At 39.5% G+C, this 144,179-nt stretch overlaps 1 protein-coding gene and 1 pseudogene across 3 annotated transcripts; one reads left to right on the top strand and one right to left on the bottom strand.

Moving 5' to 3' along the window:
- The first annotated feature begins 61,286 nt into the window (after nt 1–61,286).
- LOC114298074 (endoribonuclease Dicer homolog 1-like) lies at nt 61,287–109,210 on the top strand. 3 transcript variants are annotated; one of them, XM_082917303.1, is made up of 20 exons: nt 61,287–63,263; nt 65,175–65,288; nt 69,079–69,289; nt 82,333–82,727; nt 82,807–83,038; nt 84,363–84,535; nt 84,618–84,740; nt 84,818–84,978; nt 85,105–85,338; nt 85,447–85,597; nt 85,685–85,867; nt 96,419–96,580; nt 96,657–96,752; nt 96,867–97,495; nt 97,867–97,967; nt 98,093–98,292; nt 106,721–107,641; nt 107,784–107,948; nt 108,054–108,424; nt 108,551–109,210. In XM_082917303.1, exons 1-20 carry the CDS (start codon nt 62,043–62,045, stop codon nt 108,726–108,728), a joined length of 6,021 nt encoding a protein of 2,006 aa, XP_082773429.1. In that variant the 5' UTR covers nt 61,287–62,042; the 3' UTR covers nt 108,729–109,210. The 3 variants fall into 3 exon arrangements, with proteins under 3 accessions (XP_082773429.1, XP_082773430.1, XP_082773431.1); XM_082917304.1 differs by having other exon boundaries at nt 61,363–63,263; nt 84,363–84,433; XM_082917305.1 differs by lacking the exon at nt 96,419–96,580 and having other exon boundaries at nt 61,363–63,263.
- Nucleotides 109,211–109,518: 308 nt separating this feature from the next.
- On the bottom strand, nt 109,519–110,729 carry LOC114298076 (protein LATE ELONGATED HYPOCOTYL-like; annotated as a pseudogene).
- Nucleotides 110,730–144,179: the final 33,450 nt, after the last annotated feature.

Raw genomic sequence — 144,179 nt, 5'->3', positions numbered from 1 at the left:
GCAAAAGAATTCGGTTTCAAGCTTTAAACCCAAACCTTACACCCCACTTTTGACGAAACCCTATTTTTCTAGCCTTACCACTCAAAAAGTAGCAAGACCAAAAATTGACTGGCAAGCCAAATTATTTGGGCCGGCCGTACAACCTCTTAGCGGGCGGCCATGTTCAGTGAGACAGATATTTTGCAGCAACAGGCTTCTCCTATGCTCGGGATTTGGCCAACTGCTCACTTTTGAAGATATTTACGTTGAAAGGTGATTGAAAGTCTATAAATACGGCATCTTCCCTCTGAATTTAGGATTAGAGAATTGTTTGACAAGCCTAGGAGTTCCCTCAAAGCATCTACACACCCTCTTGAATATAGATACACTATAGATATACCATTGAAGCTCAAACTTGAAGCTTTTTGCTGAGGTTTTGAGATTGATTTTAGATACTTGAGAGTAGTTGGATTGAAGTTTGTGAACCAAGAAGCTGTTCCTCTTCTCTAGAAGTTGATCTTTCAACTATTTTCATTACTTAATTTCTTGTTCTTCATTTTAATACTAATTTTCAGAGTATGTACCTTGTTGAAGGTGGAAAGGTTAGCCACCTATCCATAGGCTTATTCCTTAGTATTACTCTCTTATTGTTCTTCATATTCTGGCTTCTTTTCTTTTAATTCAGCACTGTTTTAGGTAGCTTTTGATTGAATATGAACTGTATATATGTGTTTAAACCTTAAATAGATAGTTTAATTCTTGTCACCTATTTCTCTTTTTGAAGATGTTGTAAAGCTCTCTTCTAGTTCCATCTTTGTAGCATGGAAACGGATGTTCCATCCATGTTCCATTAGTAGGAAGATGATCTTACAACCATCTCTTCATAGCTTTCATTTCTTGCTCTTACTTAGTCTTGTTCTAACTTTGCTTTGAAGCCACATGAGGGCCCTTTCATTGGAATCATTAGGGACTTTCTTCTGGTTCCTTTTGTAGCATGGAAATGGATTTCAACCCATGTTCCATGAATAAGAAAAAGAGTTTCTTTGTTCTCCTCAATGATGAAATCCTTCGTGTATAAGCTTTGTCTTCAAAAATGGCTCCTTCTGAACCTATTCTCTCTGAAAATTGCGTACTCACTTGCTCTTGTTTTCCATGGGATTCAGTAGGTTTTTAGTCATCTCTTTGATTGCTTGTTTCATAATTAGTCTTAATTAGTTTTGTATCCTTTGATTTCCATCCCGTTGCTTCACTAATCATCATCTAAATGCCTTAGCGACGTTTGATGATTTGTGAAGTAAACCTACTCTCTCCTTGAAAATCTTTATGATAGGACAGCGCAGGAAGGATAAACATCTTTCGGAAACCTTCTGTTGTGCTCTTTTCCAGTTCTGTTGCAACAGGACCTTCTCCACCTGGTTTGTACGACTGTGGTGTCTTTCCAGTGAAATAGAGCAGATCCTAATGCCTAAGATAGAACTATTTTCAAACTGTAAACAGAGCAGCTTCTAGCAGTGAGCAGAGGGGGTTTCCGAAGGATGTTCTTGCCCGTGCGCACGTGATTTCCTACCTTTCGTTTAAGTCCTTTAGCAAGATTTGTATTTGTAATAATTAGTTAATTCATTTGGTGTTGTAATAATTAGTTGATTATGCCATTCGGACCCTCTTGTGCGAAGGCAAATTTATAACATTTGATGTGTGTCTTCCAACCTCAATTTCTTTCTCTCTTTTATTTACAAGCTTACCGTAATTGTATATAACATCAAGTTTTCTTTTATCATTCCCATGCTTTGTATCCATTTTTGCATACATTAAAATTCAGCTCATCATGCATAATGCTCTTACCAATTCCTAAATGATTATGTGTGCTACCTCATGCTTTGAATTGCTTCAAATGTCATATTAGTAGTCAAATTTATCAGTTACATTATGTATGTGTTTCATTAGCCATTTTGCATTTCTTTAGGATCATGCATCTTCCTAACTATCTTCTTTTCCTTGGCTTGCCTCGTTTGAGTACTAGGTGAGCATTTTTCTTTAGCATATCGCATGTGCGTTTGTGTTGCTATGTCGAGCATACTACCATGAGGCCACTCACTTACTTGAAATACCTCTTTGAATGCCTGTGGATGAAGACTATTTTGCGTAGCTTGAAATGCCTTTGATTATTGTACATATGAGCTCACTTTTTCTTTGAGTAACACATATTCAAAACTCTTTTCAAAAAACAAAGCATTCCAAAGTAAATGATGTGGTCTATACTTATTTGCTTCACATGGTAAAGTTAGTATATTAATAATCAAAATATGAGCATATGATGTCCATAAAATTCACATCATGGTTAGCAAAGGCCGATTTTTTATCAGGTGAGTGGGGTGCTCAATTCATAACCTTCCTTTCTCATACCTAAGTTTCCCGAACCGAGACACCATGGTTATGATGGACAAGTGGCCTTTGGCACGAGTCACAGGTTTCCTAAATTTTTCAAAAATATTTAGGAGGTGACTCTGAAATCTGGCAATGCAGTCCACTTTTAGCATCTCTAATGATTAATGGATTTTTTTGATTTGTCGGATTTAGACTTTCATTCATTTTTCTGTTTCACATTCCACTTATGAAATCAGATTTAGAACCACGGGAGTCCGAACTGTAGGGCAATTGCATCCAAGGAAACTAAGCCCCTCAGAAGAGCGTGAAAAAATAGCTATTTAAAAAAAACTAAGGGCGAATTACACTAACGTTCCCTATAGTTTGGACCTTGTGTCATTTTAGTCCTTAACTTTTCAATTGTGACACGTTTGACCATAAATTTTCAATCTTGTTCCAAATAAGGCAATTGAAGATACCATTACTCAATTTCAAGGATAAAGTCATCAATCTGATAAAATATAAACTAATTTGACAAAAATAAATATCAAAAAAATATTTTTAAATTTTTAAAAATTATTTCTACCCACTAAAAGATAAAATTATGTAAAATTTATAAATCTTTCAGATATTTATTTATTTATTTATTTTATCAAATTAATTTTTAGTATATGTTTGGATGATGATCATGTAATGGGTGGTTGTTTTTATTTTCATTAAATTAGTTTATATTTTTTCAAAAGTCAAATATGGCGATAATTTTGATATCATTATTAAATCAATCCATTATATCAAAAAATCCAAAACTAAAACTATTTCATATATTAAATACATCGATTACACATTAAAAGACTAACAATCACCCATTATATAATCATCATCCAAACACATAATAAAAATTAATTTGGTAAAATAAATAAATAAATATCTAAATGATTTATCAATTTTACATAATTTTATTGTTAGTGGGTCAAAATTATTTTTAAAAATTTAAAAATATTTTTTTGACATTTATTTTTGTCAAATTAGTTTATATTTTATCAAATTGACGACTTTACCCTTAAAATTGAGTAATGATATTTTTAATTGTCCTTATTTGAAACAAGATTCAAAATTTATGGTCAAATGTGTCACAATTGAAAAGTTAGGGATTAAAGTGACATAACCCCTAAACTATAGGGACTGTTAGTGTAATTCGCCCAAAAACTAAATATTATAATACCTATTATTTTTTCATAAATAAACAAAGGCCTATCGAGCAGCCAATAGTTAAATATTCAATATCATATTAATTAAAACATTATAAAGTTTTTTAAACCAAATACATCCATAATTCTATAAGCTCAAAGTTTTAAAAACCAAACTATTAGTAGTATATCAATCAAAACAAATAAATAAATAAATCCATGGCTTAAATTTCAAACTTCTTTCTCTATTTCATTATCATCTTCTGAAGAGCTAGAATCACCATTAACCATTATTTCTGATAATACTAAGTTTCCTACATTATCAACAAATAAATTATTAATATGAAATAAAAAACAAATTTTAAAAATTATACAATTAAAAGGGTATATATATTTTTAATATAGTATATAAAATAATTAATTTATTAAATTAAATATGTAGTGGTCTGAGACGGACTAGAAATACAATTTCAAAACCCAACTCATTTATTAATCGGGCTGAAAATATCAACCCAATCCAATCTTATGGACTAAAGTTATATTCACAAGCCCTAAAAAAACAGAACTAAGCTGGGCAGGCTAGCTGGTCGATACCCACCCCTAGTTCACTGGATTACTCTAGAGGAACAAGGGCATCACCCAAAGGCATTCAAATCCTCTGGGGTGATTTTCTCTGGGGCGATGGAAAAGTGGACAAAACGACATCATTTTGTTTAGTTCTCACTAGGGGTGGTTATATGTTGGGCCAGGTCAAGTTCAGGTCAGGTCAACACTCTATAATAAGAGATTTTATATCGACCCAAGCCAAACCCAGCTCGGCCCTAATATCGGACCTCTAAATCTATCCAAATCCAACCTAAAAAATAATTATAAATCCCAAACCCACCCATCGGACTCTATGTTAATTTTTTTTTTAAAACATTCCATAATCAAATTCAATCATATATTATATTTTTTAAATAAATATATTGATATCATTATAAATTGAAGAATTTTGTGTATAAATTGAAAATCTCTTAAATAAATTCAATCATACATTATCACAAATATGTGTTTCAATAAAATTAATAAATACATCCCAACAAAAAATATATATATTAATGTGTTATAATTAATTAATTTAATAGTAAGCTAAATCAGACGGACTGAATTAAAAAAATAAACTCACCCCATTAATATTACTAGCTAAATATGTTAGCCCAATCTTATCATATGAGCTAAGGCAACCTTATCAAATCATGAAAAATAACTGGACTGGGCTAGGCAGACCAACAGGTAGACGAAGAGGCAAGCCACATCAACGGCGGCCGCCGCCGTAACCTCCATCACCACCGTCCTAGACAAGAGAGAAAACGAAGCTGACAAAGGAGGATGACCATCGATCAAAGACCAGCTGGAGCTATCGCATCAGGTTCGTTTTTCAAAACTTAGGGTTTTGATTTATGATTTGCGACTTGTCAATTTCCAAATTAAGGCATTTCAATTGGGCTGAGTTGGATTTGGGGCTTTTGATGTAAGGTTTGAAGTTGCAATTGAAGAAGCAAAACAGAGTAACATGTTTGGTTTGAAGTTGAAAAAATAGTGTTTTAACTTTTGATTTGGGGCTTTCCAATTGAAAAATTAGTAATTGAAAAATTAGGTTTGGGGTTGGAATTATAATACTATATATCTTTATAATTATTTTGATGAATGTTGTTTTTTGAACAGAGAAACTTATCTCAGTTATATTGTATATAAAATTTCTGCATAACTATTCAATTTGTGTAGCCTTAAGCATCTATAATGCTTCATCAAAATTTTCATCAAATTTGATAAAAAGTTTGATTTGATATTAGGGTATCTCCAACGGTTCATCAAATATTTCATCAAATCTGAGTAAAAATATAATGAATTCTTCTATCTGATATCAGTCACTCCAACAGTGAACTGTAGCTGTTAGCAAAACACAGGTTGTCTAGGGGGACGATTGGCCAGTCGTTCCGCCGGTTGATCGGCAAGAGCAAATGAATTTTTTTTCCCCTCCATTTATGTTTCCCTCAATTCCTTTGTCATTTCTTTTTCCCTCCATTAAACCTTTCCATTTCTTTTTGCCTCCATTAATTATTTCCCTCAAAAAATAGATATAAACAAATTAAACCATATACTATATAAACCAAGCAAACAACGTTGTATCTGGAACCAACCATAACTGAAAAACAGAGAATAATGACTAGCTTAACTTCTTATTTGCTCACTGATTTTTCATCATCTTCTTCTTCCTCATCCTCTGATGATGAAACTAATGATGAAAAAATTGTTGCATTTCTGGATCATTATGAGATAAATAATGCTAGTATGATACAAATTCTGAGAGCAAGTGATCAATCAAAGAAAAGAAGTGGTTCTCTTGTAGGACATAAATAATACGCCGCGATACAAGGAAAGGTCATGATCGATTGTTTGCGAATTATTTTGCGGCAAATCCAGTTTATTCACCTGCAACATTTCAAAGACGTTTTAGAATGCGTTATCATCTATATCTGCGAATTTTGAATGCCATTGAAGCACACGATACATATTTTGTTCAAAAAAATGATGCAGCTCATATCCTCAGATTATCTCCACTGCAAAAGATGACTTCAGCAATTAGAATGCTCTCATATAGAGTGGTAGCAAATGCAGTTGATGATTATGTGCAAATTAGGGAAAGCATGACAATTGAAAGTTTGAAACACTTTTTGAAAAATATAGAAATCCCCTAGATATTGATTTGTGATTATGTATCAATTTTAACCAGTAAATAGCAATCACAATCAAACAATCAAAGACCAATCGACAAAACGATTTTACGTGAAAAAATCACAATTGGAGCGCCTCCAATTGTGATAAAAAAAACAACGGGCAAAAGCCATAAAACAATCCACTAAAAAGACACAAAAATAGTTACACAAGTGTACACTCAATTACCTAGCGAATTCATGCCCAAATCAAACCGACCTCTATATGCCTCTTCTAGCCCGGTCTTCACCTCAGAATTGTCTTGCCTAACGTTAAATCCATAGCGCTAATGTCGAATCCACGACGATGAGCCATTCCAGAATTCACCAAAGCTTCAAGCCCAAATTCTACGGAATCCACCGAAGAACAACTCTCTATTTTTTGAATAAAACAAACTAAACAAACCATTTGATATAATCCACTCAATTTATGATTAATCTATCACAGATATCAAAGGAAACAAGCAAAGAAACTCCAGATAAAAATTGTAATACCCAAGAAGAAGTTCTGGATGCCGTAACCCTAAAACTTTACTGAACCGCAGCTTTTATACCAAACAAATCCGCGATCTCCACTCGAGCGCAGGAATGGCAGCTCAAGTGGACAGACTAAAACGCGTGTGACTAAACAAGGTCTACGCTTGAGCGCAGGAATGGCTGCTCGAGCGGAAAAAAATAACTCCCAATGCTTTTGCAGGCGAGTGAAACTTCTGAAAGGTCGCGATCTCCGCTCGAGCACAGGAATGGCCGCTCGAGCAGAAAAATAACTTCGACTGCAATTTTTCCTTTTGCTTTGGGGGCGCTGCCCCTCGACCCCACCTGAGCACTGCCCCGGACCCGCTAAGGGGCGCCTCCTAGACCCCTACGCATTGACCGGGCAACTCGATCCCCAACATAGTCAACTGAAAGAATTAACATCACAAACTCCTCTGCAAGGGTACAATTTGGGTTGGATTCGTATCTAAAACTCATAGCCTCACTGAAATAAAAAAATTGAATAAAATGACAACTGAAAGGAGTTTTGTCAAACGAGATTGCCAAGAATAAAAACCTAACACTTTTGCAATTCAATAATCGAAATCTTTGGACCTAAATATCTTAGATCTCCAACAGCAACTGATATTGCTAGATTACTTGCGATTGGGGAGGTTCGTGAGTTTCCAGGTATGTTGGGAAGTTTAGATTACATGCATTAGGAGTGGAAAAATTATTTAATGGCATGGCAAGGTCAATATGTAGACCATCAGAAAAAGCCAATTATCATTCTTGAAGAAGTAGCTTCTTATGAGTTGTGAATTTGACATGCATTTTTTTAAATGCTTGGATCACACAATGACTTGAATGTCATGGATCGGTCGCCCTTATTTTCTTATCTTGCCCATGGTAAAGCTCTGCCTGTCCATTACACTATTAATGGACACACTTATAATATGGGTTATTACCTTGCTAATGGTATATACTCTCAATAGGCAACACTGGTTTAGACAATTTCTTCTCCCCAAGGAGCAAAGAAGTAACAATTTGCAATGATGCAAGAGTCAGCAAGAAAGGATGTAGAGCGAGCATTCGGGGTGCTTCAATCCCGATTTGCAATTGTAGGTGGTGCAGTACGTTTTTGGGATCCCAAAATGCTTGGTAACATAATGAAGAGTTGCATTATATTACACAATATGATTGTCAAAGATAAGAGAGATGAACATCTTGATTTCGATTGTGAAATATCATCAACCAACTCACTAGTAGTAGTTTCGTGTACCAGTAACAATGACTTTGAATCATTTATGTCCCATCATTTAGGTATTAAAGATAAGAATGCATATTATGCCCTTCGCAATGACTTAATAGAACATATGTGGCATCTTCATGGTGAAAACTAACTTTACCACGTGGACGAGAGGATGCACTTTTGGCTAGCTTTTTTGATTGGGAGGTGATTACGCAAGGAAGGTTGTCAGTGTTTGTTGTTGCTCTTAAACCTGTACACACTTCATTTTTGTTGTTACTCAAATGCTGTCAGTGTATGTTGGTACTCTTCAACCTATACACATCTGTTTTTTCTAGTATTATTGGTCCGTTAATTTTGTCAATATCCAATTTAGTGTTAATTTTCAATGTACTGATGTGATAATTTACTAATGTTCTCATTGAAATGTGAAATGTACTATTAATATTACTAATGTTCTAATTGAAATGTGAAACGTACTGTAAATATTAAATTTATTGATATCAAGGAATCCAATTTACTATTAATATCATTTGAGTAATCTGTTGAAATGGCAAGCAAACTCAAATTTGTTCTTTGTTTGATCTAGTTAATGGTACATTTTTTTTAGTTTGGCAAATTGGTTGATAGCCACATGGTGATTACTACTGTCAATAATTTGACAATAGTATCTAAAATGCTCCATATTAATTAAGAACAACTTTTGACCCAATTATAATTTATGGGAATTTTTTTATATATAAATTTCATCAAAGTCTTGGACTTTTGTGAGGCATCCAGGTGTGAATATTTATTTTGCATGACTTTTCAAAGCCTGTAGACTTCACCATCTTCATGAATGCATCATTTACATATACAACCATCTAACTACTTCATTAAACAAATTGAACTACCTCATTACTTCCCTCCATCACCTATCTCATTTAAAGTGTGCGTGTAAAATGGACTCTATATATTCACAAAGCTCATATCTGTGTATTTCATAAAGAGTTGAAGGAAGTGTGCATCATTTTCAGAAGCAGAAACCGAAAACACAAGAATTCCATTCTGCACAAAACCGGCCGACCGAGGGGTCAACCTGGGGGTCCATTGGCCAGTCAACCTTTCCAGTTTGTGAATTCCAATTGAGCGCCAAGTGGTTCAAGCTACGATTTTCCTTATCCTTTTTCTGTTGCACTTCCTTTTCACTCCATTTGGTCATCTCACACTGAAATTTACCACCTCTAAAATCCACCATTCACATTTACCTCTCCCAATCAAATTCAACATATATTCACAAAGTCATGCCTAGAACCAAAAGATCAAGACCAGAACTGGATAGATCTCAAACCTTTCACCATGCCAACAACAGCCTCAAATTTCAGCTTATCTAACTACTGATTTTTTCACTTATAATCATGAACAAGCCTTTTAACTATTCTGCAACCTCTTGTCACTGAGAGAAGGCTAAATCTTCCTCCTCAATATGATCCTCTGTTGGTTACCAAACTTGAGACTATGGGATGGCTAAATTTAATAAATTTACCACAAAAGGTATATCCTTGTCTTGTGTCTCTATTTTATGTTCTCTTGAAATGTACTGATGAAGAAGATGGAGACTTTAGTATTATATCTTATGTAAAAGGTAAATCTATTGAATTTGACATCCCTACTTTGGCACGAATTATTGGAGTTGAGCAAGGGAATAAGCAAATCTATTTTCACAGTGAGTCTGACTTGCTTGATATTGTTGGCGACATAAGTGAAGTATATACTACTATTTGTGAGAGTAGATTTACAAGAAGTAATTTACAAGCAAGACATTTGAAACCCTACCTTCGTATTCTTTATCGATTTATAATAGAAAATGTCACTCCCAGAAGAGGACATTTTCATGCTATTCCAATTTTTAATGCTTATTTGCTATATTGTTTTGAAATTGGACACAAATTGGATTTATGCTATATACTCATGAAAGAAATTGCGGTTGCAAATCTTGGTCATATCACTGGTTGGTCATTAGTTTTTGGAGTTCTACGTACTAAAATTTTCAAAGCTTTCAAGATTAGACTTGTAGGTGAAGTAGAAACTAAATATCTTCAGCAATTTCGGAGTACACACTCTTCAGCAATTTCGGAGTACACACTCACTCGAGCTAGAGGTGCTGAAAATTTATTTCAAAGTCTGAATACTCCAAATGTAACAACAGATGATACTCCCGAAGACCCCAATGACAATGCCATGCCACCAGGTCAACAACTTCAATACTGAACTGATTTTTTGACTACAGAACAAGATCGACACAATCAACGTGTTCAATGGGAACAACACGTGGCTGATCAGTTTGATGCATTTGCCACCGCTTAGAACTCGTTAATTCAACAATTTGTTGAGTTTCGTGTGGACACTGAAATACGTCATGAGGTTACAAGCAATCTCATTGATCAAATTGAGCATCGAGTCAATGAGATCTACCATCACTACTTCCCTCCACCACCACCTGACAATGACCTTTGACGAGTTTGGATAAGAGATTGGATGTATTACAAATCTATGTGCTTTTTGGTTGTTATGGATGTACTACTACTTTCCATTTTTTCATTTTTGTGTTTTTTGTACTACTTTTATTTGTTTTTTTTATTTTTATTTTTATGGATATACTAGTGGTTGGTCTTTTTATATTTTTGTTAGTTTGTACTAGTAGTATGTGTTTTTTAATTTTTGAGTGGATGAAGAACTAGTATATGGTTTTAAACTATATTGATGGGTGTAGTTAAAATATCACTACCATTTTGGGGTTTTATTTTTTAATTGACAGTGAGTCTAAAACTTTTTTTAGTATAACACTGACTTTACTGTTGTTCTAAACCTACAATCAATTTAACAAGTCATCTAGTTAGTATATTTCATAAAACTTGGAGTTCTTAACGAGATAGTGCAGTGTTGAATCATGCAATTCAAGTACATGGTTGGATTAACATTTAGGTTGACACCAGTATTTGGACTACCAGATACTATATAATGGGATGTTCAAACATCATTGTTTGAATAACAATTTTAGTTCAAACTACAATTTTTATAGAATGGATGATGATTGTAGTTTTTAGCAAAATAGAGATAGGTTGGTGAGTATTGGTTAACCAAACACAAATACAGGAATTCACAATTTTATTCATGTTGGAGAAAAAGGAAAGAAATGAAGGAAGAGGGACATAGTAAAAATTTGAGAAATATCTAGTAATATTTCTGATAGAAATAAATAATAAAACCAATATACTTGGTGCTCCTAAAAGACCATTCACATGTTATTTCTCAAATTTTCAATCCAACATCAACATAGATATAATAAAAATATATAAACTATAAAATAAAAAAGAAGAACAAAAACAAGAACAAGAACAAGAAGCATATTCAACTATTGAGTTAAAATAGATATGATGTCTTTAGGTGTCACTATTACTGATTTTAAAAGTAGAAGTAGAATAACATCTTCAAATGAAAAGGAACATATGGATGACAAGTAAAAATTTAGAGAAAAGTAGAGAAAAGAGGAGAGGGGGCACATAAAGAAAGTTCCACAAATTAACCCTTAAAATGCAATGCAGAAATACACTGTAAATCATTCAATTGAAATCCTAGTCTTCATCAAACAGTAAAGGAAATCTATTTGTTGATCAAAATAAGATTGGTCATAGCCATTGACATTATTTTATGATCATGTAACATGCCCGGGGAGTACCCGTGCGATTTAAACAGTTCGGACCCTCGGTCTCTTTGATCTAGTCTCACAAGTGCAATGTGAAACGTAGACGAGAGTCCACATTTGGTAACTTTTAAATAATTCATTTTATTGCAAAAACATTTGTCAGAAATAGACTGCGTCATCAGATCTCAAAGTCGCTACCTATTATTTTGGGAAATTAGAAAGCCAATGACTCGTGCTAAGGCCACTGTTCGTCAACCAAAGTTGTCTTGGTTCAGAACCTTAGGTATGAGAGGGAAATGTCATTAATTGAGCACCCTCTCTTACCCAATCAAAATATCGGCCTTTACTAAACCATGATATGAATTTTATTTACTTTATATGTTCATATTTCGATTATTTAATAAATCCTAAAAATTACTATGTGAAGCATGCAAGTATAGACTATGTCATTTTTTTGGAATAATTTGATTTCATGTATTTTGAAAGAGTTTTGAAGATATACAACCCAAATAAATTCAGTTTACAAACATGAAAAATCAACATTATTACAAATTTAAACGACACAACTTCCATCCGCTGACATTCATACAGTTATATCAAGTAAGCAAGTAGCCACATGGTAGGATGCTTAAACAATATAAGAAAAACACACACAAAAGGGATGTTAAAGCATAAAAACTTACATATTTACCGACGTCCCGCGAACAGTTACAAAACAAAGTTAGTAAAACATGCATAATCTTATATACAAAATCTTAATGCAATAAGACATGACATGTGAATCATCTCAAGAACATGAGGTAGCGCACATAATCACATAGGAATTGATTAAATCCACAAATGCAATATTAGCCGAATTAAGATGTATGAAACATTGATGCGAAGCAAGGATATACTAAAAAAAAATAAAATAAATAAACATGAAGCATATTCACAAATAAGGAAAGCAAGTAAAAGAATGGGATAAAAAGAAGTGGGGCGGGAAATTATTACAACATTTTGAATAAATTATTACAAACCAAATGAGAGAGAGGAGAGAATATTGCAATAAAGTAAAACAAAACCTCACAAAACACTCAAAATAAAAGCTTCATGTTCCTTGGACCTATCGGCAGAAATTGGTTAATATTGGGAGATTATGCCATCTTGTTCAAAAGAAGCTAACTGACCGGCCAAATAGGTCGGCCAGCCAACTAGGCCCAGCAAAACCTGTCTTGTTGCGAAACCAAGAAAAGAAACAAACAAGAAATATGTAGATGGCTCAACTAACCACTACTGGTTAGCTTACGGCACAACTAATATGAAGCAAGAGAAAGCAAATAAGCCAAAAAAATAATAATTATGAACTAAACAAGCCACTTGGATTACAATAACACACTATGAAATTTAAAGTAAGAAAATAGATATAAGATAAACAAACCACTTGGATTATAGCAAAATACTATGAAATATAAAGTAAGAATAAAAATATAAGATAAACAAATCACTTGGATTATAACAAAATACTATGAAATATAAAATAAGAAAATAAATATGAGATAAATAAATCACTTGGATTATAAAAAACACTATGAAATAAGAAGCAAGAAAATAAATATGAGATAGAAAATATAAGAAAATGAAAGACTAGAAATTCACCTTCCAAAGAAAGATTGAACTTCTTGATTTCCAAACTTCCTCTAGGTATGTGTGGTGGAAAAGTGGCTAACTCTCTTATTTTTCCTCACTTTCAACAACACTCACTCTTTCCTTTGATCAATCACTACTGAAATTTAGCTATTTCAGAATTTTTGGAGCTGTTTTGGATGTATAAAAGGTGGAATTTCAGTGTGTATAAGCCACAGAAGGTGTATATGGAAGATAGAAGTGTTTTTGGCTCAAAATTTGAATTTTCTCCCTTTTTTCTCTCATTTTCTCACTCTTTTCTCTTCAATTTCATGGTCCTCTCCCTCTCTTACAATCTGATCATTCTATATAGGCAATGAGGGAGAGTTAAGGTCAAAAAAAAGGTGGGAGACAAGAATGTGATAGGAGGACAAATTTTCAAGGTGGTTGCATGGGATACTCCTTTATGGATGCAAACAAAACCTCTTTTTGACAATGGGAGATGATTAGGTATGTATTTGGTGATATATGGGTCAGCCAATGAGGTAGGGGAGTGTCCTACACAAGAAAAAAAATGCAAAAGAAAACCTTCTCTACCTACTAGTTTGGAATGGTCAAATATTATTTGAGGGGAAATACAATACAAGGCAAAGTTTTGGTAGAGTGGTTAAGGTGTTGGGTGTTGAGTAGTAGGTTAGGTGTTCAAACCCCTTTACAAGCATTCCTTAAATTCATTTATTTTATTTTTTGGTAAAGACATGTCAATGCTACATCATCAGCAAAGATCAATCCAGTCATGCCACATTAGCATTAACGAAGTATTGTCCATATGGACAGAATAGTACTCCATATGGATAGAATATTCCCTGACTTTAACAGAATATTCCCTCACATAACAGAATATTCTCTAAGTTTTGAAAATTACAATTTGGCCTAGAAGTTTCAAATATTTGTGCTGTAACCCAAATTTTGGGAGAATTTTTTATTGAAGCCCCCAGAAGTGCAGCGAAGGTTGATCCTAGCTAAACGAACCATTCTGGATGCAATTGTGAGGTTAGAATATTCCCTTAAAAAGGTAATTTGTGGTTGTTTAGGGTTGGAAACAGGGCTCAAATTCTAAGTTTTCTTATTGACGATTCTATGAGAAACACCTTCTTGTCTTGTCATCATAGGGTAATCAAAAGAAAGCGCCCAAGTCTTAGGGCCGGTCCAAATGGGGTGTCTACAGATCCTCATTTCGTTGCTCTCTTTCATTCATCATAGATAAATTTTTAGTTGTTTCTCCCTATCCTCGGCCCTTCTTTAACATTCTACAGCCTTTTGTTCACGTTCTTCGCCTTTTGTTCATCTTGCTCAACAGTTCTAAAGGACATAGTTGACAACGCTTCAAGAATTTTAGACTAGTTGGCAGCCATTTCATCAAATCTAACATCATGAATTGCTTGTTTCTTTAACTTTTCTTTTGAAACCTTAGTACCAATTGGTCGTATTGATGTATTAGTCAGTTGTTGGCCCTCCTCAATATTGTTGTTGGGTTGAAAAGCCTCACCTTCAGTTGCTGTATTTGAAAATGGATAAGGTAGTGGTATGGGTTTTTTGGTTTGTGTTCTAATTTCATCCCACTTACAACTTCGGTGAAAAATTTCCCAACTTGTATCAAATGTAAAGTGTTTTTTCTGTATTACATGATACATGAGCTTAGCTTCAGAGACCTAAAAAATGAAAAAGGTAATCATTTCGATAAAACGTAAACTAAGAACAAAAAAAATTGATATGCTACAAAAGAAATGAAAATTACCATGTTTACCTCAGTTGTTCCACTTTGTTGGCTCATTTGGATTTACTCAAGAAAATCATAGAATTTATTAATTGCCTTTTGCATCACAGACCAACGGTGAGATAAAGAAATACGGTTTCGATTTGATTGATCATTCAATTGTGAATTTAAAAAAACGAGCACTCGTTCCTAGAATATTGTCATGGTCTAACTATTACTAGCAATGGGATCTTGAGAGAACGCCAATCAAGATCTATATAAAGTTTCATCTTCTATAATGGTGAACGCTTTACCATGAGAAACACGACAATTTTCTGAAATAAAATTAACATTAGTGTTTTGTTCTGAAGTTTGTGATTCCTCAAACATTTCAAAATCTTCCATAGTTTGAAGGTAAATTTTGTACAAATAAACAAGTTAAAAAAATTCAATTGGGTACAACATTCAACACACAGTAAAAAATATTGTAAAAGAAACAAGTAAAACATAAAATAAAGAAGTGAAAAATTGGAGAACTACCGCAGACTGAAGATCACACAATGCGAAGATTGTAAAAGAAACAACTGACAAATGAAATGAATAGTGAAGATTGAAGTTAACAATGATGAAGAAAAAAAAAATGAGAAATTGTAATGATATTGTGAAATTTAAAAATAAATCAGTCTTATTTTATAGACAATAACAACGATAACTTTGTGAAATCCTCTGCAAAACCAACGGTAGCTTTATTGAAGTTACACCCTACTAAATGAACGGCTAATTTGAATACAAATTTGAATCTACATGCAATGTATTTTCCTCTGCTATCCATGCATCAATGTTGGTAAGGCATTTACTCTTGGTGCCACAAAAAGCAAACAACTTTGGAAGCCTGTTGACAGTCTAAACGATTGCTCTGTTCTGGGAATTGTTGAAGTAACTGGATGACCGATGGGACAATCGGCCGGACGTCCGGTCGGTCGTCCGATGTGTCTCATCTCCAATGGTCTTGCACAGTAAACTGGTGAAAGGTGGCCCAGATCCTCAGCTTGGTGAAATATTTGGTATATTCTCAATTCGATGCAGGTTTGATGAAACCATTAGAGCACAAAAAGAGGGACTTTTTCACCAAATTTAAATTTGGTGATGGATTTGGTGTAGCGTTGGAGATGGCCTCATGCACTCCAATGGTAAATTTGTTTGGGATGACATTCAGGTGGACGTCGAGCTATGGGTGGAAATTGATGTTCAGATAAAGAAAGGTCAGTTGTCCGGGAGGAAGTTCAGGTGGACATCCGGCCCAAGGGCCACCTACAAAATTTGATGAAAGAATAAAGCTTCCTTAATTTGATGAAAACTTTAACTCTTTCTTCATTTGATGTTGATATGATGAAATGGTTGGAACTTCGTTTTAACGCGTTTTTCATCAAATTTAAATTTGATAAAAGATTTGATGAACGATTGGAGATGGCCTTACAGAATCTTAGAGATTTCAAGTAGGTTGAGTTGTCATTATATGGAAATGGAGTTGAATTTAACACTGAAATACATTTATGAGTTTAAAAGCTTTTATTTGCTAATGCTCAACAAAATTCTACCCTATTATAAGATAGGATGAAACTTTTAATCCAAAGTAAAAGTCTAAATTCCTTACTTAAACTTGGCATATTAATGATTGACAAAAATTGTTCCACATGCTTGATTGTTCACTAATTTTGAGGGCTTTTCTTTGGGGTGATGGTGCACAAAATGACCATTCGTTTATTGAAACAATTGGACCATTCAATTGTATAGAATGATGGATAAAGAAAACGGTTATGTTACGTTTTTTAAGGGTTTTTTTTTTTTCTTTTTCTTTTTCTTAATGTAATTGTTCTTGGTTGGGGGTGGTTTAAGAGGGTAAAAATTATCTTTTTTATGTTTTCCCCAGTGTGTAACTTTATTATTATTGGCTACAAAATCTGAACACGAAGGAAGACTGATTCTTCAAATGTTATTTTTGGTGCTGTTTGTGGGTGGTGAATTATATACCCACTTCATATTGTCAAAACATATTCCCTGCTTGTGGGTGTTTTTCATGCTGTTGTGCGTGGTGATTCTTTTGTAGCATTGTAAAATTGGTGCTTACATTTGTCATTTTTACTTATTTGTGCAAGTTGACTTGAAAACATTTGCCAATTGGGAGGATACCGTAGGTCCCTGTGTATATACAGTAATCCTCCTAAAGTTACACAAACCCTCTCACTGAAGCCAGAAAAATACCTCAAGAACTCCTGGTTTGGTTGGCTTACAGGAGTTGAGAAAGGTTAGCATTGAGTCTTCAATAGTTCTACTTGTTTTTTGATTCATTAAAAATGAGAAAAAACATGAAAGTTCATCCAAATAAATATTTCAACAGAGGAAATGACTAGTTGGTGTCACGACCCAAGCCCACCGCTATGGGTTTAGCACCATAACTGGCCAGTAATCTGTGATTACCGAAGGCCTGCTTAACAGTCAAACAATATTACAGAGTACAGGGGCATGGCGGAAGCCAAAACAGTAAATAGACAGTGTCTAATGAGCTGTGACAGTCTATATGCAAAAAGACTTTTCATACATATGCACATTCGTAACAAAACAGTATGTACAGTATATACAATCATTCAAGACAGGGACTTAATCCCTATTAGAACAGTACAGTACAGTAACATCATTCAGTCTAAACAGTAGTTACATAACAGATACAAAAAGGGGAAGACTAAAACGCCCCCAAAGCCCTGGCTTGACAAGCTTGGAACCTCGCGGTGAGGCACAATGGTTGGCTTGACAAAATTGGAGTTTACCCTGACGATTCTAGCAACGGTCCGGTGCCTGTACACCTACATATATATATGAGCAATTAGCTAAAGCCCAGTGAATAACATAATGCATAAAGAGGTTAAGAATGAATGTCCTTTCAGTATTGAAAATAGCCAATTGATTCAGTGTATCAATCATTCAGTCATAACAGTCATATGTGGTACATTCATTAGCAGAACAGTACAGTAAGAAGTAGGTCTTGAAAGACCGAACAGTTAATGATGGCCATCAGTAATGGGTCCAAACATGGAAACAGACAGAGATCTCTGTAACAGTAGCAGTAACAGTAACAGTAACAGTAGTTGCTAAGGATGCCACAATACAATTCAGAATAGAGGACAAACATTCATTCAGTTAACAGTAAACAGTTCAGAAAACAGTTTAATTGATCATTCAGAAAATATTCATTTTCGAACATATCTTTACAACATTGTTACTCACAGAGTTCTGGGCTACAGATAAGCTAGAGCGCGTCTCCGGATGCCAACCTTACACAGTTATAGAGTGAACACACACTAAGCTACACAGTTGGGAAAATAATAACTTAATCCCTATCTTGACTCGGTGTGGTTCTACAACAACATCCTCATTAAGATGCCTTAAACTAGGCCTAAGAATGCCTAGAATAGAATGAGGATGCAAAGATGCACTTTCAAAATATTTTCAGAAGCAGAGGTCTCGCTCGAGCGTCACTTACCCCGCTCGAGCGAACAGGCAAACAAAATACTCCGCTTGAGCGCGAGTTACCCGCTTGAGCGGACTGTAAAACATGCAAAAAGTACTAGATGTGTGAAAATCACGCTCGATTAGGCGCTCAATACCCGCTCGATTGTGTGACACAAGTCCTCGCTCGAGCATCCAATACCACGCTCGAGCGGACTGTAAAACAGATGAAAGTACTGGGAACACGATTTTCTCGCTCGAGTGCCAGTAACCCCGCTCAAGCGGAAGTCCAAATTCTAGAAATTCCAGATTTGAACCTCAAGCTCAAAACCAAGTTTCAATGTACCAAATTCGATCCTTTTGGGCTAATTTTCTGGAAAACACTTCAAAATCCATAGTATAACATGTTTCAAAGATCAATTTGAGAAATCAAAACCCAAAGGTAGTTCAATTAAATCCAATTTCAAACCAAATTTCATGAACAAGACTAATATGGAACATGCAAGAATTTAAACACTTCAAAGCTTCAAATGCGGGCTCAACTGAGCCAATTCTTTTCAAAACAAGATAAATTCATGGTCCTTAGCAAAAATATAAACATGCATGTGACAATTTTCCATGAAAACAACTTTAAACTCATCAATATAGGCATGCATGCATGAAATGAGCTTCAATTCAACAAATAGAATCAATTCTAGACTTTAACTCACTAAATTTCCATGATTCATGAAGGTACAACTTAAATACATAAACCAAGGGATAGAATCTCTACCTTAGGTCTCCAATCACAAGTCTAGAGGCTCAATTTTACAATAAACTCTACAATTCCTTCAATTTCCAAGCAAATCAACAAGATGAACTCAATTCTCTCTCTCTCTCTCTCTCTCTCGGTCGGCTAGGAGCTCAAGAAGGCTGAAGAAATGTGTTGTCTAATGTATAATGAGGCTCAAAATGTTTAGATAGCGGCCACTTTGAGTGGCAAAATTGTGAATAAGGCCAACTTTGCAATTTAACATTATTTATCCTAATTTAATCGTACCGAATCACATTTCAGATAAATATGCCATAAAATCCCATTAATTCTAACTAACACAAATCAACAATCAATTTCAGATTCGGCTGCCGATAAGGCCTTCAATTTGCAGTTTAAAGCATAAAACATGAACGGATAGTCTAACAGTCAACAGATAGATATGCATTTAAACTAGCACATTCAATCAATCAGTTCAGTTTTTCAGTCAGTTCAATTACTTATCATGATCAGTCTCAGTTTAGCAGTAATCAGTAGCTTAATTAGTAAACAGTGGTGAGGGTTATTACAGTCTCCCCTCCTTATAAAGAGTTTGGTCCTCCAAACTCGAATTACCTTTATTCTGGAAGAAAACAGGATTCAGTGGGAACAATTCAGGATATCTCTTGGCCATGTCATCTTCTCTTTCCCAAGTGGCATACACGCCACCATGGTTCTGCCAGTTAACTTTCACTAACGGAATCTCTTTGTTTCTCAACTTTTTGATCCGTTTGTTCACAATCTGAATGGGCCGTTCTTCATAAGTGTAGTCATCACTTAGCACTACACGGGTAGGCTCAATCACGTGGAAAGAATCCCGAAGGTATTCCCTCAACAGTGAAATATGGAACACGTTGTGCATATGCTCCATTTCAGGAGGAAGCGCTACTTGATACGCCACCAAATTAATTTTCTCAATAATCTCATACGGTCCGACATATCTCGGTGCTAACTTACCCTTGACTCCAAAACGAGTCTGGCCTTTCATTGGTGTCACTTTCACAAAAACGTGATCACCTACTTCATACTCTCTATCCCGCCTTCTGATATCCGCATAACTTTTCTGTCGGCTCTGTGCGGTTTTCAGTCTCTGTTGTATCAGTTTCACTTTTTCTGTAGTTTCATAGACAATCTCGGGCCCAAGCAAAGACCCATCTTCAACTTCTGCCCAGCAAATCGGAGATCTACATTTTCTGCTGTATAATGCCTCGAAAGGCGCCATACCAATACTTGAATGGAAGCTGTTGTTGTAGGCAAATTCAGCTAACGGTAGATGACTTTTCCAATTTCCCTGGAAATCAAGAACACACATCCGTAGTAAATCCTCCAGAATCTGGATGGTTCTTTCTGACTGACCATCTGTCTGAGGATGGTATGCACTACTCAATCTCAGTTCAGTACCCAATGTTGTTTGCAGACTTTGCCAAAATCTCGATGTAAACTTTGAGTCCCTATCAGAAACAATGAACACAGGCACTCCATGCAATCTCACAATTTCATCAATATAGAGTATAGCCAATTTGTCCGTATTATAAATTGTTTTGACAGGTAAGAAATGAACAGATTTAGTCAATCTATCAACAATAACCCAAATTGAGTCCATACCTTTACTGGAGCAAGGTAAACCAACAATAAAATCCATGGTAATATGTTCTCATTTCCACTCCGGTATTGGTAAGGGTTGCAGTAAGTCTGCGGGTCGTTGATGTTCGGCTTTAACTTGTTGGCAATGAAGACATTTTGATACAAAATCAGCAATTTCTTTCTTCATTCCCGGCCACTAGAAATTCAACTTCAAGTCTTGGTACATTTTCGTATTCCCTGGATGGATAGACAATTTTGAATTGTGGCCCTCTTGCAGAACTCTTCTTTTCAGTTCAGAATCATTTGGTACACATAATCTTCCCTAAAATTTCAGCACATTACCTTCAAATTTGAAATCCGATCTCGGTTTGGATTCTCGTTCTTCGATGATCTTCTTCAAGAAGTCATCCTATTGCTGTTTCTCTTTAATTTCTTCAATCAGTGCTGGTTGAGCAGAAATAGCAGCTATTGTTCCACCTTGTTCTCGCAAAACAATCTCAATTTCAGATTTCTCAAGGTCACAAAGCAACTCTTTCTGTCCGGTGAGTAAACAGGCTAAGTTTCCAATCGATTTCCGACTCAGTGCATCGGGAGCAGTGTTAGCTTTCCCCGGATCATACAAAATCTGTAGATCATAATTTTTTATCAGTTCTAACCACCTCCGCTGCCTCATATTCAGTTCTTTCTGTGTGAAGAAGTATTTCAAACTCTTGTGGTCTGTATACACCTCACATGTCGCCCCATAAAGGTAGTGACGCCAGATTTTCAGTGTAAACACTACTGCAGCAAGCTCTAAATCATGGGTCGGGTAGTTCTTTTCATGCGGCCTCAGTTGTCAGGAAGTATAGGCAATAACTCTCCCATTCTGCATTAAAACACATCCCAACCCTTATGAGAAGCATCACTAAAAATGGTAAAACCATCTGTACCCGAAGGTAGGGTAAGAACCGATGCAGTCACAAGTCGAGTTTTCAACTCTTGGAATACTGATTCTCTTTGGTCAGTCCAGTCAAATGATATCCCCTTCTGAGTTAACTGTGTCAGTGGTAAGGCAATTTTGGAGAAGTCTTTGACAAATCTTCTGTAATACCCGGCTAATCCCAAAAAGCTTCGGACTTCTGTAACATTTGTTGGTCTAGGCCAATTTACCACGGCTTCAACTTTCTGTGGGTCAACTGAAATGCCATCTTTACTAATAACATGTCCTAAAAACATAACATAATCAAGCCAAAATTCACATTTAGACAGTTTAGCATATAGTTTCTGTTCTCTTAGGATCTGTAGGGCAAGTCTCAAATGATGTTCATGTTCTTCTCTACTTTTAGAATAAATCAGAATGTCGTCTATAAATACAACAATAAAGTCAACGTGGAATGGTTTAAAAATTCTGTTCATAAGGTCCATAAATGCGGCAGGTGCATTGGTAACTCCAAAAGGCATAACTAGGAATTCGTAATGTCCATACCTCGTTCGAAAAGCAGTTTTATCAATATCCTCTGGTTTAACTTTCAACTGATGATATCCAGATCTGAGATCAATCTTAGAGAACACTTGAGCACCCTGTAACTGATCAAATAAGTCATCAATACACGGCAATGGATATTTATTTTTCACAGTTACCTTGTTCAGTTCGCGATAGTCGATACAAAGTCTCAGTGAGCCGTCTTTCTTTTTCACAAACAAGACAGGTGCGCCCCATGGCGAAGTACTGGGCCTGATGAACTTTTTATCTAATAGTTCTTGCAGTTGCACTTTCAATTCTTTCAGTTCAGTCGGAGCCATTCGGTAAGGAGCTTTAGATACTGACTGTGTGCCCGGAATCACATCAACGGTGAACTCAATCTCCCTGTCAATCAAATCTCCTGGCATATCATCTGGGAATACATCTGGAAATTCTCTGACTATAGGAATATTATTCACATCAGTGTTATCATCAGTATGTACAGTCAATACAAAACATAGGTACCCTTTACACCCCTTTCTAATCAGTTTACAAACTTTCATAGATGAAATCAGATATGGGGGAGGTACTACTCCTACTCCGTTAAACACAAATTCAGGCAGTCCGGGTGGACGGAAAACAACTTGTTTTGTTACACAATCTATGGTAGCATGGTATTTTGTTAACCAGTCCATTCCCAATATCACATCAAAATGATCTATATTCAATGGCAGTAAATCAATATACAAATGTGCCTCTCCAACAATGATTTCACATGCAGGGTATATATAAGCACAAGTCATAGATCCCCCAACAAGTGAAGATACAGCTAACAGGTAGTTCATGGGTTCTAATGGTCTATTCAATTTTCGCGAAAAAACATGCGATACATATAAATGTGTAGACCCCGAATCAATCAGTACATAAGCATTTTGAGTACAAATAGAGAGGATACTTGACACGACGGTCTCGGTATTTTGTACGTCTCCCAGTACGAGTGCGAACACTCGACCTTGCCTCATAGGCTCTTTCCCAGTAGCTTTCGGATTAGGTTTCGGTGGAGCAGTTGATGCTGCGGTGCTTGGTGCAGCTTTACTATTGCCCTGAGAAGTGGAAGGGCAATCTTTGACCATGTGGCCCACCTCGCCACACCTGTAACAAGCACCAGATAATTTTTAACAAACCCCGTTGTGTTTCTTACCACATTCAGAAAAGGGCGGTATGGAACCACTTCCCTGACTGGAACTGGTTGTTGACCCTGAGTTTTGCTTTTTGTTCAGTGGGTTGTTTCTGCCTTTCTTGAATTTAAAACCCCGTTTCTTTCCGCGCCACTCAATTGCGGGTGTTTCAGTCTGTTTCAAAGCTTCGATATTTGCTTCGGCCATAATGGCTCAGTCAAGAACATCCACATATTTCAGTAATTTCAGTACATTGATCATGTCAAGGATTTCAACGTTAAGGCCGCCTTCAAACTTCCTAGCCTTCTTGTAGTCGGTGTCCACCATGTGTGGTGCATATCTAGCAAGTTCGGTGAACTTTGTTTCATACTCTCCTATGGACATGGCGCCTTGTTTCAGTTGTTCGAACTCGGTCACCTTTCTGTCCCTGATACATTGTGGGAAATACTTTTCAAAGAAGGACTCCTCAAATTGAGCCCAGGTCATGACAATATTTGTATCACGGATCAACATCCACCACCTTCTAGCTTCTTCTTGTAAGGTGAAGGTAGCTAGCAACACTTTATGTGCTTCAGAACATGGAAAAACTTCAAACAATTTCTCTATTTCAAGAACCCAAGCTTCAGCTTTTAGCGATTCGAGGCCTCCCTGAAAGGATGGCGGTTTCATCTTACTAAATTTCTATATCAGAGCTATGATATCATCATTAACAGGTGGCTCTGGTTGTACTGGAGGAGGTGGGGGCTGTCGGTTCGGTTATTGCTCTAATCTTTCAGTTAGTAATTCCACCATTCTCTCCAACCTTGTCATTCTTGCCTCAGAGGATTCAGTTTCATCAACATTTCTTGCGTTGTCCATCTCACTATAGGCAGTTATAACAATTATAACATAGGCAGTTGCATACTTAGTCAGATTATCACATTAACAGTTATATTCATGTCTTAGTCACATATACTTATCATGCTCATGTAATGCCCTAATCATTTTTCTAGGACATCTTATAGTTCATTTGGACACGTGTGTGCGGTATAACTCGTGGTTAAGTATCGCTCTGATACCACTCTGTCACGACCCAAACCCGCCCCTATGGGTTTAGCACCGCAACCGGCCAATAATCCGTGATTACCGAAGGCCTGCTTAACAGTCAAACAATATTACAGAGTACAGGGGCATGGCGGAAGCCAAAACAGTAAATAGACAGTGTCCAATGAGTTGTGACAGTCTGTATGCAAAAAGACTTTTCACACATATGCACATTCGTAACAAAACAGTATGTACAGTATATACATTCATTCAAGACAGGGACTTAATCCCTATTAGAACAGTACAGTACAGTAACATCATTCAGTCTAAACAGTAGTTACATAACAGATATAAAAAGGGGAAGACTAAAACGCCCCCAAAGCCCTGGCTTAACAGGCTCGGAACCTCGCGGTGAGGCACAATGGTTGGCTTGACAAAATTGGAGTTTACCCTGACACTTCTAGCAACGGTCCGGTGCCTGTACACCTACATATATATATGAGCAGTGAGCTAAAGCCCAGTGAATAACATAATGCGTAAAGAGGTTAAGAATGAATGTCCTTTCAGTATTGAAAATAGGCAATTGATTCAGTGTATCAGTCATTCAGTCATAACAGTCATATGTGGTATATCCATTAGCAGAACAGTACAGTAAACAGTAGGTCTTGAAAGACCGAACAGTTAATGATGGCCATCAGTAATGGTTCCAAACATGGGAACCGACAGAGATCTCTGTAACAGTAGCAGTAATAGTAACAGTAACAGTAGTTGCTAAGGATGCCACAATACAGTTCAGAATAGAGGACAAACATTCATTCAGTTAACAGTAAACAGTTCAGAAAACAGTTCAATTGATCATTCAGAAAATATTCATTTTCGAAAACATCTTTACAACATTGTTACTCACAGAGTTCTGGGCTACAGATAAACTAGAGCGCGTCTCCGGATGCCAACCCTACACAGTTACAGAGTGAACACACACTAAACTACACAGTTGGGAAAATAATAACTTAATCCCTATCTTGACTCTGTGTGGTTCTACAACAACATCCTCATTAAGATGCCTTAAACTAGGCCTAGGAATGCCTAGAATGGAATGAGGATGTAAAGATGCACTTTAAAAACATTTTCAGAAGCAGAGGTCCCGCTCGAGCGTCACTTACCCCGCTCAAGCGGACAAGCAAACCAAATACTCCGCTCGAGCATGAGTTACCCGCTCGAGCGGACTGTAAAACATGCAAAAAGTACTGGATGTATGAAAATCGTGCTTGATTGGGCGCTTGATACCCGCTCGATCATGTGACACAAGTCCTCGCTCGAACGTCCAATACCCCACTCGAGCGGAAGTCCAAATTCTAGAAATTCCAGATTCAAACCTCAAACTCAAAATCAAGTTTCAATGTACCAAATTCGATCCTTTTGGGCTAATTTTCTGGAAAACACTTCAAAGTCCATAGTATAACATGTTTCAAAGATCAATTTGAGAAATCCAAGTCCAAAGGTAGTTCAATTAAATCCAATTTCAAACCAAATTTCATGAACAAGACTAATATGAAACATGCAAGACTTTAAACACTTCAAAGCTTCAAATGTTGGCTCAACTGAGCCAATTCTTTTCAAAACAAGATAAATTCATGATCCTTAGCAAAAATATGAACATGCATGTGACAATTTTCCATGAAAATAACTTTAAACTCATCAATATAGGCATGCATGCATGAAATGAGCTTCAATTCAACATAAAGAATCAATTCTAGACTTTAACTCACTAAATTTCCATGATTCATGAAGGTACAACTTAAATACATAAACCAAGGGATAGAATCTCTACCTTAGGTCTCCAATCACAAGTCTAGAGGCTCAATTTTGCAATAAACTCTACAATTCCTTCAATTTCCAAGCAAATCAACAAGATGAACTCAATTCTCTCTCTCTCTCTCTCTCTCTTGGTTGGCTAGGAGCTCAAGAAGGCTGAAGAAATGTGTTGTCTAATGTATAATGAGGCTCAAAATGTTTAGATAGCGGCCACTTTGAGTGGCAAAATTGTGAAGAAGGCCAACTTTGCAATTTAACATTATTTATCCTAATTTAATCATACTGAATCACATTTCAGATAAATATGCCATAAAATCCCATTAATTCTAACTAACACAAATCAACAATCAATTCCAGATTCGGCCGCCGATAATGCCTTCAGTTTGCAGTTTAAAGCATAAAACATGAACAGATAGTCTAACAGTCAACAGATAGATATGCATTTAAACTAGCACATTCAATCAATCAGTTCAGTTTTTCAGTCAGTTCAATTACTTATCATGATCAGTCTCAGTTTAGCAGTAATCAGTAGCTTAATCAGTAAACAGTGGTGAGGGTTATTACAGTTGGCCAGAAGACAAATAGAAAAATAAACAAAAAAATAGTGACACCTAAACATTAGCTCCAACAGAACTTTTATTTTTGGATTTGTTCATGTCTTGACCCAATTCCGGTACTTGGAGGTTCGGCATCACAACAAGACAATAACTGAAGTCATAACAAATTAATAATGCAACGGAGTTGTAGACACCCCATTTTTGACCGTCCTCAAGACTTGGACGTCATCGTTTGAACATTCGATAATCATCCTTGTTCGTGTTTGTCTTGAGTTCTCGAAGGTTTCGGTCGCGCGCCTTTCCTCAAGACCTCTCGACTTGTTTGTTTTGTGCTTGGTTGTATACCAAACACTTGTGTTTTGCTTTTGAGGGCAGGAAATGGCTTGTTGGCCATCCCCATACCTCACTGGCCTTGGCTTGAGGCCACTGGCCTAGTTTTCTTACTACCGGCCAAATATTTTGGTCGGTCGGCAGTGTTTTTTGTCGGTCGGCCATTTTTGTTGGTCAATCGGCTGTATTTTCCAGTTGATCCCTGTTCATCTACTTTATGCAGATATTTAGTGCCAGCTGGCACGCACAATTCACCCGCTCCATACACGTGTATGAAGAGATTTGTCTTTTGCTTAGCTTGTTTTGGAAGCTTTACAAGATGGGAATTCTATAAAGAGGGAGCTTCTCCTCCCTCCTCAAGGGTTCCAAAGGTTCAGAGAATTAGCGTTAGAGATTTTGTATCCATATATCTCTATAGTTCTCTCTCTTTGCATTTGTGTGTGTGTAATAGTGTCCTAAAGGTGTTTTTGTTCTTAGTTTTGTACTAAGACACCTAGTGTTACACTATACCTTGGAGCTGAGGTCCCTTGAGGCTGATCTTGGGGTTCTTGGGTTGATTTAAACTCCGAAAAAGTGCTGGAGTGGTGTTCTTGAAGAAAGTCTACAAAGGTGAGAAACTTACCATTTTATTCCCCATTTTTGCACAAGCTTTTAAGCTACCTTGCATCTATTTTTAAGCTGAGTGTATAACTGAGAAAAGTTCTATTTTTACTTGTTTTTTAACTTTGTTTAAGGTCACTTTGAGGTTTGGGGTTGTCTCCCCCCTCCAAGGCCTTGTTAGGCCTTGTTTTAGGCCATACCTTTTGGCCATTGTTTTGGTCTTTTCATGACCTCTCTACCACTGAAATCCAGAGAATTTTCAGTGGTGGAGAGATGGTTTTGAGGTCCTAAATGGGAGATGGTTATTCCCTCTCCATGTTGTCTTTAATGCTAGCATAAGTGGCTTGTGCATAGCTTTATTTGGCTTTATTTCAGAGGGTATTCGGTGCTATTTTTCCATGGTATACCTCTGTCCAAAGTTGGTTTAGACATGCCATGCATGCTTTGTATACTTGTCTTGTAATTCCATGAAATAGCCCTAATATGCTGTGTGCTTTGAGCTTTATTTCTAGCATGATTTTGGCTTGACTCCATGAAGTTTTTATGCATGTTTTGGCATGCTTTAGGTTTGATTTTGGTTGTTTGGGTCATCCATGACTTGCTTTGTATAGCTACCATGTAACCTAGCTTGTATGCTTTGAGTGTTGGCTCCTCTACCATGCTCTATTTGCATCATTTCAGTGGTTTGGCACCATTAGTTATGATATTTCAGTCCTTGTTTTATGCTCACATGCTTGCATTTATAACTCCTTTAATGCTTTAAAGAGTTAGGGTATTTGGGATGCCATCTAAGTGGGATTTTGGACTCCTTTTGACATGTCATACCTCTGCTTTTGATCGCCTAAATCATGCCGTGTTTGGTTGTATTAGGTGTAGAGTAATGCCTCTTTTGTGGTCTTGTATGCCTCATGCCTTGCCCTCTTTGTTTTGGCTTGTTTTGGCTTGTTTTGGCTTGGTTCATTGCATGTTTTAGGCTTAATTTGCCATGATTTAGGACTGTTTTGGGTCATACTTGCCATATGCTCTTTGTTTTGTGTAGCTTTGGTCCAAGTCCCTTGCCTAGTTTTAAGCCTTAAGCCTTAATCATGCATGCTTGGCTTATTCATGTGATTTGGCATTACCTTTAGCATCATTTTAGAGCATGTAATGTTGTCACATTTGCATGCTTATCTTCCCTTTTAAGTGTGCTTAAAAGTTGCCCCTTCGTTGTTTAAGTGTTAGGCCAATTGGCATGCATGTTTGTATGTACTTTTGTTCTTATCTCCATAGCATTTTGGCCACTGAGTTGGGCTTATTTGAGAGCTGCCCAAATTGGTTTAAGACCAATCCCGCATGTTGTTGCATGCTTGCCTCGTATGTTGTTGCATACTTGACCCATTGACATGTCGTTGCATGTTTAAGTGGTGTTGCATTTGGCATACATCTTACGTTAAATTGCTTTGCATATTTGCATGAGTTTGTCCCTCACATGTTGTTACATGCTTGCCTAACCATGAATATTGTCACATGCCTTGCATGTTTGCATATTAGTTTAGGTTGCATTACATTTGGCATGTTTATTATACATTGCTTGTTGGCATGCCCATGTTGCACTAGCGTAATTGCATGTTTAGGATTGCGTAGCATTGAGCATGCATCACTTGCCTCTTGATCAACCATGATTGAGATTGGGGGTCCCTTGGTATGTTTTGTGTTTTGTGCATTTAATATTGAAGTTGCATACTTGACTCATTTGGCCATCACGCATTGAAATGCGCAATTGGTGGCCAGATGGTCGAGAACCATGCTCCTCTAAGTCTCAAACATGTTGAGGAGGGTGGTGGTGCATAAATTGCTTTGAAAATGCATTGCCATGTCTTGTCTGTCCTCTGTTGCAGCAAACCAGTCTTCCACAAGAAGAAATGGCCGGCCGGTAATTTTCAGTGCCGGCCGACTATCAAAACCGAACCGATGGTATAATTTTTGGTCGATGACCAGTTCTCCATGGCCGGTGGTGTTTCCCCTTGGTCAATGACCTCCCACAGTGCTCAGGGAGTAGTCCAGAAGTAACCTTGAGACTTGTACAGTTCTCAAAGGTGTAGAACAGTGCAAACAGAGGCAACAGTGGCATGGCAACGGGTTTCCGAGCGAGGCGATCGAGCATACATCATTCAAGCATTCCGAGACGGGGCTGCGGCCACCTCCTTTTGTAATTAATTTATTAATTGATTAGGGTTTTATAATATTTAATTAGCTAGGGTAGTTAATTATCTATTCAGTTTGTATTATTTATTCGGACCTTCTGAGGAGGGCAATTTTGTAATAAGTGTGCGTGAGTGTGTGCATGTCTTCCAATCCCCACTTCTTTCTCCCTTTTACTTACCTGTTTAACTGCCTGAATGCTTGTGGGTGAAGGTTGGATTACTTAAATTGGATCAATTCATTGAAATCCGTGTTTTAGCCTGCTCGAGAGTAGCAAACCCCAAACTATTTTTCAAAATAAACGGATATGCGATTGTAGACACCCCATTTTTTACAGCCGTCAAGACTTGAATGTCACCATTTGAACACTCAGTGATCATCCTTGTTTGTGTTCGTCTTGAGTTCCCGGAGGTCTCGGCTACGCGCCTTGCCTCAGGATCTCTCGACTCGACTATTTTGTGTTTGGTTTTGCACCAAACACTTGTGTTTTTGATCTTGAGGGTAGGGAATGGCTTGTTGGCCATCCCCACACTCCACCGGCCATGGCTTGAGGCCACCGGCCACTGGTTTGTTGCCACCGACCAAATGTTTGGCCGACCGGCACTATTTGTAGTCGACCGGCCATCTATTTTGGTCAAATTTCATTTTTGGTCGGCCGACCACTGTGCATCTACTTTTGGCAGATATTTTGTGCCAGTTGTGATAGCTGGCACCCACTTTGCTCCCCTCCATACACATGTATGGAGGGATCTCCCTCTTGACTAGCTTACTTGAGAAGCTTTGCAAGAGTGAGCTTCTATAAAGATTAAGCCTCTCCTCCCTCTTCTAGGGTTAGAAAAAAGCTCCAGAGGTCTGGTTCTTTTTAGGGTTAGAAGTGTGTCTATTCTATCTCTATACTTTCCTCTTATTGTGTATAAGTGTGTGTTTGTTCATAGTTTTGCACATAAACACCTACCATTACACCTTCTCTTAATTGCTGAGGCTTTAGAGGGTTGATCTTGGACTTTTTGAGCTGGTTTCGATCCAAGAAGAGGTCTGACCTTGCGATCTTGGAAGTGTTCTTCAAGGGTGAGTGTTCTTGCCTTTTATTCCCCATTTTTGCATAGCTTTTTTTCCTATCTTGCAACTGTTTTTAGACTTTGCATATAACTAATAAAAGTCTTGTTTTTACTTGCTTAAAATAGTTGTTTAAGGGTGTTTTGTTGTTTGGGGTTGTTTGACCCCTCTTAGGGCTTGTTTAGCCCCATTTTTGTGCTATTTTGGTGAGCTCTGGGACCACCTTGTTTGGGCCTCCTCACCACTGAAATCTTGAGGGATTTCAGTGGTGAGCATGCTGGTTTAAGGTCCTAAAAAGAATAGGGCCACCCCCTCTCCTTGTTGTCTTCAAAAAGTGTCATTTTAGCCTCATGTGTGAGCACCATTTTTAAATTCATGTTGGCCATGTCTTAAGTGTTATTTGTGCTTATTTTTCCATGATATAGCACTGTTTTTACTTGGTTTAGACACACCATGCATGCCTTGCATACTTGTCTTGTAATGCCATGAATTTGCCTTAACATGCTTTAGGCTTTGACCCTTGTTCTAGCATGATTTTTGTAATGACCCCAAAATGCGTATAGGAAGTCGTCCTTATTTAATTCAGGGCTAATGTGTTTTAATTAAACTGGAATTGACGACCTTTACTGTAACGATTGGGAATTTTTTTCAATCCGCTCGAGCGGGGGGAGTTGGCGCTCGAGTGGACTATTGGGGTTTCCAGTAATTTTGCAGGCGGACTGAAATTCTGGGAGTGGAGATTTTCCACTCGAGCGTATAAGTGGTCGCACGAGCGGACGGATTTGTTGGTCTAAGCGCTCGAGCGCGAGTTTGGGCGCTCGAGCGGGTCGCCTGATTAAGTTTGAATTTCTGAGGCACGTGGGCTCATTTTTTTGACATTCTTATTAGTGTATTTGGAATGTTCTTATCTTATTTTGGAGTATTGATTAAGGTGATGGTATGAAGGTAAAGTAAGATTGGACCAAAGAATATAATTTGAATGGTTATTTTACGATCAGCCGTCACTCATTTGCCCTTTTCTTTTTCCACACTTTGAATATGGATGTGAGGTTAGAACCATTAGAAAGCTTATATCCGGGGCTTCAATTTGACCACAAGAATGACCTAAAACGGAGTCCGGATGGGAGAATTATACCTGTTCAAAGTTTTGAAATCTGTGCTGGAAACAGGTACGCTCGAGCGGGAAGATAGACGCTCGAGCGGGTTTTGCGAGTCAGCAGCTTAAAAACGGGATTTTTTAGGTCATTTCTCACTTTTCCTTTTCCCCTCTTCTTTCCTCTGTCTTAGGACCGAAAAACCCTAGGTCCTTGATCTTAAATACCTTCCATTTTCCTTAGTTTTGATCAAGATGGGTCAAGATCACCCATCAAGAAGTGAAGAAGCTTGAAGATTATTATGTTCTACTGATTGGAATTTCGGGATTTGAAGGATTCTTCTCAATCTTTGCTCCTTTGCTTGATTCTTGAGGTAGGGGTCCTCATTTCCTTTCAATATTTGCATTCATGGATGGATTTGTGGTATTTTGAGTATATAAATACAAAATTTATAGTTTTGAGCATATTATGTCCAACTTGAGATTGGGGGAATTCGGGTTTATAATGTTGGGGATGTAATTGCTAGGTTAAGGTGATGAATTATGAACTTTAGACTTGTAATCAATGAGGAAATTGGAACAAGAAGTAATGGTTTGGGAAGTTTGGATTTTTCTTGAAACCCTAGGTTGATTAATGATGATAACCAATAATTTGGCCCAAATTGGAAGTAGAATAATGAAATTGAGGTATTGAATTATATGTGTTCAAGTTTAATTAGAATTTGGAAATGTTTGAAAATTATGTTTAAAATTTGCAAATGAACTTTGTTATGAACATTGGAATTCATGCTGTAATGTGAAGGGAAAATTGGGGAAATAATCTATTAATGATATGAATGATATGAACTTGGTTTTGGAATGTTGAAATGGGATTCAAGGATTCATTGTGAATTATGTTAACTTACAAATGGTGTTGATGAACTAAATGTTGACTTTTGTTGAAGTTATGTTGTGTTAAATAATGGTGAATTGAATGGTGTTGTACTGTGATGAATTGTGTTTGAATTATTATGAATTGTGTAGGGTCAGCTACAAGGGCGGACCAAGCACCTGAACACTGTGAGTAATTGTCACGACCCGAACCCGCCCCCATGGGTTAAGGACGTAACCGGCCAATAATCCTAAGATTACCTACGGCCTCAAACCAAAACAGACTTAACACATCAGAGTAAAGGGGCCAAAAGGGAAGCAAAATTTAAAACTTTGTCCATAGAGCCGTGCTTATATGCACATCATAACATTCCATACAAACTCATGTTAATAACTCACGTCAGAAATGTAGTAGCATAAAATTCTATACAGACAGGATCATCCAACTAAGTCAACCCATGAAACTATATACAGACATAATCAAAAACTTCGCCACCATGACAAGATATAAATATATAACGGAAGGGCGAAGACGGGTCTCGTGCGTGAGACACAAGGGCTAACTCTCCAAAAACCTCTGTTGTTCCTCAGAGACTTCACTGGGGCTGGGTTTGGACTTCTCCGGGCTCACCTACAAACACATGAATGAGCGTGAGCGATAGCCCAGTGAATAATATCAAATACAGAAGTTACGTAAACAATGTAGAACAACAGGTTCCAAACGGCCTTAGGCCCAATTCCTATTTCTACTTAACAGATATATAAGTATACGAAATTCAAATCGAGTGACTGTAGTTCCAACCATTCTGGCCTTTAGCCCATTCAGATTTCCATTCATGTCAAAACGGCCTTCGGCCCATTCATTTATGTCAAAACGGCCTTCGGCCCATTCATCTATGTCAAAACGGCCTTCGGCCCATTCATTTCTATCAAAACGGCCTTCGGCCTACTCATTCATGTCAAAACGGCCTTCGGCCCACTCACATATGTCAAAACGACCCTTGGTCCATTCGTTTACATCAAAACGACCTTCGGTCCATTCATTTATATCAAAACGACCTTTGGTCCATTCATTCACATCAAAACGACCTTCGGTCCATTCATTTACATCAAAATGACCTTTGGTCCATTCATTTACATCAAGACGACCTTTGGTCCATTCATTTATATCAAAACGACCTTCGGTCCATTCATTTACATCAAGACGACCTTTGGTCCATTCATTTATATCAAAACGACCTTTGGTCCATTCATTTACATCAAAACGACCTTTGGTCCATTCATTCACATCAAAACGACCTTCGGTCCATTCATTTGTATCAAAACGACCTTCGGTCCATTCATTCACATCAAAACGACCTTTGGTCCATTCATTCATTCCTGTCAGACTTCTGTCCACAATCCTAATTAACAACTCATAACGTTTATAAGGGAATAAACAATTGGACATTGACAAGTTTTCAAATATTGATATTACTCACAGTGATCGGTTTGTGGATTCGCCCTGGAACTTGACCCTACACATTCCATGCACACAAAAGGGTCATTAATCATTCAATCCGTCCCTTAATTCACATATTCCTCTTTAGGCTTTATTATTATCTCATTAACTCATTTATAATGTTTAACACACGCCTAAGAGTGATTACAAGTGAAAGAGAACGGAAAACGAAACACAGAACGCATGAACAAAATTCCAGGAATTAGGGTCCCCGCTCGAGCGTGTACTTACCCGCTCGAGCGGACCCTTAAGGCCTGCAAAAGTACTGGTTGCATGAAAAATGTGCTCGAGTGTGGAATAGAGCGCTCGAGCTGAAGGCCTGTCTATAAAACTCCACGCTCGAGCGTGAGGTGTCCCGCTCGAGCGGACATCCAACTCTGCAAAAGTGCTGGGAGCACGATTTTCCCGCTCGAGCGGCCATTACCCCGCTCGAGCGGACATCAAAATTCTGGGTTTCCCAGATTGTGTTCTTGAGCTCCAAATCGGTTTTCCAGCTACATTACTTGCATGCAATGGCTCAAATTACACATTTACACATACTAACATGCTACTAATACAAGATTGCAACATCAGGAAGCTCAATTTCATGATTTATCTACATGCATGTCCCAAAATATCTCAGACCCATCATCAACATGCTCAAATTCAAACATTCAAGACTTATACTCCTATGATTTGTACATGCATGTGGGAGACGCTCATCATTCTCAACTTAGATGGCACAAATGGTGATTACAACATGAGCTTTAACCAAAACTCTACATGAATCATGTGTTTCAAGCTCAAACATGTAAATTGAAAGTAACTTCTTACATGCAAGAGTTCTAAGACTTCAAACTCAACAAAAATCAGCTCATTACATGCTCTTGATCACAAAAACCCTTGAACTTACAAGATCACAATTTCAAATTTATGAATTCAAGACCAAATGCTTACCTAGAGGCTCAATCTTCCAAACTATAGCAATTTCTTGAGTTTAATCCTCCAATTCTTCACAAATTTGAGCCAAACACCCAACTCTCCTCTTTTCCCTCTCTCTAGCCGACCCTCTCTTCTCCTTAGAATGTATATCAGCCCAAAAACGAGAATTAAGAGGGAGTTTGAGTATATAGAGTCTTGACAACAAAACCCACTAAGGCAAATATTATAATAATAAAGTGGTTGGGCTCTACTCATCAATTTAATCGATTTAATCTGACCCAAATCAATTTCAAATTAAATTTCACCGTAGGCTCTAAAAATTATGCCGACCACAATGGCGTAATCAATTTCGGGTTCTGTGGCCGATAAGGCCTCCAATTAAATTTCCGAAGTGGTAAAATCAAACAGATATTCCTACGGTGAACAGATAGAAATTCAAAACCACATATTTTCACATAATGGCATACAAAACCATAGCAAGCACATAATCACATCTTATTAAGAACCAATTAACATATTACGGAACAGGGGTATTACAGTAATAGTACGGAAATGTACATTTTATTTACCATTAATAATTATTATCACTAATGCTCTGTTCCTTGTAAGTGAGATATGAACATTTATGACGATTGGAAGTCAATGTGAACATTGAAAGATTGACATGCATCATTATGACTTTAAAGTCATTATGTCCTATCAATAGTTAATAAATGTAACTATGGTATTCCGGTATCTTTCGAATCATTCAATCAATAAAATGTGTTTACCTTTCGTTAATAAGTATCAAGAACGTTCTGTTAAACTTAAGTTAACTGCACTAACTTATGTGAATGATGCAATGGTCACCATTAGTATTCGGTTAATTGCAGATCAACCATGTTAACATATATGAACGATTAAACAAAGGTGTATGTTACTGATTAATAGCTCAAGTGAACCATATCATCTCTTAGTGAATAAAGAGAATTTATGTTCATCTTCGAAGAATCAGAATAATTGGAAAGTTGTGTGAATCCATAGGAATCTGAAGTTATTTTGTTGTGTTATATATGAATTCGACGTTATTCCGAATTTACGATAGGAATGCAAAAGTGTAACATCAATGTGTGACCCACATAAGAATATGAATTATTCTATTTTGTTAAGCGCACGATAATGACATGAGATAACAAGAAATGCTCTATTTTCGGATATGTTACGTTATGACTTAATGAATGATTATCCATATATGTAAAAGTATTCACGGTATCCTTAGCACAAGGCCCCTACCCGGGGGTAATAATACCGTGGTCTTATGGCCCTTGCCCGGGGGTAATAATACCGTGGTTCAAGTATGTTACAAGATATCTCTTACCACCGACGGTCTTGTACGGGTGGGTTATGTTTTGCCACCGACGGTCTTGTACGGGTGGGTTATGTTTTGCCATCGATGGTCTTGTACGGATGGTACCACCGACGGTCTTGTACGGGTGGATTCTGTTTTGCCATCGACGGTCTTGTACGAATGGTACCACCGACGATCTTGTACGGGTGGGTTATGTTTTGCCATCGACAGTCTTGTACGGATGGTACCACCGACGGTCTTGTATGGGTGGGTTATGATCAAGCATGAACTCTGATTTCTATTTCTGATTCAAGCATAATTAAGAATATGTTTCTATTTATCCGTTCCGCTTTTGCTATGTTATAACATGATATGAATTGATCGGGCTTTACGACCTAATGACTTCTGGTATGAAACAAAGTGCTACACGGAACTAAGTGCTATGACGTGAGTCACCTCTAGAATCCGTGTGAGACACCTCTTGGGTTCATACAAGCATGCTCAAGGGCTATATGCCAACATGTGTAAAAGCTTAATGTTAAATATGTTCAAGGGTTACTGCCATTCTGATAAGAACTTAATGTCGTTCTGTTAAAGGGCTCAACGCCACTCTATTCAAGGGCTTAAAACTATGTTAGTTAAAAAGGGGCCTAAGCCCGATCTGACATTAGTACAGAATCAGATTAACTACCAGCCTTTTATATTATATACGCTCTGCTTTGTATTATAATTCAGGTTGAACATTGAATTATTCAAGTACTATTATTCACTGAGGTTATCTCACTCTGTATTTTGTCTGATTCCGTAGGTCATACGTTTGGAGGTCAGCCACAACTCTTAATGCTTGTCTCCCTCGGTCAGCCAAATGTGTGTCCAAGCATTTGGGTGAAGCCTACCCGTTTTGTAAAGTTTTGGCTTACATTCTGACTGTCTATAATATGTCGTACATTCTAATGTTTGTTTTTTTCTTATACGCCCAAATAAGGGGCGGGGTTGTATATGTGTATGTAAATGTTATTATTTGGTTATTTGTGATCCTGGCATGATAGTGGTCGCTCAATGGATGTAACTCTTTTCTGTATGTTATTATGTAAATTTTACGCTTCCACTCAGGCCCCATATGTTATATATAACAAGTTAAGTGTCCGTTTCTGAAGTGGTCATGCCCAAACTTCTAGGGGCGGGTTTAGGGTGTGACAATTTTAGCCAAGCTTTGTGAAGCTTTTATGCATGTTTTAGTATGCTTTAGCTCTGTTTTCAGTTGCTTTGGTCATGCTCAACATGTTTCGTATGGTCTCTTTGCATTCTAACTTGTTAGCTTTGGATGTGTGGGTCACTAGCATGCTTTACTTGACTTGTTCTCATGATTTGGCATCATTGAAGACCATATTTAAGTCCTTGTTCCATGTTTGTTACATTGCATTTTGCATGTTTGACACATTGCAAATTTGCATGCTTAACTTGCATACTTAGGTTGCATAGCATTGCATGCATCTCATGCCTCTTGAATTGATTATGATAGAGGTTAGGGCCCATTATTTGTTTTTTGCATTTCATTCCATATTGAAATTGCACACTTTGGCTTCTTTGGGCCATCATGCATTGAAATGCGTGATTGGTGGTCCGAGGGTCGAGTACCATGCTCCCTTAAGCCTTAAACATGATAGGGAGGGTGGTGGTGCAAACATTGCTTTGAAAATACTTTGCCATGCCTTGTTTGTCCTCTGCTGCTGTCAAAACAGGTTTCTGCAGGAATCTTTGGCCGGCCGACCATTTATGCTGCCGACCGACCAATATTTGTGGCCGAGAGCTCCATAATTGGTCGATGACCAACTCCCTTTGGCCGGTGGTGATTCCCTTTGGTCGGTGGTGTTCCATAGTGTCCATGGAGTGTACCTTGGGACTTGTGCAATTTTCAGAAGAGCAAAGTAGGGAAAATAGAGGCAGCTTGTGCGTGGCAATGGATTTTCGGGCAAAGCCAATCCGAGCACGCATACATCGGACCCTCTTCCCAAGGCTGTTTATTGCTTTCTACTAGTTAGGTGGTCTGTAATAATTAATTATTTTGTAGGTTAATTAATTTGTATATTCTTTTGGTCCCTCCGAGCGAGGGCGAATTTGTAATAAGTGTGGGTGCGTGTGTGTATGTCTTCCAACCCCCACTTCTTTCTCCCTTTTACTTACCTTCTTTTGATGGTTAGTATTAGATCATATTTAATTTAGCATACCTTATGCTATGCATGCGTGCATCCATACATTAGTCTTGCATACACTAGGCTCGGCGCATCATACAAACTGCATTGTATTTCAATTCCAAGTTGAATACGTGTTGGTTATAACATCATCAGATGCTATCCATAGATTAGCCGAGCCTACTGTAGCTGCATCTTGCGTGTGTTGCATTAGTCATTTTAACATGAACTAGGATCATGCATATGATTACTAACTAGTTTCTGTTTTGGCTTGGAGTACTCCGTAAGCATTTATATTTTAGCATCTTTGCATGTGTGTGAGTGTTGCCATGACAGTATGCTTACCATGAGGCTATTTGCTTATATGATATAACTGCTTGGATGTTTGTGAGTGAAGGTTGGATTGTTTGAATTGGGATAATTCATCGAAATCTATATTTTAGCCTACTTGCGAGTAGCAAAATTCAAACCATTTTCCAAACAAACAGAAATGCAATGCTTTGTTCCAACTTAGGCAATTTAGTCTATACTTGTTTTGCTGTACGCATTACATAGTAATTCTAGGCTAATAACCAGAATAAGAACACATAACGTTTTCAAAATTAGATATCATGGTTAGTAGAGGCCGATCTTCGGCTTAGGCGAGAGGGGGTGCTCATAGCTGACCTTCCCCAATCGTACCCAAGTTCCCAAGCTGAGGCAACTTTGGTAATGACGGACACGTGGCCTTAGGCAAACGAGTCACGGTTTCCTAAATTCCCCCATTAAAAAAATATTTAGGTGGCGACTTTGTATCTGGAAAAGCAGTCCATGTTTGGCACTTCTTTCTCAAAAAATCTGTTTTCTCAAAACGATTTGCCAGATTTGGATTCTTTGGTGATTTATCAATCTCACATTGCACATCGTGAGATCAGATTAAGAATCGACACAAAGGGAGTCCGAACTGTAGCATAAGGCCCACGGGCGCGTCTACAGTTTCTGGCGACTCTGCTGGGGATTTAGAGAGCTTGACTCGAACTCGTGATATCCTGTTTTGATTTCACTTATGTGTTTCTTTGCATTGCATGTGCATTGGTGCGCTTAGGACACCGTGTTTGCCATCTGCCATTCCTGAACGGTTTGCCGGAGGCTTGTCTTGTCAAGGCATGACCATAAGGCTGACCGGTTATGGGCTCTGACATTATGGGAACACAAACCCCGATTTTACCGGGGCACCCTTTTTGACCATTCGACCTAGTGCATATCGAAATCCATAGTGACCATTCCAAGCTAGGACAGGTTGCTTACCCGATCATAGGTTGTTTAAAACCACTGCGTGCGTAGTGAAACCCTAGCTCCTGACAAAATAGGACAGAGAAACCCTGCCCCAACATAGGGGTGTTTTGGCTCTCATTTGTTTGCTATGAGCTTTTAGAGTGTATCTCTACAGGGAATGCGCATAACAGTTTGCAAGTCTGAGTAACAGGCCTGCGGGCATCATTATCAGTATTTGGGGAATCAGTTTTACCTGAGGGTATCAGTTTACAGATAGAATTTTGGACAGAATTCTGTAGGGGGGGCACAGTCATTCAGCTTTGCTCATATGGGTTATGGTGAAATCAGGTTGAGATGCTCTCCGTTTTCCCTTTTGCTAGGTAATCCTGGAACCATAACTTCAGAAGGCTCCGATATCCCCCGAGGTTCATTGGACTTGTGCTGATAGACTTTGTCAGGTCAGAGATTCAGTTCAAGGGCAATCAGTGTTCCTTTGCCAGAGGCAGGGTAAAAAGGCCAGTCATGCACAGATCATCAGTTCAACAGTCTTCGGATCAGTAGTCATTATCCATCTCACCTGTGTGCGGTTGGGTTGAGATATCTGCTTTTACCACAGAGACAGATATACCGATAGATCAGTTAGATTAGGGCAGTATGGCGAGAATGGAAGAGATGGTGCGCCAACTCCAAGATAGTATGAAAGCCATGCAGCAAGACGCTGTCCGTCAAGCAGAATTCGCCAAACAACAGGCTGTGGTCATAGCCCAACAGGCAGAGACAATTGCCAGGTTAGAGCAGCAAACTGGAGTATCTACTTCACACCAGGCTCCTCCCCCACCAGGAGTTCCAACACTCGGGGAGACAGCTAATGCCCAGGAAGATACGGACATTCCGACAGGGCCAACTCCGCCCCCGGTTCTACCCCAGCTATCTAAAACACCCACCAACCTACCAGACCCCCCCTTTGATGTCGAGACGGACCCCACAGCATTGAAAGTGAGCAAGCTTGAGAAATTGTTCAAGAAGTCTCAAGGGGCCCACTCCATTCCTGACATTGAAGATGGGTATACAGACTCGGCTGTGACGCTGCCGGACAGATTTAAGATGCCGCACATCGACCGCTTTGATGGATTTGGGGATCCCATGGTGCATTTGCAGCTGTTTTTGGACATACTAAGGCCGATGGGCCTCACCAGATTACAGAAGCTATCATTGTTTGGGCGGACCCTGTCTGGGATAGCCGCAATCTGGTATGCAAAATTGGAGAACTCTGTGAAACAGAATTGGGAAGAGATGGCTGAGGCCTTCAGTGATCAATACTCCTACAACGCACAGATTGAGGTCACAACTCGTGATCTTAAAGTCACCCACCAAGACCCAAAGGAGAGCTTCTCAGAATTCGTGGCCCGCTGGAGGACCAAGGCCTCAATGATGACCATTAGGCCAAATACGGATGGTTGTGCGCAATCTCCAGCCCAAACTAATGTAGAAAATGATCGTGCTCCCCTTCCCTACCTTTTTAGATTTGCATGAGATGGGAGTACAGATCGAGGACGCTATGAAGCAGGGTCTTATTGACCAGGAGAAGAAGCAGCCTAGGAGGGCGTTTTCCCGCAATTCAAGTGCAACCACCAGCGGTGATGCAGTTGCAAGATCTTCTGAAGTGGGCATGGTCACCACCACCACACCAAGAGTAGCCACCCCCTTTGTTGGTACATCCACTTCAAACCCCCGAACTTCAGACTATCTACCCCGAGGTAAGAGGATTTTCACCCCACTCTATATGCCTTTGTCTAAAGCCCTAGGGGTCCTACTCAAGAAAGGACATCTGAAACCATTGGAACAGCAGCCTCTACCCGATCCTCTCCCTCCAAAGCATGACCCGACTAAGTACTGTGCTTTCCATCAACAAACCGGTCATGACAACGACAGTTGCGTCCGTCTTTGCCATGAGATACAAAATTTGATTAACAACAGGGTCATCCCCGCACCAGGTCCTGCAAAGTCTATCGGCACTTGATCAGTGAACTTGTGGGGGGTAATGTGATGTGATCGAGGGATGAACCACCTGCGGGCGGCGCTCAGTTTACTCCAGATGTGGCGTATGGCACGCACTGTTTTGAGCATTTTGCGAATGCTAGTTTTTGTGCTTTCTGACTTGAGTATTGGGTCAGTCTTGTCATTTTGTAGTGAGTCAGTCTTTCTATACTGAGTCAGTTGGGTTTGTCTTGTTGTGTCGAGTCAGTCCTGTTTTGTTAGAGTCGGGTGATTTCAGGGGTGTTACCTCGGACATCACTTGCTTGCTTTGTGTTTGTCTTTTTTGCTTTCTTTTGAGTCTGTTTTTGCCTTGGAGCCAGTTACGCCAACTGATCTGAACGGAACAGAGTGATTTTCACACTCTTGTGTTTGCTTCTGCCGTGTGCCAGTTGTGCCAGAAATTCTAAATGAGATGGCAATATTTGACTAAAAGCTGTGTCTTTTCTGTGCCTTGAATTCATTGCATCGACCTAAGTTTTTCAAAACTTTTTTCAAAACATTGTGATAAAAACGAAGAGGAAGGAATTCCTCGGGTTTTGCAAAATTTAATCAATTGAGAGAAAGAGAGGCATGCTAAGCACTTAATGATCAAGATCATGCTTGTTAATATGAATACTGAGAACGATCCTGACTTGATCCAGATTGGTTCTACATTGTCTTCAGCACGAGCGCTTTGTCGTTTTCTTAAAAGATTTCAAAAACTGTTTTGCGCGATCTTGCGAAGACCTGTGTGGAATCACTCTTGAGATTGTGCAGCCTAGGATCGCTCTCAGCCTCAAGACTTGACCCCTCATTGTCAAACCTTGGACTTAAGTTCAGAAATGTTCAATGGTCAACTACAACGTGAGGCTTGTGTGGCCAGATTCAAAGCAGCCCTCGAACAAGAGGCAAGAAAGTCAGTTCAAGAAGACCAGATGTCATCAAAAGAAGCTTGCAAAGCTAGATCAGAAGCACCCCTAGAACTAGGGGCAAAGAATTTCAAATGTGCTCGAAGAGCCGAAGATGGATCATTCCACAAATCAAAGAAGGTCGGCAAAAATGCCAAATCCCAGAGGGAGGAAAGAAGAAAGTATTGCTTAAGAAAAACTGAGTTCCGATCCACAACACTAGGGGCAAATTCAGCCCCCCATTGGATGGACTCCTGCATCGTTAGCGAACAGCAGCCATTCTCCTGGATTTAGATGGCTTCGGGATCTCAAAACCATTTGACATGGACAAAGCTACACTTTTACCCTTGAGAGGCTCGCTGGGCCGAAAACCCGGAAGGGCGACCCAGGCAAAAGTTAGAGTAAAAAAAAAAGAGAAGAAAAAAAAAAGAAGAGAAAATAGAGAAAAAATGCAAAGAATGAAGAAAAGATGAAAAAAAAAAGGAAAAGGAAAAAAGAAAAGATATGATGAAAAAAGAAAAGGAAAAAAGAAAAGAAAAGATGAAAAAAATGAAAAGAATTAAAAAGAAAAGAAAAACAAAGCTCGCAAGGTTGAAAACCCGGAAGGGCGACCTTGGCAAAAGTTAGAGCGTAAAATAAGAGGTTAATACCTGAGTGTACCTTACCCGGAACTACGTAAGGCTTGATTCCCATGTTTGGGATACGTAGGAAACTTCATCTTAAAGTCCAGCCCCCAACGCTTTCACAGCGACCGAGTCCATGTAATGGTTTTAATCATCCTTGATTCCCATGTTTGGGATACGTAGGCAACTTCATCCTGAAGTCCAACCACCAACACTTTCAAAGTGACTATGTCCATATATTGGTTTTGACCATCTTCGTTTTCCCTGTGTCCGAGAGTTCGGTTGCGATCATCACTAATAAGGACTGACTATAGTATGCTGCGGTGATTATCCAGACAAGGGACAACTTTCCGTTGCCATGAGTTACCATTCAAACCAGGGGCAACTTTCCGTTGCCGTGCAGCTCTCTTCAAACGAGGGGCAATTTTCTATTGCCTCCGATCTGAGGTTGTACATCTCGAGAGTAAGTTCCGTGCTCGTTGAGTAGTGGCCGTTCGCAAAAATGGTTTTTGAAAATTTTTACTGAGGTTGACTATTTTCTCAAAAACTATTTCATTTTCCAAAACTAGACCATTTTCTTGGACCCAAAAAAGAAAATTTTCAGTGCTCACAGCCTGACTTGCATGATTTTCAAATCAAAAATTGAACAAGTATGTTGATCTAACTCTCATCTTGGTCAAGACTGTTTTAGTAGAAAACCAAAAAATGGTCAAAATGATGAACTAGGGGCACAGTTGAGTCAGGTGTTCTGTCTTTCCCCCATAGTCAACATACTTGCCAGAAGGGCACTCTATTCGCCAGAAGAAGGCACAACTGAAGCTGTCAGTCAAAGGGCTGAAAGCCCTCAACCTCCTCCAAGCAACGAGGTATCAAACCAAGTGCGAAGCACGAATTGGGGTGGGTCAAGATACTCCTTTCCCTTGTCTGGGGCATCGACCAAATGCCACCAGAAGAAATAGCCGCAAGCTAACCGTATCGGGTGTGAACCCACAACTTCTTATTCATCCATCAAATACCCCGGGGAGGGATAAAAAATGAGAGAATAAAGAATAGAGAGACGTAAGTTTAGAGAAAAAACGAGCCAAAGGGTTTTGAGAGAAAAACTGAGCCTGAGAGCCGAGTGATGTGAGAATCACACAAATGAGGAAGGGTGGGAAACAATACCTAGAGAAACTGGCTCCTCGTGATCTGAGGTTCCCCGTCTTCGTTAACACGTCTGTATGTCGTGTCTTTTGTTTTGTATACCTCAACCTTTGTTTTGAGTCTTTTCCGAGTGTGTCTCGTTATGTTTAGGTTGTTTACCTTTTTGTTTCCGCTGTTGAGTCGTTCTCGCTATGTCCAATTATAGGCTCACTACCTCGGTTTGAAAAATCCTTCTTCAATTTCAAAAATTAATCGTTTTGTGCTCAGAGTGCTGTGCCATTCTCCACATTTGTGCAAAAACATGATTTGGTTCTTTCATACAACTGCAGGGTCCACCCCCGATAAATGTGAACAGAAAAACCCGGGCCTCTCTGAAGCTTTTGGGTTTCAGATTGCATCTGAGTGTGCTTCAACTTCAGTCGATCCCACCTTTGTATTCCGTCTTTTCAGATTGGACTGTTTGTTCAGGACTCGCTGTATGCAGATTCATCCCCAACAGAGTATGAGCCGAGTGTTCAGACTGAACAGTAGGTCGTTTAAGTTGTTTTGCTGTTAGCTGGTTCATTACCTGGTTATTACAATATAAATATTTGACTTTCAGACAGGAGATCAATTCCATTTACATTGTTATGTGATGTGATGTAATGTAATGCGAAGCATGAAATGTACAAATGTAACACTTTTTCAGATAAAAAGCTTTGTCTCATTTCATCATCTTTTTCAAGTACAAAGTTTTGGAAAAAACAAAACCTGCCTGCAGCAGTACAAGGTACTCTAGCTACCAACAAAAAAAGAAGAAGAAGAAAAGCAACAAAAATCTGGATCAATGTCAAATGGTCTCAAGCCTAGAGGTCCGTCCTCGTCCTCTTCCTGGACGAAGGTCCAGGAGCATCGTCATCAGCGCCGCCATCTGAGCCTGAGTCAGTGCCATCTTCGGTCTCCTCCTCAGATGACTCCGCCTCTGCCTCCGCCTCCGTCTCCATCTCAGACTCATCGTCATTGGGGACTGGTGCCCGTGAGCTACTCCCAACATGAGTGCGCCACGCCTTGGTGCGGGGGTATACTCTGCCCCCTCCATCTCCCCCTCGAACAGGAACGGATGGTCCAGTTGGAGCACCTCCTACAGTAGGAATCTAGAAGGGATGCTGAAAAGTACAAATGGCAAACGCATCAGTATGTTACAGAATGCAGTATATGAATACAGTGTGAATACTGTGAGCAGTGTATCAGTGCAGAATGCAGTGTATGAATACAGTGTGCGAATACCGTGAGTAGTGTATCAATGCAAAATGCAGTGTATGAGTACAGTGTATGAATGTCGTGAGTAGTGATGTGAACAGTCTGTGGGCTACAGTGTGTCAGATACCGTAAGGGCCGTGTATCAAGTGTTGTGTTGTGCATCAGATTGTGTGAAACAGTTTATGTATGGTTTGAGACCGTGGTCAGAAGAACATACCGGAATACTGTAAATGGCTAGAAGGTCGAAGCTCTGCTGAAGCATCCCCATCACCGAGGCGGTCAACTCCAGGGACTGGCGAGTGTACTCAGAGGAAGCCTGCAAAAGTGTTAGAAGCATCAGTATTCTGCAGAATATCAAATGAATTGAAATGAACTAACGGTGTAGAATGCGAAATGCAGTAGTACATACCGGAGGCAAGCCGTAGAACCCGACTAGCTCGTGATGGACCGGAGGGGGTGCAATGGGGATCTGGTAAGTCGCCCCACCACGCCCTTGGCATGTCATCATCACAGGTAGTGCTGGCCAACCAGCCTCCCGCCCTCTCCGAGCTCCGCTCCTACCACGAGCCCAAGCCACCCTCGGTGCTCCCGCTCCTGCCCCTACTCCAGCCACTGATGCCGCATTCCTCTCTCTCTCGGCTCGACGGCCGCTGCTCAAAGGCCGTATGATATACGTTTGAACGTACTCTGAGTAGTCGCCTATGCCTCTGAAGTGTGTCGCATCCCAACCGATCGTATAGTCGGCCATCTGCTCAGGGGAGAACCTCTCGGTATCCCTCATATGCTCAGGAGGGTGAACCGGGACTATCTGCTCTGGCAAACCCAGGGTCTAGCGTAGGAAACGCTTACCCAGGTACCAAGCCCGACAAATCGGCCCCTCTGCGGGGGTGATGGTGTCAAAGTAGCGGCGGAAGAAGATGAATGTCTCCTGCGGTCTCCGTACACATCTCATGTCGAAGCGTCAGGAGAATGGAACGACAAGAGGGGTCTCCTCGTCAATCACTGGCGCAAGCCTCGGAAAGTAGGCGTAGACCCACAACTGCAAAGGAAGTATCAGTATGCTTATCAGATAAAGCAGAATACAGAATAAAGCAGAAATAGTAGAACCGTGTATGGTGCAGTGTATTGTGCAGAGTGTACAGTGTATGCAGTGTACAGTCAGTGTAAAACAGAGTATATGTGTACCGTGTGTGCAGTATACAGTCAGCATGAAGCAGACCACAGTGTGTGCAGTGTACAGAGTACAGAAAATGTAGAGCAAAAACAAAAAACAAAAGAAGAAGACGTACCTCCCAAGCCCGCCAGTAGCCTCCGAGCAACTGCCCGCTGTAATAGGAGGCTGAGCTCATGTATCCGTACAGAGTGGCCAAGGCAGTGCCACCCCAGTCGTAGCGTAGGATCCGCATGACGTCCACTAGCGCACTCAACAAACAGAGAGGCACGATGTTCGCCCGATCGGCGAAAATGGTCGTCCCCAGCAGAAACATCAGGAAACCGCGAGCGTATTGCTCTACCTCCTCCTGGGTCATCGGTGCCTCCTCAGCCAAGGTTGGCTAAACCCTGAACTGGACCTCGAACCATGAATATCTGACGAAGCCGGGGCGTGCGAGAGGCGGCATCTCGCCCAGCAAGTAAATCTAAACGGCCCCCCACTCGTCCATGTCGGTGTCGAAGGGGATCGGATCACCCCCTACTCCGATGCCGGCGAGCATCGAGAAGTCATAAGGAGTCATCATCATGTCTCCCGCGATCGAGAAGTGGAATGAGTCGGTGATGTCCCACCATCTCTCCACCAGAGCGGCGAAAAGAGGCCTGCTCGCAGTAAGTCGGGAAAGTCCTCTGCAGAAGGCGCCGAAGCCGGCCTGGTCTACGATGTGACGGGCCGCACCTGGCAGCTCCATGTACCAATCCCAAACGGCAACGTTCCCATACCCCCGGAAGGTATGGGAATCTCCCTGTGTTCAAGCAAAACAGTTGCGAAGCAATATTCAATGTACAGCTTTGAAGAGCATTCAGAATTGGTAACAACGCAGTGTGTGTGCACGTGTTCAGATTCAAACAGACATTGGGTGCCGGTGTGCTCGCAGTGAACTACAGCATATGATGTGTCAGCGTGTTTGAGTGGTTCAGTACAGATATAGCATGTGTGCACGTGTTCAGATTCAACAGACATTGGGTGCCGGTGTGCTCGTAGTGAACTACAGTGTATGATGTGTCGAGGTGTTTGAGTGGTTCAGGGCAAATACAGTGTGTGTGCGCGTGTTCCAATTCAAACAGATACCAAATACAGGTGTGTTCACAATCAACTACAGCATACGGTGTATCGATGTATCTGAGTTAAGCAGTTAAAGAACAGGATCAACTATGGCAGTTAAATGTTCTATATTGCGGAAAATGAAACGAGGGAATACTGTACCTCAGAAGCGCCGAAAGACAGATGAGACTCTGGCTCGCACAAAAGCAGCTCTGGTGGCACCCTCCTGTCGAAACTCTGGAACTGGCGGAGCCCATCAGGAGGTAGCACGTGAATCGCCGGCTTGTAGGTCGCCGGGTCGAACGGGCGGATGCTCAGAGGCAAGAGCTCGGCCTCGGGATCCATCTCATGCTCCAGGGGAGTCCCGCCCTGTGGAAGATCGCCTGCCATCTCAGAGAGAGTGTGAAAATGGCTGGAAATGTGGAAACTGGGCTAGAATATGAAAAGTCAACGGAAAGTCAACCTCGAGAGGGCAGAAAATGGCCAGAAAAGTCGGAATGCAGAAGAGGCACGAAGATCAAGAGGAACTCAGGGGAAACAAACCCCAAGAGGTAGAAATCAAGAAAGAGACACCGAAACGAAGTTTCGTTCGGTTCAAAACGTCCGAAACGCGAAGGTATTCGCAAATCAAACGACGAAACGGGCACGAAAACTGGAGAAAACAGTGAATGGAAGGGAGGAAAATAACCTAGAGAGAGGGAGGAGCAATTTTTGATCAAGAACAAGTGAATTTTAAAAGACCCGAGGCCAAAAGACCAAACTGCCCCGATTCAGGCATTGGCCGGTCGGCCACATTGTTGGCCGGTCAGCCAAATATTTGGCCGGTGTACTAGTTTTGTGGCCAATGGGCAGCCGGTGACCTCCTCTGATGGCCGGTGTGCCTCCTACAACCTTGTTTGGGTCAGATATGTGGTTTGGGGCCTTCATTGCTCAAGACAGTACAAGATAGTGCATTTCTGAAGCTTAACCGGCCTCCGTTTTGACCTCAGACTATGTCTTCTGCGCGCAGCACTTCAATATGTGTAGGGTGTATCCTTTTTGTATCCTTTTATCCCTTTCAAGATTTGAAAAGTTGCCCCACACGCGTTGCTTTACAACGCTTTGATGTGAACGCGCGTTGAGTCGTACGTCATTATGCTTGCATCGTCATACAACGCGCACGAGACCGTAAATACGCTCGGTCTAGGAGACCTTAAATCCTTCAAAGGTGCGAAACCTTTGGCGTCTGCATTGTCATGCATGATCCTTGTCACGCGTACCATACGCACCTTACATGCGTTGTTATGCATCTTCCTCATTTGCATTGTCATGCATTTCAAGCCGCGTGTTGTCGCGCATTTCAAATTCACATGCATTGCCATGTATTTCAAGCAACTTGCGTTATCACGCATTCAAAAACATGCATCATTTGCATTTCAAAAAAAAAAAAACAAAAAAATATATGCATATGTCATTCATTGTATATATTGCATATGTCATGCATTTCATCATAAATATTGCATATGTCATGTATATATTGCATATGTCATGCATTTCATTGTATATATTGCATATGTCATGCATCATTGTATATATTGCATATGCCATGCATTTCATCATAAATATTGCATATGTCATGCATTTCATTGTATATATTACATATGTTATGCATTCCATTGTAAATAGTGCATATGTCATGCATCATTGTATATAATGCATATGTCATGCATTCCATTTTATAGACTACATATGTCATGCATCCACTGTATATATTTCATCCATTGCATATTGTAAATATTGCATTGTAGCTTGCATGCATTCACTGCATCACCCCCACCTACGGCTTACGCCTTTCCAGGTTGAGCTTGGTCTGGTATGTACTCGTACTTTTCGCATTGAAACACAGATTTGAGACTTTTGTGTATGCGCCTATTCCACGCTGGTATGTTGGTTTGAGGGTTGCGGCACCGTTTCTGTGTTAAGCGTTGGTTTGTATGTATGCATGCCTTTCCTAGGCAAAACAAGGTTTGGTCGCATGCCTTATCTGCTATGAATACTACATTGCATTCCCCTCGGGAGATTGCATTGTACATAGCATTCATTGTATATAATGCATTGTACATCCATTCCATCCATTGCATATTGTATATATTGCATTGTAGCTTGCATGCATTTACTGCATCACCCCCTCCATTTACGGCTTGCGCCTTTCCATGTTGAGCTTGGTCCAGTATGTGCCCATATCTTTCACGTCAAAGCACAGTTATGATATTATGTGTACGCACCTATTCCACGCCGGTATGTTGGTTTGAGGGTGACGGCACCGTATCTGTGTTAGACGCAGCTTGTATGTGTCCATGCCTTTCCTAGGCAAGGTTTGGTTCGGCTGCATGCCATATCCATTGTATATATTATATTGTAGTATAATTTTTGCATCCAGCATTAGGAGCATTGGTCATTCCTCAGCAGGACATTTCTCCACTTATGTCATGCCACCCAATTACTTGTTCGTGTGTTCGTCTACATCACTCATAGTTCTGCATGTGTACGCGCCTATTCCACGCTGGTATGTTGGTTTGAGGGTTGCGGCACCTTTTCTATGGTAAACGAACTTTGCATCTCCATTATCTCTTTGACATTTGTGTGGTTTTTTACCGCTCGTGGTTCAATTATGATTCAATTGCATTGTATTATCGTTTGCATTGTTTATACGTAGTTTTGTATATACTGTATATCATTTCGCATTCATGTTGTATTGTCATGCATGTTGTTAACAATATTGCACCTGTTAAGGTGCTTTCTTTTACAGGCACGATATTGTACGTATGGTTCATTTGAAGCTGGTGCAACCAGACGAACCACGCAGGTATTGTATTCTCCGAGTGAGACGTATCGAGAATTGCATAATTCTCTTACATCCTTTCTGCATTGTAGTGTAGTTAGATTGATGTATGCTAGCTTAAAACCGTTGCATGTTATGCTTCGTTACAGCTTTCTTTGCATGATCATAAGTTATGCTCGGCTTCTTGCATTATCAGTTACATTTTGCCCCTGCCTTCGGGCGCATATCTTTATTAGCTTGTATGCATTGTCCAAGTCCTCGGCCTTCTCAAAAATGGGTCGTCTCTGGGCTTTAACACTCACTCCCGTCATTTTTATGACTTTCGAGTTCTGTCAAAGAGGGGCAACTGTAGACACCCCATTTTTGACCGCCTTCAAGACTTGGACGTCACCGTTTGAACACTTGGTAATCATCCTTATTTGTGTTCGTCTTGAATTCCCGGAGGTCTCGGCTATGCACCTTGCCTCAGGATCTCTCGACTCGACTATTTTGTGTTTGGTTTTGCACCAAACACTTGTGTTTTTGATCTTGAGGGCAGGGAATGGCTTGTTGGCCATCCCCACACTCCACCGGCCATAGTTTGAGGCCACCGGCCACTGGTTTGTTGCCACCGACCAAATGTTTGGCCGACCGGCACTATTTGTAGTCGACCGGCCATCTATTTTGGTCAAATTTCATTTTTGGTCGGCCGACCACTGTGCATCTGCTTTTGGCAGATATTTTGTGCCAACTGTGATAGCTGGCACCCACTTTGCTCCTCTCCATACACGTGTATGGAGGGATCTCCCTCTTGACTAGCTTACTTGAGAAGCTTTGCAAGAGTGAGCTTCTATAAAGAGGAAGCCTCTCTTCCCTCTTCTAGGGTTAGAAAAAAGCTCTAGAGGTCTGGTTCTTTTTAGGGTTAGAAGTGTGTCTATTCTATCTCTATACTTTCCTCTCATTGTGTATAAGTGTGTGTTGGTTCATAGTTTTGCACATAAACACCTACCATTACACCTTCCCTCAATTGATGAGGCTTTAGAGGGTTGATCTTGGACTTTTTGAGCTGGTTTTGATCCAAGAAGAGGTCTGACCTTGCGATCTTGGAAGTGTTCTTCAAGGGTGAGTGTTCTTGCCTTTTATTCCCCATTTTTGCATAGCTTTTTTGCCTATCTTGCAACTATTTTAGACTTTGCATATAACTAATAAAAGTCTTGTTTTTACTTGCTTAAAATAGTTGTTTAAGGGTGTTTTGTTGTTTGGGATTGTTTGACCCCTCTTAGGGCTTGTTTGGCCCCATTTTTATGCTATTTCGGTAGGCTTTGGGACCACCTTGTTTGGGCCTCTTCACCACTGAAATCTTGAGGGATTTCTGTGGTAAGGATGGTGGTTTAAGGTCCTAAGAAGGTGAGGGCCACCCCCTCTCCTTGTTGTCTTCAATAAGTGCCATTTTAGCCTCATGTGTGAGTACCATTTTTAAATTCATGTTGGCCATGTCTTAAGTGTTATTTGTACTTATTTTGCCATGATATAGCACTGTTTTTACTTAGTTTAGACACACCATGCATGCGTTGCATACTTGTCTTGTAATGCCATGAATTTGTCTTAACATGCTTTAGGCTTTGACCCTTGTTCTAGCATGATTTTGGCCAAGCTTTGTGAAGCTTTTATGCATGTTTTAGTATGATTTAGCTCTATTTTTCAGTTGCTTTGGTCATGCTCAACATGTTTCGTATGGTCTTTTTGCATTCTAGCTTGTTAGCTTTGGATGTGTGGGTCACTAGCATGCTTTACTTGGCTTGTTCTCATGATTTGGCATCATTGGAGACCATATTTCAATCCTTGTTCCATGTTTGTTACATTGCATTTTGCATGTTTGACACATTGCAAATTTGCATGCTTAGCTTGCATACTTAGGTTGCATAGCATTGCATGCATCCCATGCCTCTTGAATTGATTATGATAGAGGTTAGGGCCCATTATTTGTTTTATGCATTTCATTCCATATTGAAATTGCACACTTTGGCTTCTTTAGGCCATCATGCATTGAAATGCGTGATTGGTGGTCCGAGGGTTGAGTACCATGCTCCCTTGAGCCTTAAACATGATAGGGAGGGTAGTGGTGCAAACATTGCTTTGAAAATACTTTGCCATGCCTTGTCTGTCCTCTGCTGCTGTCAAAACAGGTTTCTGTAGGAATCTTTGGCCGGCCGACCATCTATACTGCCAACCGACCAAATATTTGTGGTCGAGAGCTCCATAATTGGTCAATCACCAACTCCCTTTGGCCGGTGGTGATTCCCCTTGGTTGGTGGTGTTCCACAGTGTCCATGGAGTGTACCTTGGGACTTGTGCAATTTTCAGAGGAGCAGAGCAGGAAAAACAGAGGCAGCTTGTGCATGGCAATGGATTTCCAGGCAAAGCCAATCCGAGCAAGCATACATCGGACCCTCTTCCCTAGGCTGTTTATTGCTTTCTACTAGTTAGGTGGTCTGTAATTATTAATTAGTTTGTAGGTTAATTAATTTGTATATTCTTTTGGTCCCTCCGAGCGAGGGCGAATTTGTAATAAGTGTGGGTGCGTGTGTGTATGTCTTCCAACCCCCACTTCTTTCTCCCTTTTACTTACCTGCTTTTGATGGTTAGTATTAGGTCATATTTAATTTAGCATACCTTATGCTATGCATGCGTGCATCCATACATTAGTCTTGCATACACTAGGCTCGGCTCATCATACTAACTGCATTGTATTTCAATTCCAAGTTGAATACGTGTTGGTTGTAGCATCATCATATGCTATCCATAGATTAGCCGAGCCTACCGTAGCTGCATCTTGCGTGTGTTGCATTAGTCATTTTAACATGAACTAGGATCATGCATATGATTACTAACTAGTTTCTGTTTTGGCTTGGAGTACTCGGTAAACATTTATGTTTTAGCATCCTTGCATGCGTGTGAGTGTTGCCATGACAGCATGCTTACCATGAGGCTATTTGCTTATATGATATAACTGCTTGGATGCCTGTGGGTGAAGGTTGGATTGTTTGAATTAGGATAATTCATCGAAATCCATATTTTAGCCTACTTGCGAGTAGCAAAATTTAAACAATTTTCCAAACAAACGGAAATGCGATGCTTTGTTCCGACTTAGGCAAATTAGTCTATACTTGTTTTGCTGTACGTATTACATAGTAATTCTTGGCTAATAACTGGAATAAGAGCACATAACGTTTTCCAAATTGGATATCATGGTTAGTAGAGGCCGATCTTCGGATCGGGCGAGAGGGGGTGCTCATAGCTGACCTTCCCCAATCGTACTCAAGTTCCCGAGCCGAGGCAACTTTGGTAATGACGGACACGTGGCCTTAGGCAAACGAGTCAGGGTTTCCTAAATTTCCTCATTAAAAAAATATTTAGGTGGCGACTCTGTATCTGGCAAAGCAGCCCATGTTTGGCACTTTTTTCTCAAAAAATCTGTTTTCTCAAAACGATTTGCCGGATTTGGACTCTTTGGTGATTTATCAATCTCACATTGCACATCGTGAGATCAGATTAAGAACCGACACAAAGGGAGTCCGAACTGTAGCATGAGGCCCACAGGCACGTCTACAGCGATGCTTTGTTCCAAATTAGGCGATCTAGTCTATACTTATGTGTTGTGCGCATCACATAGTAAATTCTAGCTAATTAGCCGGAATAAGAATACATATGTTTTCAAAACAAGATATCATGTTTAGTAGTGGCCGATCTTTGATCGGGCGAGCGGGGGTGCTCATAGCTGACCTTCCCCAATCGTACCCAAGTTCCCGAGCTGAGGCAACTTTGGTGATGACGGACATGTGGCCTTAGGCAATGAGTCAGGGTTTCCTAAATTTCTCAAAAATAAAACATTTAGGTGGCGACTCTGTATCTGGCAAAGCAGTCCATGTTTGGCACTTCTTTCTAAAAATCTGTTTTTCAAAATGATTTGCCGGATTTGGACTCTTTGGTGATTTATCAATCTCACGTCGCACATTGTGAGATCAGATTAAGAACTGTGACAATTTGAGTCCGAACTGTAGTGAGCCCAAATGAACAAAACGGGATTCCCTCCCGGGACATTCGGGGACATCTACAGGAGTAAAATAAAAGGGTACCCAAACCTTAATTATAACATATACATTGGAGCTTATATTTATTTACATTGACAGAGTTGAACTTTCACTACAAAGTGCCATGTGCCTACCTAATGCACTGGTCCTAACCCGTCACCTGAAAGTGGTTAACAACTGTAAGCACATGGCAGAGTGAGAAATATTATACTGAGAGTATATAATATAGAAATCATTTTGAATAGCAGACATATAAAATACAGAGTATATAATACAAAAATTATATAGACAAAATAATCATAACTATAGTACAAAATAGAACAGATGTATGAATTCAAGAGATGGCTCATACGAATTCTGGAGGTGGCTTCCACAAAAATGTAGCACTTGGCTCCGCACAACATTTTTCTTTATACCAAAAATCAGAGGGTTAGTGGATCCATGACAATAGAGGGTCACTTAAAGTGACAATGCAAAGGGCCAATGGTTATTTATATCCTCCAAAGTATGGGACCCATCGTGGTACTTACAAAATAATTGTTCGAAAACACATTTAATAAACAATTTTATCTATGGGTTCCTCTTTACAAGCAAATAGGGTTCATTTAACAAATTACATATTTTAAAAATTAATATCATTTGCAAAACAGATTTTACATAAACCAGTTTATGGTAGCTCAAAATATAATACAACTTACCTTAAACTAATATAAGTTGCAAAACATAATTTACCAAAAACAATTTATGGTAGCTCAAAATATAATACAACTCACTTCAAAATTGGTCATTTACTCTTACTTCTGACTTCAGCTCACTCTCTCAGATTCCTCTCATTTGTTATTATTGTGATTTTATTACCATGCAACTCACCTATTTATAGGTGGGAAGACTCTTACAATGCAGCACTATGCAACACACCATGCAGTACCACTTGGTACCACGCTTTTCATGAGGTTTCTAGAAAACTATGCACAAGTTCCCTATATTCTACTATGGCCCATAAAATGTTATAATTACATTTTTTTCAAAGATTAAGTATATATATTTCAGGTGTCACAATCTTCCCTCCTTTTAAAATTTTGTCCTCAAAATTAATTTATAGAGCCGTCTTTTTCATTTTCGTTGCGCACTTTGATAGAATCATTTCCTACTAATCATTACACAAAACAGAATGTACACATAATTCACAGAAATGTCCCCTCAGCTTTTATTTGCTTTTGGCAAAGTAATGATTGAAGGAGAACAAAACATATCCTCTTAGCTTTTCTTTGCTTCCAACAAAGTAGTGATTGAAAAGGGACAACATGAAAATTTTTACCTAAGGTGAATCCCTACAAAACATTTTCTACTTATACCACTTTTGTCACGACCCAAACCCAGTACCCGGAGGTTTGGCGTCACAACAAGACAATAACTGAAGTTATAACAAATTAATAAGGGTACCTAAATCATAATTATAACATATACGTTGGAGTTTCTATTCATTTACATTGCCAAAACTGAACCATGATTACAAAATGCCTTGTGCCTACCCTATGCACTGGTCTTGACACGTCACGTAAAAGTGGTTAACAATTATAAACACATAGCAGAGTGAAAAATATTATAGTGAAAGCATAAAGGGTATAAAAATCACCATAGATAATTATTTGGCTAAACAGAGCTTAGTTTGATATTAAAATATATAGTATATAATACAGAAATCATTTTTGAATAATAGACATATAATACAGAAATCATATAAACAAAATAATTATAACCACAGTACAGAACAAAACAAATGTATGAATTCAAGAGGCAACTCGTACAAATTCTAGAGGTGGCTTCCACAATAGGGTAACACTTAGCTCTGCATAACACTTTGCTTCACATCAGAAATCAGATGGTTAGTGAATCCATGACATCAGAAGGTCAGTTAAAGTGACAATACAGAGGACCAATGGTTATTTAAGTCATCTAAGGCATAGGACCTCTTTGATGGTACTTACAAAATAATTATACAAAACACATTTAATAAACAGTTTTATCCATATGTTTCCCTTTTTAAGCGAATAGGGTTCATTTAACAAATTACATACTTTAAAAAATAATATCATTTGCAAAATAGATTTTACATAAAATAATTTATTGTAGCTCAAAATATAATACAACTTACCTTAAACTAATATAAGTTGCAAAACATAATTTACCAAAAACAATTTATGGTAGCTCAAAATATAATACAACTCACCTTAAGATTGATCATTTGTTCTTACTTTTGACTTCGGTTCACTCTCTTACATTCCCTTAATTTGTTATTATTGTGATTTCATTACTATGCAACTTACCTATTTATAGGTGGGAAGACCCTTACTATGCAGCACTATGTAGCACACCATGTGGTACCATATGGCACCACGTTTCCCATGAGGCTTCTTGAAAACTATGCACAAGTTTTCTATATTTTACTATGGCCCAGAAAATATTATAATTACATTTTTTTAAAGATTAAGTAAATATATTTTAGGGTGTCACAGTCCAGCACTCTAATATTTACAAATTAGCTCGATACATAGGTTAAAACAAATTGTACAATTTACCTTCATTAATTATCTAGGGATCCAACATAAAATTGAGAAACTTTGGTTATAATGAGAGATGTCTCCAAAAAAAAAAAAAAAAAAAACTGAAAGAAAGATTACAATGAAAGAAATGCAACAAATCAGATCAATTGAATTCTTATCCATTAGTACATGGAGAACCGATGCTACAAAGATAACATATGTTTGATCGAATATGTATCAATACAAATTCTTCAAAGCCAATAGCAACATAAGTCATATGGATGGATCAAGCACCATTGCTTCTAAGAGGATTGTTTCATTCTTGGAGGAACAATAATCTATCAAGCAGAAGAATTGTTCAGGGTCCAAGCCAGCCAAAGACACCATATGAGTTCCTACAACAAATTGTTATCTTTATCAAGATTTGGGAGAGAATAATAATACAACTATCGTGAAATTGTTGATTTGTTAATTTCGTTTAATAATAATAAAATCGACTGTCACAAGAAGTAATAGTCATAAAAATAACTGTATTATGGATCACATTGCCTTCAAGTCAAATGGCAACACACCTTCTAGCTTTATAGAATCAGGTTTTTCTCAACTTTTATTCTTTTGGATGTACAAAATGGAGGTCACTCTTGCACCAGGTCAAACCTAACAAGAAAAATAATTCATTGAAATTTAATTATTACTTTAGAAATTATACGAACACTAAATGACATAATATCCATCATGCATATGCATTCATATATACAAAGGATAATCTTCTTATTACTTGAGAAATTATACAAACACTAATTCGAACCAAAATTAGATCCCAAGTATTTTGTAAAAGTGGGTTTAGGTGGTATTGTTCAGGATCAGATTCAAAATGAATCCAGAACTCACTAGATTGACATTGATCTGGCTTGTAAAAAGCCCAAAAAATATGCCAAATCCTAAGCAAAAGGTCCTAATCTGGAAACATTGTTACCATGCAAGAAACACAACCTAAAATCCTATGTTTAGTTGGGGAATTTGGGAAGAAATTTGTAAAGGAAAAGGGAAAAAGTAAATAAAATGTGAATAAAATATCCTACATTTCGCCTAATTTCACTCGTCTTTTCCCTTTCTCTTTACAAATCCCTTCCAAATCCCTTAACTAAACACAGCATTGGAGTCAACAACCACATCGACTTCCATTTTAACCCAATTCACATTCAAGGAATTAAAGACCCAATTTTTAACCCGATTCACATTCAAGGAATCAATGTTGGGAAATTAAACTGGAAATTGTAATCACAAAATAATACAATACCAACATGCAATACCAAAATTAGTCGAGGATTGTGTTGGATACAATTTCCTTAAGGTTTAATTCGGCCTACCGTGGTGCTCAGGTTATCGGCGTCAACCTCCCAAGATATAATGACTAGAATCCAAAACCGGAGCACAACGATCCCAAATATGGCGAATCAAACTTGTGTTGCATTCTCTCACACTCAAAGAAACATAATTGAATAAAGATGAAAAAAAAACAGAGTAATGAAATTCTAAAAAATTTCGATGCAACTTTGACTCTAATTGTGATTGTAATTCGATTCGAATTTCTTCCACCAACAACTAAGAATGAAGAGGTATATATAGGATTGAGGTGGTGGTGTGAGGAACGTGTTAACAGCCTCAAATGTTGTTCTAATTTCGGCCGTCCATGAGAAACATGGTGAGCAACGTCATGAGAAACGTGGTGTCCTGCGAAGAATTTAGCCTACACCAAATCACACCTGCATCTGGAATTCTCAAGAAGAAGAGAGAGACCAAATCACAATTATTGAATTTTTCATTGAAGGCTTTGGAGTTTCTGAAAGAAATCAGAGATGAATTCGATTTTGAATTCGTTCAAATACCGTTTTGCCGACGCCTCATTCGGAATTAATTTCGCATTCACTTGGAAGATTGTTTTGATCAACTAAATATACGAAATGAATCACCACCCTACATAGATCACGTTTCCACCTGAATACGCCTCAATCCGGATCCAAATCCCATCTCAAATTAGGCTTAAAGTTGAACAAAAATCATGGTTTAAAAACCATTTTTCCAACAATCAAAACCTTAATTTTTGAAAACCCCAACCAAAACCTTAATTTTTAATTTCAAAATCCTATTTTTTTAATCAAAAATTCAACTTCTCAACTTACTTGCATTCTTTCAATAGCGAGTTTAGAGGATGAACCTCGTTTAATCTATGGCGTAAGAGCTCCAGTGGAGAACAATGGTTGAGGACTATCATTCTTCTCAAAAGATTTCTTTTTCTCCCTCTTCGTTTTGCTCTGGCGGACAACATTGACTGAGAGAATTCGCCGCAGGTGGATAGTGGTGGCAATGTTGCTGCTGCGTCTCCCTTACTCTTCGCGAACGTCGCAATGGCGGCCACGGTGGTCGCCGCTGGCGTCTTCCCTCCTTCGTCTTCTATTTTTCACTTCTTTCTCTATCTCTTTGTGTTGAACCCGTTATCATTATAAAAGAAAAGAAAAGAAAAGAAGAAAAATGATTGTGATTTCTCTAATTCTTGTTTGGATAAGTAAGAAGTAAAATAAAAGAAATGATTGTGATTTTTCTCCTTCTTGTTTGGTTAGATTTCATAAGAGAAAAGAAAAAAAATTGTTTTATGTTATATTACCAAAATAATCCTTTTATATTTTGTCACTATATAAGAGCATCTCCAATCTTCACTTCTTTTTTTTTTTTTTTATTCAATTTTGAGAAAAATTTTAGTTAAAAGTTTAATCTAATATGAAATAGTCTAATCATTAGTCTTTATTTTTCACCAAATATATTTCAAAAATTTCAAAGTTTACCTGTCATGACTATTTTTTTTTTTTCCATATTTTTTCATAGGTGTATCACCTTAATATGATTCAAAACTTCTGATATCATGACAAAAAAATCCAATAAATGCATGACCACTATTTTTTTGTTATTACAGGTTGGCTTCGTGAAGACCTCTAGTGCAAAGTGACTCAATACATTTGTGGGGGAATAAAAGGTCCACAACATCCTAAGACCAATCAAGCAAATAGCACGAAGAAAGCGGAGAGAGAGCTGGGGAAGTGGAGAGTAAAAAACGTTGTGCTGGATATGAAAAGCCCTTGAAGACATGGGTGTCAATCATTTTATTTCTTTTATTTTTATAGGAATAAAATTGGTATTATAAAAATACAAGAATCTGTTAGTTTCTTTTCTCTCCTAATATCTCTACTTTTGAGAAAATTAAAAATAAAAATTATAAGAAAAATAGATTTCTCTCCGTTCCTCTCCATTTCTCTCTATTTAAATTATTTAAATAAATAAGAAAAATATATATCATTTTATTATTATTTTTTTTTCTACCCAAATCATTCGATCCAAACATATTGTAAACATTTGTGCGGCTACTTTTCTCTTTCTTTTGTTATTTTAATGGGTTAAGCAGTGAACAAAACGACGTGGTTTTGTGCACTGCAGCATCACCCCCAGCAAAAATCCCTCCAGAGGATCCGAAAGCATCGTCAGAGGGGAGGGGAGGGGAGGGGAGAGAAGCTCAACGGTGGCGGAGGGTTTAAACTGGAAAAAGGAAAGGGGGGAGAATTGAGAGTTTGTTTGTTTACTTGGAGAGAGAGAGGGAGAGAGTTGAGGGCTTCTAGTTTTGGGGCGGGGGTTTTGGTGGGGGCGAAGAGGGCAGAATCGCGTTTGATAGATCGTGCGTGGAATCTTTGAATCACACAAGTTGGTTCTGTGGGCTAAACTATTCGCGTGCTTCGTACGGTCTATCCCACGCTAATCTGCAAACTCCACCCCTGTATCTCTAAAGATAGATATTAACTTACCTTCCACAGAAAGTGTTCAGTCCGGCTGTACTGCAGTTTGTTTCAGCAAACATCGCTCGCTCGCTCGCCCACCCACGGTACCGCGACCTCCACTGCCACCGCCGCCGACTCAATCCAGTGCCTTTCTTTTCGCAGCCCTCCTGTTCTCTTAACTTAATAAACTACTCGTCTGCCTGTCAGTTATTTATTTTTTTCAATGCTGCAATATTTAATCTGTATAATTGTGATTTGGCGTCTATTGTTCTTGTTTCTGTTGTTGAATTAGTGTGTTATCATAGTAAATTAATAAAGAGTAGTAAGTAATGGACGATGAGGCTAGGGTTTCAGGAAGTCTTAATCCTCCGGAGAAGGAGAAGGAGAAGGAAGATGTACGGGGGCCCTCTTACTGGCTGGATGCTTGTGAGGATATCCCCTGCCATTTTATTGACGATTTTGTTGATTTGGATGCTGCTGCCATTTCGGAGGCTGCCGATGGTATTTCCAATCCGGAGGCTGGGCCAGATCCTTGTTTCTTTGGAGGAATCGATCAGATTCTTGACAGCATCAAGAATGGTGATGGTCTACCTCTGGCCCTCAACGGCAACGGTGACAATGACAGTGCAGTAATCCGCCATTGCGTTCCCGTTGGACCGGCCAGTGTAGGGAATGGGGACAAGCAGGCCGTGCTTTGCAAGATGGAAGTCCTTGAGGACTCAATTGGGGCATGTCAAAATACCAATTACTCTAATGGCTTACTGAGCAAATTTGATGATGCTAACAAGAATGACAATGGAGGGCCTAGTGACAGCGATGCTGCCACTGAGACTTGCAAGCATCGTGTAACCAATAGCAATGGCAAGAAATCATCGAACCATTCTCCTGAAAGAAATGGAGTCCGCAGGCTTGAAACTCGGGGCACTGATCTTTATAGGGACCGGGACGATGAAGTTAGTGAAGGAAGGTACAACAAAAGACCTCGCGTTAATGACTACAATTACAAGACTGAAAGGTGCTTTCAGAACAGAGGGCAATACCGCCCTAAGGAGAGGGAGAGACCTTCAGGTAGGAAGAGGCCTCGCGATTGGGAGGATATTGACAGGAGGGAGAGAGATCAGATCAGGAGAAGAGAACGCTATGGCAGTGGTAAGAGGGACTGTAGAGATAGGGATTGGAGGGAAAGCAAGGGTTTTTGGGAGAGAGAGCGCCCTGGTTCAAATGAGATGGTTTTCCACTTGGGTACTTGGGAATCTGAAAGAAACAGAGAGGGGAAGGCACCCTCTGAGAGAAACCAGGATTGCATTGTGAAGGTGGAGAAGAAACCTGAAGAGGCTAAGGAGAAACATCCCGAGGAACAGGCACGTCAATACCAGTTGGATGTTCTCGAACAGGCTAAGCAGAAAAATACAATAGCTTTTCTTGAAACAGGGGCAGGGAAGACCCTCATTGCTGTCCTCCTCATAAAAAGTGTTTGCAGTGACTTGCAAATGCAAAACAGGAGAATGCTGGCTGTATTTTTGGTTCCTAAAGTTCCTCTTGTTTATCAGGTAAGACTTCTCGCTGATTGTGTTATACTTTACCACAATAAATACTTATATCATATAGTCGGTATACACATATATAACTTGTGTCATAACTGTATAGTGGTGGATACAGAGAAATTTTTCTTGGAAGCGAGATTAAATAAATACTTCTTATTTGTGATTTAAATGTCAATTTCTATGAACAAAAGAAATATTATAATGTTTGTTTGAGAAGCTTAGTGCATTGGAGCTTTATTTTAATTTTTAAATTTTTTTTACAACAGTTAATTTAAAATAGACATAACTGCAAGTATATTTTTTTCCGCGACTCCAATTTTTAATTACAGAGGTAGAAATTTAAATAAATCATATGGCATAGCATTAATTATTATCTTAGTTATTAATTGCTAAACAGTTGAAGTTTTTAACTTGTTGAATTAAATGGTTTGTAGTGGTATCTGCAGTAATAAGTGCACTTTTTGACTTTTTACGAAAAGATATACATAAAAGTAAAGAGGTGATGTAACCTAAAAAAGATAAAAAGATAAAAAGTGTACTTATATAGGACACCCCAAACAAGCTCTTAGTAGCTATCACAATTATTAGATTTGATATTAATATGATGTACTGTAAAGTTATGTAACATCCACTTTAATGTTACTTGATTAATTGAGGTTCAATTACATGAAAGCACCAAATAAAATGTATAAATATGTGGAGGGTAAAGGGGAAAGAGGCAAAACACCCTCTAGGATACGGTTATATCAGAATTATAAAGTGTTTTTGACTTGCTACTCCCTCTGTCTGCCATTGAATTCATTTATATATGCACATATATAGAGGTGTTATTTTATTTTATTTTTAAAATCAAATCCATGTTGCTTGAAAACATATTTCTCAAACCCATATTTTTTGAATTTACTTCCTAAACTCATGTTGTTTTGCGACTTCAGGCTTGAAGTCATGTTTTGAAAGCACTCGAGTGAAATTGTATTTTCAAAGCATGACTTGAAAAAGTTTTCAGGTTTCGTGTTTTGTAGAAACAAGACTTCAAGAAATGTATGTTTTAGAAATAAGTTCAAAACAACTTGTATTCAGGGAATAATTTTTTAAAGAACACAGGCTTGGTAAATAACTCCACATATATAAATGAAAGAAACTCCTGCTTTCCCTGTATATCTGAAACCTTCTGAAAATTGTTTGAATTGAACTGTGTGGTACTTCTGTTAAATGGTTAACACAATGCCTTTCTTGCTCTGTACAGTCTCAACTAAATGGTTGACTCTCTTGATAATATATGACTACAATAACATAATCAGGAGCCTTTTAGCTCTCTGGAGCTCACATTTTGCAAGAAAGGCAATATCTGTAAAGACTTTGTCATCAGACTCATCACTACTAATTTTTTATGTATTTTTGTTTTTATGAGATTTGTTTAGTTGATTTGGCTAAATGACTAAGCATGGTTTTCTAGAGTTATATGTTCATTGTTGAGAACTTGAGATATGATAATCGAAGACAGACAAATTTAGCCTTCTTCTATCAATACTTGTAAGAATTCAATTAAAAGAAAGTTGAATTTGTATACCTACCACAAAAATTTGATTGTTTCTTGATAATTTATCTTAGGAATTATCGAAAGTATGATAAAATAGTGATCATTGTATTGTGTCAAAAGAAATTGCTTATAGATGTTGCCACATTTCTTGTACTATACGTATCTCTACATAAATATTTATTTTTCTGTTATTGTTTTATTGTACGGAAATTTTCATCATACTTTTCAGTGAATCGTTGTATTAAACCAGTGCATACAATGTATTTTCTTTTGTTGTCCCATATTTTACTAACTATATGCTTAACATTGTAACCCCTGGGTGATGCCCATCATCTGCAAACTGAAATAATGCTGTTGTCTTCTTGTCCAATATACAGCAAGCAGAAGTTATTCGTGAGCAAACTGGTTATCAAGTAGGCCATTACTGTGGTGAAATGGGCCAAGATTTCTGGGATGCTCGGAGGTGGCAGCGTGAGTTTGAAACAAAGCAGGTAGCTCTAGTGTTTGTGCTTATAGTTATCCTTGTCTTCTAGATGTATCTATTTATATCTTGTTTATTATTATCTATCCGAAGGACTGGTACAATCATTGTATTGTGGTTAAATCATCTTTTTTGTTTTTTGATGAGTATTGCAGTTAAATAATACGATTAAGCAACACATGCATTGAAAGCCACTTGATAGACTTGATCATTGATTCATTGTTACCGATAAAGGCATATTATTTTAAGTTGGCCTACCTTATCTGCTCATTATCATGACAGTTATTTGATAACTTAGATTATGTCTCTAGCAACTCCATATGGGGGTGTTTGTTTGGTGGGATTCACCCATGCGATAGGACTCCATGTCCGGAGTATAGAATAGTCCATTGTTTGGTGCATAAATTTTACAGCAGACTAAAATACAGGAGAACTATTCCTATGGGATTAGATAGTAAAATGACATTTTGACCCTCTACTATTTAACATCTTTTTCCTCATTATTTTACACATAATTCTGGGCATGTTGCTCACCTTGTGGCTAAGGAAGCAAAACAACCTACGATTGCAATTCTCCTTTATCCAGTCCGTCCAAACAAACATGGCCTATGATTGATAATTCATATTTCTAGCATCCTTTGTTGATCATAGGATTTTGTGTTGAAGAAACCCATTATGGTTCTTCCTTATTTTGTGATATGCCTTTTCTTCTTTTATCCCTGGTAATGTTTCAAAGTAAAAAATTATTGTTTACACTGGAAATGAGATCATTGAAAACTATGCTTGGTTACTTCCCTTTGTTTTCCTTTGTTGTTGTTGTTTTTAATTTAAAAAAAAAATAAAAATAAATGTTGTATCTAAGATTACCTTATTCATTAATTATATCATTATACACACATGTAATGACTAACTAATTCTTCATCTTTGAAACTTGATTTAGTAGTAAGCCTCAAATTTGACCAAGATTACAGTCCCACCAGTAGTAGAGTCATAGTTATAGGGTATATTACCAATAGGTCCTAATAGTAGATCTTAATTCTCATCAAGTTCTATTGAAAATAAGTCCTAATAAAATCGTCGCTAATAATAATTTTTTGTGACAATTTTTTTGCATATGTCGCTAAAAATTGAAATGAGCGACTCTTTTTTTGTCACGGTTGTTATAAATTGCCGCTAAAACTTACAATTAGTGACATTTTTCTGTGACGAATTTTTCAAACTATTGCTAAAAGTTAAAAATATTATGATGATTTTTTTTAAACTGTCACTAAAACTTGTAATTAATGATATTTTTTGTGACACAATTTTCAAACTGTCATTGAAAATTAACAATTAGTGACATTTTTTAATAGTGTTTAACGAAAAATGCCATTAATGCTTATTGGATCTATTGGACAATAAGTCTACCTATTAGGACCTACACGCAAGTCCCCTAAAGTTATATCTATATAAAATATTCTAATGATTAATGCTATGCATATATACGTATATGCTCTCTGGTTGCAATTGCGAAGTTGTGACACTGGGCAACTGTTATTGACATTTATGTTTGCATTTATGAAGTTATGATGTTCTAACATAACTTCTGAAATATTGTTTGCTTAGATCTGCACATGTTATACCAAAGCATACATTTTGTTTGGTACATTAATGGTTTTGCATTTCAGTGACAACAGATCATTGAATTTCATCTTTATGATACCAAAATCCAATGCTATGTTGGTTTTGTTTTGTTTGCAATTCCCCCTCCCTATACTGGTGATAGAGCCGTAGTACACGAGATTTGAGGGAAGTTCTGTTGGATGAACTATTTTAAGCAGTTGCACTCAAGTAGTTGGAAGCCCCTCAAATTCCACATCACCAATCCCCAACCAATACACGCACCAAAGCCCCAATCTAAGAAGCACAAATACTGACACGACACTGACACACCGATATGGAAAATTTCAAAAAATGTAAGACACGACACGTGCAAAATATATAATTTTATATATTTATTATATGACATATATAAGGATAAATAATTATTATATGTCATATATATCAATATTTAAGTCATATAATAATTTTGGAAGCACAAAGGACGAGAATAAGTATAAATTTACATTAATTTTGTTTTATCATTGGATTCTAAGTTATTTTATTTAAATTTGTAATGTGTCTTATGTGTGTCTAAGTGTGCAGAAGTGTCCAACTAGTGCTGTGTCATGTCGGTGTCGAACACAACACATTACCTTCTTAAAAGTGTTCGTGTTTCTTAGGCCTCAATGGACACTAAAATAAAGCAGAAGTGTTATTGTCAAGATAAACCTAACGTAATCTTTATTTTCTTCTTTTATTCATATGAACCACTATGAAATGGAGAAGATAAATATATTTGAACCACTATGGAATGCAATACATCATGGCTTTTAGGAGTTAGCATGCCAATTTTCAACTGTAAGTATAAATGGTATTGTCAATGGTCGAAACTGTAATGAGACACTAACATTATATACCCTTGAACTTGACATATATGATTAATTCATAATACAAATTATGTATAAATTCTTTAGCAACTCGAAATGAAGAACCAATTATTTATTGTCAGTGCCAACAATGAAGGGTTTTGTAACATAGATGCCCAATTCCTACCAACGTGTAGTGGGTGTGACTTGAATAATAATTAGATGCATACTGTGAAGAGCGTATGACCCTTAGATCATAAACATTATCTTGATTGGGAAGGCATTGAGGCAACCATGACACTTGTCATTGTTTGGTTGGCTAGCGTGATTAATTAAGAAGCACAAACACTTCTAACAAGGTGGCATGTCAGTGTTGAAGTCGTGTCATACACAGACACTCATCGGACACTTCCCAACACATGTTGCATGCATGTCCGAACATGACATATTATTTTAAAAAAAAATTTAGACTTGAACACGCTTTAGACACTTGGGGGATATGTGTCCATTGTTTAGACACATGGGGCTACATTACAAGTTTGAACAAAACGATGTGGGATCCAATAAACAATATAGCTCCTCCTTTAAACTTTAGGAATTACTATTATGTTGTATTTATTTATTATTATCTTCAAATGATCTTTGACTGAAAAATTTCTTGTCAGCTTGTTCGTATTGCGTGCTTGTTTGTGTCCATGCTTTGTAGGTGATTAATTAATTTCATTTGTGTACCACTCTATGTATGTGTGATCATAATCAATAAATCTCGAGACAAATGACATTGTAACATAGTTTATATATGTTAACAAGTACACTTTGCATTGTTTAGTAGGTTACTTTCCTGAAATTTGTTAGAAAACTATTCTAGAGGTGTTCACAGCTGGTATAATGCGATTGCTTTGGGGCTACGTTATTTATGTTGATCTGTTTACTTTTGGATTTGATCATAGTACAACAACTCCTATTAAGTATTAGTTCAATTTTGTCATGTTGCGGGTAATTGGTTTTTGTTTCTTGATTTTACAGTCAAGTTAAAAATATGGGTGGAAAACTTAATGATTTAACTGCATTGGCAACAGAGCTTGCAGCCTGCAATGTATTGTATATGTAAAAATGTAACTGAATGTTAAAATATTTGTCAACTCAAAGTTGTATTATCATTACTTATGGGATTTCATCGTAATTCAAGTGAATAAGGTTGCCATGTTTAATTAAAAAAGTAAAAAGAAGGTTGCTGCAATTAGTCGCAGAAGGTTGCTTTGTGAATGAGTGCTTATAGTTGGTACTTAATTATCACTAATCATAGGATAGTTTTTACTCTCTACTCATGGCAACTCTTTGCTTCTGCTGCAGGTTTTAGTGATGACAGCTCAAATACTTTTGAACATTCTGAGACACAGCATAATAAAGATGGAAGCTATCAATCTACTTATTCTGGATGAATGTCATCATGCTGTGAAGAAACACCCATATTCTCTAGTGATGTCTGAGTTCTATCACACAACACCTAAGGAGAATAGGCCATCAGTTTTTGGAATGACTGCTTCTCCTGTTAACTTAAAGGGTATTGTTCATTTTGTTCTCAGAGTAGGCATTTATGTTTATTTTGAGATTATGAGTTTTCTAAATATAGCATTGTGCCCAACATGTGAGGCATACTTATTTTCTAAGGCAATGTGTATGATTCCCTGTATCTCTTTGAAACATGATTAGATGGTGCTAACCATGGCACTAAGGTTAGAATCCTAAGTAACTAGAAAGGCAATGTAGTTATCATTTTCTCTCATGTGTTCAGTTTATGGTTTTGATCAGAGCCCCTTTGGGCTTCTTTCAGTTTTTTCAAGTCATATTTTGATCTGGCACTCACTTTCTTTGGGTTTTGATTTGCTTAGATCTAGTTTTGGTTCCCGTTGATTGCAGTTTTTAAGTGGTTTGTTCGTCAATTCCGTTCTTTTCTTTTGGTTCTTCTTTGTTCTACTAGTGTTTCTTGTTCCTTGTAGTTTTAGGGTTTCGATTTTGGGTTCCATTTTGATTATTTCAGAGAAGCTGAAGAAGATGAAAGGGAAATTAAAAAAATTCTTTGTTGAGGGGAGATGAGGAGGTTTGTTCATTTAGGTTTGGAGATGTTTGAGTTCATTTGGAAATGGTGAGAATGGGAATCAGGTGCTCATGATGGAGTCAAGGAAAGGATTCCAAAGATCTCTCACCTTGCTAGGGTTTGAGACTGGTTGTTGGGCATAAAGATAAGAGAGGCATCTCAAGTTCAACAAGGATTTTTTCGGGCAGTCTCGGTTTCTCAGGGTGGGAGCAGATTGTTGTAATCTTTTAGCCTTCAAAACAAAAGGGGAAGGAAGATTTTTGAAGGTAAGAGTTGGTCATCAAAATAGGAGAGAAAAGTTGTGTTATCTTTGAATAAGGGTATGGCGGTCAGTGGATATGTGCTGCAGCAGTGTTGAGGGAATTTGCTTTCGTTGATCGTGGGAAAAAGGTGTTTCAGTTGAAGGCTTTTGATTAGGAGGCAGAGGTCTTGGCTTGGCCTCAGGAATTGTTTATTTTGAATTAGTGAGGTAGGATAGATGAGGGTGTTAGGGTAGTGGAACCGTTTTTGATGGTATAGTAATTTGAAATTTCTAGGGTTTGGTAAGGAAATTTAAGGGTTTCAATGCTCTGATCAAGGACGTTCAAGTGGTCAAGGAGTGGATTGATGGTTTTATGTTCCGATATGGATTTGTTAAGGATTTTGGCAAGATAGATGTGAGTGGTATGAAGGGGCCGACGATGCTTACGTCTCATGGTGGAGAGGTGGTGAAATTCTCAGGGTTGAGGGAGACAATGACGAAAGTGGTGCATGCAGATCTCCGAGTTCTCTTGATGGTCTTGGTAGGGATGATATATTTGTCGACATGATTGTCCCTTGTCTTTAGTGGGGAGCAAATGTGCATGAGAGTGAGGTCGTGGTTGACAAGATGTCATGGTTTTAGAAAGCAACATCTTGCGTCGCATCGTTTTTTCAAGTCAGGTATTCAGTGCATGGTTCAATGGAATCAAGGCCTAAACTACATAAATACGTTATGAATTACGTCTCTCGTTTAGTCTAACCCACAAGCCCTTTGACTTTTGGGGAGGAGCACTCAACTAAGCCTTTGGTTTTGAACGCCCTTTTTGGTGAGATGGCTCATTCAAGCCAAGATTATTCCAAATCACTTTCAAGAAAACAACCCACTTGAATGACCCAAGTCTTATACCGTTTTCTTTTCCTCATTAGAGTGAGGGTTAGTATCTTTTAAAGGGTAGACCGCTGATTTGCAAAAGGGGAAGGATACATCATTCGAGAACATTAGAGCAAATGTATGTGATGATAGAGAGTGTGGGATGCAATAATCTAATTTGGATGGGTTCGATGTTGGTTTTGGGCTATAAGGAGCAAAGGAGGGTGAAAGGCGTATGGGCAGACAGGACGGAAGGTTTACAAGTTCGTTTGGAGACAGGTTTCCCAATAGAAGGGATTTTTGGTTCTAGCCTTCGAGGTTGATCAAAGGGATATCTTTGTATCAAGGGGAGATGACAAAGAAAGGGGATGAAATTATTGGGTGGGGAGCTTTCGGGTTGTTCCATGGCCAGTTCGGTTGATTAGCCCAATCACTTGGTTGGGCCATGTGTTCGAAGCTCCATGATTGTGGACTTGGGTTGATTCCTTGTTTGGACCAGGACAATCACAATGATTCAACGGTTTATTCTTTAGATATGCAAGGGCTTTCAATTACTATTTTTTGGGGGAGCAGAGGGTAGTGGTTGATGGGGTTATGTTGGGAAGAGTGAGTGTAGGATTGGCGATGATTATGGTCAATGGTTTTGGGAGATTTCCTTTGAAACGTGAATCTTTATAGCACTCTGTTATAAAGAGCAAGTATGGGGTTCAAGCTAATGGTTGGGATTCTTATGTGATTAATGGTCCAAGATACTTGTTTATTTGTGGGTAATGGCGAAAGGGTCTTGTTTTAGGAGGATGTATAGAAGTTAGAAACTTCATTTGATCTTCTGTTTTCTTGCTTGTATCATTTGGCGTGCTCTAATAACTCATGTATTGCTTCTATGGCTGCTTTTCATGGCCAATGCTTGAAATGTCAATTTCTTCGAAAACCTTAATGATTTGGAAACTATTGAATTGACCTGTTTATTGTCTATTCTCAAGGATGCTTCTTTGAGGCCTAATGTTATTGATAAAAGATTGTGGACTATTCATTGTTTGATGTTATTCTTTAAGTCATTATTTGATATGATTAATGACAATCCAATTGTAACCCTTTTTTCTCCCTCAAAAGATGGATTTGGATGGCAATTCATATAATTGACAATCCAAATGTAGCCCCTTTTTGAAAAGATAGATTTGGAAGGCAATTGTGCCTAAGTATTTGCATAGTCTATGGCTCATAAGCAAGGTTTTACAAAGCGGCTGCAACTATTATGTAATGCCGTTACGTAACGGTTATGGTGGTTATCGCCACCCATTATGGCCGCTATAGCGGTGTGACAAAAATTCACATGTGTAACGTGTTAGAATAGGAAATTGTTAGATTGTTAGAATAGGAAATAATTGATTGGATGCTTATTTATTCCTTTTTGGTTGCTCAGAATTATGCTTGTAATTGCTCAATTGTCAATATAAAAGGGAATGAAGTCTAACTCATTTTCTAACTCTTTCTCTTATCTAAAACTACATGGTATCAGAGCCAAAACCCTAGCCCATACCTCTGTCTGCAGTCACCTTTCTCAGTCGACTATTGTAGCCTCTCACCCAGGCCCTTCTACAGTCAATCCAAACCTCCAACACTCTTGTCCAGTCCATCGGCAGCCTCCCTGTGCCTCCCGACAGCCCCTCAGGCCTAATCGGGAGCCCCTTTGGCCTTCTAGGGGTCTGTTGATAGCCTCCTTCCTCCACCGCAGGACTGCCCAGGCCAGTCGGCAGCCCTAGCCTGTTCGACTAGTGTCGTCGTCGCTTCCTGGGTGGTCGACTAGAGCCTTCGTGGCTTCCTAGGTGGTCGACTAGAGCCTTCGGTGCTCCCTGGGTGGTTGGCTAGCCTCACACATGTACATATACGTGTAAAGTCCTTTCTTTGTCTCCGTTTTCTTGTCGTAAAAAAAAAAAAAAAAAAAAAAAAAAAAATATGCAGTTAAAGAAGAAAAAAAATATGCAGTTAAAAAAAAAAAATTTATGCTTTTATAGTTCCTATTGTGCTTGTTACTCCACTCTCATCTTCCGGGTTTATGATTGACATTATGTTTTAGGCTCTATGGCGGATTTGAGCAGTGAAGCTACTACCTCTCAGCCATTTCAGGGCGAGAGTTCTGGTATCCCTTCCACTATGACTGATAACCTTCACACTGGTCTTAGAATCAACACCTTTCTATTTAATGGTCAGAATTACCTAGCATGATTGCAGAGTCTGACTATTTTCTTGAAGAGCAAGGGGAAGATAGGATATGTTGAGGGGCGGGTTCAGGCACCCAATATCACCGGCCCTCATTATGACCAGTGGGAGATCACCAATTCTCTGATTATGGGCTGGTTGATCCATTCTATGGTTTCCGAGATTGGAAAGGGCTACTTGTCTATGGACACTGTCCAGGATATTTGGGAGGCCGTAACCACTACTTACTCCAGGAAGGGGAACTTCTTACAGGCTTTTGAGTTACATCGCTCCATTGAAAGGTCGGTACAAGGTAAGCAGACTATTCTCCAGTATTTTACCTTCCTTAAGCGGTTTGATCACCTTCAGGATTACAAGCTTGTCTGTCCCACTGATTCTGCTGGTTACCGAAAGTTTGTGGCATAAGAGCGGCTCTTCAAGTTCTTGGAAGGCCTAAATGCAGAGTATGATCTGGTTCGGAGTAGAGTACTTGGCATGGATATGCTTCCTTCTCTTCAGGAAGCCTTTGTTTTTGTACAGAATGAAGAGAGTGGCCGTTCTGTGATGCTTTCTTTTGCTCCTACTGATCACTCGGGCTTGGTTTTTGCACCCTCTCGTTATGGCGACCGTGTGACTCGTGATTCTCGTCCTTTCTCTAAGAAGGATAATCTTTACTGTGATTGTTGTCGTCGACCTTGCCACACACGCGAGACTTGTTGGAAGCTACATGGAACTCCCTCTGGTGGCTGAGGCGACCGTCCTGGTACTCGAGGGGGTTGGTCTGGTCCTAGAGGCTGAGGGGCCAATGCACAAGCCCATCTTTCAGACACTGTTGAGCCACCATTTTCATCTCCAGTTGTGTCCTCTACAGCTGATGTATCGGGGTTATCTGCCTTGGATTTTGAGATTGCTCTTCACCACTTGCTAGATCGTCGAGCCTCCACTTCTGCTACAGGTGCACCCTCTTCTTCCTTTGCCAATTCAGGTAACTTGGCTTCCTTCCCATGCGCATTGCTGTCTCATACGACTATACCATGGATTATTGATTCTGGTGTTTCGGACCATATGTCTGGCTCTTCTAATTTATTTTCAGAGTTTAACGCCTCCTCAAGTTAGAAAAAAGTGCGTATTGCTGATGGTACCATTTTGTTTGTGTCAGGGAAAGGTTTAATTCATGCCACCTATTCCCTTCTTTTGTCTTCTGTCCTCCATGTTTCCAATTTCAATGTTAATCTTTTATCTTTGAGTCGTATTACTCGTGAATTAAATTGTAGCGTGACGTTTTTTTCCTAGTCATTGTCTTTTTCAGGACCTTATCACGAGGAAGAGGATTGGTAGTGTAGAGAGGAACATGAGCTCTACATTCTGGAATAGATAGACAAGTTGGCTCATTCATCTATTTGGTTACCATCCACCAAGGAAGACATTTGGCTGTGGCACTGTCGCTTAGGACATCCTTCTTTTTTATTACTTAAGCATTTCCTTTCCTCTGTTTTTGAGAAAAATAATGTGTCAGATTTTCAATGTGAGTCTTGTCAACTTGGAAAACAACATAGCCTCTTTTGCTCCTTCTATTAATAAAAGTTTAGTTCTCGTTTCTTTGATTCATTCTAATGTATGGGGTCCATTCCGTTTTGTGTCTTTAACCGGTTATATATGGTTTGTTACCTTCATAGATAGTTGTTCTGGGGCCACTTGGGTCTATTTGATGAAAGATAAAAGTGAGGTTTTTTCTGTGTTTCAAAACTTCCATAAAATGGTTTATACTTAGTTTGGGACAGTTGTCAAAATTCTACGTTCTGATAATGGGGGAGAATATATTGACTCTGGTCTTGCCACTTACTTCGTCACACATGGCATTATTCACCAGACTTCATGCACTAATACTCCTTAACAAAACAGTGTTGCAGAACGCAAAAATCGCCATCTTCTTGATGTCGCCCGTTGTTTATCTTTTGAGATGCAGGTTCCTCGATCCTATTGGGGGGAGGCGGTTCTCATTGCCACTTATTTGATTAACCGTCTTCCTACCCAAGTCCTTAAAAAACAAACACCTCTTCAAGTTTTGTTCAGGTCTACCTCTTTGGGGTTTTCCATTTCTCTTAAGAGCTTTGGCTGTGTTTGCTTTGTCCATAATCATTCTCCCACTCATGGTAAATTGGATCCTAGGTCCCTTAAAGTGTGTTTTTTTGGATTATTTTGCCACCCAAAAGGGTTACAAGTGTTATCACCTTCTCACTCGCAAATGGTTTGTCTCCATGGATGTCACATTTTTTGAGTTTCAGCCTTGCTTTCCGTTTTTCCCGGCCCAGTCATCTCTTCAGGGGGAGCCTTGGTGTGAAGAGATTCCTGTTACGCCTATTTCTCTTCCTCCAGTGGTTGAACAGATAAAGGATGATGAGCCAGCAGTTGTTGAGGACAAGGAAGCAGGCAAAGTTCATATCAGGGACAAGGACAGACAAGAAGTCACTTGGATGCAAGAGCCTACTCTCCATCCACTACTGCCAACTTCTTCTACGGATGAGTGTCCAGAGTCAACCTCATCTTTTAAGAGTCCAGGTAATTCTAATTCTGGTACTCCTATTCTTGATGTTTCAGATTTTGATGTTCCCATTGCTAATAAGAAGGGAGTTAGGCCATATACTCAGCATCCTATTACTAATCACGTCTCTTATTCTAATTTGTCTTCCTCATATAAAGCCTTTCTATTTAAAGTGTTTTCTGTGAGTCTATCTACCACTTTTCAAGATGCTCTCTATTCCTGAATGGAAACATGCCATGATGGAAGAGATGAGAGCTCTCAGCAAGAATGGCACTTGGGAGTTAGTGAAGTTACTTAGAGGAAAAAATCCAGTTGGGTGTAAGTGGGTGTACAAGGTAAAACACAAAGTAGATTGTTCCATAGAATGGTACAAAGCAAGATTGGTTGCTAAGGACTTCACTCAGACTTATGGGGTAGATTACCAGGAGACATTTGCACTGGTTGCTAAGATGAACTCTGTGAGAATCTTACTTTCTCTTGTTGCAAGTTTGGATTGGCCATTTCATCAGTTTGATGTGAAGAATGCCTTCTTTCATGGAGATCTAGTAGAAGATGTTTATATGGATATTCCTCCAAAGTTTTAAAAATCGGACCGGACCGGCCGGTTCGACTGGTTGAACCGTCGACCGGTCGGGGTTTTGGTCCGGATACACCCACTGAACCATTCAAAGTGAAAAATCGGCTTATTTGAGTGAATCGCGAAAACCGGCGGTTGAACCACCGAACTGGTTGACCCGGTGACGATTCATCGGTCAATACAACCAATTTTTTGTTTTTTTTTTCTCCCTTTCTTTTTTTTAATTCTTTCTTTCTTTTCTTTCTTATTTTATATAATATATATATATATATATATAAGAAAATTTTAATTGGAAACTCTTTTTCAAGGGTCTCCTCTTATGAGGAATCCCGTTGAGAGCTTGAAATTATTGTGAAAGCCTCTACCTATTTATAAGAAAAAAATTATTCCAAAAAAAAACTCAAGAAATCTATGTGAGATTCAATCAAATCTATTGGAGGGAAACTTAAAATTTTGATATCCCTCCAAAATTTTTGCTCTTCTTTCAATCAAATTATTTGAATTAAAATCATATGGAGGGAAATATTAAATATTTGATTTCTTCTTCCAAAATTAAAATTAATAATATTTTAAAATATATTTTTATATTTTTTAGTAAAAAAAAGTATTAAGAGAAATATTTAAGATTATTTAATTATTTAATTTATAATTTTGTTACTTATATTTTTATTTAAATATAATTTTAATATATTTATGACGTCACGGTTCGATTCCGGTTCAACCGTACCCGTTCACTTGATCCTTTTTCCGGTTCACTCACCGGTCTGGTTTTTAAAAACATTGATTCCTCCTGGTTTTACGGATGTTAGGTTCAAAGGTAAAGTATGCAGGTTTCGAAAGTTGCTTTACGGACTAAAGCAGTCTCCTAGGGCTTGGTTTGACAGGTTTGTTCAAGCTATGCTGAAATATGGATTCAAGCAGAGTCAAGCTGATCAGACCTTGTTTGTAAAACATTCCTCACATGAAAAGACTACAGCTTTCATTGTTTATGTTGATGATATTGTTCTGACATGGGATGACATTGAGGAGATCCCTCAGTTGAAGGAATACTTAGTCAAGGAGTTTGAAATCAAACACTTGGGTCGTTTGAAGTATTTCTTGGGTATTGAAGTAGCTAGGAGCAAGGATGGCATCTTTATATGTCAGAGAAAGTATGTTCTCGACTTGCTAAAGGAAATTGGACAGCTTGGAGGTAGACTATGTGATACACCTCTAAAACTAGGCCAGAAACTTAGTGAGGATCAAGAGAGAGAGCCAGTGGACAAGGGGTGATATCAGAGACTAGTGGGCAAGCTCATATACTTATCCCAGTCATGTCCATACATTGCCATTGCCGTGAGTATGGTGAGCCAATTTATGCATGCTCCTAGAACTTCCCACTTAGAGGTAGTTATGAAAATCCTGAGATACTTGAAGTCTTCTCCTGGAAAGGGTCTTTACTTCTCAAAACATGGCCATCTCAGTGTGGAAGCATTTACTGATGTAGATTGGGCAGGATAAGTTACTGATAGACAATCAACTTCTGGATACTGCACATTTGTTGGTGGCAACCTAGTCATATGGCAAAGTAAGAAACAAAATGTGGTTGCTCGATCTAGTGCTGATGCAGAATTCAGGGTTATGGCTCAGGGGGTATGTGAGTTACTATAGATTAAACTATTGTTGGGAGACTTGGGAATTAATCAAACTGACTCCATGCAACTATACTGTGACGACAAGGCCACAATCAACATACCTCATAATCCAATTCAGCATAATAGAACTAAGCGTGTGGAGATTGATATGCACTTCATCAAGGAAAAACTCAGTAGTGGCACCATATGTATTTCATTTGTGAAGACTGGAGACCAACTAGCTGATGTTCTCACCAAGGGACTAGGGAGCAAATCCTTTCATGGCATTCTCAACAAGCTGGGCATGACAGATATCTTCGCACCAGCTTGAGGGGGAGTGTTAGAATAGGAAATTGTTAGATTGTTAGAATAGGAAATATTAGAATGGGAAATGATTGATTGTATGCGTATTTATTCCTTTTTGGTTGCTCAGAATTATGCCGGTAATTGCTCAATTATCCATATAAAAGGGAATGAAGTCTAACTCATTCCCTAACTCTTTCTCCTCTCTAAAACTACATAACGGCCGTAGTAGTACCGTAACGGTTCGTTAAACACCGTTACACCCTTGTACAATATTCTAAATAGCTTCTTCCCCCCCCTCCCCTAACCCCCAAAAAAAAGCTTACAAAAAAATAACAAATACTTAAGTGATCCAAGTCCGAAAAAATAATCTTATATGAATTTTTTTTCTTTATGATTTTTTTTTTTAAATTTATGGCACAATTTTTATTTTATAATCCTTTCATTTAATAGTTGTTAATAATTTTTATTCAGATAGTTTAGGTATTGGTAAAAAATAATTTGTCAACATTTAAAATCAATTATTCTTAAAATCATTAACTATTTAAATAAAATGTAAAAATCTCATTTTATAGTGATTTGAAATTATGAAATATATTGAATTATACTAAAAAATGGGGAATTGACCAGTAAATCCCGTTTTGTAGACTTGCATAGTTGTCAAATCAGGATTCGTATCGTGAATCGAAATGATCTCGTACCGAATCGCGAATCGAATTGAATCGCAAATCGTAAAGATTCGATCGCTTTTTCTAAATCACTTAAAAACATATATCTACACATTTAGATGTTAAATGTATCTTATGAATATAAAATATTTAGACTTAAATCAACAAAAAATTTATTTTGAATGATACTCACGTAATTTAATAGGTAAGAAGTTAACAAAAGTTCCTATGTAAAATCACCATTTTACCTTTTTTTTTTTTTTAGATTTTTTTATCAACCATTCTTAATAAAGGTAATAACCAAATAGAAACTATTAATTTCTAAAGTAACAATAGTTAACAACGATATTGATATTTGGACAATAAGCATATATACTTTTCTAAGTAAGAGTGAGCAAATAATAAGAAAAAATTATTTAGGATATTTTATTTTAAAGCCTAAAACATTTTAACAGGTATAACTGACCTCACACATGTAGTATTCAATTTAATAAAATAGTAATAGATAATTCATAGTGCAACTCTAATTTTAAACATCTTTAGAAGATATATTACAATTTTTTGAAGGGGACAAAAATGAGAAGAAATGTTAAAAATATGTTAGGTCAGACTGAATCTGATTGGATCCTATAAAAAACTCCATGATCACTAAAATAATAACAAATCATATATATATGTTGGTTATTTTGGTATTAAATACTATTAGAAGTTGTATTATGTCATTTTCACTAAAAAGATAGAAAAAACGAGTCGAAAATATGTCGAACACAATAATTTCAAAAATTGCATATATCGTAAAAACCGAATCGAATCGTGAATCATGCGATTCACTAGAAATTCACTTCCGATATAGATTCACTTATAGATTCGTATCGATTTTACAAAAATTACGTATCGAATCGCGAATCTTAAGATTCTGATAACGGAGTAGACTTGTAATCCATAAGGTCCTAAATGTTTTTTTGGTGACTAAGTGGTCTTTTAAATTATTTGTTGACTGTTTTGCCATTGTTAATACAGTTGGGGGGACAGGTGGCGTGGTTATGTATGGGGAAGGTGGTGGGGTGTTTGTGTGTCACGTTGTTCGAAAAGTGCAATAGTAGCTTTTTAAAGTTTGATTGTTTTTAACACACGCAATGTGGGACATGAATTCCTTATTAATTGTTTTTTGGCATGTGACGTAAAGACACACAGTAATTCAATCAAATTGGTTCCGTCACATTGGAGTGTCACATGTCACGTTTAGAAAAAGTACACTAAGGAGTTTTTAATTTTTTTAGAGTGTCACAACATACTGCCACGTTGTCACATTTGAAAAAAAGTATATTAAGGAGTTTTTATTTTTTTTGGAGTGTCACATCATACCTACCACGTCGTTACATTTGGAAAAAGTATACTAAGGATGAGTAAAAATTTTGGAGTATCACATCATATCTGCCACGTTGTCACATTTGGGAAAAGTACACTAAGGAGTTTTTAATTTTTTTAGAGTGACCCATCGTTGGAGTGCCACATTAATATCTGTCACATTGGAGTATCACACCATACCTGTCGCACATTCCAAAAAAAAAAAAAATTTCTCCCATTAACTATCAGGGAATATATGTCTAACCAATATCCATCCACGTTTGAAAAAGAACTTACTGGTCACACACTATACCTAATAAGGACCTCTCAATCAACCATTTAAAACGTGGGACCAAATGGTACAGAAGTTCCCAAAATAGAATTTTCCAATAAATTTCTCCTTAAAAATTAACAAAAATTGATCAAAATTTATTTTAAATCCCAATAAATGTGATTCTGGAAAAAAATAAATATGCATATCGGTACGTTTTCTTCAAATTGTGCGAAAAATAAAAAAAATCACGCTTCTGATTACTGCAACTGTTATGCTACGGTTTTTACACCCTGCAACCGCTATTGTGTCACCGCAACCGTTACAGCGACAACAAGCACTTTTCAAAACCTTGCTCATAAGAAACCCTATATGGTTTAGAAGTGCAGCCTTCATTGTCATTTACATACGTAGTGACGTATTATGTGTAGGAGAGAGGAGGAGAACATAAATAATTTGTTTTTGCTTTGTCTTGAGTTTGGCTCTATGTCATAAACTATTTTGGCTGGTGGAAATTGATTGGGTGGCATCAGCTACTTGTGTTCAAATAATTTTGATTGATTATAAAGGCTTTGGTTTATGAAGAAAGCCCAAGTGCTTTGAGATTGTGTTATTTGTGTGGTTCTTTCAGTGATTTGGTTGGAGAGAAATGTTAGGATTTTTTTAGGTTAAATCTGAAGAATTAGAAGAATTATAGAATAAAATTGATCATTTCTCTTCCTTTTGACATTCTGTATCATCTCCTTTTAAGGGATCTCTTTGTTTTTAATTTCTAGGGATTGCTGAGTTGTGTAATATATTTTGATTTCTTTCCTTCTTTCTTTTTTTGGTGGATTTCTTTTTCTCCATTTTATTGGGGAAGGAAAGCTTGGCACCCAAGAGGAGCTCCTTCTGGAAGGTGGGGAAACAAAGGGAATGGCTTCAAAGTATTCCAATGTTGGATGTTGTGGAGGCAGCATTGAGTGGCAGTCTGCGAGAAAGGGATTTACGTCAATTTGACGTTTCATCGAAATTGATTTCAAAGTTATTTAATTCTTAAGAAGTAGGTAAGCATAGTGTTAAATTAGAAAAGTTTACCTTCTATAATGACAAGGGTGGTGTGGTGGCCTAAACAGATAAGCATAGTGTTAAATTAGAAAAGTTTGCTTTCTCCAATGGTAAGGGTTGTAGCCTAGACCACGAACAAGTGGTTAGGAAGGTGGAAGAATTGGCTGATGGAGAAAAAAAGGTTAAGGGAAGTGTGACGGTTGTACCAGCCTTCTGAAAATTGAACCAGAGAAATTCAAAAATCTTGTGAGGAGGGAGATTTGAGAGTTTCGAAAGGTTAGGGGAAGGTGAAAATCATCATCTGGGAAGGGTAGGGAACTTAAAAAGCTTCATTGCACAGTTAATTATGATGTACAGGAGGGGAGTGAGCCTTTACGGGGGGAATGACGATGAGGAGGATATGGTTGAGTGTTTGTTTTGATGATAGTAAAATTCCTAAGAAGCCGAGCCGGACATCAAATTTGTTGTTGCTATTGGTAAAGCTGGCAGAAACAATGGGAAATCAATGTCAGAAGAGGAAAAAGCACCTTTTGTGATGTGAAGTATTTCAGTAGTTGGGAGTGGATTTTTTTGTTTTTTTTAAAAATAGTTTTATAAGGGGTGTTGGCTCATCTTTTGTATTTGTAAGGGTTGTGCCTAATCAGCACATTCTCTAATACAATTTTCTTTGTTGCTAAAAAAAAAAAGTTGTCTAAATGAAGCGTCTTTTTTTTATCAGAATTTTGTAGTAGTGTTTTCATTGTTTAATTTATTTTTCAACAAATGTTTCGATCACAATGTGTTTTTGCTGCATCCATGTTTTGACCTCTATGTTGCTCATGATTAATTCAGGTGTTTCCAGTCAGGTGGATTGTGCAATAAAAATTCGTAACCTTGAAACTAAACTAGATTCTGTAGTTTGTACAATAAAAGATCGTAAGGAGCTGGAGAAGCATGTACCAATGCCCTCAGAAATTGTGGTGGAGTATGACAAAGCGGCTAGCTTATGGTCCCTACATGAACAAATAAAACAAATAGAGTTGGCAGTTGAAGAAGCTGCTCAATCAAGTTCTAGGAGAAGTAAATGGCAATTTATGGGAGCAAGGGATGCTGGAGCCAAGGAAGAGCTTCGGCAAGTTTATGGGGTCTCTGAAAGGACAGAAAGTGATGGTGCTGCTAATCTAATTCAAAAGTTGAGGGCTATTAACTATGCACTTGGTGAACTAGGACAATGGTGTGCTTACAAGGTGCCTCGTAGTTTTACATATCTTGATCAACTAGACAATTGTTTGTGGATTGATTTGCTGAGCTTCATTCCTTTTGCAGGTTGCTCAATCTTTTTTGACAGCTTTACAAAATGATGAGAGGGCAAACTACCAGCTTGATGTCAAGTTTCAAGAATCATACTTAAGTGAAGTTGTCACTCTCTTGCAATGCCAATTGTCAGAAGGAGCCGTTTCAGAGAACAACTCAAAAAATGCTACTGCAGATAATGATGCTACTCAAGGTGCGAGTGACCTTGACGAAATAGAAGAGGGGGAGCTTCCTGGCAGTCATGGTATATCCTGCTTAATCAAATAGAGAAATGATTTGATTATATTCCTGTTTTGATTATATAACTTATCTTTATTGTTATTGTTTATGTATTGCTATAAGTGTGATTATAAAAGCATTTTTAATTGGTATATAAGTTAATTAACATGTAACAGGTTATGCACTTCATACATGTATGATGTATGTAGGACATTTTGACAAACAAGGTATGCTGCAATAGCCAATATCCTGCAAATATCCTCTCTGAAGGATCAGATATTTGTACTCAATGCATAACTCCAGGATAGGCCTTTGCTTTACTTTTTTATTTATTTCATTTCTAGAAGATTCCATTTTTGCTTTGCTTTGCTTTAGGGATACACATTTTCTCTGTGCAACTGCTCAATTGTGTATTAGAGTAGCAATCTACCAACTTCATTGAAATATGTAGCAGTTGGCAATGCTGCACTTTAAGGTCTTTAACCTTTCTTGCTTGGAGTAGTTTGGATATTGTATTGTGTCTGTGGATTTCTCAAATATGAGACTGGGGCTACTTCAACATTTAGGAATGGTGGCTCATCTTCAAAGGAAGTTTTCCTTGTAATTCATGACTGTAGGGCAGCCACAGTTACCAAGTACTCTGTTGCTATATATGGACTTCTGGTATGTTGGAAGCTGAATATGAGATGTATAGTTATGAACTTTCTGGTGCAGGCTGATTTTTGTGAGATTTTATGAGTACGAGTTTAGGGTTTTGATGATTACAGTAGAAGGAACAGTTTAGGGGGTTATACTATATTCTATGGAAATAAAAATCATAGATGTCCTTGGAGAATTAGGGCATATGTAGTTGAAAGTATCTTTAAAGATAAATAGTAGGTAAGGCTTACTCGTTAAGGTGCTTAACTAGATTGTAAAGCTATGATATAATATTAGTCCATTGAAAGATGTTACTAAAATTAATTTTGTTCTTTACATTTGCCAAAACAGTTCATTCTATTGTTATAAAGAACTTTATTTTATGTCATAAATTCAGCAGGCGATCCTTTCATGACCATAACTGCTGGACCAATAGCCTTGTTGCACTTGCATCTGATTTGTTTTTGGTATGGAGTGCACTAGAAGGGAGTTCAGCCCTTTTTTCCCCTTAACTTCTTCTTCCCGTGAGCTTGAAATATATTCAAGCAACATTGGTTGTTTGGGTGACTCTCCAAGGCACCAATACCATCATTGAAAGCTTGCCCATGCATGAAACATTCACTATCTTTATTTCTCTGTTTCTTAAGTGTTTTAGTAGTTTATGAGCTAATGATGGACTACTCTCTGACATACCTTTTATGCTGGTATAGTTGTCTCTGGTGGAGAGCATGTGGATGTAATTATAGGAGCTGCTGTAGCTGATGGAAAAGTTACGCCAAAGGTGCAGTCCTTGATTAAAATACTTCTTAAATATCAGCATACAGAGGATTTCCGTGCAATCATCTTTGTTGAGCGAGTTGTGGCTGCCTTAGTTCTTCCAAAGGTTGATAACGTTAATGCATATCATTCTCTATGGGGCATTATTTGTTCTTGTGAGTTAGTCATTTATTTTGCCAAATGTGCAGGTTTTTGCCGAGCTTCCATCCTTGAGTTTTGTGAAGTCTGCAAGTTTGATTGGACACAACAATAGTCAAGAAATGCGGACAAGCCAAATGCAAGACACAATTGGCAAATTCCGAGATGGTCGTGTATGTCTAAACACCATTCTTTCTAACTCAATTCTGTGAAAAGTTAATTTTTATTGAAAATTGCATCTGGATTGTAGGTGACTTTGCTGGTAGCAACTAGTGTTGCTGAGGAAGGTCTTGATATACGACAATGTAATGTTGTTATCCGCTTTGACCTTGCAAAAACTGTTCTAGCATACATTCAATCTAGGGGTAGAGCTAGAAAGCCTGGGTCAGATTACATTTTGATGGTTGAGAGGTACTTGTGTTCATTTGGTTCCATGTCAGCATTAAATTTGACTTTGGTGGTCTAAGTATGATATGTATACTAATTTTGGATCTAAATGATTAAATTTCTTTGTTCCCTTTTAAATGCTTTCTGTAGGGGAAATTTGTCACATGAAGCATTTTTGAGGAATGCTAGAAATAGTGAAGAGACTTTGCGGAAGGAAGCAGTAGAAAGAACTGACCTCAGCCATCTGAAGGGTACCTCAAGGTTAATTTCAGTGGATACAACACCGGGTACAGTGTACCAGGTGGAGTCAACTGGTGCTGTTGTGAGCTTAAATTCTGCTGTGGGACTCATCCATTTCTATTGCTCTCAGCTACCCAGTGACAGGTGCAGTTTCTAATCTTTATGGCCATTATCTTTCTTCAGTCATTTACTCGTACCTTTGGTCATTTTTGGACACAGTTTATAGTTAAATTGTTTTGCATTGATTTTCAGATATTCAATTCTTCGTCCTGAGTTTATCATGGAGCGCCATGAGATGCCAGGAGGCTCCATTGAATATTCATGCAGACTTCAGCTCCCCTGTAATGCACCCTTCGAAAAACTCGAGGGTCCTGTTTGCAGTTCAATGCGCCTTGCACAACAGGCATGCTGGCATCATGTTATCAATGCATGTAAGCTTCATCTAACACTCATTCCAGATAAATAGGTCACTAATTTTGTTAATGTGCAGGCTGTTTGTTTGGCTGCTTGCCAGAAGCTTCATGAGATGGGGGCATTTACTGACATGCTCTTGCCAGACAAGGGAAGTGGGGAAGAAGGAGAAAAAGTTGACCAAAATGATGAAGGAGATCCACTCCCTGGGACTGCTAGGCACAGGGAGTTCTATCCTGAAGGTGTAGCTAATATTCTCCAGGTTAGTTCCTCCTGCATGTCATATGTTTAAGGTTATCTGCCTGAAGTATTTGAAAATATGATAAACCGGCAAGACTGAATATCATCAATATGTTTCCTTTGGTTATTAATCTTTTCTAAAGCTTCAATATAAATTCCAGTGCTATCTTTTATTGGGTCAACATGAATATAATGCAAAAATTTATTAAAAAAGGAAACAAGGCAATATCAGTTACATAGAAGACATATAATGTAGCCATAAAGAAAATTTGAAATATGAAAGACCAATTAATGGCCATTTGGAGAAGTACCCTACATATGTATCTGAATATCAACTTCCCGGACTTGGAATTCAAAAACTACTCATCATAGCTGATGTGTTTTGTTGTGTTTCTAACAAATGTGCACAAAAATGCTGTTGATGGTGGACTGTTTGATTAGATGCAACTAGATCATTCCCTGATGAATGCATTATGTGCAAGATGGGCCTGGATCAATTGATATCATTTGCTTTTTGCCTCCCAAATTCTAGAGATTTGGATGACTTTCTTTCAACAACTTGAACCCTAAGCAGTCCAATGCTATGAAGCACGGACATGGGGCACGGCGATTTCAAAAAAAAAAAATGGGGACACAGACATTGCAGGGGACACTGCTTATTTTTTTATTTATAAATATATATGTATTTACAATGTAAATTAATATTATGTTACCAAACAATCAAAATTAATAAAACTAACATTAATTCAATGTATATATAAAAGCCACTACATTTAAATAAATAAATAGAAAAAGAAAAAAAAATTGTTTAAAGAGAAATATATAATATATTTATTATAAATAGTATATAATAGTATTTCCCATATTTATTATAGACAAATAGATGATAGTGAAACGAGATAGAGAGATGACAAGAGAGAGAGAGAGAGAGAGTGAGAGAGGAGAGAGAAGAGAGACTTACCAGACTGGAGATGGAGCTTGATGGAGAGAACGATCAAATGCCTTCCTCGAACAGGTTCTTTGTTTCTCTTCTCTCTTTTTTTGTTTTGACTTAGGATTTAAGTCTTCTGATTTAGAATTTGTTTGAGTTAGGGATTTCTAATTTTTTTTTACTTTATTAAATTTACACTTTGACCCAAAAGATATACAAAAATTAAAAAATTGGCTCCGCTGTGTCCCCTTGCCATGTCCCCACCGTGTCCCATACCAAAAAAACATAAAAAATTAAATGGCGTGTCCTCGTACGTGTCCCTGTGTCTGACACTGCTATGGCACCTATTTTGAAGTGTTCATGCTTCATATTAGGGCCTATTTTCTGAAAATTAAGCCAGAAATTTGAAATGCTTTAGGATTAGCAAAGCTCTTGTAGTTTGTTTGACAAGTTTCTTGGGAATTAGAATTCCTGCAGATGTTGGAACTCCCTTAAAATGCATTAGTTTTAGCTTATAGACTGTAACAGGTTGTAATTGCTATTTATTGCTCGTCTAGTTTTATGTTAACCTACTATAATTTTTTAAAGATGGCTTTTGCACATATTATATATATATATGTGTGTGTGTGTGTGTGTATATATTAGCTTGGGATCTACGTTACATGGATTCAGGTATGAGTGTCGGGTGCAGGTATGTATATAGAGGTCAGACTCGACAAACCTCTAAATGAGAGATACACAGGTTCGTCTAATAAGTACACAAAAATTAGACATGGGTACGTGGATACGGCTAAATATGGATGTGTAAAAAAAAAATGATATTTTTTAGGCATCACACTAAAATATAAAATATAATAAATTGTATATGATTTTATTTTATATATTTTTTTGAAAATAGATGATTTATTTTATATATCTAATAAATAAAATAATAATTTATGTATATAATAATTTTATAATATAAATAATTTATATTATATATGATTTATTTTATGTTATATATGATTTTTTTGTTATCGGTTGAAGAGAGAGAGAGAGAGAGAAGATAGATTGATGAGGGAAATCGAGAGAGGAGACAGAGGGAGATCGAGAGACAAGAGAGAAGACGATCTAGATCGAGATCGAGAGGAGCATCGAGCGAAGAAGATGAGATCAAAGTCGAGTGAAGAAGATAAGATCGAAGTCGACACGGGTACCTCCAAAATTCCAAAAGTTCGTGTAACGTAGCTTGGGACCACAAATGTTTAGTCAAATTCAATGGTATTTTGTTGATTTTTGAAAATTAAATTTGTTAACAAAGTATTACTCCCTTCATCCCAATTTCCAACTCTTGCTTTCATTTTTTTGGAAGTCCCATTTTATGGGTGCCTCTATTTACACACCACATTTAGTCTCAAGGCACATCATTAATTGGTTATTTTTTATTACAATAATGACCTTACATAAAATGACAAAAATGACCATAAAAGAACATCAATACACCCCCTACACACCACCACTCTACGCTGTCTGATTCTACCTCCGGCCACCGTCACCGAAACCCAGCTACCATCGCAACCCCCACAACCTCCCTACCTCGCCGGCGACCCCTTTCCCCTATGCAAACCCTTCTCCCTGTTGATTGAAATTCGACTTTCCAAATTCAAGATCGACTCTCCTTGATCCTATGTGTTGTCAAGAACAGAGCCTTTGATCTCGCAACTTGATTTCCTTACTTTGCGACTTGATGCCTTTGGATTTTGCGACTTGATTTCTCTACTATTTTGAAGTTTCTAGTTCGTAAACTCTCAAGAACCGTAGTCGGCAGTTCGCGATTTGGTCCACTCTGGTGCTGCATCCTTGGGAAACTGGTGTTCGAGTATGGACCTTTTTCGCGACTGGCTTCAGATCCTCTCTGCTCCTTTTTGGGTTCACAACTACTGGGTTTTGTATCGAAACCCTAGATCGAGCACATCGTGAACTAAATAAGTATCACAAGTCACAATTTCGGAATTGTTATTACATCGCGACTTGTGAATCAAAGAGGCACCTGGAATTAGAGTTCGGAGTTATTGGTCACAGTGCGATTACTGAAACTTTTCTGGATTCGTTGTGGGCTTGAGTCTGGCTTCCGACTTGTTCTTGTATTCTGGGTTGACTGAGGCAACATTTGGGGGTGGAATAGGGTTTGGGAGTGTTGTTGGAAGTGGTAAGGATGGATGGAGGAGTAAGGAAGAGATTTGCCGGAGAAGGAGGGAGAGGCGACGGCCTGTGGCGAGTGGCGGCAGCGGCTAGGGTTAGGGTTAGGGTTAGGGTTGGGGTTGGTGGGGTGGTTGAAGAAGATTGGGATATTTTAGGTATATATAAAAATGGATGGTGTGCATTGAGCAAAAATAATAAAGTTAAAATTGTGTTTGGTGTGCATTAAGTAAGTGATGTGCTTGAGACCAAATGTGGTGTGTAAATAGAGGCACCCCCATTTTATGTGTACAAGGCTTAAGTTTAATCACTACTTCCTGTATTATCCTTCTTTGAATTTATGTTTAAACACTATCCCAATTCCAAAAAAATTATTCAAACAAGGCGAAAGGCATGGTCAATAGCTACATAAAATGCGACGGAGGAGTAACATTTTGACTTGTACATTTACTCACTATAAATTATTTGACATAATGATGTTTTTTATACTAAAATAGACTGTCGAAATAATTGTTAATTTTGAATCTCAAGTGCCTCATTGTAACAATTTTGGTTCTTGAGAATACTTTTCTCAAGAAGAGTTTGAACTCTCTAGGATTTCCAACTCTCAAGAATTAAATTCCTAGCAAGTGAACAGACCATTAATATCAACCTATGAAGCACAGACACGGACACTGACACGGGACACGACAATTTCCAAAAAATGGAGACACGGACATGGCGGGGGACACGACAAATAATTTTTTTAAAAATATATTTTTATGTGTTATTTAGACTCATAATACATTCATCCTAAATCAAAATTAACAAACACTAACACAGTAACATTAATTCAATAAATATTAATCACTACATTTAAACAAATCAATAGATCATTCATTCACAAAAAAGTCATAATAAACGATAATAAGAACTAAGACGAGAAGGGGAAAATATTCAACATCCAACAATATTCTTCACAAAAGCACTAAATAAGAGGCAAAAGGAGAAAAAAAAGAAAAGAAAAAAAAAGAGTGAGCTCTGTCGTGTCCCATGCCGTTATAGACACGTGTGTCCCTTACAAAAAAAATCATTAAATTAAAGGGACACGCCAGATGGCGTGTCCTGTATGTGTCCCTGGCGTGTTCGCGTGTCAGACACCGCCACGACACCGATTTTGGAGTGTCCATGCTTCATAGATATCAACTACTGCAGCTTCTAAATTGTTGCATTGGCAGGAAAGAAATCCTCCTGCATTTGTGGAAAGCATAGTTGTCAAGTCGAGAATCGTATTATGAATCGAAATCCTAATTTTGCGAATCGTGAATCAATTTGAATTGAGAATCGTTAAGATTTAGTAGACTTTAAAAAATGATGTTAAACAATTGTATATATAAATGAAATAAATTGATTTTGATATTTGTTATAAAATCGTTCTAATATAAAGGCATGATTACATTACATTTTCTAATTCGGAAAGCATTGCATTGAACAAGAGATAAGGGTCCAAATCCCACTAAATTATAAAATTATTCAAAAACCATAATATAATGTTTCTTGACATTCAAAAAATGAACCTAGGAATCTTATATGTATAATAAGAATAAAGAATTAAGTGGAACCATTGGATTTGATTGACTTGACTCATGTAATAATGGACAATATTTATTTTACTAAAAATATGAATATATAATTCACGGGAGCAAGTTATTTTAACTTTAAACATCTTTCGAAGATTTATTATGACATTTTTTTAAAATTCAGTGGTACTTTGAAAAAATAATTACTGATTCATGAAAAAGTTTAAGATTTTAATTATTAATATTTATAAAGTTTACTACTGATTTGTAATTTTGTTTTAAAAATATCACTGATTTGATTTTTTGTCCTTTTCTAAACTAAAAAAAAAATGAGAAAAAAATTGATTAAGAAAATGTTGAGTCTGACTTGATTTAATTGGGTCCTATAAAAAACCCTTTGATTACCAAAATAACAAAAAATTATGCATAGATATGGCTTATTTTCGTATTGGACACTCTTACAAGTTGTATTATGGCATTTCACAACAAAAGAAAAAAAAGCAAGATAAAAATAGGTTGGAATTTGTCGGACATCATAGTTTCAAAAATTGCATGAATTGTAAAAAGTGAATTGAATAAAAAATCGATTGCGAATTTTGTGATTCACCATAGATTCGATCCAAAATAGATTTATCCATAGATTCTTATCTATCTATGCATGAATCGCGTATTGAAAATTGTAAGATTTGGATAATGGAGGTGGAAAGTCAGTCTTCTCTTCTAGAACTTTGATTCGTGGTTGGTTGTAAATTTGACCATTGATTGATTATATCCTGGATGTTAAAACCCACCTACTCTCCACCTACTTCACCCACTTAAACCTACTCCACTAAACCTAACCCACTACACCACTACCACCTCACCTACTCCACTAAACCTTCACCCACTTAAACCTACTCCACTAAACCTAACCCACTACACCACTACCACCTCACCTACTCCACTAAACCTAACCCACTACACCACTACCACCTCCACTTCACCTACTCCTCACCTACTACACACTCACCCTCTCCTATATATAGGAATCATTGTAACCATAACATAAATAATCAATCAATAATACAATTCTCTATTTCTCTTTATACATTAAATTTTCTACATGGTATCAGAGCAAGGTTAAGCACTTAGTATTTTTCGCTTCACCGGCGGGCGGCAACCTCGCCTTGGCCGCCCGCCGGACCTCAACCTAATCTGCTAAAATTTTCTACACATACCTTGAAATTTCTTCGAGTCCACCACCACTGCCTCTCCTCTCACTGTTGTCCTCCCATACACCACCGTCTCGATCGTCTTCATCTACAATGTTGCAGTGAAGGATCTCAAACGTGGTTTTGTTGCATCCAACTCAAAGGATGATCCAGCCAAGGAAGCTGCAAATTTCACCTCCCAGGTTATTATTATGAATCACCCGGGTCAGATTGGTAATGGGTATGCTCCAGTTCTTGACTGCCACACCACCTCACCTACTTCACCACTCCTAAGTACTCAAAAGCAAGGTATGATGAAATTGTGCAGGAAGTCTCTTCCTATCTGAAGAAGGTTGGTTACAACCCTGACAAAATTCCTTTTGTCCCCATCTCTGGTTTTAAGGGTGACAACATGATTGAGAGGTCCACGAACCTCGATATGATTACACAGCCCAAGAGGCCATCAGACAAGCCTCCTCTTCTCCACATTCTTGATAACACCAACAGCAACAGTTTGACGCATTTATTAGAGAAAAGGTCCAAAGGCAGCTCCTGTCAAAGCTGATGCTCAGCAGGCTGTACCACCTATTGAAGTGCCAGCACTATCCTTGCACATGGGGGGCACCCACTCATTTCTTTATTGTTTTCTTTTACTCACCCATGTGACCCACGATACAACCTATACTTTTTCTTTTCTTTACACTCTTGTTCCCCACTTTCTTTATTATATATATATATATATATATCTCTTTTTATTATATTATATTAAAAAAAAAAAAAAATCTTCATCTCTCCTCCGTTTGATTTCCAACTCCATTATTTTTATTTTTATTTATTTTCTCCAAACCACTTTCCTTATTTCCTCCATCTTTCATTTTTTGATTTCAAATATATTTTTATTATTTTTTCTTTATTTTTCTTTCACATTCTTTTTAATCTTTTTCCAATTCCCTTCATACCATATAGCTTTGCACACCAAATCATATTTTATTCATCTCAGGGATCAACCCCGATCACAATTTTACACACACAAAAAAAAAAAAAAAAAAAAAAAAAACCAACAAACAAACAAACAAACAAACCACCACAACACACCCGCACCCACAGTGGGATTTTTCTTCTCTACTCTGCTGCAGGTCTCTTCTTCTTGCTTTTCTCTTGGGTGTCCCTTACCGGCGCTGCCTCCATACTACCCACTCCACCGAGCACGTTCACTCCACCCTGCTCCTCCACTACAGCATATGGTGGACCTCCAAATCGGAACATCAAGGTAGCCTTCCGCTTCAGCTCCTTGTTTTCCGCCTTCAGCACACTTATCTCTGCTCGCGCATCCTTATACATGCGCTGGAGCAGAGCCAATTGGCCGTTTAAATGCTGCACCTCATTTGTCCTACTCTGCAGCCGGTGCGACAAGTTTGTGACTGCCGTCATCGTCTCCACACAGGACTTCAAAGTATACTGATTGGCTTCAATGTCAGTTTGCACTGCCATTTTTTGCTCCACAGACCGCATAGGAAAGTTCAACGGAGCAAACCCTGGGGCGCTTGGTTGAGGTTCACTGGCCCCCGCACCAGTTATCTCTCTTGTTGACTCGTTAAGGTCTGGAAAGAGAGTGAGCAGACCACGGGAAGACGAAGCCATTTTCTGGAAAACAGAGTGTTACAGAGTATCTCTCTCAGAAATCTCTCTCAGACAACAGAGTGTTACAGAGTATCTCTCTCAGAAATCTCTCTCAGAAAACAGAGTGTTACAGAGTATCTCTCTCAGAAATCTCTCTCAGAAAACGAAGAGTTTTTCAGAGTTTTTCTAACAGGTTTTTGTCTCTGCTTCCAAGCCTCAGCCTCCGCTTCGGTTTATAAAGACCATGACAAAGAGGCCGACACGCGTTCTGTCGATCACGTGCATCGCCGCGTGTCTGGCGCACCTTTTGATGGCACGCCTTTTTATGGATTGGGCACGCCTTTTGAAAACATGGGCACGCCTTTTGATGGCATGCCTTTTTATGGATTGGGCACGCCTTTTGATGGCACGCCTTTTGAAAGATTGGGCACACCTTTTGAGGGTGCGACTTTTTTAGGGGTCCGACAAGACTCTGTAAACTGTCCCGACATTGATTCCGGTTAGTTTCTACAAGGGTCCAGCAAGACTCCGTAAACTGTCACAACAACTGTCACAAGAGTGTCTGCTACAACGGTCCGACATGACCCCATAAACTGTCTTCTACATCGGTCTGACACCGCCATCCAGTGTCCTCTACACCGTTATGACACCACCATCCAGTATCCTCTACATGGTTATGACACCTCCATACAGTGTCCTCTACAACGTTATGACACCACCATCCAGTGTCTTCACCAATGGTCTGACACGACCATACAGTGTCTCTTATCCTCTTTTCTTTTTATGTATTTTCTTGTTTTGTTACTCTCTCCAAACTCAAGTTGGTTAGTTCCTATCCCCCTTGAGTTTGCGGGGGGCTGTTAAAACCCACCTACTCTCCACCTACTTCACCCACTTAAACCTACTCCACTAAACCTAACCCACTACACCACTACCACCTCACCTACTCCACTAAACCTTCACCCACTTAAACCTACTCCACTAAACCTAACCCACTACACCACTACCACCTCACCTACTCCACTAAACCTAACCCACTACACCACTACCACCTCCACTTCACCTACTCCTCACCTACTACACACTCACCCTCTCCTATATATAGGAATCATTGTAACCATAACATAAATAATCAATCAATAATACAATTCTCTATTTCTCTTTATACATTAAATTTTCTACACTGGATGTTCATTTAGGTTCTAACTAGACATTAAAAAGAAATGAACGCTTGGAATGCCTATTGCGGTTGAGGTGGCTATTTTTATATGTAAAGATTTCTCTTTTTGGCCATATATCAGTGGTACTTCAATGGTGCATTATGTACTTAATGCACCTAATATTATCTAAAATTTGTGGTTTTGTTGTCCTAAAGCTTGCATACAAGTCTTTTCATCTTCTTTGTCTACTGTTCATTCATTATTGTTTCTTCTGGAGCTTTAGTTGCATATTCTGTAAGGATGAGGTTATACAATTACTGAGATAGGGAGGTGAGGTGAGGATTGAGCTTAAGGTGTTTATTCTTCAAGTTGATTTATGAATCAAGAGGGGAGCTTATAAGGATCACTGAGAGGTTTCACAGTTATTCATAGACTGTTTATTTGGGTGGTGTCTATTGGGTTATTCAGTCTCTATGTGAAGCTGTAAGTTTTTGTTGGCAAGGCGATTTCTTTAGGAACTGATTAGGAACTGATTCGGAAGTTGATTTTTGAACAAAACTATTTGGTTTGAAAATCAACTTCCAAACCAAAGGTATAGTCGAACCATATAGTTTTGTTCAGAAGTTGATTTCCCAACTAAATAGTTTTATTCAGAAGTTAATTTCCAAACCAAATAGATGTGTGCACTAGGAGGAAATCATGTGTGGAAATAGAAGCTCTTGTACATGAACCATCTAATGAGCTCCCAAATGCATCCACCTTTCAATGCATGTAGCCAAATGGGATTTGAACCAATTCCCAACAGTGTGTTGCAGCCTTTCCCTATATTGAATATATAGGTATATAAATGTGTGACGCACCACCTTTTTTTCAACAACAAAATAAATTAACGATAAAAAAGGTACATTGAAAGTGCATGTGAGGACAAGAAGTCTTCCAAGAGGGAAGAAAAGAAAACATCGCAAATCACCTCTCTCCGTTAACTATTGATCAAATACAAATGAATACCCTTAAAAAAGGGTGAAGCCGAAGCTCAAAAGGATGACATATAACAAACTTGGTCCCAAATCCCTTGAAAATCCTCAAATATGTCTTCAAACACCCTTGCATTTCTTCCTAACGACACCATCTACAACATTGCACAAGCTACACCTTCCCAAAGAACTCATGCCTTCTTGCTTGAGACAAAACCCCTAAAATGAACTTGAAGCATTTGGGTACATGAGAAGAGGGAACCACCCAATCCTCTTGCACCACATGGAATAACCTCCACCATAATGCCCAAGTAACACAACAATATAGAAATACATGATCGCTGTCATCCTCATCCTCAATGCACATATCACACTACTATGGAAATAATAAACAATTAGGTATACTTTTTTGAATCGTGTTATTGGTATTGATCCTCTTATGAGTCAAAGACCAAACAAAAACTTTGACTTCAAGAGGCAATATGCATCCCAAAGCATATTATGAGGCTAGAGTGATACATTTGGATTATCATTAGTTTTGTCAAAAGAATATCTACAAGAAAAAAAACCCCTATATTCTCTTACCAACACAATCAGGCCTCATTGAAACACCATCAAGAATAGATGACAAAGAAGTCAACTCATCAACCTCATGATCATTGGGATTTTTAAATAAATTGAATTTCCAAGAGATTGGAACCAAAAAGGAAGAGACTACAAATGCAATGGAAACATTATGAGACCAAGATAGATGATATAATCAAGGGAACAAATGATCAAATGAACTATTTTTATAAATGATCAAATTTGAGTGTTCTTAGGATCTTTATTTATAAGACTAATTACATTTTTTATTAGTAAACCTTCCACAATTGTACTTTTTATGATGTGACATTTGGAAGATACTCAGTGTTAGTGGGATCCAAAATACACTAGGCCTTGACTCCTTTTGGCTATGCAGGGAGAATGGATTTTATCTGGGAGGGATGCTTGCTACAATTCCAAGTTGTTTCATCTTTACATGTATGATATTGAATGTGTAGATATTGGCTCCTCAAAAGATCCATTCTTAACTCAAGTTTTAGAGTTCGCTGTAGTCTTTGGCAATGAGCTGGATGCAGAGGTATCTCGTCATTAATTTTTATTGGACTGGTACAACATGCATAATGTTTATCTCTAACTACATGTTTTGTTGATAGGTGTTATCGATGTCGATGGATCTCTTTATCGCTCGAACCATGATAACAAAGGCATCTCTTGTCTTCCGGGGGTCAATAGATATTACTGAAAGTCAGGTTGGGATTGATCATTGACTTTTCTCAAGTGGTAGTCAAATTATAAAATGTTATTATTGTTTACATTTCTAGCTATGTTTGCTTGGATAAACCCTGTTCTCTGCTTTTATGCAGTTGGCATCCCTTAAGAGCTTTCATGTAAGACTAATGAGTATTGTACTGGACGTGGATGTTGAACCATCCACTACTCCTTGGGATCCTTCAAAAGCATATTTGTTTGTCCCTGTGGTTGGCGATAATTCTGTAGATCCTCTAAAAGAAATTGACTGGGATCTGGTTGAAAAAATAAGTAAGACAGATGCGTGGAACAATCCCCTTCAGAGAGCTCGGCCCGATGTTTACCTTGGCACCAATGAGCGAACACTAGGTGGAGACCGAAGGGAGTATGGATTTGGAAAATTGCGTCATGGCATGGCTTTTGGGCAGAAATCTCATCCTACCTATGGCATTAGAGGAGCTGTAGCACAATTTGACATTGTGAAAGCATCTGGATTGGTTCCCAATCGGAATGCTATTGAAATTGGAAATCATTTGGATTTGACTAAAGGCAAACTGATGATGGCAGATTCTTTTATAGGCGTGGAAGATCTGGTGGGGAGAATTGTAACCGCTGCTCACTCTGGAAAGAGGTTTTATGTGGACTCTGTACGCTATGATATGACTGCAGAGAACTCATTCCCGAGGAAAGAGGGCTACCTTGGTCCATTGGAGTACAGCTCTTATGCTGATTACTACAGGCAAAAGTATGTGTTTTATTTTTTATTTTTTGATCCTCTTGATTTATGCTAGCTTTCCCATTATTTTCAAATTAAAACGGAAAAGGTCTTTTTTTTTTTCAAAAAAAATTTGTTCCAGCTGCTAACAGTGGTTGGTTTGTTGCAAGGACCGGATAGCACTAATGCGCCTCTGTTATTGTGCCTGAAGGAGAGAGAGGTTGATCTCAGTCTGAGAAGGGAGCATTTAACTACTTTCAGGTGTGAAATAAGTTGCCTCCATTGAGCAGTTCTGTAAGTGTCCCACTGTCTGTAGTTTATGAATCCTTCTGGACTGGATGTTTCTAGCTCTTCATGCACAACAGAGGTGCATTTGGCTAGGCGGTCTAATATTATAACAGGTATGGAGTCGAGTTGATCTATAAGCAACAGCCTCTTATAAGAGGGCGTGGTGTTTCATATTGCAAGAATCTCCTTTCTCCTCGATTTGAACATTCAGAAGGTATCCTTTCATCTTTTTTACATTTATTTACCTTTTTTTTTGCCTCCTGTGTTGAATCTTCCTGTTCATTTTGCTTTTCATCATTTTGGCTTCTGGAGTTAACTTGGGGAATTTTTCTTATTTAGCTAATGAAGGTGAATCTGAAGAGGCACTTGATAAAACATATTATGTTTTCCTTCCTCCTGAGCTGTGTTTTGTACATCCACTCCCGGGATCACTTGTTCGAGGTGCCCAGAGATTGCCCTCAATAATGAGGAGGGTTGAAAGCATGCTTCTTGCCATTCAGCTTAAGGATATAATTAATTATCCTGTCCCTGCTTCAAAGGTATTACAATTTCCCGGATGATTGATTTTTTAATAAATTGTTATTTTATCAATTAACGTGTGTTTTTGCTGGAAATTGTGTTCATGCATATAATATGATAGTGGTGTTGGTGGTAGATAGTGGCATGTATAGAATATGATAGTGGTGTTGGTGGTAGATAGTGGTATGTATAGAATATGATAGTGGTGTTGGTTGTAGATAGTGGCATATATAGAATATGATAGTGGTGTTGGTGGTAGATAGTGGCATGTATATAATATGATAGTGGTAGATAGTGGTAATATATAATATGTAAGTGGCATATAATGGGTTATGATGATGTTTGTAATATCTCCTATATAAGGAGTGTCATTTGGTCTTGTAAGATAAGAAGTTTTGAATATAACAGAAATATATACCTTCTTCCTCATATTTTCGGAGTTCTTCTTCTTCATATTTTCTAAGTTGGTATCAGAGCAACAAAAAACACAGCAGCCCTAAAACCGTCATAGCCATGTCGGAAGTCACGTCCGGAACCACTTCAACCCCTGCCGCTGCCATTCCGGTGAAAACGTCCAACTCTCACTCTGTCCAAATCACCACCATCCGCCTAAATGGTGATAATTTTCTCCGCTGGTCACAATCTGTCCGGATGTATATCCGTGGGCAAGGAAAGATCGGTTACATCACTGGTGACAAGAAGGCTCCTGCTGTTAATGATCCGCTGTTCGACAATTGGGACGCTGAAAACTCCATGGTTATGACATGGTTGGTCAATTCCATGGAGGAGGATATAAGCTCTAATTACATGTGCTATACTACTGCACAAGAATTGTGGGATAATGTTAGTCAGATGTATTCTGACCTAGGAAATCAATCTCAAGTTTTCGAATTAACTTTGAAGTTGGGAGAGATTCGTCAAGGAGATGATTCCGTCACCAAATATTTCAATTCGTTGAAAAGGTTGTGGCAGGATCTTGACATCTTCAACACATACGAATGGAAATCGGTTGACGACTGCAACCACCACAAGAAAACTGTGGAAGACAGCCGTATTTACAAGTTTCTTGCCGGCCTCAACATTGAGTTCGATGAAGTGCGAGGAAGAATTATTGGCAGACCTCCTCTCCCATCCATTGGCGAAGTATTTGCCGAAGTCAGAAGGGAAGAGAGCCGAAGGAGCGTCATGCTTAAGAAAAAAGGTAATGGTGAATCAATTGAAATTTCTGCTTTAATTAGCGATGCTGCGGCCAACAAGGCTGCAAATTACCAGCGCAGGTTTGATGATAAGCCACGGGTCTGGTGTGATTTTTGCAACAAGCCTCGCCATACACGCAAAACGTGTTGGAAAATTCATGGCAAACCTGTCAACTGGAAAAGCAGCAAACAAGGAGAGAAGAATCGTGGCTTTCCTACCGCTAATGAAGCCGATTCAGGTCCCTTCAACAAAGAGCAGATTGATCAACTCTTAAAGCTGATAAAATCCAACTCCTCAACCGGTACTCCTAGTGTTTTGTTGGCACAAACAGGTAGAAATCCTAAAGCCTTCTCTTGCCTAAACTTCTCTCCGTGGATCATAGATTCCGGTGCCTCCGATCACATGACTAGTTTTTCCCATTTATTTAGTACCTATTTCCCTTGTTCTGGTCATGACAAAATCAGAATAGCCGATGGTAGTTTTTCACCTATTGCAGGAAAAGGATTTATTAAACTAACTGAGAAAATTAATCTCAATGCTGTTCTTCACGTCCCCAACTTAGCCTGTAACCTTTTGTCTGTCAGTAAACTATCTAAGGATTCTAATTGTCGTGTTACATTTTTTGAATCCCATTGTGAATTTCAGGACTAGAACTCGGGGATGATGATTGGGCGTGCTAGGATGCTTGAAGGTCTTTACTACTTTGATGAAGTACCTGTTAGTAATAAAAAAGCTCAGAGTTTTAATAGTACCAGTTCAATCTCTGTTCGAGAAAAAATAATGCTATGGCACTATAGGCTAGGACATCCTAGTTTTCTTTATCTGAAACATTTATTTCCAGAATTATTTAAAGGGATTGATTGTTCTTCTTTTCATTGTGAAAGTTGCATTTTTGCAAAATTTCATCGCTCTACTTATTTGCCAAAACCTTACCAGGCTTCAAAACCTTTTTATTTGATTCATAGTGATGTTTGGGGGCCTTCTAAAATCACTACTCTTTCTGGTAAAAGATGGTTTGTTACATTTATTGATGACCATACCCGCTTATGTTGGATTTATTTGATGAATAAAAAATCTGACGTGAAAAATTTATTCACAAATTTTTACAATATGATTGAAAACCAATTTCAAACCAAAATTGGTATTTTACATTCTGATAATGGAACAGAATATTTCAATGAGCAGTTGGGTGAGTTTTTGGAAAAAAAGGGGATTTTTCATCAATCTACATGTCGGGATACCCCTCAACAAAATGGCATTGCAGAACGAAAAAATAAACATCTACTTGAAGTAGCACGTGCTATAATGTTTTACATGCATGTTCCTAAATATTTATGGGGTGAAGCAATTTTAACAGCCTCTTATTTGATAAACAGGATGCCTACAAAGGTGTTAACATACAAAATACCTTTTGATTGTCTCAAAACTTTTTTTCCTGACACGAGGTTGTTTTCTGATTTACCCGCCAAAGTTTTTGGATGTACTGCCTATGTTCATGTTCCCAGTCAATTTCGTTCAAAACTTGACCCCCGTGCTATAAAATGTGTTTTTTTGGGTTATTCCTCAAACAAAAAGGGGTATAAGTGCTTCGATCCTCAAAACAAGAAATTTCATGTGAGTATGGATGTGTCATTTGTGGAAACAAAATCCTATTTCCCCAACACTTCTCTTCAGGGGGAGACAAGTGGAGTAGAAGACCGTTTTTGGGATATTTCTATCCCGCTCCCCAATGTCATTTATCCTACACAAAAACCACATCTGTCTGATAATGATCACTTAGGAGAACCAAGTTCTATGGTGCCTAGTCAAGAAGATTCTTGTTTAGGGGGAGAAGTACTACAAAATGATCTAAATCCTGAGCTTCAGGTTTATACTAGGAAGCGATTTCATCTGAGGAATAATGACCCGAATGTCCATCCTAATGACCCGAATGTCCACCCGAGTTCTGGCATCGAAATTTTAGGTAATCCTATTCCTTCTATTTCGGACCTTGATGTACATATAGCAATTAGGAAAGGTGTCCGAAATTGCATTAAACATCCTATTGCAAATTACCTCTCCTATCAAAGACTGTCTAAAAACCATAGAGCTTTCACATATAGGATTTCACACTTGTTTGTTCCAAGGAATATACAGGAAGCATTGGATGATCCGAATTGGAAATTAGCAGTCATGGAGGAGATGAATGCTTTAAGGAGAAGTGGTACTTGGGAGATAGTTGATCTACCCAAAAACAAGAAAACAGTTGGGTGTAAATGGGTGTTTACGATAAAATGTAACGCAGATGGAAGCGTTGAGAGATACAAGGCGAGACTGGTAGCTAAAGGCTTCACTCAAACTTATGGGATCGACTATCAGGAGACGTTTGCTCCTGTTGCTAAAATAAATTCCATCAGAGTACTGTTATCTCTTGCAGTAAATTCAGATTGGCCTCTACATCAACTTGACATTAAAAATGCATTTCTCAATGGTGATCTTGAAGAGGAGGTGTTCATGAGCCTACCGCTGGGATTTGAGCAGAGACTTGGAAGTGACAGAGTATGCAGATTGAACAAGTCATTATACGGACTCAAACAATCACCAAGAGCGTGGTTTGAACGCTTTGGGAAGGCAGTTATCAGTTGTGGCTTCTCGCAGAGTCAAGCAGATCACACAATATTTTATAAACATTCAAAAAACAGTAAAATTGCAATTTTGATTGTTTATGTTGATGACATCATTTTAACTGGTAATGATGAAGCAGAGTTAGCAGCCCTCAAAGAGAAACTCGCAAAAGAATTTCACATTAAGGATCTGGGAGCCCTCAAGTATTTCCTCGGAATGGAATTTGCAAGATCCAAGGAAGGTATATTCGTTAATCAAAGAAAATATGTTCTTGATCTCCTTGGAGAAACAGGTATGCTTGGTTGTAAGATGGCGGAGACTCCGATCGAGCCTAACTTGAAGTTACAAGCTGCTAAGGCTGAAGAAGTCAAAGAGAGAGAACAATATCAGCGACTTGTAGGGAAATTGATTTACTTGTCTCATACGCGGCCTGATATTGCCTTTGCAGTCAGCATGGTAAGTCAGTTCATGCACTCACCAGGGGCAGAGCACTTTGAGGCTGTTTATAAGATCTTAAGATATTTGAAAGGAACTCCAGGGAGAGGCTTACTATTCAAGAAACATGGACATCTTCAAGTTGAAGTATACACAGATGCAGACTGGGCAGGAAGTGTTACAGACAGGAGATCAACATCCGGATACTGCTCCTTTGTAGGTGGGAACCTAGTTACATGGCGGAGTAAAAAACAGAATGTGGTAGCTAGAAGTAGTGCAGAAGCAGAGTTCAGAGCTGTTGCCCATGGAATCTATGAAGTAATGTGGATTAAAAGAATTCTTGAAGAATTAAAGCTTTCTCACCCGACACCTATGAAGGTCTATTGTGACAACAAAGCAGCTATATCTATAGCTCATAATCCAGTTCTACATGATCGCACAAAACTGTAAAAATTTATGTATTATTGATTGATATTTATTGATTTCTATTACAATGATTCATGATTCCTATATATAGAAGAGGGTGAGTGTGTAGTAGGTAAGGAGTAGGTGAAGTGGAGGTGGTAGTGGTGTAGTGGGTTAGGTTTAGTGGAGTAGGTGAGGTGGTAGTGGTGTAGTGGGTTAGGTTTAGTGGAGTAGGTTTAAGTGGGTGAAGTAGGTGGAGAGTAGGTGGTTTTTAACAGCCCCCCGCAAACTCAAGGGGGATAGGAACTAACCAACTTGAGTTTGGAGAGAGTAACAAAACAAGAAAATACATAAAAATAAAAAAGGATAAGAGACACTGTATGGTCGTGTCAGACCATTGGTGAAGACACTGGATGGTGGTGTCATAACGTTGTAGAGGACACTGTATGGGGGTGTCATAACCATGTAGAGGACACTGTATGGTGGTGTCATAACGGTGTAGAGGACACTGGATGGCGGTGCCAGACCGATGTAGAAGACAGTTTATGGGGTCATGTCGGACCGTTGTAGCAGACACTGTGTGGTCGTGTCAGACCGATGTAGAAGACAGTTTATGGGGTCATATCGGACCGATGTAGAAGACAGTTTACGGGGTCATGTCGGACCGTTGTAACAGATACTGTTGTGACAGTTGTTGTGACAGTTTACGGAGTCTTGCTGGACCCTTGTAGAAACTAACCGGAATCAATGTCGGGACAGTTTACAGAGTCTTGTCGGACCCTTTGAAGGAGTGAACCGGAATCAATGTCGGGACAGTTTACTGAGTCTTGTCGGACCCTTGAAGGAGCTAACCGGAACCAATGTCGGGACAGTTTACAGAGTCTTGTCGGACCCTTGAAGGAGCTAACCAGAATCAATGTCGAGACAGTTTACAGAGTCTTGTCGGACCCATGAAGGAGCTAACCGGAATCAATGTCGGGACAGTTTACAGAGTCTTGTCGGACCCCTAAAAAGTCGCACCCTCAAAAGGTGTGCCCAATCTTTCAAAAGGCGTGCCATCAAAAGGCGTGCCCAATCCATAAAAAGACGTGCCATCAAAATGCGTGCCCAATCCATAAAAAGTCGTGCCCGACAGAAAGCGTCGAGCCATCAAAAGGTGAGGCGGAGACGCGGCGAGGCACGTGAGCGACAGAGTGGCGTGTCGGCCGCGTCGTCAGTGTCGATATAAACCAATGCGGAGGCTGTGCTTGAGGCAGAAGCGAAGACAAAAAACCTGAGAAAAAAACTTCTGAAAAACTCTTCATTTTCTGAGAGAGATATTTGTTTTTCTGAGAGATTGCCTCTAAGAGCTGCAAATCTTGAAACACTCCCCTTCCGAACATTATCAGTCTGAAATTGCTATTTCGCTGAAACATTCAGCAACCCAAAAAACATGGCCTCTTCTTCCCGTTCAGCTACCCAGAATATGGCCTCTTCATCCCGTGGTCTACTCACTCTCTTTCCCGACCTCAACGAGTCAACAAGAGAGATAACTGGTGCGGAGGCCCGTGAACCTCAACCAAACACCTCTGGTTTTGCTCCGTTGAACTTTCCGATGCGGTCGGTGGAGCAAAGAATGGCAGTGCAGTCGGATGTGGAGGCCAATCAGTATACATTGAAGTCATGTGTGGAAACCATGACTGCGGTTACAAATTTGTCGAACCGGCTGCAAAGTAGGACAAATGAGGTGCAGCAGTTAAACGCCCAACTGGCTCTGCTCCAACGCATGTATAAGGATGCGCGAGCAGAGTTAAGTGTGCTAAAGGCGGAAAATAAGGAGCTGAAGCGGAAGGCCACCGTGATGTTCCGATTTGGAGGTCCACCGTATGCTGTAGTGGAGGAGCAGGGAGGAGGCAACTTGCTTGGTGGTCTAGGAAGCACGGAGGCAACACCGACAAGGACCACCCAGGACGGAGGTAAGAAGAAAAGACCGGCGGCTGAGTAGAGAAGAAAAATCTCACTGTGGGTGTGGTAGTTTTGTTTTTGTTTGTGTGGGTTTTCTTTTTTTTTTTTTTTTTTTTTTTTTGATGTAAAAGTGTGATCGGGGTTGATCCCCTGATATGAATAAAATGACAAGGTTGTGGAATGTTGTTGGTGTTATTTTGTGGTGTTGTTTTGTTTAATAAGAAAAATAAAATAAAAGGAAATAATGGATAAAGAAAATAGAGAAAAATATTTGTGGATGGAATAAATTAAGAGAAAGGAGAGATATGATTAAAGTGGGTTTGAAAGTGGGAAAAGATGAGAGAGAGGGAGATAGAGTGGGTGCATGATGATGATGTTGGGTCCATGGAGAGAGAGAGAGGGATGTCCAAGAAGCTTGTGCTTTTGATAGTTACACATTACCCAAGCTGTATGTGAAGATGCATGTTACTGTCTTACACTTCTGCAGGCTTGGTATTCTTTGTGGGGCACTTGCAACACGTGACATTGAAAATTGTATTCGAAAATGATGACATCTCCAACATGAAACGTCTTGGAAGCAGCCCAGGCCTTGTAATCAATATTCCCAATGATGGTTCAACCAACGGAGTCTCCAACCTTGTACACTGCTGCCATTGAAACCTTCAAGCCAGCAAACATGGCTACCAACAACAGAGCCACAGCTCTACACCCCACACCCAAATCCATGGCTAAGAGAGAGAGAGCAAATCGGGAAAAAAAACAGCAGTGACGAGCAGAAAAGCAGCGCCAGAAACGCCAACGACGACGACGAGTAAGAGTACAACCACGGATATGTAAGAGGCAAGGTGAACGGCGATAGAGGCTAGACGATGATGCGGGTGCCGCCGCCGACATAGCGGAGGAGGGGTGTAAGAAAATGTTGAAGAAGTCAAGGTATGTGTAGAAAATAAGCGGAATAGGTTGAGGTCCGGCGGGCGGCCAAGGCGAGGTTGCCGCCCGCCGGTGAAGCGAGAAATACTAAGGTCTTAACCTTGCTCTGATACCATGTAAAAATTTATGTATTATTGATTGATATTTATTGATTTCTATTACAATGATTCATGATTCCTATATATAGAAGAGGGTGAGTGTGTAGTAGGTAAGGAGTAGGTGAAGTGGAGGTGGTAGTGGTGTAGTGGGTTAGGTTTAGTGGAGTAGGTGAGGTGGTAGTGGTGTAGTGGGTTAGGTTTAGTGGAGTAGGTTTAAGTGGGTGAAGTAGGTGGAGAGTAGGTGGTTTTTAACAAAAACATATAGAAGTGGATAAACATTTCATCAAGGAGAAAATCAATGCTGGCATAATCTGTATGACCTACCTTCCAACAGGTGAACAATTAGCTGATGTGCTAACGAAGGGACTACACAAGAAGCAATTTGATAAGCTGACTAGCAAGCTGGCTATGGAAGATATCTTCAAACCAGCTTGAGGGGGAGTGCTGGAAATTGTGTTCATGCATATAATATGATAGTGGTGTTGGTGGTAGATAGTGGCATGTATAGAATATGATAGTGGTGTTGGTGGTAGATAGTGGTATGTATAGAATATGATAGTGGTGTTGGTTGTAGATAGTGGCATATATAGAATATGATAGTGGTGTTGGTGGTAGATAGTGGCATGTATATAATATGATAGTGGTAGATAGTGGTAATATATAATATGTAAGTGGCATATAATGGGTTATGATGATGTTTGTAATATCTCCTATATAAGGAGTGTCATTTGGTCTTGTAAGATAAGAAGTTTTGAATATAACAGAAATATATTCCTTCTTCCTCATATTTTCGGAGTTCTTCTTCTTCATATTTTCTAAGTGTTTTCATTTACAGATCTTGGAAGCCTTGACTGCTGCTTCATGCCAGGAGACTTTCTGCTATGAAAGAGCAGAGCTTCTGGGAGATGCTTACCTGAAATGGGTTGTGAGTAGATTTCTTTTTCTTAAATACCCTCAGAAACACGAGGGTCAGCTTACTAGAATGAGACAACAAATGGTGAGTAACATGGTCTTATATCAGTACGCATTGAATAAGGGACTTCAATCATATATCCAAGCAGATCGATTTGCTCCATCCAGATGGGCTGCTCCCGGGGTGCTGCCTGTCTTTGATGAGGACATCAAAGAGACAGGGTCATCCTTATTTGACAATGAAAGAGCCCTTGGTGTGACTGTACCAGGAGGAGCTCAAGGTGCTGATGGGTATGAAGATGATGAAATGGAAGATGGTGAGCTTGAGAGTGATTCGAGTTCTTATCGAGTCCTCTCTAGCAAGACACTAGCAGATGTTGTTGAAGCACTTATCGGAATATATTACGTTGAAGGTGGGAAGAAAGCTGCAAACAATCTCATGAAATGGATTGGGATTCAGATAGATTTTGGTCCTAAAGAGTTAGAGTGCACAACCAGGCCTAGCAATGTTCCAGAAAGCATACTTAGGAGCATCAATTTTGATGCTTTAGAAGGTGCCTTAAACATCAAGTTTGAAGATAGGGGCTTGCTGGTTGAAGCTATTACTCATGCTTCACGCCCATCATCTGGAGTGTCATGTTACCAGAGGCTGGAGTTTGTTGGTGACGCAGTCTTGGATCACCTTATTACAAAGCATTTGTTTTTTACATACACAGATTTGCCTCCTGGCCGCTTGACTGACTTGCGAGCTGCTGCTGTAAACAATGAAAACTTTGCACGGGTTGCTGTTAAACATAAGCTTCACTTGCACCTTCGACATGGGTCAAGTGCCCTTGAAAAACAGGTTTTCTAAATACTTCATCTCATTTATTTATCCAACTCTTTTTATTTATTTATTTATTAGTTCTATTTAATTCTGCATCTATCTCTGCCTGGCCTAACCGTAGTTGTCTTTTTTACTTCTAAACTCATACTGTCATTTTCAGATTCGAGATTTTGTGAAGGATGTTCAGGATGAATTGTCAAAACCAGGGTTTAACTCGTTTGGTTTGGGGGATTGCAAAGCTCCAAAGGTTCTTGGTGACATTGTTGAGTCTATTGCTGGTGCCATCTTTCTGGACAGTGGACGTGATACTGCTGTTGTTTGGAGGGTCACTTCCAGAATTCAAACCTCCTTATATATATATATATAAATAATGTTTTTCTGTTTTTTCCCCTGTACTTTTCCTTTATCTAAATCTTTGGTATGTTTACAGGTCTTCCAACCTTTGCTGCATCCAATGGTTACTCCAGAAACATTACCAATGCATCCAGTGCGGGAACTGCAAGAACGGTGCCAGCAACAGGCCGAAGGACTGGAGTACAAAGCCACTCGAAGTGGAAATTTGGCTACTGTTGAAGTTTTCATCGATGGGGTCCAGGTTGGGATTGCTCAGAATCCACAAAAGAAAATGGCTCAGAAGTTAGCTGCCAGGAATGCCCTTGTTGCTTTGAAAGAAAGGGAAACAGCAGAAGCCAAGGAGAAGGCTAGTGAAGATGGGAAGAGGAAGAATGGCAGCCAGACATTTACTAGACAGACATTGAATGACATATGCTTGCGTAGAAATTGGCCAATGCCCCTGTATCGGTAAAAATAATTTATAATTAAACTTGTTTGTGTGTGTAATAATGGTTAATTTACTTGTTCAACTTTACAGTTGAATGCTTGGGAAACTCTGGATTAACAAACAATTCATTACTTTGTCATCTGTAGGTGTGTAAGTGAGGGTGGCCCTGCCCATGCGAAAAGGTTTACATTTGCTGTACGAGTGAATACTACTGATAGGGGATGGACAGATGAATGTATTGGAGAGCCTATGCCAAGCGTTAAGAAAGCCAAGGATTCTGCAGCAGTTCTTCTCTTAGAACTTCTAAATAAATTGTACCCATGATGATCATAGCAATCCAATGGGGCTAGCTTTATGGGTGCTGTGCCCTGGGGTTAGCTATTCATGCAACTTAATTTTCATCTGTTGGAAAGCCTTTGTGAAATGTCAACAAATCCAAGGACTCTGGCACTTGGAGATAACAGAGAGAAAAAATTGGCAGTGGCACTGGCAGCAGCTCTGTTGGTGGTGTTGTATATTATTCCTCATCAAGGGTTATTATCCTATGCTAGGCAGCATGTTGTCACGTTGTCACGTAACTTTAAAGTTCCTTCTGCTATTGTATGATTTGAGCTAAGCCTATGCCTGTCAATTGGCAAGCTTCAGTAATATAAGCAGCTGTGTTGCATACAAAAGTTCTATGTAGCTAACTCAAGTGAATTGGATGAAATATTGATGCATTGATGTTCCATTGTCTCAGCTTGTTTGTTGCTGACTTATTTTGATTATTTCAAATGGAATCATCGATATAGGGATGGTTTGCTGCAGACTGAGCAAGTGTTAATAGTTTGTTTATTTGCCTACACATTTACTACAAACCAAGTTTTCTTTACTCTCATTTTTATGAGGGAGGGAGAGGGATTTCATTTTCCCATTAGAATAAACATATAAATATTGGGAGAGGCAAAACAAGTCACTTAAATTTCTCATGTCCATTCAAGGGAGTTGTCTCAAGGGCATCTTCATAATTTAAATAGAAGTGAATTACACACACACACCTACCCAACGGGTTTGGTGAGCTTCAGGACTAGATAAATAAATTATAATGGTAAATGTAGAATTATATAGGTTAAAGCTAACACGCAACCAGGGTTTCCAACTTCCCATGCCCGAGCTCCAATGTCAACAATCCTTCCCGATGTGAAAAGCTTTGTGGCAATACTTCTCTAGAGAAGAGTGCCTCAAAGGCTAACCGACCCTACAAGTAAAATGAAACTAAAAGCAACAATGATCAGGAATCTACAATTAGAAAATTCATTCAGAAAAACTGATCTTTTAGTTACCTCTTCAGAGACCTCTTTCCATGAATCATTTGTGTTGCTGGAGCTTCTGCCACGATGATTATTAGAGTTGCCAACTGGGTGGCTTACATCAGGTTCTTTTCTCTCTTCCTTAACTTTCTCATGCTTCTCTAAAGCATTTGTCTATACTTCACTGCTAGAAGGTGTGTTGGAACCACAAGAAGAACGATCCCCCTATTTTCTGCTCTTCATCTTATTTGAATAGTGGAGCTAGGTTACTGCTGCAGCTTTCTCATCAGTTTTTGTTTTTTACCCTCACTTTCCTTAGATCTTGGTGATGATAAAGTAGGTTATTAGAAGTTGAATGTTGTTCCTTGCAGAGCTTCAGAATATTTTGGGTCTAGTTGATTTTGCAATGGTACATTATGAAGAGCATGCTCTCTTTTATCATTGCTGCTTGTTGCAGCAGCAGCAACTAGGCTAGCATCACATGGTGTGTTGGAACCACTGGTTGTCCATGAATTCCTCCCATTTGGTGAAATATGGATTCTTGGTATGGCATATCTGAAGAAATATTGTCAATGCCCATTCCTAGGCTCCCAACTTGAACATGCACAGGAACATGTCTTGGGTAGTCGTGTGTGGCTTCCATATCATTTGACAGCATTTTCCCAAAAATTTTTGGCTGGCTGATTCCAGCTGTTTTCTTGCCTTGAATCAATTTCTCAAGCAAAGGCTTTGACCTCTCGAAGTTTGCAGTGAAACTGTTTGTTTTGCGTCAAGTTTAACTAATTTTTTATTTACTCTGGACTCAACAGTGACATAAGATTCATTTGTTTTATCCTGGGTAAGCACCTCTTTAATCATTGACGTACTCCCTAAAAGTGCATGAATTTCTGAGCGGCATAGGTGTTGGCATGGAATTGTTGTTTGCCGAAGGCAAGTAGGTATAGGGAACTTCTTCGAAAAGAGTAGAAACTTCACAACAATTGTTATCATTGTGGTTTTCTTTTGCATTTCTTGGCTTTTCATCTCCATCCAGTTTGTGATAAAAAAAAAAAAAAATTAAAAATTAAAAAAACCCGTAGGCCTAGTTTGATTAGTAGGATTAATAGTGAATAGATTAACAATCCATGGAATTAATATAAGATTGATTATCCAACTACATTAATTAGTGAGATAAATAATTTTCTCTTGTCCACGTTTGTTTTGCAATAATTATGAAAATATATGATCCCAATTATATGTTTGTTTTGCATTATTAGTTGTAGGATTAAAAAATCATCAATTTTGTTAGGTAGAATATCTATTAGAATCTAATCTGGATAACAAAAAATGCAATCAAACAGTGAAATGTGAGTCCCATGAAGTAATAATCTTAATCTTATGCTATAATCCAACCAATCAAATAAGCCCTTAGTGTTATTGCATGACGTGTGCATATTTTTATTCATATTAAAATGCTTAAAGATGAATTAAGTATCCTTGTCTCATGAAATGCTTTGAAGCATGCTTTGACAAATCCTTGAAACATAGTATAGATAGATTGTTCGTTGAATGTACACTTATATGCTTTGCCATGAAATGACTATATAGTTTTGAATTGTTATATACTTCTTTGATATGAAATGGATTAGGATTTCGCGATACAAGATTAAGAAATTCTCTTTTGAACATAATATGCTCATATATGTTTTCAACTCCTTAATCAAGTAGCTTGATTACTTTGGTCTAATATGCTTGACAATTTCATATGTTATGTGAAAAACTTTATTGATATCATAGTGGACTTAATCAAGATTAATTAAGATAATCATAATTAATTAGTTTCAGCAAGATTAGAGACCTAACCTAACTTATTTAGTGTTAACCTTGATTAATTAAGTTGAGCAAATGATTAATTGGTTAGAGACAAACACACATCTTGCTTAAGAGTGTGCCACTTCCTCCTTAACTTGGGGAGCTTCTATTTCTACACACATATTCCTCTCTGTGCACACACTTCATAAAACTTATTTTCATTACAATTTTATCCCTAACCATAATGGACATCCACACACAATTCAAATAAACACACAAGTTCTCAATACACATCTCACACTACACATTGTTGAAGCTCCACACTCCATGGTCACGCACTCCATTCTTCCATACCTAGTTTGCTAAACCTCCACACTCCATAGTCATCCTTTCAAACCCTTCATTATTAGCTTTCATTCATTAGTTTACACACTAAACACCCTCATTCTTCATTCTTAGCTTTTCACTAGTTTACACACTAAACCTCATCCTCATTCATCATTGTTATGGAAGATTTTCCTTTTGAAAATTCAGATTTTCAGAAGTAGATAACTATTCATGAGAAAGATAGCTAAGAAAAGGTATTTTTTTTTTTTTTGGGTGAATATGAAAGGGAGTTTTGCTATGTAAAAATCATAACACATTTTTATTTTATTTATTTATTTATTTTTTTTTCAGCGTCTTTCGAAAAACTAAGGTCGAAATGTATTAATTTGTTCGATAATCTACTATCAAATTGATTAGTTAATTTCGAAAGTTGTATTCCGAACTAAATTAAAATATTCGACATGTAACTTTCAAACCATGAACAGTAGCAGTTTTTTCAACAGAAGTAGTTTTTTTGACATTGTATTTTCCAAATGAAATAAAAGTTTTGTTTTTTCATTTTATATTCCAAATTTGTACATTTCATATTAAATTTGCAGTTTGAAATAGCAAATTTGTCTTTTTAATGCCATTTCAAATTTGTAATATTATACAAAACTTACAGGAATATGTCTCAAGCCAAGGAAGTGAGGTTCGCATGGATGGTGTGTCGGATTACACTACTCAATTCACAACTAAACATATTTACTCTACGAAATTTGTAATATTATACAAAACTTGCAAGAATATGTCTCAACTCAAGCGTGAGTAAGAACCACTTCCTGGACAGTAAGAGAATCAGGTGAAGGGGCATTCTCCATGGTGTAGACGTCCCCGAACGTCCCGGGAGGGAATCCCGTTTTGTTCATTGGGCTCACTACAGTTCGGACTCAAATGTCACGGTTCTGAATCTAATCCCGCAAAGTGCAATGTGAGACCGATAAATCACCAAAGAGTCTAAATCCGGCAAATCGTTTTGAAAAAAAGATTTTTAGAAAGAAGTGCCAAACATGGACTGCTTTGCCAGATACAGAGTCGCCACCTAAATATTTTATTTTGGAGGAATTTAGGAAACCCTGACTCGTGCCTAAGGCCACGTGTTCGCCATCACCAAAGTTGCCTCGGCTCGGGAACTTGGGTACGATTGGGGAAGGTCACTTCGTGAGCACCCCCGCTCGCCCGATCAAAGATCGGCCTCTACTAACCATGATATCGAGTTTTGAAAACATTATGTGCTCTTATTCCGGTTATTAACCTAGAATTACTATGTGATGCACACAGCATACAAGTATAGACTAGATTGCCTAATTTGGAACAAAGCATCGCATATCCGTTTGTTTTAAAAATGGATTGAAGTTTGGTACTCGCAAGTAGGGTAAAACACGGGTTTCGACGAATTATTCCAATTCAAGCAACCCAACCTTCACCTACAGGCATTCAGGCAGTTACATCACGTAAGCAGATAGCCTCATGGCAAGCATGCTATCATGGCAATACTCACACTCATGCAAGACGCTAAAGCATAAAAGCTTACCTAGTACTTCGAGCCAAAACAAGAAACTAGTTAGGAATCATGCATGATCCTAGTTCATGTTAAGATGGCTAATGCAACACATGCAAAATGCAACTAAAATAGGCTCAGCTATTCTAAGAATGACATGTGAAATGCGGCAACTCGATACACATATTTAAGTTGGAATTGAAATGCTATGCAATTAGTATGATGTGCCGAGCTCGGTGCGTGTAATACGAATGAATGTATGCAAACATGCTAACATAAGGTATGCTAATCGAAACATGACCTAAAACTAACCATCAAAAGCAGGTAAGTAAAAGGGAGAAAGACGTGGGGTTGGAAGACATTCACACATGCACGCATACTTATTACAAATTCGCCCTCTCGACGGAGGGTCCGAAAGAATAATACAAACCAAATAAATAATTAACTACTCTAGCTAATTAATTATTACAGACCCTTAATTAATTAACAAATTAATTACAAAATAAACTAAGTATGAAACTCAAAAGGCCGCCGCAGCTCTGCCTCGAAATGATTGGATGACGCATGCTCAATTTGCCTTGCTCGGAAACCCGTTGCCATGCTTCTGTTGCCTCTGTTTGCACTGTTCTGCACCTTTGAGAATTTTGAAAATCCTAAGGTTGCTTCTGAACCACTCCCTGAGCACTTTGGGATGCCACCGGCCAAGATAAAACACCACCGATCATGTAAAAATGGTCATCGACCAAAAATGGGATCACCGGCTGGATATTGGTAGTCGGCCGGCACTGAAAGTTGCTGACCGGCCATTTCTTCCTGCAGAACACTGGTTTTGCTGCAACAGAGGGCAGACAGTGCATGGCATGGAATTTGCAAGCCAAATGTATGCACGACCACCCTCCCTATCATGCTATGAACTCAAGGGAGTATGGCTCGCGACCCTCGGGCCACCAATCACACATTTCGATGCATGATGGCCAAAGATGTCAAGTGCGCGAATCAATATGAATGAATGCAACAAAACAAATGAATGCTACACACTCTATCATGTTGAATCAAGAGTGTCGGCGACCGAAGATTGAGGTACGTTTCATCACTTGAAGTACGAACGTCCCTCATTCCTCATGTTTGGTTTGACACCCCAAACCAAACATAATGCAATGTATGCATGCCATATACAATGCAAAGCATGTAACCAATGCAATGCAACATGGGAATGTAAGGCAATGTAACATGAGTATGTCAAATACAATGTGATGCAAGCATGTACACAAAACTAAGGTAACAAACATGTCAAATGTAACACAACCTAAGCATGCAATTCAAACTAATGTAACATGATCATGCCAAGTATACAACAATGTTATGTGATGCAACTAGCTAAGCATCATGCAATATACCGAGCACGTAAACATGATAAAATACAAGCATGCAAATATTATGAATGCAAACATGCCCAAATGGACTTAAACCAAAAGGCACCAACATGCGAAACAAACATGTACACATATTGGTCTAAACACTACGCAACAGTGCACAATCCTCAAACATGAGTAAAATGGGACAAACATGAGAGCATGACAATGCAATGAACTCTGAAATCATGTGAAGAATGATGCCAAATCATAAACACAAGTGAAGCATAACATGCCAATGGACTCAATGCTCAAAGCTAGCCAAAGGGCTTACACCATGGCCATATCAACCAAGCCCCAAAGGGCCAAGATGACCCAAAACAGTCCCAAGGCAGACCAAAACAAGGCTAGAACACGCATGGGATGAGGCCAAAACATGCTATAAAGGCGAGCACGAAACAAGACGCATACAAGGCCCAAAAGGGAAAATGCACTACACCTACTACAACCAATCACGGCATGAATTAGGCCAATAAAATCAGAGTTATAATATGTCAAAATAAGCCCCAAAACCCAATGAGAAGGCCTCCTAAAGACCTAATCATGGAGGCACATACAATGGTCCTAACATGGAGCATAAGACAATAACTCTTCAAAGCATTGAAAGGATGGTGAATGCAAGTATACAAGCATGGAGCATGGACTGAAATGGCATGATAAGTGATTCCAAATCACTGAAATAACCCAAATAAAGCATGCTCATGACTCATACACTTAAAGCTAACAAGCTAGGATACATGGTGGCTATACAAAACATGACAAATATGACTGAATCAACACCAAACAGAGCTTAATCATGTCACAACATGACTAAAAGCTTCATGAAGTCAAGTTAAAACATGCAAGTATGATGATCTAAATGCATGACACATGTTATGACAATAGAGGGGATTACAAAGCAATTGCATGATGCAAACAATAGGCCATCGAACCAACATGAAACAGAGGTCTAACATGATAGACTAACACCAAATACCCTCTGAAATGGAGCCAAATAAAGCTATGCAAACAAGCTACCTTTATGAGCCCTAAATGCAAGCAAATGAGTCACAAGGGGAGAGGGGTGTCCCTCCCCTACACAAGACCTCAAAACCACTTCTCCACCACTAAAAATCCTCTGGATTTCAGTGGTGAGAAGGCCAAAACAAAAGGGTTACAAAGCCCAAAGAGGAAGGCACAAAAAGAGACCAAACAAGACCTAAGAGGGGGTGGACGACCCCCAACACAAAAATGACCTTAATGAAACATCTTAAACATGAAAATACAGAATTTTTTTCAGTTATACACTAAGCTCAAAACAATATGCAAATAGGCCTAAAACCTTAAGCAAAAATGGAGAATAAAAGGGTAAGTTCTCACCCTTGAAGAACACTCCAAGAACACCAACTTCAACACATCATTTTGATCAAAAACCAACTCAAAACTCTGAGATCAACCTCTTAAAACCTCAGCAACCAAAGTATAGTGTAACACTAGGTGTCTTAGTGCAAAACTAAGAACAAAAACCCATTTTGAACACTATTACACACACAAATGTAGAGAGAGATGGAGATATAGAGAGAGAGAGTGATATATATCATATATCTCAAAGTTGTTCAACCTCTGGAAAGGGAGGGGAGGCCCTCCTTTTATAGGAATTCAATTCCTAAGCTTCTTGGAGAAGCTAACAAAAGGAAGCAAATCCCTCCATACACGTGTATGGAAGGGGTGTATTGTGGATGCTAGCTGTGACAGCTGGCATAAAATATCTGTCAAAAGTATATGGAAAGGGGTCGGCTGGAAAATATGGCCGATTGACCAACAAAAATGGCTGGCCGGCCGGCCAAAAACATTGCCGACCGACCAAAATATTTGGCCGGTAGCAATAAAACAGGGCCGGTGGCCTCAAGCCAAGGCCGGTGATGTGTGGGGATGTCCAACAAGCCATTCCCTGCCCTTAGAAGCAAAAACAGAAGTGTTTGGTGCACAACCAAGCACAAAACATCTGAAGCGTTACTTAGATGGTATTTTATAGAAGATCCTAGTACAAAAATGGTATTTTATCACCATCTTAGATGGTAAGTTTCCACCATCTTCTGTAAAATACTCACCATCTTCTAGTTCAATTTAAAATAGAAGATGATACAAGCCATTCCTAGTTCAATTATTCAATACATCTAAGTAAGGTGCATCTAAAAAAGTAAAAAAAAAAAAAAAAAATATTCACTAAAAACAAAAACAAAAAAAACACGAAAATCAAAAAATTTAGTTTTCAAAAAACTTAATCCAAAAAACTCAAATCAAACACATTGAATAGTGTTAAAAATAAAGATCTAGATCAGAATTTATTGGATTTTAAAAATTTCAAATAAATTAAAAGGTGAAGGCTTTATATGAATTGTTCGTTATTTTTGTCTGAGTAAATGTGTTTCTATCCAAAAATATTTCTGTATTTTCATTGGGAGACTAGTAGAGAAACTTTTTTTGTCCTTATTTTTCAAAGAAAGTATTGATAGGGATCTACAAAGGGAAAGGGAAAAAAAAAAAAAGGAGCAAATTATCCATAAGTCCTTTTTGAAAAATGTGTGTTAACTTACTTCCAAACCTTTTAGATAGACCCAAAAGTCATGTGCCCATTTATCTTCTCCTCTTTCTTTGCACTTTATTTTTTCTCTTTATCTCTGATATCCGACGACGATCACGACTACGCCTTCTTCTTTTCTTTCTCTTTCTAATCTACAGTCTGTTGGAAGTTATTTCCATTGAATATGTGAAGTCTAAAGACAACATAGCGGATCCATTAACCAAATGGTTAGCAAGAGAGTTAGTTGATAATTCATCCAGGGAAATGAGACTTAAGCCTATTAAATAAGAGTTACCACAACGGTAACCCAACCTAGTTGACTGGAGATTCTAAGATCTAGGTTCAAAGGGACAACTGAGTTGTGTATGACTCAGAAGGATCACTGGAGAGTCAAACTCTTACACATTTCTATGTTGAAATAATGATGTCTGCAACGTTTTAGGGTAAGTAATACTTTTAATGATTCTGATATCTAGGTATATCTAGTGGAGTATGGTAGGATACTCTTCATAAGAATCACCTATATGAGTGTGAACTGGGTCGATTCTATGAGATTTGTGAAGGACTATAATTCTCTAGAGCACTCATGAAAGACCAAGTTGTTCAGGGCCAAAATGAACACAATAGTGAGAACTAAACTGTATTTGGGGATATGCTGTGTGAGTTCTATTGCCTTGGTCTACACAAATGGTTGAACAGTTCAAGACATCACGTTCACTGGTTAGCTAGTAAATCCGATAGCGTCTCACAAGGGAAGGTTCAAAGCCAAAAGCTACATATCCTTTGCAGAACTCTCTGTAATTAGATCATGTTGTTGCATTTTCTCTCCGTCAAATAAAAGTTAATTGTTGGAACAATCTTCTGTGTAAAATAAATAATTTGAAACCAAATCAAACAAATAAAATAAATTACTTACTGAATTTATTTTACCGAACCAAATAAATAATTAAAAGATCAAGTTGAGTGTGTGATACTCTGTCTTTAAGACAGATTTACCCCACTACGGTGCTTACGGATAAATGGCGTCTATCTCCCAAGATACAATGACCTTCACAAATTGTAGTAGCACTTCAAATAATTTGTTCGGCGAACAAAGCCTGTGATCTAAACTCTCTGAATTTTTCCCCAAAATAATATGAAGAATAATTGATGTAAGAGAGCAAAAACAAGGCAACCAAAATGAATTTTCAGAATCCACAAAATGCTGGAACAGATCTGGTATTTATGGACCCGAACAGGTGTTATTTTCAAACTAGAAAAGATTGGTTTTGAAACCAACAGGTGCACTACTATTTGAACAGATAACTGCTAGGCAATTTTTATCTATTTGAAACTGCAGTAGTTACAGATTCTAAAATTGAACAGATCTGGTCACTGTTTAATCTGTAAATTGCTAGGAACTGTTGGGCAGTTCTATAACTGTAAAACAGTTTGAATCTGTTAGGAATTTCGAACTGAATGACATAAAATTTGGACAGAAAATTAAATTCAATTTTGGCACAAAATTAGACCCACAACCTAACCCGGCCAGGCAAGACGGCGGCGACGGCGCGCGCACGCGCGGGTAGACATGCCCGAACGTCCTGAGCTCCACGCGCAAAATGGCGTGAAATCCGTTTTGTTTATTAGCTACTACAGTTCAGACTCAATGTCACGGTTCTGAATCTAATCTTGCAAAGTGCAATGCAAGATTGATAAATCACTAAAGAGTCCAAATCCGACAAATCGTTTTGGAAAATTGATTTTAATAAAGAAGTGCCAAACATGGACTGTTTTGGCAGATACAGAGTTGCCACCTAAATGTTTTTGTTTTGGGAAATTTAGGAAACCCTGACTCGTGCCTAAGGCCACGTGTCCGTCATCACCAAAGTTGCCTCGGCTCGGGAACTTGGGTACGAGAGGGGAAGGTCATGCAATGAGCACCCCCGCTCGCCTGATCAAAGATCAGCCTTTACTAAAATGATATTTTGTTTTTGAAAACAAATGTGTTCTTATTCTGGTTTATTAGCTAGCTTGCTACGTGATGAGCACAGCATACAAGTATAGACTAGATCGCCTAAGTTGGAACAAAACATCTCATGTTTGTTTGAAAATGGTTTGAAGGTGCTACTTGCAAGTAGGCTAAGACGTGGATTTGTCACCCTCAAGTGGGCTTAGAAAACATGATTTTGCCATCTCAAGTGAGCTTAAAACTCACATTTCGATGAATTGTTCCAATTCAAGTAATCCAACCTTCATCCACAGGAATTCAGGCAGTTAAACATATAAACAGTTAGCCTCATGGCAAGCATGCTATCATGGCAATCACTCACACTCATGCAAGATGCTAAAGCATAAACACTTACAGTGTACTCTGAGCCAAAACAAAAGCTAGTTAGTAATCAATGCGTGATCCTAGCTATGTCAAGAATGCCTAAGGCACCACATGCAAAATGCAACTAAGATAGGCTCGGCTATTTTAAGATGGCATGTGAAATGCAATTAGATAACATGTATTCAAATTGGAATTGAAATACAATGCAGTTAGTATGATGCGCCGAGCCCCGTGCATGTAATATGAATGAATGGATGCAAACATGCGAGTATAGGAATGCTAATTGAAACATGACCTAAAACTAACCATCAAAAGCTAATAAGTAAGGGAGAAAGACGTGGGGTTGGAAGACATTCACACACTCACGCACACTTATTACAAAATTCGCCCTCTAGACAGAGGGTCCGAATGAATAATACAAGCTAGCTACGCTAAGCTATTCTAACTAATCTAATAATCTAATTAGACTAATTATTATAACACCAAAACTAATTAACTAACAAGCTAATTAATTATTACAATCCAAATTGAAACAAATAGCTACACTAAGCTAAATGAATATTACAAATCCAATTAAATGAATAAATTACACGAATTAATCATGAATACTGAAATGGCCTCGTGGGCGATGAAGAGATGCATGCTCGGTCGGCTTCGCTTAGAAATCCGTTGCCATGCCTCATGATGCCTCTATTTTGCTCTGTTTTGCACCTCTGAAAAATATGCCAACTTCTGTGATGCATCTGACGTACCTCATGGACATTCTGAGAGGTCATCGGCCAAGAAGGGTGGCCATCGGCCAGTAGATAATGGTCATCGACCAAATATGACGATATCGGCCAAATATTTGTAGCCGGTCGGCACACCAGATAGCCGATCGGCCATCTTTTCCTGTAAACTGCTCCTTTTACTGCAGTAGAGTACAAACAGAGGCATGGCAATACATTTGCAAGAAAATGTTGTGCAACTACATCCCTTATCATGTTCAAAGCTCAAAGGAGTGTAGTGCTCGACTCTCGAGCCATCAATCACGCATTCCAATGCATGATGGCCAAAGAGGCCAAGTTGCACAAATCAATATGGAATGAAATGCACAAAAACACATAAGTGCCTTAAACTCTATCATGTTTGATCAAGACTGTCGGCGACCGAGAATTGAGGCACGTTTCATCACTTCAAGTATGAAACGTCCCTCGTTCCTCGTGTTTGGCTTAACGCCCCAAACCAAACACAATGCAATGTATGCAACATGGAGATGCTATGCAATGCAACAAACATGCAACAATGTCATGCAGCCTAAACATGCAAACATGCAATGTACCAAGCATGCAAAATGCAATGTAACCTAGACATGCAAACATGCAATGTACCAAGCATGCAATAACAACAAAATGGAACAAACATGCAACAACATGCAAAGATGGACAAGCATGCAACAACATGCAAAAATGGACTTCAACTAAAATAGGCAGACCTCAATCATGCCCAAATCAGTGGCCAAAGTGATGAAATGATGACATGAAATGCAAAACAAAGCATGCACATGTAACGGCCTATCACCTAGGCATAAGAGCACAACTCTCAAGAGTGCTCAAAGAGTGACAAAAGTGGAAGTGTAACAACACTATCAGCTCTAAAATCATGCATGGAATGATGCAAAATCAACAAACAATGCAAGTATGGCATGCAAGAAAGCTCAAAGCTTGAAGCTAGCATAGGCACGTACACTAAGGCTATGTAAAACATGAAGCAAATGGCCTAGGAAAACCAAAATAGTCCTAAAGCATGCCAAAGTGAGTCTAAAACATGCATGGACCAAAGCCAAAACAAGTCAACATGAAAGGCATAAGGCACGATGCAAGTAAGGCCAACAAAAGGGATTGCACTACACCTATCAAAATCAAACTTGGCATGACTTTGACAACAAAAATCAGAGATGCATCATGGTAAAACAAGACCAAAAATACATTGAAATGGTAGCCCAAAGGCCTAAGCATAGAGGCATGCACAACGACCCACTCTTAAGGCATAAAAACACCAACTCTTCAAAGCATTGAAGGAATGACAAAGGCAAGTATATGACCATAAAACATGCACTGAGATATCATTTCAAATGATGCCAAATCATGAGAATAGTCTAAGCAATGCATGCTAGTGGACTTGATACACAAAGCTAACAAGATAGATTGAACCATGGCTATACAAGACGATGCATGCATGACTAAAACAACATCAAATAGAGCTCAAGCATGGTAAAACATGAGGGAAAGCTTCTTTGAGTTTAGCCAAAACATGCAAGAATGATGGTCAAAACACATGATGCATGTTATGTTAGCATGCAATATTGCTCTACAAGTATGTGAAGCATGCAAGATGCTATCAAACCAACTTAAAATAGAGTTGAAGCATGCTAAAATAACACCAAAAAGTTGTTGAAATGGAACCAAAACATGCTAAGCAAACATGCTACTATTATGAGCCATTTATACTAGCATACAAGACAACAAGGAGAGGGGATGACCCTCTCCTATTTGGGACCTCAAAACCACCTTTCCACCACTGAAAATCCTCTGGATTGTAGTGGTGAGAAGGCCCAAACAAGGTGGTCCCAATAGCTTAAATAGGAAGGCACAAAACAAGGCCAAACAAGGCCTAAGAGGGGGTAGACTACCCCAAACACAAAAGTGAACTTAAACAAACATCACAAGTATGAAAAATCAGAAATTTTTATAGTAGAAAGTTAAGATTAAATCAACATGCAAATAGGTCTAAAAGCTTAAGCCAAAACAAGGAATTAAAAGGTTAGTTTCTCACCCTTGAAGAACACCTTCAAGAACACAACTCCAGCAGCTTTTCTGAGTTCAAACCAACCCAAAAACACTAACACCAGCTCCTAAGTACCCCAGCAACAAAAAGATGGTGTTCTAGTAGGTGTTTGTGTGCAATAGTATGAAGATTTTACACTTTCGAGCACAAACAAGGGTAAATGAAGAGAGAGAGAGGTAAAATATATATAAAGAGATATAGAACTTGTATATCAAATTCTCAGAACCTCTGGAAAGGGAGAGGGGCCACCCTTCTTATAGAATTTCAATTCTCAAGCTTGTTGAACAAGCTTGAGTCTTGATCCAATCCCTTCATACATGTGTATGGAGGATGAGAATTATGCTCACCAGCTGTCATAGCTGGCACAAAAATATCTGCAAAAGCAGGTGGAAAGGTCTCGGCCAGAAAATATGGTCGATCGACCAAAAATAGTGCCAATCGGCTAGCACTTATGGCCAATGGCAAGAAAACAAGGCCGATAAGCACAAGGCTTGGCCGATGGGTTTTAGGGATGGTCAACAAGCCACCCTCATCCCTCAGAAGCAAAACCACAAGTCCTTGGTCCACAACCAAGCACAAAACGGATAAGTTGAGAGATCCTAAGGCAAGGCGCGCAGCTGTGACCTTTGAGAACTCAAAACAAACATGAGCATGGATGATCATCGAGTGTTCAAATGATGACGTCCAAGTCTTGAGGACGGTCAAAAATGGGGTGTCTACAGTTGCCCCTCTTTGACAGAACTCGAAAGTCATAAGATGACGGGAGTGAATGTCAATGCCGAGAGATGACCCATTTTTGACAAGGCCGAAGACTTAGACAAGCTTACAAGATAACAAAGATATGCGCCCGCAGGCAGGGGCAAGATGCAAAGGACACGCACGATGCCAAACATAACTTATGATCTTGTAAAGAGAGCTGTAATGAAGCATAACATGCAAAGTAAATGCGACATTTTAAGCAAGCAAATAAGAAAAAATAGTCCTACACATTCTAACAGAAAGGATGTAAGAAAATTATGCAATTCTCACTGCATCTCATGCGGAGAAGACTAAAAGCGACTACCGAGGTCACCCGGAGTCTCAAACACAACATCTCTCAGCGCATCGCACGTAAGAGAGGAAAGGACTGTGCAAGAGAGCGCAGTCATCCAGACCCGTGCCAAACGCGAGAGGAGAGAGATACGTCCAAACGCATGCCAAGTGCAAGTGGAGAAGGGTAGCAGTTAAGCTGAACCGAAACTCCTCTTGAATGAACCATATAAACAATATCGTGCTTGCAAAAGAAAGAAATTCACCAGGTACAACGTAGTAGAAACACATGTTCAATCGCTAGATCAAGATATGATTTCAATATGAGATAAACATGAGCATAACAATGCAAGTAGGGCATGCGCGACAACGCAAATGAAGAGTGCATAACAATGCAACTGAAACAAGCATGATAATGCGAGTAAACTATGTGTGACAACGCAAGTAAGGGGGATGCATGACAATGCAACCTAAGTGTGCGTGACAACGCGGATAAAAAGGTGCATAACAATGCAAGAAAGGCATATGCGACAACGCGAACCATGGGGTGCATAAACACATATAAGTAAAGCATGCGCGACAATGCAAGCAATGTGTATAACAATGCAGGAAAGGCCTAAACACATGTAAGTAAAGCATGCGCGACAACGCATACAATGTGTATAACAATGCGAAAACGGGTGCATAAACACATGTAAGTAAAGCATGCGCGACAACGCAAGCAATGTGTAACAATGCAAGAAAAACATAAACACATATAAGTAAAGCATGCGCGACAACGCAAGCAATGTGTAAAGCAAGGAAGGCATAAACACATGTAAGTAAAGCATGCGTGACAACGCAAGCAATGTGTAAAGCAAGGAAGATATAAACATATGTACGTAAAGCATGCGCGACAATGCAAGCAATGTGTAAAACAAGGAGGAAAAGCATGACAATGCGAGAGAGATGTGCGTGACAATGCAAACAAAGTGTGCGTGACAACGCATACAGTGTGTGCATAACAATGCGAAAGAGATGTGCATATTCAACGTAAGCATCGTAAAGGCATGTTATTTGCGATGTTGAGATGCAACTTCAAAGCAAGACGAGTAATGCGAAAAGACGTATAACAAGCGCGCTTATTACAAACATGACAAAACATTGAAATGCAAGGTATTCAAAGCAATTTTCAAATATCGCAATATACAAAAGGATACGAAAAAGGATACACCTCACACGTACCGAGTGCTGCACACAGAAGACACGGTTTGAGGTCAACATGAAAGCCGGTTAAGCTTCAAAAGTGTACTTTCTTGCACTTTCTTGAAAAATAAGGGTACCAATCAGCAAAACTGACCCAAACAAGGGCATTGGAGGTGCATTGACCACAAGGGGAGGCCATCGGCCATAAAATGAGCTTATCGGCCAACAATTTAACCGATCGGCTAAAAATTTGGCTGATCGGCCAAAAGTGGTAGATTCGGGGCAATTTTGACATTTTGCCTCGGGTCTTTAAATATAGGGCTTCAAACCCTATTTCCTCACTCCTCCTTAGTCGAAAATCCTTGCTCTCTCTCTCTAGGTGATTTTCCTCCCTTCGATCCGAGTTTTTCCTTTGTTTTCGAGCTTCCTACAACTTTCGATTCGCGAAAACCTCTTCGTTCCAAACACTTTGAACGGAACGAAACACGATTTCGGTGCCACATTCTTGATTTTCTCTACTTGGGGTTTGTTTCCCCCGAGTTTATCTTGGTTTCCGTGCCTTTTCCCACACTTCGACCTTTTCTCCTATTTTTCACCTCTCAGGGTTGACTTTTTACATTTTTGCCCACTGTCCACACCCTCGACCATTTTTGCACTCTTCTCGAGATGGCGGACGATATTCCATGAGGTGGGACTCCCCCAGCGATGGATACGGATCCTGAGGTCGAGCTCCTGCCCCTCAGTGTTCGACCGTTCGACCCGGAGACATACCGGCCTGCGATACACATACTACCTCCCGATAGCATCCGCCAGTTTAGGAACTATGCGCGAGGTGCGCCATTGGAGCTCTTGCTACGCGAGCCAGAGTCTCACATTTCCTACGGCGCCGCTGAGGTATATTCTTCCCCTCTTTTATTTTCTGCAATGTAAATCAGATATCTTGAATAGCCGGTTCTGTTCTTTAACTGAATAACCCAAACACACTAATACATCACATGCTTAGTTCACCCTGAGCACAATCATACACGATATCTGTGTAAACTCGAACACATGCATACACACTGCATTTTTATCAATTCTGAACGCATTCAAACACTGTATTTCTGACACTGCTTCACATCTGTTTGTCTTAAACATAGGGAGATTCCCATGCCTTCCGGGGGAATGAGAATACCATTGCCCGACGTTGGTACATGGAGTTGCCCGACGTGGTTTGCCATATTGTCGATCAGGCCGGCTTCGGCCTTTTTTACATGGGACCTTCGCGCCTCTCTGCGAGTAGGCCCCTTCTAGGTGCACTGGTGGAGAGGTGGTGGGACACCACTGATTCCTTCCACCTTTCTGTTGCAGGAGAGATGGCGATGACTCCTTTCGACTTCTCCATGCTCACCGGCATTAGAGTAGGGGGTGATCTGATTCCCTTCGACATCGACATGGGCGAGTGGGATGCTGCCCGGATCTACTTGCTTGGCGTTCGGCCACCTCTCTCCCGGCTAGGGTTCGTGAGGTATTCTTGGTTCGAGGACCAGTTCTGGATACAGGCGCCTACGACCCGCGAGGAGGTGGAGCAGTACGCTCGAGGATTCATCATGTTCTTGCTGGGCACCACCTTATTCGTTGACCGGGCAAACACTGTTGCCCTATATCTGCTGAGCGCATTGGTGGATGTGACGCGGATCCAGCGCTACGACTGGGGGGGTGCAGGCTTGGCCACACTCTATGGATACATGCGCTCTTCCTCCTGCCGCAGCAAACATCTGCTCGGAGGCTACTGGCGAGCCTGGAAGGTACATTTTCCCTTTCTGTCTTATAGTTCTGCTTTACACTATCTGTACACCACACACACTGCATACACGCAATTTGCTTTGCACTGGCTGTACACGGCACACACTGAATACACGCAATCTGCTTTACACTGGTTGTACACTGTACACACTACACAATACACTTCACACACTGCACAATACACTGCACATCATTATCTGATTTCTGCTTTATCTGCATACTGCCTTAGTGATAAACATACTCATTATTGCCCTTTTACATTCTGTAGTTGTGGGTGTATGCCTACTTTCCGAGGCTTGCTCCAGAGCTGGAGGTAGAGATGCCCCTTGCTGTCCCATATTCTCACTGATTCGATGTGAGGTGCGAGCGGAGTCCGTGGGAGTCTTTTCTATTCTTCTGCAGATATTTCGATACCATTACCGCAGCAGAGGTATTTCAAACATTACAGTTTATTTAAGCTTCGCTTTACATTGTACTTTCAATAACAGCTAACAAACTGTATATCCTGTCATTTGCAGATCACCTGGTAGCCTTGGGCCACATTGCCTGAGGCAGTGAGAGAGCAGTATGCGGGTGCTTGAGAGACTGCCCAGTTCAGGGTTTTTCTAGAGGGTCCGGTCTGTCGGGCTTGGTACCTAGGAGAGCGCTTCTTACGGCAGACCCTCGGCTTACTTGAGCAGATAGTTTTGAGGCCACCTCCTACCCATATGAGGCATACTGAGAGGTATACCCCAGAGGAGATGACTGATTACATGGTTGGCTGGGACTCAGACTTCTTCAGAGATGAGGGCGACTACATTGTCTTCATCGAGACTTATCTCATGCGACCTCTGGCTAGTGCTCGTCGAGCCGAGAGGAAGAGGCCTGCAATGCCAGTGGAAGGAGCAGGAGTGCCGAGGGTGACTCAGGCCCGCGATCGGAGTGGGTCCCGAAGAGGACGCAGAGTGGAATGGCCAGAGCTGCCCACCACCATGACATGCCGAGGACAGGATGGGAAGACTTACCAGATACCCATCGCTCCTCCTCCGGCTGATCATGAGCTTGTTGGAGTTCGCGGCTCGACCCGGTATGTACTATACTTTACATTCTGTACAGTCATTTCATTTCATTCGATATCTCGCGAAATACTAAATTCTTCAACGCTTTTGTAGGCTTCGATTGAGTACACTGGACAGGCTCTAGAGCAGTCAGCTTTAGTGATGGGGATGTTGCAGAGGAGTATAGACCTGCTCAGCATCTATAGTATCCCGGTAAATTCCTTCAAACTCAGCCCCGAAAACCTTGCGCATTCTGATCCATACTGATCCGATACATCACATTATCAATACGGCACTTGATACACTGCACTAACATACCACTCACGACACTGATACACTGCTCACGACATTCATACACTGTACTCATGCACTGCATTCGATATCATACTCGACTTTGCATAGCATAACTGATGCGTTTGCCAATTGTTCTTTTCAGGCCCCATTCCAGATACCGGCCGTAGGGTGTATTCCAGCGGGACCTTCAGTACCTGTCCGAGGAGCGGGAAGAGCAGGGCAAGGGATCTCAGTATGCCACCGCAACAGCCGGGCGTACTCACTCTGGGAGTAGCTCACGGGCGCCTATTCCAGATGATGACGAGTCTGATGCAGAGGTAGAGTCGTCTGAGGATGAGGCTGGGGATGGCTCAGATTTAGACTCTGACGGTGGACATCCTGGACCTTCGTCTAGGAAGAGGAACAGGACGGACTCCCGCACTTGAGGCTACCGGTGCCGATCCAGACATTTTGCTGCTTTCTTTTTTGCTTTATTTTTCTTTTTACTGGTAGTTTAAGCACATTGTACTGCTTCAGACAGGTTTTATTTTCTTCAAAACTATGTACATTTGCAAAAGAAATATGATGGAATGAAACAACTCTTTTGTTGAAAAAGTGTTACATTTATACATTCTATGCATCGCATCGCATCACATTACATAACAATGTAAATGAAATTGAACTTTGTTTTGAAAACTAAACGCTCGAATTGCATTGATCAGGTAGTGAACCAACCGACAACAAAACAACTCGATAAGAAAAATAGAGAACTTGACATGCTAACCAAATGTAAATACAACTCGATAAGCAAGACAAGGACCGAAGAACATAAAATATAACTCGATAAACAAAAGTACAACAACTCGATAAACAAATTGAAGTAACACAGGAGCGACTTCGCAAAATCATCACCGAAAGGCATTTGAAGTGGAACCAGTCACAAGTTCTCAACATCTCCAACACATAGACAACTTAGAGAACAAAAAGAAAGGCCATCGGCCAAATTGAGAGGCCATCGGCCATCATTACTAGCCAATCGGCCAAAAAAGATGGTCTGTCGGCACTCTTTTTGGCCGATCGGCCAAAAATGGCAAGAACCTCCAGAATGTTGACACCTGTCTTCCACTCAACACCTTATCTTCTACAAAAGCCCCAGCTTCGTAGTTTTCTCCATTCCAGCTCAGTTTTTGTACCAAATGGAAGCATTTCTTGTCCAAAATCTCACAAATTGGATTGCCAACTTGGATGGCTCGGAAAAGCTGAATTTCCGGGGATTCGGAATCAATGCACTATTCACGTTGAGTCGCAACCCACTGCGCTTTCCGTTCCTCCATGCCGCGGCAAGGTTTTGGAATCCGATGACACACGTCTTTAGCTTTGGCGGACAAGTGATGTGTCCCACTTTCGAGGATTTCCAAGCTTTAATGGAATCCGGGCGCGATGAAGAAATCTTGCCTCAATTCCATTTCGACTACGTCCAAGCCTTAGGACAGATGTGCGGGCTTACTTTGCATGATGCTCGGTCATTGATTCACGACAGAGAGCTGGACATTTCGAGCTTGATTCGTCGATTTTCTGATGCCGGTGACCGCGACGATCATCATTGCCAGGGTTATCGGCAACACGCGCTTTGCTTGTGCATGTTGTCTTATTTCTTGTCTGCCCCGAACTCCGGAGGGTTTAGCACTCGTCTGATTAAAGTCACAGAGGGCTTAAAAGAGGGCAAGAGCTGCATCGCCATGACACTATCCGAGACATTGATGGGTTTGGACGCTTTTCATCGTCGGGAGACCACTAGATTCGCGGGCAGTCCACTACTATTGCAGGTAATGTTTCCCACCCCATCTCACATATATTTCTCACATCACCCGGCCCTCAGGCTCGGTTTTTCTCTCAAAACCCTTTTCTCACTTTTTCTCTCAACGTACACCTCTCTATTCTTTAATCTCTCATTTTTCATCCCTCCCCAGATATGGTTGATGGATAAGTTGAAGATTGTGGACTCATGCCCAGCATATTCAGCTCGCAGCTATTTCTTCCAACAACGTCTAGTCGATGCCCCTGATGAGGGATGGTGGTGCGACTGGATGCGCAGTTTGTCTGCTCTCGACATTGCTTGGTGCTGCCTTTGCCTTAATTTATCGGCGATGAGTTACAGCATGACTCGCCAGCCCGGGATTCAGTTGATTGGTTTGACACACTGTGTCCTTTACTTCGCGTTCTGATTCCGGCGCCAGTTCGACATGATCAGACTTGCTCGGAAGAGGGGATAAAGTACCCTGCTACATTTCTGGTCCGATGTGCACAGCTAGCTCGGTATGCCACAACATGGAGGACGAGAGAGCTTCTAGCCCCCGCTTCCATTTTCAGTTGCACCCTCTCTGATGAGTGCATAGCTTGGCTTGATGAGGAGGCACAGATCGGGCCCACTTTGGCATCAGAGGCTTCCACAAGCTCGGGGAGGGGACGCAGGAACACCTGACTATGCCCCGAATTTATTTGCTTTAATCAGAACTTTCAAGTTTTCTTTATCAATGTAATGAAAATCAACTTCAATTTGTATTCAAGAGTAGGAGAACTCTGTATTGAAATCAATGTAATTGAAGGTTGTGGGTACTGAAAATTTTCCGTTTGGTCCAAAAATGGTCCAAGTCGTAAAAAGATTAATTTGAGTAAAATCAACTTTTATTAAAAATTTTCAAAACCACTTTCGATATGGATCACAACTGGACACGCCCGAGATCTATCACTGAGATGTACAACCCCGGATCCCAGCAACTGGAAAGTTGCCCCTAGTCTGAATAGCACTGCACTGAAGATCACAACCGAGCTCTTGAATGCAGAATAGACAAAGACAACCAAACATGATCACATGGACAAAGTTGATCGGGGAAGTGTTTATGGCTGGACTTTAGGATGAAGTTGCCTACGTATCCCGAAGATGGGAATCAAGCCTTACGTAGTTCGGCTAAGGTTCACTCGTGTATTAACACTCTCCTTTTGCGCTCTAACTTTTGCCAAGGCCGCCCTTTCTGGGTTTTCGACCTTGCGAGCTCAGTTTTTATAATTTCAAATTTTCTATGCTCTAACTTTTGCCTAGGTCACCCTTTCGGGGGTTTTCGGCCTAGCGAGCCACTCGGGGAAAGTATTTCTTTAACTTGTCTATGTTGATCGGTTGGGAGAACTCTAGGCCATTTAGGTCCATCAGAACAACAGCTCCACCCGACCAGATAGACTTGATAATGTAAAGACTAGTCCAATTAGATCTGAACTTGCCCCTAGGGTCGTGGATGGAAGCTCGATTGTCTTTGAGCACCAAATCTCCTTCTTTCAAATTCCTAGACTTAACCTTCTTGTTGAAAGCCCTGGAAATTCTTCGTTGATAACCCTGAACATGATACAGTGCTTTCAGCTTTCTCTCATCAAGCAACATGAGTTCTTCGAACCTGCTCTGCTGCCAGTTTGCCTCAGCTATCTGACACTCAGCCAATACTCGTAATGACGGAACCTCAACTTCGATAGGTAGAACAGCCTCCATCCCATAAACCAAGGAATACGGAGTTGCCCCAATAGAAGTTCAAATTGAAGTCCGGTAGCCCCACAGAGCAAATGGCAACTTATCTGGCCAGTCCCGGTAGGTTTCTATCATCTTCTGCAGTATATGCTTGATGTTCTTGTTGGCGGCCTCAACTGCTCCGTTGGTCTGCGGCCGATATGTAGATGACTTATGAAAAGCCACGTTGTACTTGTTCAACAAGTTGACCACTTCCTTCTTGAAGTGGGAACCATTATCTGAAATAATCTCGTTCGGGACCCCGTAGCGACAGATGATGTTGTTCCTGATGAACTTTGCAACGTGCGATGCCTTCAACACCGCATAAGATTGGGCCTCAACCCACTTCGTAAAGTAGTCTATCGCGACCAGAATGAACTCATGCCCATTGGACCCCTTCGGAGTGACAGCCTCGATCACATCAATCCCCCAGACTGAAAATGGCCATGGCGAAGTCATGTTGTACAGCTTCAACGGCGGAATGTTCATGCTGTTTGCATGAATCTGACATTTGTGGCATCGTCGGACAAAGCCAATACAATCCTCCTCCATGGTGGGCCAGTAATAACCCTGTCTAAGGATCTTCCGGGCTAACATCACCCCGTTCATGTGCGGTCTGCATTCTCCTCCATGGATGGCCTCCATCAGACGCTTCGATTATTCAGCATCAACACACAGCTTATGCATCCCGAGATGACCTCTCTTATACAGTTTACCCCCGCAGATGATGAACTGAGCAGCCATTCTTTGAATTGCCCTCTTATCTTTGGCGTTTGCCCCTGGTGGATACGCTTCTTTTTCCAAGAAGTTCTAGACATCGTAATACCAAGGGTTCTCATCTTGTACCTCATCTATGGCAGCAGTCAGCTCGTAGGCCGGCACGAATTTCTATTCGATGATGATCGGACGCATCCGGACTCTAAAAGGAATGTCTATCATAGAAGATAGAGTTACTAGTGAATCTGCAAACCTGTTGTTCTCTCTTAACAGATGAGCGAAGTTTAGCTTCTCAAACCGAGGAATCAGCATGTCCAAGGTCTAGTGATAGATTCTCATCTTTTCTTCTTTGACTTTCCAATCTCCTTTAGCTTGAGATACAACAAGGTTTGAGTCCCCGATGATGTCCAACCGTTTTGCCCCTAGTTCTAGGGTGGCTTCTAGTCCGGCGATACATGCCTCATACTCTGCTTAATTGTTCAATACTTTGAACCGGAGTTTGAATGCTAAAGGTATGAGGAAATTGTCGGGTGCTATCAGCAACACCCCTATCCCATACCCGTATTGGTTTGACGCTCCGTCAAAGTACATCGTCCAGGTCTCTTCTTCAATATTCAGAATGGCCTCGTCTGTGAACAAATACTCAACTTCTTCATCCCCTTCCACTAGGTGATCGGCTAGGAACTCCGTTACCGCTCTCCCTTTCACTGACTTGCGCGTCATGTACCTCAGATCAAATTCGGAAAGCAGAAGCAACCAACGGGCTAGCCTACACGTAAGTGCTGGTTTCTCGAAGGCATATCTGATGGGATCTAATCTCGAAACCAATATTACAGAGTGAGCTAATAGGTAGTGCCGTAGCTTCCTGGTAGCCCATACCAAGGCTAGACAAGCCTTCTCCAACGGAGTGTAGCGGGTCTTGTAATCCAGCATTTTCTTGCTCAGGTAATAGATAACTCTCTCCACCTTGTCCTCAGACTCTTGTGCAAGCATGCAGCCCATTGTAGTTTCAATCACTGAAAGATATAAGATCAACAGTTTTCCCAGCTCAGGCGGTGACAACACAAGTGGGTTTTGTAAATATTGATTGATCTGTTCAAAAATAGCTTGGCATCACCTGTCCCATTGGAACTTCTTTCCTTTCTTCAAGAGACCAAAGAGTGGTTCACAAGTCAAGGTTAATTTTGTAATAAACCGTCTTATGAATTGCACTTTACCCAGAAAGCCTCGCACCTCCTTTTTAGTCCTTGGTGGTGGCATTTCTAAGATGGCCTTGATTTTAGAAGGATCGTCCTCGATAACTCTTTGAGTGATCAAGAACCCCAATATTTTTCCTGCTGTAACACCAAATGTACATTTCTGAGGATTCAGTCGCAACCGATACTCTCTGATTCGTTGAAAGAATTTTTGCAAGGCGGTGTAGTGGCCCTCTCTTTCCTTGGACTTGACAATCATGTCGTCCACGTACACCTCAACCTCTTTATGGATCATGTCATGCAAAATTATGATTGTAGCCCGTTGATATGTAGCTCCAGCATTCTTCAGGCCAAACGGCATAACCCTATAATAATAGGTCCCCCACGGGGTGGTGAAAGCAGTCTTCTCCTGATCTTCGGGTGCCATCAGAATCTGATTGTAGCCAGAAAAGCCATCCATGAATAAGAGTAATGCATGCCCAGCAGTGAAATCCACTAATTCGTCGATATGCGACAAAGGAAAGTCGTCCTTCGGACTGGCTTTATTCAAATCCCTGAAGTCCACACATACCCGAATTCTGCCGTCCTTCTTCGGTACCGGAGCTATATTGGCCAACCAAGTTGGGTATTCAGATACCAGCAGGAACCCTGCGTTAATTTGCTTGGTGACCTCTTCTTTGATCTTGAGAGCCCAGTTTGGGCGAATCCTTCTGAGTTTCTGCTTAACGAGTCGGGCCTCTGGGTCAAGAGGGATCCAGTGCTATACAATCTCAGGATCAATTCCAGGCATGTCTTCGTAGGACCACGCGAAAACATCTTTGAAATCTTTTAATAAAGCGACTAAGCGCTCGCGCTCCTCCGAAGACAACGTGGACCCGATCTGGACCAGCCGCGGGTCCTTCTCAGTACCAACATTAAGTTGGGTGATTTCATCGACCAGAGATTTTACAAACCTCTCTTGCTCTTGATCTAGCAAATATTTCAAAACCGGAGGAATTTCTTCCTTGTCGTTTTCATCGAAATTTTGAAAGTCCTGATTAATACAATAAATCAAAGGCACAAAAAAGTACTCGAAGGCCACAACCATTCCATTCTCATTAATCACTTCCAAGTTGCCTGATTCCTCTATTACAACAGACTCAAAGGAAAAAGAAAAAGACGACCTAGACAGGACTGTGGCATCCGGGTTGTCACCCCCAAGAATACCGGACTCAGACGAGCTGGAACCTGATTCCGACTCCACAGACTCGGTGGAATCAGATTCCGGCTCACTACTTGACTCGGTGCTGAGAATCCCTTATTCTATTGCCAGACGAGGGAGGGTGCGATGGACGCATCCAGAATGTTTGCAGATGGGCTCACAGCCGCTTCATTCCCAATCATGGACACCGAGAAGTTATCCCCCAAGCACTCATGTACGATCGGAGGATCTGAAAGTAGACAAGCCAGTGCTACCCCTATTTTAATCTCTGTGCTCTTAGAATCCTCTTCCTTACATTGCTCAGCCTCAGCTGATGGGTCTGTCTGCTCTTCGGCAACATTATTCCCAGATAATTGCAAGTCAAAGAAGATCTCAAATCCTGAAAGGCGTCTGTTCTTTGCGTTTAGCCATGGCTCTAGGAAGCCGCAGAATGGAAAGTCTTCCTCTTCCTGGACAAAGCGTCTGTTCAGGGTGACCTGTGTAGACACCCCATTTTTGACTGTCCTCAAGACTGGGACGTCACCGTTTGAACACTCGGTGATCATCCATGTTTGTGTTCGTCTTGAGTTTCCGGAGGTCTCGGCTTGCGCGCCTTGCCTCAGGATCTCTTGACTCGACTGTTTAGTGTTTGGTTTTGCACCAAACACTTGTGCTTTGCCTTGAAGGGGCAGGGAATGCCTTGTGAGGCATCCCCACACATCACCAACCATGGCCAGAGGCCACCGGCTGGTGTTTTGTTGCCATCGGCAATGTATCTTTCCGGTCGGCATTCTTTGTTGCCAGTCGGCAGCCAATTTTGTCAAGATGGCAATTCTGAGCAGCCGACTACTGTTCATCTGCTTTTGCAGATATTTTAATACAGCTGTATGGCATTTTGTTCCCCTCCATACACGTGTACGGAGGGATGGCCATCTTGTTAGCTTGCCTTGTAAGCTTTACAAGATTGGCTCCTCTATAAGAGGAGCCCTCATCTCTTGGCTTTAGGGTTGGACAAAAAGGTTAGAAAATATACAGAGGAGAGCTCTGGATTAGGGTTAGGGTTTGTGTCTCACCTATCTCTATTTCTCTCTTTCTTTTTACCTTTGTGTGTGTATAAGTGCATTTGTGTCTTACTATTGCACACAAACACATAGTGTTACACCTTCCCTTGGCTACTGAGGTTCTAAGAGGTTGTTCTTGAGGTTCTTGGGTGGTTTTGAGCTTGGAGGAGCAGCTGGTCCACCATTGTTGAAGAGGTCTTAAAGGGTAACAATCTTGCCCCTTTTTATCCCTTTATTGCATTGCATTTTTGCCTATCTTAGAACTATTTTTGAGCTTAGTGTATAATATAAAAAAGTTCTTTTTTTAGGCCCTCTAAATAGTTTTTTTAGAGTGTTTTGTGATTTGAGGTTGTTTGACCCCTCTTAAGCCTTGTAAGGCTCCATTTTGTGCCATTTTGAGTGAGCTCCGAGACCTTGGTGTTTGGGCCTCCTCACCACTGAAATCTTGAGGGATTTCAGAGGTGAGGATGGTGCCTTGAGGTCCCAAGAAGGAGAGGGCCACCCCCTCTCCTTGTTGTCCTTGAAATGGACCATTTTTGGCCTCTTGAGGGAGCACCTAGCTAAGCTTCATGTTGACCATGCCTTAGCTGATTTTTGTGCTTATTATGTCATAATATGCCTTTGTTTTTTAGTTGGTTTTGGTACATCATGCTTGCTTAGCATACATGCCTTGTAATGCCATTTTGTTGCCTTAACATGCCTTAGGTTGTAAACCATCGTTTTAGCATGCTTTAGGCCTAGCTTTGTGAAGCTTTCATGCTTATTTTGCCATGTTTAAGGTCTGTCCTTAGCCACTTTGGTCGAATTTGGCATGCATTGTATAGCCCCTTTGCATTTTGGCTTGTTAGCCTTAAGTTTTGGACCATGTTGCATGCTTGGCTTGTCTTTCTTTAATTGGTATGGCACCATTTTTTAACATAATTTCAGAGCTTTTGTTGCATGCTATTTGTCCATGTTTGCATCCTCCTAAGTGTGCTTGAGAATTGTCCCTTTATGCCTAAGTGTTGGTCCTTGTATACATGCATGTTTGCATGCCATTAGTCCTTCATTTTTGGGCACTTTGGCCACTGTTTTTAGGCCTAGTTAGGGCTGCCTAACTTAGTCTAAGACCACTCTTATATGTTGTAGCATGCTTACCTTTCATGTTGTAATACATTTGGCCCCTTTGGTATGTTGTTACATTCTTAGGTGGTAGTACATTTAGCATGCATTCCTTGCCAAGTTGTCTAACTTGTTGTATGCCGCACATGTGTGCACATTGGCACTACACATTGCATGCGTGTTGGTAGCATCCATGCATTCCTATGCCGCATCCTTAGTTCACATGCTTAGGATTGCATTCCATTTGCATGCATGCTTCGCCTCTTGAAATGCTTGTGATAGAGGTTGAGTCCCATTGGTTTGTTTATGTGCATTGCATTCCATATCAAAATACACACTTGATTCTTTGGGCCATCACGCATGGAAATGTGCGATTGATGGTCCGAGAACCAAGAACCATGCCCCTTTGAGTCATACACATGATAAGGGATAGGATTGGTGCATACATTGCTTGAATTGCATTGCCATGCTCTGCCTTGCCCTCTGCTGCTGTCAATTGCAGGTTCTGCAGGCACTTTCTGCCGATCGACTGCATAGAGTGCCGACCGGCAACCCATAGATGGCCGATGGATGCATTCTTGGCCGATGACCACCAGATCACAGCCGGTGATGATTCCTTCCAGCCGGTGGCATTGCCCAGTATCCAGAGAAGCAATTCTGAGACTTTGGCAGTCTTCAGAGGAGCAGAGCAGGGAAAACAGAGGCAGATTGCGCATGGCAGTGAATTCCCGAGCAAGACCGAGCATGCATTGCATTGAGCTCTCTTCCCGAGACGGTTTACTGTTTTTCCTAGCTTAGTTAATTTGTTAACTAATTAGGTAATTTGTAATAATTAATTAGCTAGGTTAGTTAATTCATTATTCGAATTGTATTATTCTTTTGGTCCCTCTGAGCGAGGGCGAATCTGTAATAAGTGTGGGTGAGTGTGTGCATGTCTTCCAACCCCCACTTCTTTCTCCCTTTTACTTACCTGCTTTGATGGTTAGTAATAGGACATGTTTAATTTAGCATACCTTATGCTACGCATGCGTGCATCCATACATTTGTCTTGCATGCACCGGGCTCGGTACATCATGCTAACTGCATTTGTACTTCAATTCCAAATTGAATACGTGCATCAATTGATTGCATTTCACATCCCATGTTTAGGTTAGCCGAGCCCACTCTAAATTGCATCCTCTATGTGTTGCATTAGTCAATTTGACATGAACTAGGACCATGCATGTTGGCTAACTAGTTTATTGTTTTGGCATGGAGTACGATGTAAGTATTTTCATGCTTTAGCATATCGCATGCGTGTAAATGCTATCTGTAGACACCCCATTTTTGACCGTCCTCAAGACTTGGACGTCACCGTTTGAACACCCGGTGATCATCCATGATTGTGTTCGTTTGGAGTTCCCGGAAGTCTCGGCTACGCGCCTTGCCTCAGGATCTCCGAACTCGACTGTTTAGTGTCTGGTTATGCACCAAACACTTGTGTTTTGCCTTGGAGGGGCAGGGAATGCCTTGTGAGGCATCCCCACACATCACCGGCCATGGCCAGAGGCCGCCGGCTGGTGTTTTGTTGCCATCGGCAATGTATATTGCCGGTCGGCATTCTTTGTTGCCGGTCGGCAGTACATTTTGTCGAAATGGCAATTTTGAACAGCCGATCACTGTTCATCTACTTTTAGTAGATATTTTGTGCCAGCTGTGATAGCTGGCACCCACTCTGTTCCCCTCCATACACGTGTATGGATGGATTTCCCTCTAAGCAAGCTTGTTTGGTAAGCTTTGCAAGGGGGACTTCTATAAGAGGAGAGCTCTCCTCCTTCTTCTAGGTTGGCAATTTTGAAAGAAAAACCAGAGCTTATACATATACATACACACTCTCTCTCTATATTTCCCTCTCTCTCCTCCCTTGTGTGTGTTTTGTGGTCTAAAAGTGCATTTTTACCTTAGTTTTGCACTAACACACACACACTACCTCACCTTACTTTGACTTTGAGGGACTTTGAGGGGTGTTTGTTGAAGTTTTGGACTGGTTTTGGTCAATAGAGGGTGGCTGGACCAACTGTTCTTCAAAGGTTCTTCAAGGGTAATCACTTTACTTTAGTTTCCCCAATCTTGCATTGGCTTTTGACCTATCTTGCTTTTTGTTTTAGGCTTTGTGTATAACTGAAAAAATCTTTGTATTTTCATGCATAAGACATCTCATTAGGTCGTTTTGGCATTGGGGGTCGAACTCCCCCTCTTAGGCCTCTTTTGGCCTCTTTTGGTGCCTTTTCTTTAAGCCTTGTTGACCTTTGGTGTATTGCTCTTTTCACCACTGAAATCCAGTGGATTTTCAGTGGTGAAGAAGATGGTTTCTGGTCTTGCATAGGGGAGGGACACCCCTCTCCCCTTTTGTCCCTTATTTCCTTGCCTTTTGGCTTAAAGGGCAACATGCATGCTTGACTGATTTTGGCCCTATTTTAGAGGTTTTTGGGTGTCTCTAGGTCACATGTTATCTCCGTTTTTGGTCGAATTTGTGCCCTTTTGCATGCTTAACATACTTGCTTTACATTCCTCTATTTGGCCTAGAAATGCATCTTGTGTTTAGGTCATGATTCTTGCATGTGTTAGCCTAATTTCATGAAGGTATTGGCATTACTTTACCATGTTTAAGGCCTGTCGGCCATCTATTTCAGTCATGCTTGCCATGTTTGGTGTCATCTCTTTGTGTTTTGGCTTGTAAGCCTTGAGTATATTGGCCTCTAGCATGCGTAGCTTAGACCATCCTCATGATTTGGCATCATTTAGGATCGTATTTCAGTCCATAAATCATGTTTGTACATTTGCATATGTGACCTCTTTCATGCTTTGAGGATGTGCCCTTTTATGCCTAGAAATGAGTTTTGGTGCATGCAACCCATTGGAGCCACTTAAGCTGCCATATCAGTGGGTTTTGGAGTCCATTTTTGCATGCTAGGATTCTGTTTTTGCTTGTCTAATTCATGCCATGAATGGTCATGTTAGTGGAAGTAAAGTGCCCCTTTTTTTGTGCCTTAGCCTTAGGTCCATTGGCTTGCGTGTTGGCATGAGTGTTTGTCCACCATTTTGGGCACGTTTGGCCACTGTTTTGGGGTGGATTGAGGTCTGCCCCTTTATGGTTTAAGTCCACCATTGCATGCTTGTCTCATGTTTGTTGCATGATTGCTTCATTAGGTTTTGTAACACGATGATCCTATTGCTTAAATCGTCCATGTTTGCATTGCATTTGCATCTTGCATGCCTAGCATTTTGCATACCTAACATGATAGATTACATCACATTTGACATGTTTTGCATCTTAGTATCATGTTACATTTTGAGATATGTTTGCATAACATGAATTGCATTGCTTAGTTTGGGGTGTCAAACCAAGCATGGGGGATGAGGGGCGTTTGTACTTCGAGTGACAAAACACACCTCAACCCTCGGTCACCGAGGCCCTTGACTTTTGGCATGATAGGCTCTTGGTCCTCATTTGTGTGTTGCATGCATTTGTATATCAAATTGCAACCTTGGCTCCTTAGGCTATCATGTATCAAATGCACTATTGATAGCCCGAGGGTCAAGGGCCATACTCCCTTGAGTCCGTTACATGATTGGGAGAGTAGCCATGCATACACTTGCTTGAAATTCCATGCCATACACTGTCTGTCCTTGTTGCTGTCAAAAACCAGATTCTGCAGGAACTTTCTGCTGACCGGCAGTGTTCAGTGCCGACCGGCAATCCTTCCTGGGCCGATAGCTTCATAAACAGCCGATGGATATTTTCAAATGGCCGGTGGACGTTTCCTTCGGCCGATGGTGTTCCACAGTGTTCAGGGGACCTGTCCCAGAACTTTGGCAATTTTCAGAGAAGCAGGGCAGTGTAAACAGTGGCGGCAGTGGTATGGTACGGACTTTCCGGGCAAGACGGGTTCGAGCATGCATCATTCGCGCATCCCGAGGCGGGGGCTGTGGCCACCTTTCTTTTTGCATTCATTCTGTTAATTAATTAGAAATTTTGTAATAATTAATGTGTTTATTATTCATACTGTAATATTTATTCGGATCCTCCGAGTGAGGGCAATTGTGTAATAAGTGTGCGTGAGTGTGTGTATGTCTTCCAACCCCACGTCTTTCTTCCCTTTTATTTACCCGCTTATGATGGTAGACTAGGGCATGTTTAAATTAGCATACCTTATGTTATGCATGCGTGCATTCATACATTTGTCTTGCATGCACCGGGCTTGGCGCATCATTCTAACTGCATTTGTATTTCAATTCCAAATTGAATACATGTTAGTTGTAGCATTTCATATGTCATTGTAGATTAGCCGAGCCTATCTTAGTTGCATTTTGCATGTGTTGCATTAGCCATCTTAACATGAACTAGGATCATGCATGTGATTACTAACTGGTTTCTGTTTTGGCTTGGAGTACTAGGTAAGCATTTATGCTTTAGCATACCGCACGTGTGTGAGTGTTGCCATGATAGCATGATTACCATGCGGCTGGATGCTTATGTGATAAACTGTTTGGATGCCTGTGGGTGAAGGTTGGATTGTCTGAGTTGGAAAAATTCGTTGAAATCCGTATTTTAGCCTACTTGCGAGTAGCAAATTCCAAAACGTTTCCCCAAAACAAACGGATATGCAATGCTTATTCCCAAATTAGGCAATCTAGTCTATACTTGTTTGCTGTGCGCATAACGTAGTAATTCTAGGCTAATAACCGGAATAAGAACACATAACGTCTTCAAAAACGGATATCATGGTTAGTAGAGGCCGATCTTCGGATCGGGCGAGAGGGGGTGCTCATAGCTGACCTTCCCCGATCGTACCCAAGTTCCCGAGCCGAGGCAACTTGGGTGATGACGGACATGTGGCCTTCGGCACCGAGTCAGGATTTCCTAAATTCCCCCATAAAAAATATTTAGGTGGCGACTCTGTATCTGGCAAAGCAGTCCATGTTTGGCACTTTTTTTCAAAAATCTGTTTCTCAAAACGATTTGCCGGATTTGGACTCTTTGGTTCAGATTAAGAACCGTGACACAAATCGAGTCCGAACTGTAGCGAGGGCCCCCCACGCGGGCGCGTCTACACTATCATAACAGCATGCTTACTATGTGGCTAGATGCTTATGTGATAAACTGTTTGAATGCCAGTGGGTGAAGGTTGGATTGTCTGAGTTGAAAAACTCGTTGAAATCTGTATTTTAGCCTACTTGCGAGTAGCAAATTCCAAAACATTTTCCAAAACAAACGGATATGCAATGCTTATTCCCAAATTAGGCAATCTAGTCTATACTTGTTTGCTGTGCGCATAACGTAGTAATTCTAGGCTAATAACCGGAATAAGAACACATAACGTTTTCAAAAATGGATATCATGGTTAGTAGAGGCCGATCTTCAGATCGGGCGAGAGGGGGTGCTCATAGCTAACCTTCCCCGATCGTACCCAAGTTCCCGAGCCGAGGCAACTTTGGTGATGACGGACACGTGGCCTTTGGCACCGAGTCAGGGTTTCTTAAATTCCCCCATAAAAAAATATTTAGGTGGCGACTCTGTATCTGGCAAAGTAGTCCATGTTTGGCACTTCTTTTCAAAAATCTGTTTCTCAAAACGATTTGCCGGATGTGGACTCTTTGGTTCAGATTAAGAATCGTGACACAAAATCGAGTTCGAGCTGTAGCACGAAGGCCTCATGCGGGTGCGTCTACAGTTTCTGGCGACTCTGCTGGGGATTTAGAGAGCTTGACTCGAACTCGTGATATCCTATTTTGATTCCATTTATGTGTCTCTTTGCATTGCATGTGCATTGGTGCGCCTAGGACACCGTGTTTGCCATCTGCCATTCCTGAACGGTTTGCCGGAGGCCTGTCTTGTCAAGGCATGACCATAAGGCTGACCGGTTATGGGCTCTGACAGTATGGGAACACAAACCCCGGTTTTTACCGGGGCACCCTTTTCGACCATTCGACCTAGTGCATATTGAAATCCATAGTGACCATTCCAAGCTAGGACAGGTTGCTTACCCGATGATAGGTTGCTTAAAAACTGCTGCGTGCATAGTGGAACCTTAGCTCCTGACAAAATAGGACAGGGAAACCCTACCCCAACATAGGGGTATTTTGGCTCTCTTTACTTGCTATGTGCTTTTAGAATGTATCTCTACAGGAACGTACATATCAGTTTGCAAGTTTGAGTATCAGACCTGAGGGCATCAGTGTCAGTTTATGAGAATCAGTTATCTGTGGGTATCAGGTTCAGTTTTGGGGACAGTGATTTTTGGGGAACAGTGATCAGCAGTAGAGTACAGTTGTTCAGCTACACCCGTGTTTGATCCATTTGGGCTGAAATGCTGCTTGTTGTCTCTTTCAGTTCGGACAGCTGGTACAGAATAGCTAGTATTCCCCCTTGCTGAGGCAGGACTTATGATGACGCAGAATTCGGAAGAGATCGTGGTTATGACAGCTGCATTAGATCAAGGGATCACTCTGCAAAGTGAGACCAATATTGATATGCCACATCCACCCAGGTCGCGTGCTGCGCACCCGGTCTGGGCCCCCCAGCTATACCAGGCTCGCGAGCCTACTACATTTGAATTGATGGGGATGATAGGTGATCTCCAGAGATCCGTGGCCGATCTGGCCTATGGAATGTCGGCTTCACCACCAACGGCACCATATGTCGGGAATTTCATGCCACAGGAGCCCCCGCTACTGGGACGGATTGTGATAGAGCTCAGCCAACCAGAGGTGGCTTCTAGCTACAGCCACGACATGTCAACAACAACCGGGCTTCGCTCTGAAGTAGCAATCCAAACCCTTGACCAGGCTGAGGCCAGAGGCAAGAACAAAATGAAGGCAGATGCCGATCCTATTGAACAACTGCTGCGGGCAGTCGAGGCTTTGAAAGCCGGGGGGATGAATAAGCAACAGATATCCGCAGTTGTGGCAAAAACTGTAGAGGATGCTTTCCCTAGTAGTTCAAGTCAGTCAGAAAGTCGGGATAGGCCCCGTCATGCCAGAACAGTTCCTCCTATTCCCAGCCCTGCACCCGGGAAAGATCAGAAAGCCAAGGTGGCGCCTGCCGACCCTTTCGCTTGCGCGTCTAGTAAGAACGCTCAAACTTCAAAATACCTGCCCCGAGGGCGCAGGGTCTTTCATGCTCTTTACATGCCTCTGTCTAAGGCACTTTAGATCCTTGCCGAGAGGGGGCACCTTAAACCCTTGGAGCCTCGGCCTCTCCTGAAGAATCTCCCTGCTACGCATGATGCTGCTCAGTACTGCGCGTACCACCAGCAGACAGGCCATGCAACCGACAATTGTTTCCGCCTCCGTCATGAGGTGCAAGATTTGATCGACAATGAGGTTATCCTCCCGCCCACCACAGCCAAGTCCGTTACCACCCAGTTATTGGATTTTGAGGACACAGATACTGCAAGTATGTAAGCAGAAAGTGAACCACCTGCGGGCGGCATTCGGTATATTTTGGATGTGGCGTCTGGCACGCATTTCTGAGCATCTGTGAATGCTAGCTTTGTAAATTCTGGCCTGGGTATCAAGTCAGTCTTTTGTTTTGAGTCTGTCTCTTTGTCTTGA

Source organism: Camellia sinensis, chromosome 2 (assembly GCF_055761805.1).
Source record: "Camellia sinensis isolate YWXY chromosome 2, ASM5576180v1, whole genome shotgun sequence".
In the NCBI taxonomy this organism is placed as follows: domain Eukaryota; kingdom Viridiplantae; phylum Streptophyta; class Magnoliopsida; order Ericales; family Theaceae; genus Camellia; species Camellia sinensis.
Note: the sequence above shows the minus strand (reverse complement) of the source record. Positions and strands in the feature narration are given on the sequence as shown.

Bases quoted from the DNA above. Each gene is read 5' to 3' on its own strand.
- LOC114298074 (XM_082917303.1), top strand. From the start codon at position 62,043: ATGGACGATGAGGCTAGGGTTTCAGGAAGTCTTAATCCTCCGGAGAAG. The intron at 82,728-82,806 runs GTGCCTCGTAGT...TTCCTTTTGCAG, and splicing joins GACAATGGTGTGCTTACAAG to GTTGCTCAATCTTTTTTGAC. The intron at 97,496-97,866 runs GTATGTGTTTTA...ATATTATAACAG, and splicing joins GCTGATTACTACAGGCAAAA to GTATGGAGTCGAGTTGATCT.